At 49.5% G+C, this 144,179-nt stretch overlaps 3 protein-coding genes across 3 annotated transcripts in view; 2 read left to right on the forward strand and 1 right to left on the reverse strand.

Moving 5' to 3' along the window:
- Positions 1 to 11,384: 11,384 nt before the first annotated feature.
- MARCHF4 (membrane associated ring-CH-type finger 4) lies at positions 11,385 to 61,845 on the forward strand. The gene is made up of 4 exons (XM_069984802.1): positions 11,385 to 11,873; positions 31,445 to 31,606; positions 33,052 to 33,244; positions 60,552 to 61,845. Exons 1-4 carry the CDS (start codon positions 11,418 to 11,420, stop codon positions 60,905 to 60,907), a joined length of 1,167 nt encoding a protein of 388 aa, XP_069840903.1. The 5' UTR covers positions 11,385 to 11,417; the 3' UTR covers positions 60,908 to 61,845.
- A 7,610-nt stretch (positions 61,846 to 69,455) lies between these two features.
- Positions 69,456 to 92,055, reverse strand: XRCC5 (X-ray repair cross complementing 5). Its single transcript, XM_069983584.1, has 21 exons — positions 91,991 to 92,055; positions 88,518 to 88,631; positions 87,671 to 87,854; positions 87,296 to 87,344; positions 86,482 to 86,604; positions 85,875 to 86,069; positions 84,200 to 84,314; positions 82,900 to 83,038; positions 82,229 to 82,341; positions 82,072 to 82,134; positions 78,787 to 78,924; positions 78,076 to 78,166; positions 77,866 to 77,993; positions 77,356 to 77,552; positions 73,092 to 73,176; positions 72,825 to 72,894; positions 72,181 to 72,290; positions 71,712 to 71,808; positions 71,069 to 71,136; positions 70,342 to 70,413; positions 69,456 to 69,470 (listed from the first exon to the last, which is right to left on the reverse strand). Exons 1-21 carry the CDS (start codon positions 92,006 to 92,008, stop codon positions 69,456 to 69,458), a joined length of 2,184 nt encoding a protein of 727 aa, XP_069839685.1. The 5' UTR covers positions 92,009 to 92,055.
- Positions 92,056 to 127,048: 34,993 nt separating this feature from the next.
- Positions 127,049 to 144,179, forward strand: part of MAP3K2 (mitogen-activated protein kinase kinase kinase 2) — an 18,809-nt gene continuing 1,678 nt past the window's right edge. The window contains exons 1-16 of the mRNA XM_069984803.1: positions 127,049 to 127,453; positions 130,231 to 130,297; positions 131,456 to 131,568; positions 132,787 to 132,827; positions 134,088 to 134,187; positions 135,227 to 135,340; positions 135,634 to 135,733; positions 135,815 to 135,945; positions 136,431 to 136,510; positions 136,909 to 136,976; positions 138,588 to 138,680; positions 139,648 to 139,854; positions 140,014 to 140,162; positions 140,806 to 140,937; positions 142,969 to 143,098; positions 143,321 to 143,498. Coding sequence (XP_069840904.1) covers positions 130,294 to 130,297; positions 131,456 to 131,568; positions 132,787 to 132,827; positions 134,088 to 134,187; positions 135,227 to 135,340; positions 135,634 to 135,733; positions 135,815 to 135,945; positions 136,431 to 136,510; positions 136,909 to 136,976; positions 138,588 to 138,680; positions 139,648 to 139,854; positions 140,014 to 140,162; positions 140,806 to 140,937; positions 142,969 to 143,098; positions 143,321 to 143,498 — 1,640 coding nt within the window. The 5' untranslated portion in view covers positions 127,049 to 127,453; positions 130,231 to 130,293. The remainder of the gene's footprint in view (positions 127,454 to 130,230; positions 130,298 to 131,455; positions 131,569 to 132,786; positions 132,828 to 134,087; positions 134,188 to 135,226; positions 135,341 to 135,633; positions 135,734 to 135,814; positions 135,946 to 136,430; positions 136,511 to 136,908; positions 136,977 to 138,587; positions 138,681 to 139,647; positions 139,855 to 140,013; positions 140,163 to 140,805; positions 140,938 to 142,968; positions 143,099 to 143,320; positions 143,499 to 144,179) is intronic.

Genomic DNA, 144,179 nt, shown 5'->3' on the forward strand with positions numbered 1-144,179 from the left:
CTCTTTCTGATTTTGTACTGCGTTGTCCGCTTGGTTTTTGACTCTGTTAGCTGACTATACTCCATTGTGTTTTGTTTGTCTGTCTACGTTTGTGTGTTCACCTACTCAGTGTAGGGACCGACTTCGTGGTTGTCCGCGTCCGTTTAGGGTCGTCCGTGGCAAGTAGGTAGGGTCATTGGTTGGGGCAAGTTCAGGGCTCACTGTCTTGTCCGTGTCTCCCCAGCCTAACAGGGAGTTTTGGAATATGAAATTAAATCTTGTGTCTCTCTGTTTACTCCGACTGAAGGGCCTCAACAGAACCGATCTATCAACAGGTTCCGCTTTTAGATGAGCTTAATGAACTAGATTGGAAGGATATCCTCTTGCAAAACCTATTCTCCATTTCAAGAGCTTGTTGTCTGTATAGCTCCTCCTCTGGACCATAGACAATGAAAAATGATGACTTGCCAGTGAAACCCGAGTCCTGGTGGTAATAGGAGAACTCCACCCAGGGAAGCAGACTAGACCAGTTGTCCTGGCGATCAGAAACAAAATGAAGAAGATAGTTTGCCAGAACCTGGTTGATTCTCTCAGCTTGCCCATTAGTCTGAAGGCCCTATTCCACCAATAGATCTGACGACAGATTATCTGCCAAAGATTTGAAGCCAAACCCAGGAGTGGATTTAGAAAGGAGAAATCCAGTCTTTCCTTTATGACCTGTTCTCTGTTTATAGTCTGTTCCTGGGTTTGGCTTCAAATCTTTGGCAGATAATATGTCGTCAGATCTGTTGGTGGAATAGGGCCTTAAGGGTGATAAGCTAAAGAAAAGTCTGACCTGGAGCTGGGAACATAGAGCATGGCAAAATCTGGAAACAAATTGAGGTTTCCTGTCCGAGACAATATGTTGGGGCAGGCCATGTAAGTGAAAAACCTGCTGGAAGAAAAGGCTGGCCAGACAAGGAGCGGAAGGTAAACCGGGAGAAAGCAGAAGAGGCAAGAAATGGGACATTTTGGAAAACTGATCCCTAACCACATAGTCACGTAGTCCTTGACACCCTCGGATAGACTCGGTCTCCAAGATGTCCGGCGATCAAGGAAGAATAGCCCCATTTTAGAATTCTCCTTGCAAGCGCAGGACGGTCTTTCCGGTATTAATCGCTCAGGTGGTATGATGTAGAGAGGAGCTCCTTCTTGTCCAAGAACTGCAAAATCCCTTGAGAGAGCGTTGGTCTTCAAGTTCAAGAAGTCACATGTCTTGGTCCACCCTGAAGAGTCTTTCTAATTGAGAATGGCTCTGGCATCCAGAGCCATCCACCTCCAGAAAAAAGAGCCATCCATCTCCAGAGAGAATGGTCTGGCAGGATCTGGGCAAGACAGAAGCAGAAGCAAAGGCAGCCTTCAGTCTAGTAAAGGCTTGTTCAGCTGCGGCCAGCCATTGCTAGGCGTGACCAGGGTGGAAAAATGTAGAATAAATTGCTGATAATAGTTAGCAAAGCCCAGGAACCATTGTATTTCTCTAATTCCCACGGGGTGTGGCCACTGAAAAATAATCCAAAATTTTGCAGGATCCATCTGCAGACCACGGTCAGAGACAATGTAGCAAAGAAAGGGAAGGCCGGACTGACGGAACATGCACTTTTCCAACTTGGCATACAGGCAATTGGTTCTCAACCGTCACAGCACCTGGCAGACATGTCCGACATGAGTCTGCAGATCTGGAGTGTAGATCAAGATGTCGTCCAGATAAACAATGACACAGACGTAGAGGAAGTCCCGGAAGATATCATTGACTAACTCCTGGAAGACCACTGGGGTGTTGCAGAAGCCAAAGGGCATGATCAGATACTTGAAACGTGGTCTTCCATTTGTTGCCCTTATGAATCCTCCGATATCAGAGGCAAGCAATTCTTCACCGTCACTTTGTTGAGATCCCAGTAGTTAAGTATGAACAGACCCATTCTTTTTCTGGACGAAGAAGAACCTGGTTCTGGCTGGAGAGGAGGACTTAAGAATGAGGCCCTTCTGCAGATTCTCCTTGATGTAAGCAGCAATACCTTCAGTCTGCGGGACTGAGAGTGGGTACGCTCTACCACAAGGAGGCGTAGCGCTTCGAAGAAGGTCTATGGTACAATCGTATGGCCGATGAGGTGGTAGTGTGCCAGCCTCCTTTTCTGAGACTACGTCCACCAGACAATGGCAAAGAAGTCCAAGCCTAAGTGGTCTGCAGACAGTAGTAAAAGCAATCCAGACTCCAACGCAAGATTTCCATGGTCTTCCGGTCTAGGCTAGGGGCATGGAGCTGCAGTCAAGAAATGCCCAGCAGAATTGCAGAAGAGGAGAGAGGCAATACATGGAGGGCTATCTTCTTTGTATGCAGAGCGCCCACCTGTAGGGTTAGTGGTTCAGTGTGGGACTGAACGACATTGTTTAAGGACTTGCCATCACTCAGCAGATGGTCAGCAGTTTGACTAGCCGGACCAGTGGGAGTTGGCCCTTCTAAATCAGGGATGTCGCAATGAAACTGCCTACAGACCCAGAATCCACAGAAACAAAATATAAAACAGCGCTCCATAGCATAACTCAGACAGGGCTGAAGTGGTGAAAGTAAGCACATAGAACTCTCACCTGAGTAGGTTGTGCTGATGTAAGGCACAACTCTTAGGGTACTATTACACAGAACGATAATCGGCCAAATTGGCCCGATTCGGCCGATTATCGCTCCGTGTAATAAATGCAACGATCAGCCGATGACGATCATCGGCTGATCGTTGATATAGGTTAGACCCTATTTTCGTCGGGCGCCGACCGCTCACCACTGCGTGTAATAGCGGTGCGTGGCCGGCGACTAACGATATACATTACCCATCCACGTTCCAGGGCTGCTCCTGCCGTCCGCACAGAGGCCTGTCAGCTGATAGGCCGCTTAGCCAATTACAGGCCGCAGCGGTCCTGGCCTGTGATTGGCTGAGCGGCCTACCAGCTGACAGGCCGCTGTGAAGCTAGAGCGTGCACGGGACCCCAGGAGAAGCGGACGGCAGGAGCAGCCCTGGAACGTGGATGGGTAATGTATGCCAGTTTAGCAAGGACTGCAAGGACATCGGTAACAATGTCCTTGCAGCTCTTGTCAAACGATTATCGGGCCGTGTAATAGGCCCAGTAAACGAGCAACGATCTAGCAGATCGCTGCTCGTTTACAGGTATTATCGGGCCCTGCTCGGCCCGTGTAATACCACCCTTACTGATAGCATGTGAATGAATCGCAGCCACTCCCGACTAATCCCCACAGGAAATAAAGACAGTCAGTATCCTCCTCCACTCCAAGGCAGGTAAAACAGGCGCAGGTCCAAGAGGTAATAGTGATATAAAATATCATAAAATTTATTAAAAGAATTATGCCAGCAACACAATGCGTTTCAAGACCAGTCCGGTCTCTTTATCAAGTGTCTAATACCATAATAATACAAAGGCACATATATATATATAGAGAGAGAGAGAGAGAGAGAGAGAGAGAGAGAGAGAGAAAAATAATTTAACTTAATTTTTTTTTCTCTATATATAAATTTATATATATATAGAGAGAGAGAGAGAGAGAGAGAGAGAGAGAGAATATATAGAGTATTATTATGGTATTAGACACTTGATAAAGAGACTGGCCCGATCTCAAAACGCGTTGTGTCGCTGGCATAATTCTTTTAATAAATTTTATGATATTTTATACCACTATTACCTCTTGGACCTGCACCTGTTTTACCCGCCTTGGAGTGGAGGAGGATACTGACTGTCCAGAATCCACAGAGGCAGTGGACTGAAATCGCTGTCCAGATGGAGCTAAGACTGTGACCGACAGGGAAAGGCGTGGAGATGAAGGCCTAGGGAGGCCTCTCCAACCGGACTTAGGTGCAGGAGTTTCTCGGTCGGGCCTGGCACAATGGAGGCAAAGATTCTGCTCCCAACGACGAGTTCTCTCTTCTAGTGTCAAGTCTCTCCACCTGCATAGAATCCTCGGACACTCACAGGGATGAAAAAGTAGGTGGCCTCTGGAAAGCTGGTGCCAACCATAATGTGCTGCAAGGAAGGACCAACTCGTGTTCTTGACGGACTTCCTCCTCCCTCTCGGAGAAGCAATGGGAGGTCCAGGCTGGAAAGAATTTCCTTCTCTCGCCTTGAAGGTGGCTTCTTGGGCAGCATTATTTCAGTCGAGTTTAGCTACCAGCGTGTGGACCTGTACCACATACTCTCCGATGGAGAAGTTTCCTTGGCGTAGATTAAGGAGGTCGTTATCCGCAGATGAGGCTCGACCTGGCTCCTCGAATACAAACTGGAACTCTGATAGGCAGACCTGGCAGACCGGATCATCTGGATCCCACAGAGGTGTTACCCAGGCCAAGACCTTTCCTTCAAGGAAGCTAAAGACAAATACCACCTTGGAACACTTTGTTGTGAACTGTTTGGCCATAAGCTCGATGTGCATGGTGCATTGAGACACAAAGAACCTGCACATCTTCAAGTCACCACCATACTTGGAGGGCAATGCCAGTCGTAGCTATGGCCCAAGAGGAGACATCACTGGCGCCGGAGGTAATGAGGGCCCTGGTAGAGCTTGCTGAGCCGAACTTAGCTACTGCTACATAGCAGTCAACTGCTGTAGCTTCTGAGACTGTTGAGTTATCTGCTGGGTCCACTGAGCAACCACTTTAAGCACTTTGCCAGGATCCACGCTTGGAGCCTACTGTAACGACTGGGGTTGTGGATCCGCTGTACCAGTGATGGTGTAAACTGCACCAAGGAGAGGAGTCAAAGGGGCCGCTGGTGTTAACCAGTGCCCACGGCAAGGTGGGTTGAATTTGTTGCGGCAGACGACCCCCAGGTCACTACCCCTGGCATGCAAAAGGACGCTGGTTGACCTCAGGGAGATCAACCAAAACACCGCGGAGACACCATCACATGTCTTGACGTCAGTGTATTCTAGAGCATTGCCCCCTGGGAAATCGAATATGTAAAAGAACACTGCAGAGGCACCATCACATGTCTCGACGTCAGTGAACTAGCCAAACCTTTCTCCGGGAAGGAACAACCAAGCCAAGGAATGTCTCCAATCAAGGAAACCACCCAAGCAAGGTATCCATCCACAGACAGCTGTTTTGGGGTATTTGCCCCTCATCAGTGTGTAGTAGGAATCTGGCTAGTGGGAGCAATTTACTAGTAAGTGCATGCAAAAGGACGCTGGTTGACCTCACAAGATCAACCAAAACACCGCAGAGACACCATCACATCTCGACGTCAGTGTATTCTACCCCTGGCATGGCTTGCTAGCGGCGGAGGATGAGATGCAGCTGGAGACACGTAGGCACTAAGGCAGGAACACAACAGGACTCATGGCTGGAACCTAGGACAGCAGTCTTGGCTGGAAGTGCAGGCAGGCGGCAGGAACCACAAAAGAGCTGGGACCACACACTATGGAAGCATGCAGAGGCTCCAACACTGGGGTCAGGGCAGGGCTAGAATATCTAGGGAGCTGTTAGGTGCACATGACCAATTAGGGATGTGCTGTCCCTTTAAATCTGTGACAGCCGGTGCACGCATACCCTACAAGGTAAGAATGACAGTACACGGGACCATGGAGCGGTGAGGCTCAAGAGGAGGAAGCGCTGGGTCCAGGTACGTGGGATATGGCGTCCACAGGCACAAAGAACCAGTGAGGGCAGGTGCGGCAGCAGGCCGCATCATGGTGTTGGTTTTTAAATGTAGACGAGAGGCATTAGTGTCAGTCATAGGTGTGATGTGCAACAGCTCCTTTCTCTCCATGTCAGTATAGTAGCAGTATTATAGTAGTTATATTCCTGTATATAGGGAGCAGTATTATAGTAGTTATATTCCTGTATATAGGAGCAGTATTATAGTAGTTATATTCCTGTATATAGGGAGCAGTATTATAGTAGTTATATCCCTGTATATAGGAGCAGTATTATAGTAGTTATATTCCTGTATATAGGAGCAGTATTATAGTAGTTATATTCCTGTATATAGGGAGCAGTATTATAGTAGTTATATCCCTGTATATAGGAGCAGTATTATAGTAGTTATATTCCTGTATATAGGGAGCAGTATTATAGTAGTATATTCCTGTATATAGGAGCAGTATTATAGTAGTTATATTCCTGTATATAGGAGCAGTATTATAGTAGTATATTCCTGTATATAGGAGCAGTATTATAGTAGTTATATTCCTGTATATAGGGGCAGTATTATAGTAGTTATATTCCTGTATATAGGGGGCAGTATTATAGTAGTTATATTCCTGTATATAGGGGCAGTATTATAGTAGTTATATTCCTGTATATAGGAGCAGTATTATAGTAGTTATATTCCTGCATATAGGGGCAGTATTATAGTAGTTATATCCCTGTATATAGGGGGCAGTATTATAGTAGTTATATTCCTGTATATAGGGGCAGTATTATAGTAGTTATATTCCTGTATATAGGGGGCAGTATTATAGTAGTATATTCCTGTATATAGGAGCAGTATTATAGTAGTTATATTCTTGTATATAGGAGCAGTATTATAGTAGTTATATCCCTGTATATAGTAGCAGCATTATAGTAGTTATATCCCTGTATATAGGAGCAGTATTATAGTAGTTATATTCCTGTATATAGGAGCAGTATTATAGTAGTTATATTCCAGTATATAGGGAGCAGTATTATAGTAGTTATATTCCAGTATATAGGGAGCAGTATTATAGTAGTTATATTCTTGTATATAGGAGCAGTATTATAGTAGTTATATTCCTGTATATAGGGAGCAGTATTATAGTAGTATATTCCTGTATATAGGTGCAGTATTATAGTAGTTATGTTCCTGTATATAGGAGCAGTATTATAGTAGTTATATTCCTGTATATAGGAGCAGTATTATAGTAGTATATTCCTGTATATAGGAGCAGTATTATAGTAGTTATATTCCTGTATATAGGAGCAGTATTATAGTAGTTATATCCCTGTATATAGGAGCAGTATTATAGTAGTTATATTCCTGTATATAGGAGCAGTATTATAGTAGTTATATTCCTGTATATAGGGGCAGTATTATAGTAGTTATATTCCTGTATATAGGAGCAGTATTATAGTAGTATATATCCCTGTATATAGGAGTAGTATTATAGTAGTTATATTCCTGTATATAGGAGCAGTATTATAGTAGTTATATTCTTGTATATAGGGAGCAGTATTCTAGTAGTTATATCCTTGTATATAGGGGGCAGTATTATTCCTGTATATAGGAGCAGTATTAAAGTAGTTATATTCCTGTATATAGGAGCAGTATTATAGTAGTTATATTCCTGTATATAGGAGCAGTATTATAGTAGTTATATTCCTGTATATAGGAGCAGTATTATAGTAGTTATATTACTGTATATAGGAGCAGTATTATAGTAGTTATATCCCTGTATATAGGAGCAGTATTTTAGTAGTTATATTCCTGTATATAGGAGCAGTATTATAGTAGTTATATTCCTGTATATAGGAGCAGTATTATAGTAGTTATATTCCTGTATATAGGAGCAGTATTATAGTAGTTATACACGAACTGGAGAGAATGGAACCGCTGCACATCCCATCTATGGCTGATACTAATGCCACTAGGCCTATATTAAAAATCAACACCAGAGTGTCTGTATATGAATTGATCAAGCCATATTGTAGTTATATTCCTGTATATAGGAGCAGTATTATAGTAGTTATATATATCTATATAGATAGATAGCATTAGTGTGTAGTGCAGACATGTTGTGTGTATATATATATATATATATATATGCGCACTGTATATATATATATATATATATATATATATATATATATATATATATAGCATTAGTGTGTAGTGCAGACATGTTGTGTGTGTGTATATATATATATATATATATATATATATATATATATATATATATATAGTATTAGTGTGTAGTGCAGATATGTTGTGTGTGTATATATATACACTCACCGGCCACTTTATTAGGTACACCATGCTAGTAACGGGTCGGACCCCCTTTTGCCTTCAGAACTGCCCCAATTCTTGGTGACATAGATACAACAAGGTGCTGGAAGCTTCCTCAGGGATTTTGGTCCATATTGACATGATGACATCACACAGTTGCCGCAGATTTGTCGGCTGCACATCCATGATGCCAATCTCCCGTTCCACCACATCCCAAAGATGCTCTATTGGATTGAGATCTGGTGACTGTGGAGGCCATTGGAGTACAGTGACCTCATTGTCATGTTCAAGAAACCAGTCTGAGATGATTCTAGCTTTATGACATGGCGCATTATCCTGCTGAAAGTAGCCATCAGATGTTGGGTCCATTGTGGTCATAAAGGGATGGACATGGTCAGCAACAATACTCAGGTAGGCTGTGGCGTTGCAACGATGCTCAATTGGTACCAAGGGGCCCAAAGAGTGCCAAGAAGATATTCCCCACACCATGACACCACCACCACCAGCCTGAACCGTTGATACAAGGCAGGATGGATCCATGCTTTCATGTTGTTGACGCCAAATTCTGACCCTACCATCCGAATGTCGCAGCAGAAATCGAGACTCATCAGACCAGGCAACGTTTTTCCAATCTTCTACTGTCCAATTTCGATGAGCTTGTGCAAATTGTAGCCTCAGTTTCCTGTTCTTAGCTGAGCGGAGTGGCCCCCGGTGTGGTCTTCTGCTGCTGTAGCCCATCTGCCTCAGAGTTGGCCGTACTGTGCGTTCAGAGATGCTCTTCTGCCTACCTTGGTTGTAACGGTTGGCGATTTGAGTCACTGTTGCCTTTCTATCAGCTGGAACCAGTCTGCCCATTCTCCTCTGACCTCTGGCATCAACAAGGCATTTCCGCCCACAGAACTGCCGCTCACTGGATGGTTTTTCTTTTTCGGACCATTCTCTGTAAACCCTAGAGATGGTTGTGCGTGAAAATCCCAGTAGATCATCAGTTTCTGAAATACTCAGACCAGTCCTTCTGGCACCAACAACCATGCCACGTTCAAAGGCCTCAAATCACCTTTCTTCCCCATACTGATGCTCGGTTTGAACTTCAGGAGATTGTCTTGACCATGTCTACATGCCTAAATGCACTGAGTTGCGGCCATGTGATTGGCTGATTAGAAATTAAGTGGTAACGTGCAGTTGAACAGGTGTACCTAATAAAGTGGCCGGTGAGTGTATATATATATATATATATATATATATATATATATATATATGCGCACTGTGTATATATATATATATATATATATATATATATAGCATTAGTGTGTAGTGCAGACATGTTGTGTGTATATATATATATATATATATATATATATATATATATATGCGCACTGTGTGTATATATATATATATATATATATATATATATATATATATAGCATTAGTGTGTAGTGCAGACATGCTGTTGTAGTAGGGAGGAGGATGATTCCAGAGTTTCCCTGTGTCTGGCTTCTGCCTCCCTCCTCCCCCTCTCCAGCTTCCTGCGTCATTGCCCCCAGCGGGATGACGTAGCAGACGGGGTGGAGCTGTTCACAGAACATAGTGCTGAAACTGCACCAGCCGGAGCCACCGCTATCCTGGTGCAGCCCGGGACCCTGGAGCAGAGCCCACCCCGTGCACTGAGCAGCCCAGGATCCAGCACTTTTGCCTCCTCAATCCCAGGGAGGCAGCAACAGCAAATTCACCACATCCTCATCAGTGTCAGCATCGGTAAGGCTAACATCCCGGGCAGCACCGACATTCCGGCCAGCACTGGCATCCTGGGCAGCACCGACATCCCGGGCAGCACTGGCATCCTGGGCAGCACCGACATCCTGGGCAGCAATAACATCCTGGACAGCACTGGCATCCTGGGAGCACCGATATTCTAGGCAGCACCTGCATCTTGGGCAGCACTGACATTTTGGGCAGCATTTACATCTGCATCCTGGGCAGCACTGATACCCTGGCTAGCACTGGCATCCTGGGCAGCACGTTCATCTTGGGCAGTACTGACATCCTGGGTAGCAGTGGCATCTTGGGCAGTACTGACATCCTGGGCGGCACCGGCATCCTGGGCAGCACTGCACGGAGACATTGCTCCGGACATGGTGGCATGCCATGCCCACAGCAGGCGGCAGCAGCAGGGGTGATCCTGATCTGTGCGGGGGCATCCCGTTCCCGGGCGTTGAGGTGGGGGCGCTCCGCTCGGTGCAGTGTGACTTCTCTTTCTGTCTTTGTTGCTGCTGTAATGAAGAGACGAGACAGACAAGACTAAGACCTTCCATCTCCTTTCTCTTCTTGGAATTCTGGGAAGTTGTCGGCTCTTTTTCTGCCCTCCCTGGGGGGGGGCGATCAGAGGTCGTTCTCTGGGATTTACCCCAGGAAGTCGCCTGCAGGACCGGCAGCAAAATCCTTTATTGCTTCTTTGATGTGAAAGTTGATGAAGTCGCTTTTGATAATTGATCTTTGTTATATTTGCTGTATTTGTTGTATTTCTACGCTTCTTATTAGAAGGCAGCGGCTTTTACATCTTATTTTTTACTGGTGCCCCTCTTAGTCAGACATCACCCCTTTTAGTCAGAAGCCCCCTCTAAATCAGACATCCACTTTTAAACAGGTGTACCCTCTTAGTCAGGCGGCCCCTCGAAGTGAGGTGCCCTCTCTAAATCAGACTTCCACTTTTAGTCAGGTGTCCCCTCTTCGTCAGGCGCCCCTCTTAGTCAGGCCCCCCCTCTTAGGCACCCCCTCTTAGTCAGTTGCCCCCTCCTAATCAGGCACCCACTCTTAGTCAGCTGCTTCCTCTTAGTCAGACACCCTCTCTTAATCAGACGCCCCTCCATAGGTGCCCCCTCTTAGTCAGGCCCCCCCTCTTAGTCAGTCGCCCCCTCCTAATCAGGCACCCACTCTTAGTCAGCTTCTTCCTCTTAGTCAGATACCCTCTCTTAATCAGACGCCCCTCCTTAGGTGCCCCCTCTTAGTCAGGTGCTCCCTCTTAGTCTGGAGCCCCCTTTTAGTCAAGCGCCCCCTCTTAGTTAGGTGCTCCCTCTTAGTCAGTCGTCTCCTCTTATTCAGTTGCCCCCTCTTAGTCAGGCACCCTCTCTTAGTCAGACGCCCCTCTTAGGCACCACTCTTAGTCAGGCGCCCCCTCATAGTTACCCCCTGTTAGTCAGGTGCCCCTCTTAGGCATCACTCTTAGGCACCTCCTCTTAGTCCGGCCCCCTCTCTTATTCAGACGCCCCCCTTAGGCACCCCCTCTTAGTCATACGTCCCCTTCAGTCAGGTGCCCCTCTTGTCTCACCGTTTCACAGTTGGATTGTAGGCGGGGGTCCTCCGCGTACAGTGAGCACCCCTCCGGCCTCACCCCTGGCTCGGACCCTTTTCCCTCTTGTAGTTTGGAGTACAGCCTGCACATGTTCTGGAGAGCCGTCCTGCTTTTATGGTGCTGTGGATTATTGGATCCAAGACAGATGTTGCGCCACCAGGGTCTCCTCAAGTGCCGCTGCCGCATGCTTTTCAATGACTTGAAGGTCTTCTTGCTCCGGCGCCCTCCGCAGACGCCCTGTTTGCCCATGAACATCTCAGAATGTGAGGGGGGCGCAGGAGGCAGCTTGGCGGCCAACAATAACACATTGACATCACTGGGTCGAGTCTGGAGGGTTCCGGCAGGTGGGACGACTACTCCCGAAGAGAACTGGTGCTATCCAGGTGCGGGCCCCGGACTCCGGCACCAGCCCAACTCCATGCTCAGCAGCACCTCCTCTGAGGAGTTCTGCAAAGGAAAAGCTGAGGATGGCTACTCCCTGGGCAGCCTGGAGAGCGGCATGAGGACCCCCCTCTGCAGGATCTGCTTCCAGGGTCCCGAACAGGTAGGTCCCGCTCCTTGTACATGGACCCCACTGCATGTGGTTCCAGCACCCGGTGGTTATAGGTGTCTAAAAGTAATGTGGTGTCCTGCATGGTGGCAGCTACCAGGAGTGGCCACCAGGGGGAGCCTGTCACCCATCCCCCCACCAGGGGGAGCCTGTCACCCATCCCCTTACCAGGGGGAGCCTGTCACCCATGCTTCCACACCTCCTGGACACACAAAGCTCTCCCATTTCAGGGAAGCATGGGCCCCTATGGGCACGGTCCTGGCGGCCATCACGGTTGTCACCTGCTCTGTTACCCATCATCACACCATCCTACCCGGCTCCATGTTAATCACCTGCACTCAGGTCATAGTTTTACTCATAGTTTTTGAGTATTTCTCATAGTTTCTCAGGCGGAGGACATTGTGGTGTTGTGTCCCGGGGGGAGGATGGGGATCGCCCAGCGTCCACAGGTTCCTGCCTATTTATATGGACTGTTATGGCTCCTGTTATAGTGATGTAAAAAGCCTCCAGGTTTCCAATGGAAAATGTCCACCAACTCCACAACCAGGGAGGAGGAACCCAACCCCAGGGACGTCTCCAGGTGAGGGGGGTCCATGTAATAGAGGTGGAGTCAATGTAATGGTGAGGGGGCTCTTTGTAAATGTGGGGGGGGGGGGGGGGTCCATGTAATGGTGAGGGGTGGTCCATGTAATGGTGGGGGGTCCATGTAATAATAATGAGGTGGGGTCTATGTAATAGTAAGGGGGCTCTTTGTAATTGTAAGGGGGGGGGGGGGGTCCATGTAATAGTGAATCATGGGGGGCAGGAGGTGATGGCAACGTCCATCCAGTTCTCCTCTGTTCCAGGGGTCCTGCAGCTTCAGGACGGGGATCCATGTTATATACCGCCTCCATTTACTGACAGCCATGTTATATACCGCCTCCATTTACTGACAGCCATGTTATATACCACCTCTATTCACTGACAGCCGTGTTATATACCGCCTCCATTCACTGACAGCTGTGTTATATACCGCCTCCATTCACTGACAGCCATGTTATAAACCGCCTCCATTTACTGACAGCCGTGTTATATACTGCCTCCATTCACTGACAGCCATGTTATATACCGCCTCCATTTACTGACAGCCGTGTTATATACTGCCTCCATTCACTGACAGCCTTGTTATATACTGCCTCCATTCACTGACAGCTGTGTTATATATCGCCTCCATTTACTGACAGCTGTGTTATATAACGCTTCCATTCACTGACAGCCATGTTATATACCGCCTCCATTTACTGACAGCCGTGTTATATACCGCCTCTACTCACTGACAGCCGTGTTATATACCGCCTCCATTTACTGACAGCCGTGTTATATACTGCCTCCATTTACTGACAGCTGTGTTATATACCGCCTCCATTTACTGACAGCTGTGTTATATACCGCTTCCATTTACTGACAGCCGTGTTATATACCGCCTCCATTTACTGACAGCCATGTTATATACTGCCTCTACTCACTGACAGCTGTGTTATATAACGCCTCCATTCACTGACAGCCGTGTTATATACCGCCTCCATTCACTGACAGCCATGTTATATACGGCCTCCATTTACTGACAGCCGTGTTATATACCGCCTCCATTTACTGACAGCTGTGTTATATACCGCCTCCATTTACTGACAGCTGTGTTATCTACCGCCTCCATTTACTGACAGCCGTGTTATATACCGCCTCTACTCACTGACAGCCGTGTTATATACCGCCTCCATTCACTGACAGCCATGTTATATACCACCTCTACTCACTGACAGCCGTATTATATACCGCCTCCATTTACTGACAGCCATGTTATATACCGCCTCCATTCACTGACAGCCGTGTTATATACCGCCTCCATTCACTGACAGCCATGTTATATACCGCCTCCATTCACTGACAGCCGTGTTATATACCGCCTCTATTTACTGACAGCCGTGTTATATACCGCCTCTACTCACTGACAGCCGTATTATATACCGCCTCCATTTACTGACAGCCATGTTATATACCGCCTCTACTCACTGACAGCCGTGTTATATACCGCCTCCATTCACTGACAGCTGTGTTATATACCGCCTCCATTCACTAACAGCTGTGTTATATATCGCCTGCTAAATCGACGCTATACTAGAAATCTACGACATTCATCATTCCTGTATAATATCCTATATAATGGCTCATACATCCGCCTGTCCCAGTGCTGCTCACATAGGCTGTGGCGCTGTACACAAGACTCCAGTCAGCTGTATAAATTGGAGCTTTGTGCTGCTGTCATCACTGACACACTGTAACGGCCTGCAGCTGTGGAAGCCACAGACATCCCGACCTGCATTCACTTCCGGTCAGTTATGGGACGCCATCATCATTAGCGCCCCTTCCCGTTGGTCCCCGGAGGTCAGTGTTGTCTCGTAACAGAACGATCTGTATTATCACCTCGCAGTCTTTTAAGAGAATAACATCAGACAGTGGACACTTAAAGGGATTCTCCAGGATGGTGTAAATAAAGTTTATTACAGCGCCAGGCAGCTGTCAGTCTGTAATCCCTGACTTGCTGTGTTTTGGTCCTTGGTCTCTGATCTCGGGGAAGACACCGCCTGGTTACATGCCGCTCATCCAAAGCTCAGTATCTGCAGCCTCTACCTCAACAAACTTTATTTATACAGAGCTGGAGGACAACCTTAAGGGTCTGCTCACACGTACAGACTCGCTGTGTATTTATTGCTGTGAGTTTCTGGCACATAAATCCACAGCGATACTGATTGCTATCAAGTCAATGTATGTGTATTCTCGCTGCATGTTTGGTGCGATTTTTACATTTTTTACATTTTTACACAGTTTTGATTTTCACAGGCAAGTTCAACACCACAAAAAATGCAGCTACTTTCATGCGAGTTTGATGCGAGTTTTACGCAGGGCGTCTGTACGTGTGAACAGACCCTAAAGGGGACGCTGAAGGAATTTTAGTAATTAGAAATAATTAAAAGGGAGGAAAATGTTACAGACGCCTCGTGGATCAAAGAGGAAGAGAAGGTTCTGGATGTAGATCAACCTGTGCAGAAAGGATATAGGGGTGATAGCGGGGGAGCGCTGCTCTGGATTACTGTCCACAAGCCAGGGCAAAATCTACAGGACTCCTCTGTTCTCTCCTCCAGACTCCATTCTGTCACCTCTGTATATATGGACACCTGTCGCCCTGTATGTATGGACGCCTGTCTCCTGGTTGCCCCGTATGTATGGACGCCTGTCGCCCGTATGTATGGACGCCTGTCTCCTGGTCGCCCCGTATGTATGGACGCCTGTCGCCCCGTATGTATGGACGCCTGTCTCCTGGTTGCCCTGTATGTATGGACGCCTGTCTCCTGGTCGCCCCGTTTGTTTGGACGCCTGTCGCCCCGTATGTATGGACGCCTGTCTCCTGGTCGCCCCGTATGTATGGACGCCTGTCACCCCGTATGTATGGATGCTTGTCTCCTGGTTGCCCTGTATGTATGGACGCCTGTCTCCTGGTCGCCCCGTTTGTTTGAATGCCTGTCTCCCCGTATGTATGGACGCCTGTCTCCTGGTCGCCCCGTATGTATGGACGCCTGTCTCCTGGTCTCCCCGTATATATGGATGCCTGTCTCCCAGTATATATGGACGCCTGTCGCCCCATATGTATGGACGCCTGTCTCCTGGTCGCCCCGTATGTATGGACGCCTGTCTCCTGGTCGCCCCGTATGTATGGACGCCTGTCTCCTGGTCGCCCCGTATGTATGGACGCATGTCTCCTGGTCACCCCGTATGTATGGACGCCTGTCTCCTGGTCTCCCCGTATATATGGATGCCTGTCTCCCAGTATATATGGACGCCTGTCGCCCCATATGTATGGACGCCTGTCTCCTGGTCGCCCTGTATGTATGGACGCCTGTCTCCTGGTCGCCCCGTGTGTATGGACGCCTGTCTCCTGGTCGCCCCGTATGTATGGACGCCTGTCTCCTGGTCGCCCCGTATGTATGGACGCCTGTCTCCTGGTCGCCCCGTATGTATGGACGCCTGTCTCCTGGTCTCCCCGTATATATGGACGCCTGTCTTCCAGTATATATGGACGCCTCTCTCCCTGTATACATATAACTGTCTCCTGGTCTCCCTGTATATATGGACGCTTTTCTGGTGGGGCTCGATCCTTCTCTCAGCTGACATCCTGCCCATTATAACCCTGTGTATATGGCCGCACTGTGAATGTCCGTTCTTTCCTGTGTGGATCTTGTATGTTTGCAGTGAAGGCGACGACCAAAAGAACAGAGCAGAGTGTGGTGACCCCCGGTGATGTTGTGTCGGAGGATCGGCTGGTCACTTGCTAGATAGTGAAGTGTGACGCCACTCCGGTGGAAGGCCGAGATACAGCCGGACCTTGGAGTGTTACTTCGTGACGCCAGTGCCTGGTGGGCACACAGGTGTGATGGCACGCCTGCCAGGTCGGCTGTACCCTTTTCCTCTGTGGTCAGTGTCCTGATGGGTTGATATCGGGTCCCTTGGGATAGTATAAAGCAGGGGTGGGGAACCTTTTCCATGTCGAGGGCCGGTCGGGCATTAATAAAATCATTCGAGGGCCGCATACCATGCGCGGCAGTTAGTAGCGGGGGTTTGCAGCACCCAGGACAAGGCATAGTATTGTTCCCCTAGTGCCCCTGCTATTGTAGTTAACCCCCAGTGATGCCCCTTGTAGTCTAGTTAACCCCCATCAGGCATGTCCCTGGTAGCCTAGTTATTCCCCCCCCATCAGTCATGTCTCTGGTAGCCTAGTTGTCCCCCCCATCAGTCATGTCCCTGGTGGCCTAGTTGTCCCCCCCCCCCATCAGGCATGTCCCTTGTAGCCTAGTTATTCCCCCCCCCCCATCAGTCATGTCCCTGGCAGCCTAGTTAACCCCCATCAGGCATGTCCCTGGTAGCCTAGTTGTCCCCCCCCCATCAGTTATGTCCCTGGTAGCCTAGTTATTCCCCCCCCCATCAGGCAAGTCTCTGGTAGCCTAGTTATTCCCCCCCCCCATCAAGCATGTCCCTGGTAGCCTAGTTGTCCCCCCCATCAGTCATGTCCCTGGTAGCCTAGTTGTCCCCCCCCCCCCCCCATCAGTCATGTCCCTGGTAGCCTAGTTGTCCCCCCCCATCAGTCATGTCCCTGGTAGCCTAGTTGTCCCCCCCCATCAGTCATGTCCCTGGTAGCCTAGTTGTCCCCCCCCCCCCCATCAGTCATGTCCCCGGTAGCCTAGTTGTCCCCCCCATCAGTCATGTCCCTGGTAGCCTAGTTGTCCCCCCCCATCAGTCATGTCCCTGGTAGCCTAGTTGTCCCCCCCATCAGTCATGTCCCTGGTAGCCTAGTTGTCCCCCCCATCAGTCATGTCCCTGGTAGCCTAGTTGTCCCCCCCCCCCCCCCATCAGTCATGTCCCTGGGATCCTAGTTAACCCCCAAATAAAAAAATAAACATCCCACTCACCTTACCTCCGCTCCCACGCAGTCCAGGTCCTCTTCTCTCCCAGGTCCTCTGTGCCGGTCTTCTCCTGCAGGCGGCGCGCGATGAAATGACGTCATCGCGCGCGGCCCGCAAGAGACTAAAGACACGCGCCGCTCTGCTGGGGAAGAAGCCGGCACAGACAGCATCCTCCGGTGTCCGCCAGCTGTCACAGACACCGGAGGATGCTGTGTATGCCGGCTTCTTCCCCAGCAGAGCGGCGAGCATCACAGGGGAGCTGCGGGCCGCGGGCCGCATCGGGAGGTCTCAGGGGCCGGATGCGGCCCGCGGGCCGGAGGTTCCCCACCCCTGGTATAAAGGATGGCAAGAGTGGTGTAATGACCCTCCTGGACTATCGTAACCGCCACCCACAGAGAGGGGAAGTGTCCCAAGGTTGTGGTGTGTGCTGGGTAGGTGGTTAGTGAGAAATCTCAGAGTCTCTTAAGAGTGAATAAGGCTGGTTTACTTGAAGTTGCAAATGTGCAGCAGGTCATACAGAACAGTATGAGGTTTCTCTGGATAAAGCACTGGATCATACACTTGACAATAGTTCCAAATAAATACTTGAGAATACAGCCACCTGATCTGCAGAAGTGCAGTGTAAGATATAGTCATGCCAACTGGGTTGTGTGCTGAGTAATTCAAGAAGCAGAGTAGCAGAGAGGAGGATGCTGTGAGAGTCTCAACCCATGTAGTACTGTACTCTGCCAGGATGTTGCAGGTTGAGGTAGAATACTTAGAAGAAGAAGAAGAACACGTGTGCCCATGTATTGATCTTTGACTTTAGTCTTCACAAATCTCCTGCCCACTAAACTCGGCTTAACCTTCCTAATGGGTGACACAGGCCCCAGACCTTGTTACCTGGGATGAGCGGAATGCTGAGGGTTTCCTGCTGACACCCACGCTGCGAGATAGAGTTCATAGGCTTTGCCCAACTTTGCTCTGTCCGGATCAGTTCCTAGCTCTTTGGCTTTTGTGGATACTGTCCTGCTCTGTGAATTCTCCTTGTCCTTGGCGTTGGTTGAGGTTGTCTCTAGCTTGTCCTCTTCTAAGAGGGTTTAACACTGCATAGTGTAATGCTGTGTAGCATTACTAGTGAAAACGTTGATAGAGGGGTACTGTCTTGCGTCTGTCCCATACGAGGTTCTAGCTAAGACTGAGCTTTGAAGGTACGGGGACCTGGCAGAGGGCCAGAGCCCGGATAGGACCACTGTGGAGAGCTATTTAGCTTGTGTCCTTCCTCCACAATGCCTAACACGAAAGACCTTCAGCACCTCCTCCACCCATGTGACCTACTTCCCAGCGTAACTAACGTTAACGAGTGAGTGAAGAGTGCAACAGAAATAAAGAGAGAGGTAATAGGAGAGAAGAAAGACAGGTTCCTACTGGTCTGCAGATTCTGGTGACACATAAAGAAACAATAACCCTTCACGTCCTTCAGCTGTGCGGCTTCCAAATACACTCATACAATACAGCGACATCTAGTGGTGAAACTTTAGTACTACTTTCATCAGCACACAAATACAATATATACAGACTTTTGCGAGGGGTGTATTTAACTGTAACACCCGTGGTAGAACACCACACAGAACACTGTAGATCGGTCATATGGGAAGTGCTCGGTGTCAGCAGGGAACATGGCAGAGACCCCTGTATAACACAGTAATACTCTAAATAGTGATTAGGCCCCATAGGCTACAGTACAGATGAGGCTGTCACAAGGTATACGGGGTGGCTATACCTGTCCTATAGTATATAGCAGTGGTTGTCTATAGGCTACAATACACATGAGGAGGTCACAGGGTATACGGGGTGGCTATACCAGTCCTATAGTATATAGCAGTGGTTGCCCATAGGCCGCAATACATGTGGTGTCCCACCACAGGTGTTTCTAGTCTGACACCTGTCGCAAAAGCCTTATACCTTAAAGCAGGGGTGGGGAACCTCTGGCCCACGGGCCGCATCCGGCCCCTGAGACCTCCCGATGCGGCCCGCGGCCCGCAGCTCCCCTGTGATGCTCGCCGCTCTGCTGGGAAAGAAGCCGGCATACACCGCATCCTCCGGTGTCTGTGACAGCTGGCGGACACCGGAGGATGCTGTCTGTGCTGGCTTCTTCCCCAGCAGAGCGGCGCGTGTCTTTAGTCTCTTGCGGGCCGCGCGATATCGTCATTTCATCGCGCGCCGCCTGCAGGAGAAGACCGGCACAGAGGACCTGGGAGAGAAGAGGACCTGGACTGCGTGGGAGCGGAGGTAAGGTGAGTGGGATGTTTATTTTTTTATTTGGGGGTTAACTAGGATCCCAGGGACATGATTGATGGGGGGGGGGGGGACAACTAGGCTACCAGGGACATGACTGATGGGGGGGGGACAACTAGGCTACCAGGGAATTGACTGATGGGGGGGGGACAACAAGGCTACCAGGGACATGACTGATGGGGGGGGACAACTAGGCTACCAGGGACATGACTGATGGGGGGGGAATAACTAGGCTACCAGGGACATGACTGATGGGGGGGGGACAACTAGGCTACCAGGGACATGACTGATGGGGGGGGAATAACTAGGCTACCAGGGACATGACTGATGGGGGGGGGACAACTAGGCTACCAGGGACTTGACTGATGGGGGGGGGACAACTAGGCTACCAGGGACATGACTGATGGGGGGGGACAACTAGGCTACCAGGGACATGACTGATGGGGGGGGGACAACTAGGCTACCAGGGACTTGACTGATGGGGGGGGGACAACTAGGCTACCAGGGACATGACTGATGGGGGGGGACAACTAGGCTACCAGGGACATGACTGATGGGGGGGGAATAACTAGGCTACCAGGGACATGACTGATGGGGGGATAACTAGGCCACCAGGGACATGACTGATGGGGGGATAACTAGGCTACCAGGGACATGACTGATGGGGGGGGAATAACTAGGCTACCAGGTACATGACTGATGGGGGGGGAATAACTAGGCTACCAGGGACATGACTGATGGGGGGGACAACTAGGCTACCAGAGACATGACTGATGGGGGGGGGGGGACAACTAGGCTACCAGGGACATGACTGATGGGGGGGGAATAACTAGGCTACCAGGGACATGACTGATGGGGGGGGAATAACTAGGCTACCAGGGACATGACTGATGGGGGGACAACTAGGCTACCAGGGACATGACTGATGGGGGGGACAACTAGGCTACCAGAGACATGACTGATGGGGGGGGAATAACTAGGCTACCAGGGACATGCCTGATGGGGGTTAACTAGGCTACCAGGGACATGACTTGGGGGTTAACTAGACTACAAGGGGCATCACTGGGGGTTAACTACAATAGCAGGGGCACTAGGGGAACAATACTATGCCTTGTCCTGGGTGCTGCAAACCCCCGCTACTAACTGCCGCGCACGGTATGCGGCCCTCGAATGATTTTATTAATGCCCGACCGGCCCTCGACATGGAAAAGGTTCCCCACCCCTGCCTTAAAGTAAGGTGGTGATGAGGTTGTATGTGAGTTTCGCCACCCGATGTCACTATGTAAAACTTTGTATGTATTGCACAGCTGTAGTCACTATAGGGTTACTGTTTTGTTATGTGATTCTGTAAACCAATGGGAGATGCTCTTTTTCTTCTAACTATCTCTATTCTCCTTTGCACACTCTCTTCTCCACCACTCACAGGGACTCTTACACACCCTGTAGGAAGTAGTCACATGGGGAGAGGAAGTGTAGCATCAGTCATTTAGTTTTGTTCTGATTAACTGAGGAGTAGGACACACACAGACCAGGCATCCCTGCCAGGGCTCTGCCAGGTTCCCTGTCTTGGACAGAGCAGCTGTGGTAGTGGACAGAGACACACGTAACACACACGGACACTTCTTCTCTTCAGTACTCAGGGCTGAGTAAAACTCAGTAAAGCCACTTTATTTATTCCACTGGGACTGATAATTGCACCAGCATCTACACCCACTGGTTACACCTTCCTTGGGTAAATTTCCCCTTTCTGTGGGTGGTGGATAGTCCAGGTGGGTCACCTCTCCACTCTGGACCACAGTGATAAGAGCAGATTTTTAAGAAACCTCTGCTCCAAAGTGTCAGTAAGAAGAAACTGTACGAAATAAATAAGTAAAACCCTCAGCGAGGCGTCAGAATGAATATTTCATCACACGTAGATCCAGAGCAGCAGAAGCAGCGGCTTCTCAAGGTGTAATGGTTAATAACATCAGCAGGAGAAGCTGTGAGGAGCCTGACAGCTGAGGATGCACCACAAGTCCCAGCATAGCCAGCAGACATCTGTGACCCTGAGCGGAGGAGGCCAGCAGACGTCTGTGATCCTGAGCGGAGGAGGCCAGCAGACATCTGTGACCCTGAGCGGAGGAGGCCAGCAGACGTCTGTGACCCTGAGCGGAGGAGGCCAGCAGACGTCTGTGATCCTGAGCGGAGGAGGCCAGCAGACATCTGTGACCCTGAGCGGAGGAGGCCAGCAGACGTCTGTGACCCTGAGCGGAGGAGGCCAGCAGACGTCTGTGACCCTGAGCTGAGGAGGCCAGCAGACATCTGTGACCCTGAGCTGAGGAGGCCAGCAGACATCTGTGATCCTGAGCGGAGGAGGCCAGCAGACGTCTGTGATCCTGAGCGGAGGAGGCCAGCAGACGTCTGTGACCCTGAGCGGAGGAGGCCAGCAGACGTCTGTGACCCTGAGCGGAGGAGGCCAGCAGACGTCTGTGACCCTGAGCGGAGGAGGCCAGCAGACATCTGTGATCCTGGGCGGAGAAGGCCAGCAGACATCTGTGACCCTGAGCTGAGGAGGCCAGCAGACATCTGTGACCCTGAGCGGAGGAGGCCAGCAGACGTCTGTGATCCTGAGCGGAGAAGGCCAGCAGACATCTGTGACCCTGAGCTGAGGAGGCCAGCAGACATCTGTGACCCTGAGCGGAGGAGGCCAGCAGACGTCTGATCCTGAGCAGGGAGGCCACCAGACTTCTGATCCTGAGCTGTGATTATGAGCAGGGGAGGGCAGCTGACGTCTGATCCTGAGCGGAGGAGGCAACTAGATGTCAGATCCTGAGCAGGGGAGGCCACCAAACGTCTATGATCCTGAGCGGGGGAGGCCAGCAGACGTCTGATCCTAAGCAGGGAGGCCACCAGATGTCAGATCCTGAGCAGGGAAGGCCACCACACATCTGTGACCCTGAGCGGAGGAGGCCACCAGATGTCTGTGATCATGAGCAGGGGAGGGCAGCTGACGTCTGATCCTGAGCGGAGGAGGCCAGCAGATGTCTGATCCTGAGAGGAGGAGGCCACCAGATGTCTGATCCTGAGTGGAGGAGGCCAGCAGACATCTGTGACCCTGAGAGGAGGAGGCCACCAGATGTCTGATCCTAAGCGGAGGAGGCCAGCGGACATCTGTGACCCTGAGCGGAGGAGGCCACCAGACGTCTCATCCTGAGCGGAGGAGTCCACCAGACGTCTGTGATCCTGAGTAGGGGAGGCCAGAAGATGTCTGATCCTGAGCGGAGGAGTCCACCAGACGTCTGATCCTGAGCAGGGGAGGCCAGCAGAAATCTGATCCTGAGCAGGGGAGGTCACAGACGTCTATGATCCTGAGCAGGGGAGGTCACCAGATGTCTATGATCATGAGCAGGGGAGGTCACAGACGTCTATGATCCTGAGCAGGGGAGGGCAGCAGACATCTGTGATCCTGAGTGGAGGAAGCTAGCAAACATCTGTGATCCTGAGCAGGGGAGGTCACCAGACGTCTGATCCTGAGCAGGGAAGGTCACCAGATGTCTATGATCATGAGCAGGGGAGGGCAGCAGACCCCAGATCCCTCCTCCATCAGTATACAGACCCCAGATCCCTTCTTCATCAGTATACAGACCCCAGATCCCTCCTCCATCAGTATACAGACTCCTCCTCCATCAGTATATAGACCCCAGATCCCTCCTCCATCAGTATACAGATCCCTTCTCCATCAGTATACAGACCTCAGACTCCTCCTCCATCAGTATACAGATCCCTTCTCCATCAGTATACAGACCTCAGACTCCTCCTCCATCAGTATACAGACCCCTCCTCCATCAGTATACAGACCTCAGATCCCTCCTCCATCAGTATACAGACCCCTCCTCCATCAGTATACAGACCTCTCCTCCATCAGTATACAGACCCCTTCTCCATCAGTATACAGACCTCAGATCCCTCCTCCATCAGTATACAGACCCCTCCTCCATCAGTATACAGACCTCAGATCCCTCCTCCATCAGTATACAGACCCCTCCTCCATCAGTATACAGATCCCTTCTCCATCAGTATACAGACCTCTCCTCCATCAGTATACAGACCTCTCCTCCATCAGTATACAGACCCCTCCTCCATCAGTATACAGACCCCAGATCCCTCCTCCATCAGTATACAGACCCCTCCTCCATCAGTATACAGACCTCAGATCCCTCCTCCATCAGTATACAGACCCCTCCTCCATCAGTATACAGATCCCTTCTCCATCAGTATACAGACCTCTCCTCCATCAGTATACAGACCTCTCCTCCATCAGTATACAGACCCCTCCTCCATCAGTATACAGACCCCAGATCCCTCCTCCATCAGTATACAGACCCCTCCTCCATCAGTATACAGACCTCAGATCCCTCCTCCATCAGTATACAGACCCCTCCTCCATCAGTATACAGACCTCAGATCCCTCCTCCATCAGTATACAGACCCCTCCTCCATCAGTATACAGACCCCTCCTCCATCAGTATACAGACCTCAGATCCCTCCTCCATCAGTATACAGACCTCAGATCCCTCCTCCATCAGTATACAGACCCCAGATCCCTCCTCCATCAGTATACAGACCCCTCCTCCATCAGTATACAGACCTCAGATCCCTCCTCCATCAGTATACAGACCTCAGATCCCTCCTCCATCAGTATACAGATCCCTCCTCCATCAGTATACAGACCCCTCCTCCATCAGTATACAGACCTCAGATCCCTCCTCCATCAGTATACAGACTCCTCCTCCATCAGTATATAGACCCCCAGATCCCTCCTCCATCAGTATACAGACTCCTCCTCCATCAGTATATAGACTCCAGATCCCTCCTCCATCAGTATACAGACTCCTCCTCCATCAGTATACAGACCCCCTCCTCCATCAGTATACAGACCCCAGATCCCTTCTTCATCAGTATACAGACCCCAGATCCCTCCTCCATCAGTATACAGACCCCAGATCCCTCCTCCATCAGTATACAGACCCCAGATCCCTCCTCCATCAGTATACAGACTCCTCCTCCATCAGTATACAGACCCCAGACCCCTCCTCCATCAGTATACAGATCCCTCCTCCATCAGTATACAGACCCCTCCTCCATCAGTATATAGACCCCAGACCCCTCCTCCATCATTATACAGACCCCTTCTCCATCAGTATACAGATCCCTCCTCCATCAGTATACAGACCCCAGATCCCTCCTCCATCAGTATATAGACCCCAGATCCCTCCTCCATCAGTATATAGACCCCAGACCCCTCCTCCATCATTATACAGACCCCTTCTCCATCAGTATACAGATCCCTCCTCCATCAGTATACAGACCCCATTGTATAAGTCTGGGAGCAGAAGGAAGTGTTGGAGCAGGGAGAGGTGAGTACATGGCTGGGCATTATTATCAGTCAGACTCCGCACTTTGTGTCCTGCTGGTCTGGCGGCCCACCTTATAATCCTCTAATCTTGCACTAAGGCTGCGGCGGTGCGGCCGAGCGTCTTCGCCATGTTTTCCGTGTATCTCAGCCTGTTATTAGGATGAGTCACTCGGAACAGCAGCAATTACGTAGAGACGTTCACAGGAATCGGTACGGAAAATATCACAAGCGATTTTTGCTTTAGTGAATAAAAGGCTTTTAATTATTAAAGGAAATGTAGCAACGTAATTCAATTATTTATCCTATAAAAATATGGTGAGACACAGAGCAGCCGTCCTCACCTATCACAGAGATACATCACCCTAAGGGAGACCTAAGAACCAGAGGAACCCTGTAACCTGTATATAGGATTATAGCAGGTCCATCTCCATGTCCATGCGGTAGTGCTCGCCATAATGTCACATACTATCTAGTGTTTATAAAAGTGCCAGCACATTGCTCACTTGTAGATCTGATACACTTGTATTGAGGGTGAAGTACAGGTGTGTGGCCCCTGCCCCCTGCAATCTGTATAATTATGTGTGCAATGAGAAACACTGTGCGTTTATGTTGTGCTGTGTTATATGACGTTTTGTGTGTGGGATTCAAGCATTCAATGTATGTTCGTACTTCCATCGTTACATCTACCACTAGATGGCGCTGTGTATCATAGACTATAATAGAGTGTTAAACAGGAAGTGAGGCAGAGTGTGGCTCCGACCACATGGAGATCCAGGGAAGACTGTAGGACTGCTCTCTATCAGGGACCTGCTCTTGGCTGGTCGGCTTCTGGAAGGGGCTGATTTCTATAGTTGATGGTTACAGAATATGTGGAGCGTGCAGTCCAAGGTGGCAGGGAGAAGATGACATGCACAGATGCCTGGTGCCATCTGCCTGTTCAGCCAGTGTCATTGGGGTATAAGACATTGTAATAAGTTTGCTGTGGATGGAGAGCTGTGTAAGCGGTGTGCTGCTGAGAGCGATTGGTCTTAGAGGCAACGATAAAGACTGAACTGTTCTCATTCCAAGCGAGATGCCCCATAGATATGAGTGTAACTTGGGCGTGCTCGGATCATTCGGCATTTGATTACTGGTGGCTGCAGAAGTTGGATGCATCCCCAGGACTCCCTAGGGCTGCATCCAACTACTTCATCCACTGGGAGTCAAATGTCAAACGATGGAGCATGGCCCTGATGTTCTCATCTCTAATGCCCCTCAATCTAATGTCTACTAGCCAAGCCTGCTGAACCCCGGGCCACAGCCTGTAGGCAGACGTAGATAATGACTTGCTGTGGTCGTGACCCATGCCGCTGTCGCCATCATCCTACAAGTCCGACCTCCTGCTTAGGGTCAGGAGGACAGATTCATCCCCTGGAAATTCTGCTATAGGCAATGCCCAGATGCCCAGCTCCCACCATGACCAACAGAGGGCAAGTGAGGTACCAGACCAGCCGGGAGGGACTCCAGCGTGATCCCTATTCCCAGACACGGGTCAGACCACTCTGATATACATTTGTAAAGAGTAACATCTGTTGCTTCTGGAGCCACTTCATAAAATATTTATTAGTCCACCCCATCTAGTACGGGGGGGTCTCCTTTATCCCTAGACCCCTCCAGGTGATGAAATGTTCTGCAGGAATTTCGGCCCCTGTGGACAGGGACCCTTCTCATAGTTCCATTTGCACATTATATGGTGGTCCTGACCTGCTCTGTACAGCCCATTCTACCTCCTCCCAGAGATGTCGATAGGGTAAGGGTCTGGCGGGGACTGTGAGACCAGGGCAGCAAGTAGAACTCACTGCCATATTTGTGAGCTGAATCGATGACTGTACAAACCTTGAGGATGGTGCATTCTGGGCCGGCGTCAGCACAGAGCTTACCTGGGCCAATGCCGGGGCCCACAGCACCTCGAGGGGCCGGGGTTCTATTGTTCAGCTCACTCACTGTGGTGCAGGGTGAGGAGCTGAACATCAGAAGAAACAGGAGACGGAGCAGGACCTGCAGAGAAAGAGAAAAGGGTGGAGGACCAGATCACATGACCCGCTGGTCCTCAACCTTACAATGTGGAGAGCATCCCGACAGAGAGGAAAAGGGAGAAGACTGAGCTGTAATATATATGAGCATATATATGTATATAGGAGCAGTATTATAATAGTATATTCCTGTATATAGGAGCAGTATTATAGCAGTTATATTCTTGTATATAGGAGCAGTATTATAGTAGTTATATCCCTGTATATAGGAGCAGTATTATAGTAGTTATATCCCTGTATATAGGAGCAGTATTATAGTACTATATTCCTGTATATAGGAGCAGTATTATAGTAGTTATATCCCTGTATATAGGGGCAGTATTATAGTAGTATATTCCTGTATATAGGAGCAGTATTATAGTAGTTATATCCCTGTATATAGGAGCAGTATTATAGTAGTTATATCCCTGTATATAGGAGCAGTATTATAGTAGTTATATTCCTGTATATAGGAGCAGTATTATAGTAGTATATTCCTGTATATAGGAGCAGTATTATAGTAGTTATATCCCTGTATATAGGAGCAGTATTATAGTAGTTATATCCCTGTATATAGGAGCAGTATTATAGTAGTTATATTCCTGTATATAGGAGCAGTATTATAGTAGTATATTCCTGTATATAGGAGGCAGTATTAGTTCCCTGAAGAAGCCCGGTTGTGGTGAAACGTACGTAGGGACAGCTGTGACCTTCATAGGAGTAATGGGTGAGTGTTGATACGGTTTATGATGACCTCTGGTGTGTCTTGAGCCATAAAATTGCTGGGATAGCAGGTTTACTTTAAGGGAGGACATACCATTGGGACATATTTTTTACATTGACCACCCATTTAACCTATGTTGTTGTCTATTTTATATGCATTGTACCTGGTTGTTTTTAAATACTTTTTAGTGATATTTTTATATTGTTTTTTATCATGTCATCATTATAATTGTGATAAATAAACTTTGTAGTTATTCAGAATCTATGCCCATGGCTGTTTTTTGTATTCCCCTGTATATAGGAGCAGTATTATAGTACTATATTGCTGTATATAGGAGCAGTATTATAGTAGTTATATTCCTGTATATAGGAGCAGTATTATAATAGTATATCCCTGTATATAGGGGGCAGTATTATAGTAGTTATATTCCTGTATATAGGAGCAGTATTATAGTAGTTATATTCCTGTATATAGGAGCAGTATTATAGTAGTTATATTCCTGTATATAGGAGCAGTATTATAGTAGTATATTCCTGTATATAGGAGCAGTATTATAGTAGTTATATTCCTGTATATAGGGGCAGTATTATAGTAGTATATCCCTGTATATAGGAGCAGTATTACAGTAGTTATATTCTTGTATATAGGAGCAGTATTATAGTAGTATATCCCTGTATATAGAAGCAGTATTATAGTAGTATATTCCTGTATATAGGAGCAGTATTATAGTAGTTATGTCCCTGTATATAGGGGGCAGTATTATAGTAGTTATATTCCTGTATATAAGAGCAGTATTATAGTAGTTATATTCCTGTATATAGGAGCAGTATTATAGTAGTTATATTCCTCTATATAGGAGCAGTATTATAGTAGTTATATTCTTGTATATAGGAGCAGTATTATAGTAGTTATATTCCTGTATATAGGGAGCAGTATTATAGTAGTTATATCCCTGTATATAGGAGCAGTATTATAGTAGTTATATTCCTGTATATAGGAGGAGTATTATAGTAGTATATTCCTGTATATAGGAGCAGTATTATAGTAGTTATATTCCTGTATATAGGAGCAGTATTATAGTAGTTATATTCCTGTATATAGGAGGAGTATTATAGTAGTATATTCCTGTATATAGGAGCAGTATTATAGTAGTATATTCCTGTACATAGGAGCAGTATTATAGTAGTATATTCCTGTATATAGGGGCAGTATTATAGTAGTATATTCCTGTATATAGGGAGCAGTATTAGAGTAGTTATATCCCTGTATATAGGAGCAGTATTATAGTAGTATATTCCTGTATATAGGAGCAGTATTATAGTAGTTATATTCCTGTGTATAGGAGCAGTATTATAGTAGTTATATTCCTGTATATAGGAGCAGTATTATAGTAGTTATATTCCTGTATATAGGAGCAGTATTATAGTAGTTATATTCCTGTATATAGGAGCAGTATTATAGTAGTTATATCCCTGTATATAGGAGCAGTATTATAGTAGTTATATTCCTGTATATAGGAGCAGTATTATAGTAGTATATTCCTGTATATAGGAGCAGTATTATAGTAGTTATATTCCTGTATATAGGAGCAGTATTATAGTAGTTATATTCCTGTATATAGGAGCAGTATTATAGTAGTGTATCCCTGTATATAGGAGCAGTATTATAGTAGTATATTCCTGTATATAGGGAGCAGTATTAGAGTAGTTATATCCCTGTATATAGGAGCAGTATTATAGTAGTTATATTCCTGTATATAGGAGCAGTATTATAGTAGTTATATCCCTGTATATAGGAGCAGTATTATAGTAGTTATATTCCTGTATATAGGAGCAGTATTATAGTAGTATATTCCTGTATATAGGAGCAGTATTATAGTAGTTATATTCTTGTATATAGGAGCAGTATTATAGTAGTTATATTCTTGTATATAGGAGCAGTATTATAGTAGTTATATTCCTGTATATAGGAGCAGTATTATAGTAGTTATATTCCTGTATATAGGAGCAGTATTATAGTAGTTATATTCCTGTATATAGGAGGAGTATTATAGTAGTATATTCCTGTATATAGGGAGCAGTATTAGAGTAGTTATATCCCTGTATATAGGAGCAGTATTATAGTAGTTATATTCCTGTATATAGGAGCAGTATTATAGTAGTTATATCCCTGTATATAGGAGCAGTATTATAGTAGTTATATTCCTGTATATAGGAGCAGTATTATAGTAGTATATTCCTGTATATATGAGCAGTATTATAATAGTTATATTCTTGTATATAGGAGCAGTATTATAGCTGTAATCTATGTTGATGGTTATTGTGATATTACTGTTAGTATTACTAGTGACTGGTTCCCTCCTAGTCTTGCTGTATCTGATGGTTTCATGCTGTGAAGCTCCTTCTCTGTTCTCTGATCTTCCATCCTTTGTATTACTCCGCCATATTACTTGCTTCACAAAATTCTTAGTGATTTGGATTGAGTTTCCAGGTGAGTCTCCTTTGTTCTCGATCAGTATACAGCGAGGAGCGGCCACCCATTGATCAGTTCTTGGCTCTGAGCGGGTGTCCCGGATTTCCCGTCTCATCATATAAATTAGACACTGAAGTTATTTACTTCCTCAGCGATTTGTCTCATTCTGGAGTTTTAGGCGCAGATATAGAAGGGGCGGCCGCTCCTCCATCTGACACAGCTGGGATTAAATGGCTGAGAAATCTGACACATAAAACATTCATAGAAGTCACTTTGCTGCTTTTACACCTGGTACAATCAGTGAAATGTGCAAAACTCTGGGGAGAAGTGCGAGCAGACGGTACATGGGAAGCAGTGATCTGGGTGACTGCCGCTTCCTGGAAAGTGTAATTAAAGGGGAAATTCACACCACAACTTTTCCCTTCAAATAATTGTATCTGTGAAGTGCAGGTGGTGTGAAGGCACGACAGTAATGAGACTTGATGAGAGATGTTACTATTCAGACAGGGCAGGAATGGTAAAACATTGCTGGTCAGTCATCCCTGCCGCTCTGACAGCCACAACAGCAACCCAGGAACAGCCAAACCAGAGGGCGGCCATCTTTACATTCTTCATAGTCCACAACTATCTGCAGCCTAGTACCCTAGTATCTCTACTCTCCTTTCTTTTCTTACACTCTCTTCTCCACCACTCACAGGAGGTATTACACACCCTGTAGGAAGTTCTCACATGGGGAGAGGAAGTAAACACCCACAGTTAGTGAGTCTTATCCAAGTCTTGGTAGAGAGAGGAAGCAACACAAGACGGCCCCTGCTGTAATCCAGCCAGGCTGGAGAAGTTGCTTATGCTGATGTACCCCGCCGCCTGCTGCTCGGTTCTCTTAGCATAAGTTGAGGGGCTAGCTCCGCCCAGTTGTTCAAACCTGGGGCCTGTACTACTGGATCTGGCCTTCTGTGATCTGTCCAGCATTAGATGGAACTTCATGGCCGCAAGTACAGGTATTCAGGCAAGTCACGAGCCAAGATTGTTCGGAACCCCATGTTTTGCCACTGTTATTTCACAGACATCTTGTCCCATTCTTTCTACATTGTTCCGTCCATTATCGGCATTCATGGTTCTCTGTACATGGTTGTAATCCCGTTTGAATCCTGCAGGGGGAGCTGCTGAGTCCATGTCGCTGTGATGGCTCCGTCCGCTGTACACACCAGCCCTGTCTGATCAAGTGGATCGGTGAGCGAGGCTCCTGGAGCTGTGAGCTCTGCTACTACAAGTACCACGTAATCGCCATCAATACAAAGAACCCTCTTCAGGTAAAGGTGAGTGACAGTGAGGTATGTGACTGTAGGGGCAAGGGGGGGAGGGGGACATGACTGCAGGGGTGAAGAAGGGGGTGACGGTAAGGGGTGACGTGATTATTGGGGCGAGGGGGGGGTTGTGACCGTGGGGGGGGGGAGGTGTGACCGTGGGGGATGGCATGATCATTTGGGTGAGGGGGGGGGGGGAGTTGTGACCATGGGGGGGAGGTGTGACCGTGGGGGGTGGCGTGAATATTGGGACGAGGGGGGGGATGTGACTGCGGGGGCAAGTTACTGAGGGGGGATGAGGGATGTGACTACAAAGGGAAAGTGATCATGGGGTGACGTGACTGCAGCAGGGTGGGGGCGAGAGGGGTGACTGGGGGAGGATAGGGGACATGATCATGGCAGACGTAACTGTAGGGGAGAGGGGAGGGTGACCGCAGGGGGGTTGGACATAATCATGGGGGAACGTGCATGTGAAGGGGCGTGGTCGAGGGGGCATGGGGGCCTAAATTTGGGGGGGGGGTGTAACTCCGCCTCCTCCTTTGTCCTTCATTAATCCCCCCCAAGTTTTCTATGTTTACTAGCACACTATAATATTCTGTATTTTTTTACATTTTTTCGGGTATTTAACGTACAGTGGTACCCCGGTTCCTGAACACTTCTGTGTTCATACAGTTTAGTTTCTTACCCATACTTTTGCTCGCTATCGGAACAAACTTGGGGGAGAAGACTGTTATTGAGATGCTCAGGCTGCACACAGCAGCGGGGAACCCCTTCATATTGAGGAGAACCCCACTCAAGAGCAGAAAGCACAGAGGGCGCTGTGTCCTTACTGCTGCTGAGTGGGACGTATACCTATATACCTCCTGCTCAGTGTGCACGGTGTCATGACACCTCTAAAAGGAGCGGAACACCTCTCAAAATTAAAGGTGTTCTGCTTCTCTTTGTCACTACCACTCCCAGCTCCTGACTGTGTTTTTATCTGTACTGCAGGCTGTAATAACCCCCAAACCTTGTGATGTGTCCCCCTGGGGCCTCCTTTCTCCTTCTCTTCGCCCTCCTCTCTCCAGCCTCCTGTCTCCTCGGCTTCCTCTCTCCTTCTCTTCGCCCTCCTTTCTCCTTCTCTTCAGCCTCCTGTCTCCTCGGCCTCCTCTCTCCTTCTCTTCATCCTCCTCTCCATCCTCCTCTCCTTCTCTTCAGCCTCTTCCCTCCTCCTCCTCTTCAGCCTCCTCTCTCCTTCTCTTCAGCCTCCTGTCTCCTCGGCCTCCTCTCTCCTCCTCTTCGTCCTCCTCCTCTTCTTCTCTTCAGCCTCTTCCCTCCTCCTCTTCAGCCTTCTCTCTCCTTCTCTTCGGCCTCCTCTCTCCTTTTCTTCAGCCTCCTGTCTCCTCGGCCTCCTCTCTCCTCCTCTTTGTCCTCCTCTCCTTCTCTTCAGCCTCTTGTCTCTCTCTCTCTCTTTCCAGTGGCAAACCATCTCCCTGACCGTCATAGAGAAAGTCCAGATAGCGGCTGCCATCCTGGGCTCCCTCTTCCTCATTGCCAGCATCTCCTGGCTCATCTGGTCGACCTTCAGCCCCTCGGCAAAGTGGCAGCGCCAGGACCTGCTCTTCCAGATCTGCTATGGCATGTACGGCTTCATGGACATCGTGTGTATAGGTGAGCGGGGTACACGGGGCCGACACTGCAGCTGTGTGCAGGAATCTCACAGGTCGTTTACTATCAGTGGACGTTCCGCCCCGCTCCATCACATTGTTTCCTGGTGATTATTTCTTGTGTGGCCGCCATTAGTCGTTCCAGTTGTCGGGTTACGGCTATTCCTGCTGTCTGAGCGTAGAGCGGCCGAGGCAGCGTGGGGATCACCGGGGGACTGTAACTACTACGCCGCAAAACCAGCTCAGCTGCATATGAACTTGGCTTCATACATATCCGCAACTGATGGTAACCGGATGTGAAATGTGCCGATGTACAATGTATCGGGAAGTCTTCAACCCCGCCCCCTGTGTCACATGTTATGTTGCCCCCTGTGTCACATGTTGTTATGTTGCCCCTGTGTCACATGTTGCTATGTTGCCCCTGTGTCACATGTTATGTTGCCCTTTGTCCCCATCATTCTACCCCCAATACCCCATGAGTAGACGTGAAGATAGGGCGGTCTCTCACTGAGGTCAGGCCTCAGGCCGGGCCCCTCAAGGACGTTCACAGAGTTGTCCCTAAGCCTCATGTGTGGGCCTGGCCGTGTGCTCAGGGTCATTGTCTTGTTGAGAGTCGAAGCCTCAGCCCAATCTGAGGTCCAGAGTTCTCTGGATCAGGGATTCAGTAAGAATATTTCTGCTTTCCCTCTACCCTGACCAGGCTCCCATGGTATGGGGCAGGTAATGGGCATTGCCTTTGTGGGGCTTCGGTGGTGGTAGACCGGTGATAGTTATGTTGTGACGCCAGTGCTAGTCCAGCACACAGGTGTTTTGTGTTGTGGCTGACTCTGTTCCCCAAATGGTCGGTGACCTGTCGGGCTGTGATGGGTCCCTTGGCCTCTTGTCACGGCAGTCGACCCACCCGGACTATTGGTACCCCCACCCACAGAAAGGAGAAGAATAACCCAAGGTGTGCGGCTAGTGTGTATGGGTGCTGGTGCGGAGGAAGAGATGACTGAGTCCCAGTGATAGAAAAATATGACAGCTTTACTGTACTGTCTCTTTATAGTACAAGACACTTTGGCAGCAAATGGATAAATCTTTACACGGACTTTAGTGTTTGAACTCGTTTGTGCAGAGGAGATGCTGGAAGACGTAGAGGTAGTTGTAGTGGTGCTTGAAGAGTTGAAAGTAGAGTAGAGTAGCGTAGAGGAGTTTGTCAAGGGAGTCCCAACCCAATGTAGCAGTGTACTCTGCCGGAACTTGTAGAGAATACTTTAGAGTGAGAAGTTACTTGTACATGTGTATAGACTAGAGTCTGACCCCCTTCTGATCTTTCTAGGGTGATACAAGACCCAGTCGTGGTTACCTGGGTGAAGTTTCCGAACCTTCCCAGTTACCTGCACTGTGAGATAGGATACGTAGACCCTCTGGTAGCTTTGTCCTATCCAGGCTAGTTCCTCTTGCTTATCAGGATACAGCCCTGCACTTCTTAGGGGGTTCTCAGCGTGGGCAAGGATGTTCCTAGACTCCTCTCCCTTTGTAGTGTTTAGCACTGCATAGTAGATAGAGTAGGAATACTGAAAGAACTGGTTGTCTCCAGCTGCATCTGCACATAGGGGGACATTTATCAAACTAATTGCGCCTGTTTTTAGTCTAATATATCTATTTTGCGCTCAAAATAAATCTAATATGAATTTATTAACCTTTTTTAGACAAGACTATCCAAATTAGATGTAACTTTTTGAATTAGAGTTTTTGTTGTTAATTAGATCGAAAGTGCGCCAGAATTCTTTTTTAGCTAAATTTATTAACTGCGCAATTTTTTAAAAAGTTGCATATATTGGCGCATCGCTACGTCTGCTCCGAACCAGGTGAATTTATTAGACTAATTAAAAGACCATTATTTTTAAGACACATTTACTATGCTATGAGACAATTTACATAAATTTGACTAAACACATTAGATTGGAAATTATGCCAAAACATCTTTGACAAAATCGTGTTTTTAGATTTGTTAGTAAATATCCCTCATAGTGTCTTTGACTCAACCAACTGAACTGAACTGACTCCCTCCCACACAGGACTAACTAACTCCTCCTCATGGGTTGTGTGTGTGGAATGAGAACTTTGTGACAGGTGCCTAAGGCACTTAACAGTGGGACACCACACCTGGTCCCTTCCACACAGTTCTGTCTCTGAGCACTACATAGAGCGCTTTCCTCCTCCACACAGTCCTGTCTCTGAGCTCTACAGGCAGCTCCTTCCTCCTCCACACAGTCCTGTCTCTGAGCTCTACAGGCAGCTCCTTCCTCCTCCACACAGTCATGTCTCTGAGCTCTACAGGCAGCTCTTTCCTCCTCCACACAATCCTGTCTCTGAGCTCTACAGGCAGCTCCTTCCTCCTCCACACAGTCCTGTCTCTGAGCTCTACAGGCAGCTCCTTCCTCCTCCACACAGTCATGTCTCTGAGCTCTACAGGCAGCTCTTTCCTCCTCCACACAATCCTGTCTCTGAGCTCTACAGGCACCTCCTTCCTCTCCCACACAGTCATGTCTCTGAGCTCTACAGGCAGCTCCTTCCTCCTCCACACAGTCCTGTCTCTGAGCTCTACAGGCACCTCCTTCCTCCTCCACACAGTCATGTCTCTGAGCTCTACAGGCAGCTCTTTCCTCCTCCACACAGTCCTGTCTCTGAGCTTTACAGGCAGCTCTTTCCTCCTCCATACAATCCTGTCTCTGAGCTCTACAGGCAGCTCCTTCCTCCTCCACACAGTCCTGTCTCTGAGCTCTACAGACAGCATCCTCCTTCTCCACACAGTCCTGTCTCTGTGCTCTATAGGCAGTACTTTCCTCCTCCACACAGTCCTGTTTCTGAGCTCTATAGGCAGTACTTTCCTCCTCCACACAGTCCTGTCTCTGTGCTCTACAGGCAGCTCTTTCCTCCTCCACACAGTCCTGTCTCTGAGCACTACAGGCAGCTCTTTCCTCCTCCACACAGTCCTGTCTCTGAGCTCTACAGGCAGCTCTTTCCTCCTCCACACAGTCCTGTCTCTGAGCTCTACATGCAGTACTTTCCTCCTCCACACAGTCCTGTCTCTGTGCTCTACAGGCAGCTCTTTCCTCCTCCACACAGTCCTGTCTCTGAGCTCTACAGGCAGCTCTTTCCTCCTCCACACAGTCCTGTCTCTGAGCTCTACATGCAGTACTTTCCTCCTCCACACAGTCCTGTCTCTGTGCTCTACAGGCAGCTCTTTCCTCCTCCACACAGTCCTGTCTCTGAGCTCTACAGGCAGCTCTTTCCTCCTTCTCCACACAGTCCTGTCTCTGAGCTCTACAGGCAGCTCTTTCCTCCTCCACACAGTCCTGTCTCTGAGCTTTACAGGCAGCTCTTTCCTCCTCCTCCACACAGTCATGTCTCTGAGCTCTACAGGCAGCACCTTCCTCCTCCACACAGTCCTGTCTCTGTGCTCTACAGGCAGCTCTTTCCTCCTCCACACAGTCCTGTCTCTGAGCTCTACAGGCAGCTCTTTCCTCCTCCACACAGTCCTGTCTCTGAGCTTTACAGGCAGCTCTTTCCTCCTTCTCCACACAGTCCTGTCTCTGAGCTCTACAGGCCGCTCTTTCCTCCTCCACACAGTCCTGTCTCTGAGCTCTACAGGCCGCTCCTTCCTCCTCCACACGGTCCTGTCTCTGAGCTCTACAGGCCGCTCCTTCCTCCTCCACACAGTCCTGTCTCTGAGCTCTACAGGCAGCTCCTTCCTCCTCCACACAGTCCTGTCTCTGAGCTCTACAGGCCGCTCCTTCCTCCTCCACACAGTCCTGTCTCTGAGCTTTACAGGCAGCTCTTTCCTCCTCCTCCACACAGTCCTGTCTCTGAGCTCTACAGGCAGCACCTTCCTCCACCACACAGTCCTGTCTCTGAGCTCTACAGGCAGCTCTTTCCTCCTCCACACAGTCATGTCTCTGAGCTCTACAGGCAGCTCTTTCCTCCTCCACACAATCCTGTCTCTGAGCTCTACAGACAGCATCCTCCTTCTCCACACAGTCCTGTCTCTGTGCTCTATAGGCAGTATTTTCCTTCTCCACACAGTCCTATCTCTGAGCTCTACAGGCAGCTCTTTCCTCCTCCACACAGTGCTGTCTCTGAGCTCTACAGGCCGCTCCTTCCTTCTCCACACAGTCCTGTCTCTGAGCTGTACAGGCAGTTCTTCCCTCCTCCACACAGTTCTGTCTCTGAGCTCTACAGGCAGCTCCCTTCTCCTCCACACAGTCCTGTCTCTGAGCTCTACAGGCCGCTCCTCCTCCTCCACACAGTCCTGTCTCTGAGCTCTACAGGCCGCTCCTCCTCCTCCACACAGTCCTGTCTCTGAGCTCTACAGGCCGCTCCTCCTCCTCCACACAGTCCTGTCTCTGAGCTCTACAGGCAGCTCCCTCCTCCTCATGGCTTGGTGTTTACTCTGATGCATTGTCAGGTATCACTAGATCAGGAGAAGCTTCAGCACTGGACACATAGTCACAACCAGGATGAGCTGTTGCTGATCGGTGGTCACATTTGGGATCAGCTGATCATATTGGATTCAGACTGCAGGTTCGGGTAATCTCTGAAATGCGTTCTGCTTGTATCCGACAAGTAGAAAAGTCCAGACTGGTCGCCTCCTGCTCGGAGCGTAATAATCTCTCTTACCGGAGAGTAATAATCTCTCTTACCGGAGTGTAATAATCTCTCTTACCGGAGCGTAATAATCTCTCTTATCGGAGTGTAATAATCTCTCTTATCGGAGCGTAATAATCTCTCTTATCGGAGTGTAATAATCTCTCTTACCGGAGCGTAATAATCTCTCTTACCGGAGTGTAATAATCTCTCTTACCGGAGCGTAATAATCTCTCTTACCGGAGTGTAATAATCTCTCTTACCGGAGCGTAATAATCTCTCTTATCGGAGCGTAATAATCTCTCTTATCGGAGTGTAATAATCTCTCTTACCGGAGTGTAATAATCTCTCTTACCGGAGTGTAATAATCTCTCTTCCCGGAGCGTAATAATCTCTCTTACCGGAGTGTAATAATCTCTCTTACCGGAGTGTAATAATCTCTCTTACCGGAGCGTAATAATCTCTCTTACCGGAGGGTAATAATCTCTCTTATCGGAGTGTGTCACGGCCGCGGCGGCGTCCCGTGTTCCGGGCCGCCGCGGCGACCTCCTCCTGCCTCATGCAGCCGCCGGGATCCTTGTGCAGGGCGGCGCTGCTGCTAGTTCGGCCCCTGGGGGCGCCTCACCTCTCCTCCGCTCCTGTCTCCGTCTGTGCCGGCTGGCGCGCGCGTCCCCGCCTCCTAAGGCGCGCATGCGCCGGCTGTCTCAGATTTAAAGGGCCAGTCCGCCCTTAATTGGTTAGTTGCACCAATCACTCCCTATAAGTTCCAGCCCTGCCCCACTACAGGTGTTGGAGCCTCTACATGCTTCCCATAGCGTTTGGCCCAGCCCCCTGTTGTTCCTGATTCCTATCCGCTACCTGGTCCCTAGTCCTTGTTCCTGGTTCCTGCTCCCCTGTTACTCCATTGCTCCTGTGTTCAGCCTGTCACCTGCGGTTTCGCCTACAGACCTCTGCCAGCACCATCTCCTGCCTACTGCTCCTGCCACGCCTCGCCTAGCGTCGCTAGCAACCAAGCCAGGGGTAGCGACCTGGGGGTCGCCTGCCGCAGCAAGTCCATCCCGCCTTGCGGCGGGCTCTGGTGAAAACCAGCGGCCCCTTAGACTCCGCTCCCTGGTGAGGTTAGTGCCATCGCTGGTGACGGTCCAGTGGATCCACTACTCCAGGCGTTACAGTAGGCTCCAACCATGGATCCCGGCGAGGTGCCTGATATCCGTGACATAGCCCGAGTGGTCGCCCAACAGGCGCAGCAGATCCAGCAACTCACTGCCGCCTTACAGCAGCATACTACAGCCCAGCGCACACCACCTCCTGCTGCTTTTTCTACACTCCGACTGGCTCTCCCAAGTAAATACTCTGGTGACTCCAAGTTGTGCAGAGGATTCCTGACCCAATGCACCATGCATATCGAACTTCTAAGCAGTCAGTTTGCCACCGAGCGCTCTAAAGTGGCTTTCATCATCAGCCTATTGGAAGGTAGAGCTCTGGCCTGGGCCACACCACTGTGGGACCGTGATGATCCTGTGGCTGCTAATCTCCGAATTTTCCTGGCCGAGTTTTGCTCTGTCTTTGAGGAACCTGCCCGTGCGTCTTCGGCTGAGACTGCTCTCCTCAACCTATCCCAAGGAACTTCCTCTGTTGGTGACTACGCCATCCAGTTCCGCACCCTGGCGGCAGAATTAGACTGGAATGAGGCCGCTCTAATAGCCACCTTCAAGAAGGGCCTGTCCAGTCGGGTGACGTGCTTTCCGCCCGAGACCTACCTACCTCCCTGAACGAACTCATCCTACTGGCCACCAGGGTCGATACTCGTTTTTCTGAGAGGAAGGAGGAGGTCTGGCATGAACGGCGACTAGGCCTGTCCCGTCGCCATCACCAGCTGGCGGCGGTCTTCCAGAATCCTGACGTTCCGGAGTCCCAGTCGACTCCTGAGATTCCTATGCAGGTGGAACGGGCTCACCTGACGCCTGATGAAAGACTTCGTCGTCTGGAGCTGAATCTCTGCCTCTACTGCGGTGGTTCGGATCACTTTCGGCTGAGATGTCCCCAACGTCCTCAAGCGTCCGGGAAACTCCAGCACCTAGGTCCGGTGGGAGAGGTCTCCCTGAGTGTGAATGCCACCTTTCCAAGTTTGTCTGTGCCAGTTTCCATCCAGACACCCTCAGGACAAACTCTCCAGACTACTGCCCTTCTCGATTCTGGGTCAGCAGGCAATTTTATTGCAGCTACATTGGTCCAGAGATGGCGGCTACCCGTGACCCCACTAGCCAGACCCCTGACTATCTCCTCGGTCACGGGCGAGATTCTTACCGATCATGTGTACTACCAGACCGCACCTCTAGTCCTCCAGGTGGGCACTTCACATCTGGAAAAGCGGTTCAGGGAAGAAACAGAGTGCTGCACCTCACACCTATGGCTGATACTAGTGCCGCTAGGCTAAATAAAAAACACATCAGAATTTTGTGTATGAATTGATCAAGCCATACTGCCCCATGTACCTCGTGCAGGTATCTGATACACATGGGTCCCTACACTAAGTCCACACCGTGCCAGTCAGTGGCCACCAACCCCGCAGGCACGCACAGTCAGGGAACGGGGGCCATGGGACGGCCCTGCGACCCCCATGCCACAGGACCAGACCCAAAAACACTACACCATGTCTGGACCCTATGTCTTCCCCATTCTGTGAGAGCAGCAATGGTAAGTGTAATACCATATCCATACTTGTGTCGTTTGGGGGCAGCCTTCCCCGCCGGTGGTGCTGGCTGGGTTTTGGTGGGGCTTTTTGGGTCTGGTCCTGTGACATTGGGGTTGCAGGGCCGTTCCATGGCCTCCCTTCCCTGCATGTGCACGCTTTCTGGGGTTGGCGGTCGCTGACCGACACGGTGTGGAGTTAGCGTAGGGACCCGTGTGGACCAGAGGACCTGCGCGGTGGTACACGGGGCAATATGGCTTGATCAATTCATATACAGACACTCTGGTGTTGATTTTTAATATAGGCCTAGCGGCATTAGTATCAGCCATAGATGGGATGTGCAGCCGTTCCATTCTCTCCAGTTCGTGTTTCACATCTGGAAAAGATCTCCTTCTACGTCCTGCCCCATTCTTCTTCCACCATCCTCCTGGGACTTCCTTGGCTGCAATTACATGCCCCTAAGCTGGACTGGAGAACTGGGAAGATTCTCAGTTGGGGTCAGGACTGTTCCAACCAGTGTCTGAGGTCACCTCAGCCCAAGTACTCTATGTTGTCACCCGAGCCCGCCAAGTCTTTGTCCGGCCTACCGGCGGAATACCAAGACTTGCCTGATGCCTCCATCTGCAGGCAAGAAAGAGGGGGAGGCTAAAGGAGGGGGTACTGTCACGGCCGCGGCGGCGTCCCGTGTTCCGGGCCGCCGCCGCGACCTCCTCCTGCCCCATGCAGCCGCCGGGATCCTTGTGCAGGGACCCGGCGCTGCTGCTAGTTCGGCCCCTGGGGGCGCCTCACCTCTCCTCCGCTCCTGTCTCCGTCTGTGCTGGCCGGCGCGCGCGTCCCCGCCTCCTAAGGCGCGCGTGCGCCGGCTGTCTCAGATTTAAAGGGCCAGTCCGCCCTTAATTGGTTAGTTGCACCAATCACTCCCTATAAGTTCCAGCCCTGCCCCCTTCCAGGTGTTGGAGCCTCTACATGCTTCCCATAGCGTTTGGCCCAGCTCCCTGTTGTTCCTGATTCCTATCCGCTACCTGGTCCCTAGTCCTTGTTCCTGATTCCTATCCGCTACCTGGTCCCTAGTCCTTGTTCCTGATATCTATCCGCTACCTGGTCCCTAGTGCTTGTTCCCGGTTCCTGCTCCCCTGTTACACTATTGCTCCTGTGTTCAGCCTGTCACCTGCGGTTACGCCTACAGACCTCTGCTAGCACCATCTCCTGCCTACTGCTCCTGCCACGCCACGCCTGCCGTCACTAGCAACCAAGCCAGGGGTAGCGACCTGGGGGTCGCCTGCCGCAGCATGTCCATCCCGCCTTCCGGCGGGCTCTGGTGAGAGCCAGCGGCCCCTTAGACTCCGCTCCCTGGTGAGGTTAGTGCCATCGCTGGTGACGGTCCAGTGGATCCACTACTCCAGGTGTTACAGAGCGTAATAATCTCTCTTACCGAGGTGTAATAATCTCTCTTCCCGGAGTGTAATAATCTCTCTTCCCGGAGCGTAATAATCTCTCTTCCTGGAGCGGTCAGTGTCGGAGTTGCCATCGCAGCTGTGGTAACTGGGACAGAAAGCGTCAAACATTCGCACAGATCGGAGAAATGTGCCGCTTTCCCATCATTCCATCTGCACGAGATTGATCCCCCCTTCTAGGTCGCTGATGGAGCCAGAATGGGGGGGCATGGGGGGTGCACCCATATTCTCTGCTTTGTCACCAGAAGCAGCAAAGGACGTTATCACTGAGCGCCAAAGGCCGTTCACCCGCCACCTCTGCCGCCACCACCCCGCCTCCCCCACCACCGTCACCGTTGCCACGTTATATGATATTTTTTAGGGTTTTAGAGGAATTACTGGGTGTGACGGAGCGCGCGTCATATCAGCAGACGAAGGGCGGCCGGCGGTCCGGGCTCAGGTCACGTGCTGCCATCGTAAAGCCGTCACCGGCTGCCGCTCATTATGTAGATTGCCATCTCTCCCTGGCGCGGCCTCGCAGCCTGACAGATGGTAATGACAAACAATCCGCCGCCGGATGTGCTCGCACCGCGCCATTCTTCATGTCAGGGATTGCTGGATTCAGAGAGAAGAGGAGACTTCTGTCAATTATTACTGTATCTACAAGGAATGGTGAGCAGATGGTATCCAAAGAACAGGCTTAGATACAGACAATGTCACACATGACAGGATCAGATACAGAGGATAAGCAGGTAGTATCACACATGGCAGGATTAGATACAGCAGGTAGTATCACACATGGCAGGATTAGATACAGCAGGTAGTATCACACATGGCAGGATTAGATACAACGGCTAAGCAGGCTGTATCACACATGGCAGGATTAGATACAGCAGGTAGTATCACACATGGCAGGATTAGATACAACGGCTAAGCAGGCTGTATCACACATGGCAGGATTAGATACAGCAGGTAGTATCACACATGGCAGGATTAGATACACAGCTCAGCAGTACACTGCTCCTGAATAACGCTTCACTGTGAGTGGGGGGGGGGGGGGCTGCACAGATGACCCCCGGGGGCCACAGTCGGATATCACAGCAGATCTGCACCACTTCTTTACTACACTGAACATTTCATGTCCCTTGAGTCACTACAAGCCCCCCAGACCCTGCGGACCCCCATCTACCTGACTACCCACGGCAGTCACTACTGACAGCTCTGCGCCTCCTGTCACTGACAGCCAACACTGACAGCTCTTTGCTTCCTGTCACTGACAGCCAACGCTGACAGCTCTCTATAGACACATTAACAGCCAATTACATATCACCGACCTCCAGGAGAGACTACAGGGGGCGCTATACCAGCAATGTGACCTCCCCACCTGATACAGGTCTACAGCATCATCATCATCATCCTACCCAGTGCAACAAACCCAGGTTATACCAGCTGTACATATATAATTATATACAGTATATACCCAGGTTATAGCAGCTGTACATATATAATTATATACAGTATATACCCAGGTTATACCAGCTGTACATATATAATTATATACAGTATATAGCCAGGTTATACCAGCTGTACATATATAATTATATACAATATATAACCAGGTTATACCAGCTGTACATATATCATTATATACAGTATATACCCAGGTTATACCAGCTGTACATATATAGTTATATACAGTATATACCCAGGTTATACCAGCTGCACATATATAATTATATAAAGTATATACCCAGGTTATAGCAGCTGTACATATAAAATTATATACAGTATATACCCAGGTTATACCAGCGGTACATACATAATTATATAAACTATATACCCAGGTTATACCAGCTGTACATATATAATTATATACAGTATATACCCTGGTTATACCAGCTGTACATATATAATTATATACAGTATATACCCAGGTTATACCAGCTGTACATATATAATTATATACAGTATATACCCAGGTTATACCAGCAGGCCCTAGGTTACTTTATACAGTTTGTACTATATTGCCTCCCGTCAGCCGCAGATCCATCACGTCTCTGCCCAGCACATCTGCACGCTCCGCTCGCTCGTATCCTAATCGATGCCATTCACATGCAGAGTAGCGCGCAGCTCTGGGACGTTCTGCAGGATGAGATCCTGACCGGCTGGCTGATAGCAGAGAGCGAGGGCTGGATGCCAGGGATCAGCACCAGCCTGTGCTGTCTTATAATGGAGCCCCCTCCCTCCCACCAACGGCCCGGACGTCAGAGCTGAAGATCATTGTCCAGCTGCTCAGCGGTCAGGATGGTGGAGAGACAGATGCTGATGGCTCCGTAGTGGAGACTTGAATGAGGGGGAGGGGGGAGGTGCAGCTGGATGCCACTGTGTGACTGTCAGGAAACTTCTACCATGTATTCTTATCCGCAGTCATTTCATAGATCTTCACCGGATACTTGTCTGACACAGAGAAGCAGATCCTCAGTATGAACTAAGCCACATCATACAGTTCTGTCCTCTTACAGCGGCCACTAAGCTCCCCCTGGTGGTGACAGCAGCTACACAGAAATGTATCATCAGTAGAGAAGTTCCATCCTGTATTATACTCCAGAGCTGCACTCACTATTCTGCTTGTGGGGTCGCTGTGTACATACATTACATTACTGATCCTGAGTTACATCCTGTATTATACTCCAGAGCTGCACTCACTATTCTGCTGGTGGGGTCACTGTGTACAGTATATATACATTACTGATCCTGTATATACACATGCAACCTAACCTAGTTTCCACGCTGAGGCCATTAACCCCTGAGGAAGTTCCCAGTGAGGGAGGGCAGGTGTGGGGAGCAGTGGACCCCGACATGGACCTCCTGATAATTTGGTGATATTTTAGTTATTTTCGGGTATACCGGCCCCTGCTTGTTTTGCACGTCTCCTGGTAGTTTTTCTCCCTCATCCTCATTGTTACAGTAAAGCAGCAGAGTTATATACATTGGTATATGTTGGTATATGGTACATTGTTGCAGTAAAGCAGCAGAGTTATATACATTGGTATATGTTGTATATGGTACATTGTTACAGTAGTGCGGCAGAGTTATATACATTGGTATATGTTGTACATGGTACATTGTTACAGTAGTGCGGCAGAGTTATATACATTGGTATATGTTGTATATGGTGCATTGTTACAGTAGTGCGGCAGAGTTATATACATTGGTATATGTTGTATATGGTACATTGTTACAGTAGTGCAGCAGAGTTATATACATTGGTATATGTTGTATATGGTACATTGTTACAGTAGTGCGTCAGAGTTATATACATTGGTATATGTTGTATATGGTGCATTGTTACAGTAGTGCGGCAGAGTTATATACATTGGTATATGTTGTACATGGTACATTGTTACAGTAGTGCAGCAGAGTTATATACATTGGTATATGTTGTACATGGTACATTGTTACAGTAGTGCAGCAGAGTTATATACATTGGTATATGTTGTACATGGTACATTGTTACAGTAGTGCAGCAGAGTTATATACATTGGTATATGTTGTATATGGTACATTGTTACAGTAGTGCAGCAGAGTTATATACATTGGTATATGTTGTATATGGTACATTGTTACAGTAGTGCAGCAGAGTTATATACATTGGTATATGTTGTATATGGTACATTGTTACAGTAGTGCAGCAGAGTTATATACATTGGTATATGTTGTATATGGTACATTGTTACAGTAGTGCGGCAGAGTTATATACATTGGTATATGTTGTATATGGTACATTGTTACAGTAGTGCAGCAGAGTTATATACATTGGTATATGTTGTACATGGTACATTGTTACAGTAGTGCAGCAGAGTTATATACATTGGTATATGTTGTATATGGTACATTGTTACAGTAGTGCAGCACAGTTATCACATCACATTCATTGGTGAGATATGGTCCTTGCCATTTTTGCTTGTCGGCGTGTCCTGGGGGCTTTTCCCTATATGTTGTGGACCCACTTGATGTATTTCGTGTGTGGGGGTTTTTTTTAGATGTTTTTATGTTTTTATGTCCCAGTGTGATGTTTGTTATTTTGATTTATGTGAAATAAAGATACAGATTTTCCTCTTCTTTGTTTGGTGTGCAAGTAAGTAGATATGATAGGCCTTCCACAGGGGGGCGCTGTACCCCTAACCACCTCATCCACAGGGGGCGCTGTACCCCTAACCACCTCATCCACAGGGGGCGCTGTGCCCCTAACCACCTCATCCACAGGGGGCGCTGTGCCCCTAACCACCTCATCCACAGGGTGCGCTGTGCCCCTAACCACCTCATCCACAGGGGGCCCTGTGCCCCTAACCACCTCATCCACAGGGGGCGCTGTGCCCCTAACCACCTCATCCACAGGGGGCGCTGTGCCCCTAACCACCTCATCCACAGGGTGCGCTGTGCCCCTAACCACCTCATCCACAGGGGGCCCTGTGCCCCTAACCACCTCATCCACAGGGGGCGCTGTGCCCCTAACCACCTCATCCACAGGGGGCGCTGTGCCCCTAACCACCTCATCCACAGGGTGCGCTGTGCCCCTAACCACCTCATCCACAGGGGGCGCTGTGCTCCTCACCACCTCATCCACAGGGAGGATTTTATGCTGTGGTGAATTGGGATGCGGGCGCATGGATCATTCGGACGATACTGCAGTGCAGCTGGTGTTATATGCCATGTGAACGTGGCCTTCCCTTACGTCCTATTGGCCTCACAATGCATGGGGGTGTCTCCGCCCCTGTGAGACCCGCAGGATGAGAGGAAATTTTAATAAATGAATGAAACAGCTCCACCCCCTCATCGGCTATAAGTATGGTCAAACCCCCCCCCCCTTACCTCCAGTCCTTTTTTCGTCCTTGCAGGACCGCAGTGAGAGGAGGTCAGGGGGACATGTTCCTGACCTAGTTCATATTATCATTAACTTCATTATTTTCATTTTTCATTTCTTCTGTAGATGCTGGTTTAGCGCTTCTTAATGCATTGATTCATTTGTTAGAGTCTGAGGTGGCTTTTGAGTCGCAGCACCTACGTCCCTCATGCTCAGCAAACAGATACTAGTGCGGCACCATTTTGGTGTAGCCCGGCTAGCTGGAGGTCTCTCTCTATGGGTGCCGCCATTTTGTCGTAGCCTACTTTTGGCCAGGTGGCTGCAACCTATCAGTAGCAGGTGCAGGCTGATGATGCGGAGTCCGGGGGGGGGGTGTCTAGGCCTTTAGACATGCTCTGCTCTCTCCCCGCAGTCTCCTGAGGTCTGCTTTAGTGCAAACAAGTAGCTGCTCACAGTGTCTTGTGTACAAGCGGTCCGTTCTGCCAGCAATGTAAGTCAGTGCATTTTTTTTTCTCTTCTTGCTAAAAGGAAATTTTGGGGTATAATATTTATTCTGATAGATGTCTTCCAGAGAGGGATCTGGGACTGGACGTAAGACGAGTGCTAAGAGAAAGCAGCTCACATGTGTTGAATGTGCTAAGTCCCTGACCAAAAGTTAATCATAAAGGGATATATAAGGTATTGAGTATAATATCCTACAGAAAACCTTTTACCAGATGGCTGGGAATATCTCAAGTGTCAGATATGCAGACAGCAGACGCCGGTTCAGGAGAAGATTACCCCTAATATAATGCAGGGTGATAAGGAAGAACCAACAGTGCATGATGTGGTTGTCTGGGTGAAGAACTACATGGACCAGTCGGTTGGTGGTCTAAATAAATCAATTTAGGAGCTTAGAGAGAAACTTCTCCGGAGAGAAGTTTCAGGTCAGTGGACGCTAGAAGAATCACAACTGTCCTCCAACAGTCGAACTCAGAGCAATAGCCTGCGCCCTCCATCACTTTACTCCTTTTCTTCTCCAGAAGGCGGTGAGAGTCCGGACCGACAATACAGCATGTGCATGGTACATAAACAAACAAGGAGGTACCAGGTCCAAATCCCTTCTGAAAGAAGTGGAAAGGATCTTCCACTGGGCGGAGGGGAAGATAACGAGGTTATCTGCAACCCATATCAAGGGAGACTTGAATACCCTGGCGGATCGAGTCGTGGCCTAACAGTACCGGGGGAGTGGTGTCTGAACGATGCTCTTTTCAACATGTTGGTACAGAAGTGGGGTCTTCCCCAAATAGATCTAATGGCAACTCGAGCAAACACAAGACTCAGCAGGTTTTGCTCCCTATACACATCAGACAGCCCAGTGGCAGTGGAGGTTTAAGTTGGCCTACATTTTTCCGCCTGTAGCCATGATACCGTAAGTATTAATGAAGATCAGGCAGGACCAAGCTTCGCTTATAGCCATCATCCCGTTCTGGCCAAAGAGAGCTTGGTTCCCAGTACTCATGGCAATGAGTCAAGGGAATTATTGGAGACTACCGTCATGGCCGGACCTGATAACTCAGGGGACACATCGCTGCCAGAATCTGAAGTCATTTAAGTTGACAGCCTGGAAACTAGTAGGCCCTTACTAAGAACCTCAGAACTCTCGCAGAGAGTTCTACATACACTCTCTCACTCGAGAAGAACAAATAAATCCTATTCGAGAATTCACAAAGTCTTCCAGAACTGGGCGGCATCTAAGAAGATTGATGCATCATCTCCTTCAATAGCCCAAATACTTCAATTTCTTCAAGATGGATTTGATAAAGACTTAAGACCAAGTTCAGATTGCCGCCTTGTCCGTTTTTTGGGGGAGAAAATTACTTCAAGATCAACAGGTAAAGGATTTCTCCAGAGCTATTGGCAGGTTAAGACCTCCTTTGCTCAGAGCGGTCTCTCCCTGGGATTTGTCTTTGGTCCTAAGGTCGTTGTGTACTCATCCCTTCGAACCACTGGAAGAAGCTGACCTTAAGTTCCTTACCTTTTATAAAGTCACATTTTTATTGGCTATCATAACAGCCAAAAGGGTGAGTGAGCTCCAGGCTCTAGGTTCTATGGAACCATATCTCACTTTTCTCCCGGATAAAGTTTTTTCGAGGTTCCTTCCACATTTCAGACCAAAGGTACCATCTTTTGCCAATTTAAATCAACCCATTGTTATTCCTACCTTTCAGCAGACAGCAGAAGACTCAGAAGACAACTCTTCCTTGCATGTCCCTCGCTGTCTGAAGATATACCTTTCCAGAACCAAAGACTTTAGGAAGGATGAAAACCTGCTTGTGCTTTTACACGGACGTTTCAAGGGAAAAAAGGCATCTAAACCATCCATTTCTAGATGGATCTGTGATTGCATTAGGACATGTTATTTGCTTACTGAAAACCAGATGCCAGAATTTCTACAGGCCCATTCTACAAGGGCTATTTCAACTTCGTGGGCGGAGAGATGTGCTGTTCCTATAGAGAACATTTGCTTGTCCGCCACCTGGTCCACTCCGGACACATTTATTAAACATTACCGTCTAAGGGCCCTCCCGATGGGGGTACTTCTCGCTAACTCCCCATCCATTGTGAGGCCAATAGGACGTAAGGGAAGTTAACATTTTGTTATGTTAATGTGTTTTCCCTGAGTCCTATTGGCATCACAAGAGTCCCCCCCCCTATGGGTTATTTTCTACTTGTTATTGAACTGGAGGTAGGGGGGGGGGGGTTGACCATACTTATAGCCGATGAGGGGGGAAGCTGTTTCATTCATTTATTAAAATTTCCTCTCGTCCTGCGGGTCTCACAGGGGCGGAGACACCCGATCCATTGTGATGCCAATAGGACTCAGGGAACACACATTAACATAACAAAATGTTAACTTAGTCAGTATCATTGGCTAATCATTGACAAACATGTTGAACAGAATTCTGAATGCAGCTCTGAAGGTGACTTTTACATAGGCCGATTATCGGCAAGCGAAGCTGCTAGAAAGGCTCCTTTAGCCGGTAATTGTCCTGTGTGAAAGTGTCAGTGATCAGCGGCGGAGCAGGATCAGGCTGATCAGCGTTCATTTGCTTCCATAGACGAGGACCCTCACGCTGCCCGGTGCAGCCCCGCATTGTTGTTGGTGTATATACGAAATCACTGGAGTAAGAAGGGGAACTCCGTGCGGCAGGCGTGGAAATGGATTATTAGAATTAGCAAATTTCAACAGGCAGCGAGGTTCACCAGTGACAGCGGGCATGCGACAACGGGCAACGAGGTTCACCAGTGACAGCAGGCAGTGAGGTTCACCAGTGACAGCGGGCAGCGAGGTTCACCAGTGACAGCAGGTAGCGACAGCATGTAGCGAGTTTCACTAGTGACAGCGGGCAGCGAGGTTCACCAGCGACAGCGGGCATGCGACAACGGGCAGCGAGGTTCACCAATGGCAGCGGGCAGCGAGGTTCACCAGTGACAGCGGGCAGCGAGGTTCACCAGTGACAGCGGGCAGCGACAGCATGTAGCGAGGTTCACCAGTGACAACGGGCAGCGACAACGGGCAGCAAGATTCACCAGTGACAGCGGGCATGCGACAACGGGCAGCGAGGTTCACCAGCGACAGCGGGCAGACGGACAATACCCTAATTACTGCAAGGCGCTACATGTGAACACTGATTGCTGCTCATTATGATGAGTGATGATGTTGTGTTCTCTATTCCCCAGACATTGTCCCCAGCCTCCCCCATTTGTTGTGTTGGACGTTCTCTATTCCCCAGACATTGTCCCCAGCCTCCCCCATTTGTTGTGTTGGACGTTCTCTATTCCCCAGACATTGTCCCCAGCCTCCCCCATTTGTTGTGTTGGACGTTCTCTATTCCCCAGACATTGTCCCCCAGCCTCCCCCATTTGTTGTGTTGGACGTTCTCTATTCCCCAGACATTGTCCCCCGACCTCTCCCATTGGTTGTGTTGGGCGTTCTCTATTCCCCAGACATTGTACCCCGGCCTCCCCCATTGGTTGTGTTGGACGTTCTCTATTCCCCAGACAGTGCCCCGGCTTTCCCCATTGGTTGTGTTAGATGTTCTCTATTCCCCAGACATTGCCCCCAGCCTCCTCCATTGGGTGTGTTGGACGTTCTCTATTCCCCAGACATTGCCCCCTGGCCTCCCCCATTGGGTGTGTTGGATGTTCTCTATTCCCCAGATGTTGCCCCTAGCCTCCTCCATTGGTTGTGTTGGATGTTCTCTATTCCCCATTGTCCCCAACTTCCCCCATTGGTTGTGTTGAACGTTCTCTATTCCCCAGACATTGCCCCCTGGCCTCCCCCATTGGGTGTGTTGGATGTTCTCTATTTCTCAGACATTGCCCCCTGGCCTCCCCTATTGGGTGTGTTGGATGTTCTCTATTTCTCAGACATTGCCCCCTGGCCTCCCCTATTGGGTGTGTTGGATGTTCTCTATTCCCCAGTCGTTGCCCCTGGCCTCCTCCATTGGTTGTGTTGGGCGTTCTCTATTACCCATTGTCCCCAGCTTCCCCATTGGTTGTGTTGGACGTTCTCTATTCCCCAGACATTGCCCTGGCCTCCTCCATTGGTTGTGTTAGACGTTCTCCATTTCCTAGACATTGTCCCCGGCCTCCCCCATTGGTTGTGTTGGACGATCTGTATTCCCCAGACATTGCCCCCCGGCCTCTTCCATTGGTTGTGTTGGACGGTCTGTATTCCCCAGACATTGCCCCCCGGCCTCCTCCATTGGTTGTGTTGGACGTTCTGTATTCCTGACATTGCCCCCCCGCCTCTTCCATTGGTTGTGTTGGATGTTCTCTGTTCCCCAGACATTGCCCCCGGCCTCCTCCATTGGTTGTGTTGGATGTTCTCTATTCCCAGACATTGCCCCCCGGCCTCCACCATTGGTTGTGTTGGACGTTCTCTGTTCCCCAGACATTGCTCCTGGCCTCCACCATTGGTTGTGTTGGACATTCTGTATTTCTCAGACATTGCCCCCCGGCCTCCTCCATTGGTTGTGTTGGACGTTCTCTATTCCCAGACATTGCCCCCCGGCCTCCCCCATTGGTTGTGTTGGACGTTCTCTATTCCCAGACATTGCCCCCCAGCCTCCCCCATTGGTTGTGTTGGACATTCTCTGGTCTCTCTTCTCTGTGTTTGGATACTGTGTGGCAGTGGGTTTGTAAGAATTATCAGCAATAATAATGGAGGATGGTAAGAAGTATAAAACCAGTTCAGTCACTGGTCAGAAGTTACAGAGGCAGCAGCAGAGTCTGTGATGAGACAGTGTAATGGTTTCCTGCCTCGTGGTGTGGAACGTCCTTCTGCACATATGACTGATAGACATTGTCAGCCTCTACTGCCGTGACTCTCTGTCTCCAATCTTATGGGTGACAACTTCCAATTTCACAGGAACCTCCATTTTCACGTCTGTCTGCCTTCAGTCCCATGGCCATCTGCCCCCATTCCTACAGCCGTCCGCCCTCCCCCATTCCCAGCCCTATGGTCATCTGCCCCCAGCCCTATAGCCGTCTCCCCCATTCCTGTGTCCGTCTTCCCCCAGTCCTATAATCCTCTGGGGATATCCTTCCAGTATGTGACCTGTGGTGGGCTGCCTCTGAGCCGTCTCTTCTGAGGATGGTCCTCTATGATTATGGACGTCGTCCTTGCATCGCTCTTGCTCTTCGCGGTGTGCTCGGAGCGGCCTGTTTCTTCCATCGCTTACTCATCCGCTTCCTCAACACAGAAAATCAATATCTAATTCTAAGTACCGAACGCGGCTCATTCTACTGATGGAGGACTCCAAGGATGTGTCCCCCGCCGGTCTGTCACTACCGGGGGGGGGGGGGGGAATATATCCTATATAGGGGCACAAGGACGGGAGGAAGTATTATAGTAGTTATGCGTTTCAGGGAAGAAACTGCACCTCACACCTATGGCTGATACTAGTGCCGCTAGGCTAAATAAAAAACACATCAGAATTTTGTGTATGAATTGATCAAGCCATACTGCCCCATGTACCTCGTGCCGGTATCTGATACACATGGGTCCCTACACTAAGTCCACACCGTGCCAGTCAGTGGCCACCAACCCCGCAGGCGTGCACAGTCAGGGAACGGGGGCCATGGGACGGCCCTGCGACCCCCATGCCACAGGACCAGACCCAAAAACACCACACCAGAACCCGGCCAGCACCGCCGGCGGAGAAGGTCGCCCCCATGCTCACATGTCTGGACCTTATGTCTTCCCCATTCTGTGAGAGCAGCAATGGTAAGTGTAATACCATATCCATACTTGTGTCGTTTGGGGGCAGCCTTCCCCGCCGGTGGTGCTGGCTGGGTTTTGGTGGGGCTTTTTGGGTCTGGTCCTGTGACATTGGGGTTGCAGGGCCGTTCCATGGCCTCCCTTCCCTGCACGTGCACGCATTGTGGGGTTGGCGGTCGCTGACCGACACGGTGTGGAGTTAGCGTAGGGACCCGTGTGGACCAGAGGATCTGCGCGGTGGTACACGGGGCAATATGGCTTGATCAATTCATATACAGACACTCTGGTGTTGATTTTTAATATAGGCCTAGCGGCATTAGTATCAGCCATAGATGGGATGTGCAGCCGTTCCATTCTCTCCAGTTCGTGTATTATAGTAGTTATATTCCTGTATATAGGAGCAGTATTATAGTAGTATATTCCTGTATATAGGGAGCAGTATTATAGTAGTTATATTCCTGTATATAGGAGCAGTATTATAGTAGTATATTCCTGTATATAGGAGCAGTATTATAGTAGTTATATTCCTGTATATAGGGAGCAGTATTATAGTAGTTATATTCCTGTATATAAGAGCAGTATTATAGTAGTTATATCCCTGTATATAGGAGCAGTATTATAGTAGTTATATTCCTGTATATAGGAGCAGTATTATAGTAGTATATTCCTGTATATAGGAGCAGTATTATAGTAGTTATATCCCTGTATTTAGGAGCAGTATTATAGTAGTATATCCCTGTATATAGGAGCAGTATTATAGTAGTTATATTGCTGTATATAGGAGCAGTATTATAGTAGTTATATCCCTGTATATAGGAGCAGTATTATAGTAGTTATATTCCTGTATATAGTAGTTATATTATAGTAGTTATATTCCTGTATATAGGAGCAGTGTTATAGTAGTTATATTCCTGTATATAGGGGCAGTATTATAGTAGTTATATTCCTGTATATAGGAGCAGTATTATAGTAGTTATATTCCTGTATATAGGAGCAGTATTATAGTAGTTATATCCTTGTATATAGGGAGCAGTATTATAGTAGTTATATCCCTGTATATAGGGGCAGTGTTATAGTAGTATATTCCTGTATATAGGAGCAGTATTATAGTAGTTATATTCCTGTATATAGGAGCAGTATTATAGTAGTTATATTCCTGTATATAGGAGCAGTATTATAGTAGTTATATTCCTGTATATAGGAGCAGTATTATAGTAGTTATATTCCTGTATATAGGATGCAGTATTATAGTAGTTATATTCCTGTATATAGTAGTTATTCCTGTATATAGGAGCAGTGTTATAGTAGTTATATTCCTGTATATAGGGGCAGTATTATAGTAGTTATATTCCTGTATATAGGAGCAGTATTATAGTAGTATATCCCTGTATATAGGAGCAGTATTATAGTAGTTATATTCCTGTATATAGGAGCAGTATTATAGTAGTTATATTCTTGTATATAGGAGCAGTATTATAGTAGTTATGCGGTTCACGGAAGAAAAAGAGTGCTGCACCTCACACCTATGGCTGATACTAGTGCCGCTATGCTAAATAAAAAACACATCCGAATTTTGTGTATGAATTGATCAAGCCACACTGCCCCATGTACCTCGTGCCGGTATCTGATACACATGGGTCCCTACACTAAGTCCACACCGTGCCGGTCAGGGGCCACCAACCCCGCAGGCGTGCACAGTCAGGGAACGGGGGCAATGGGATGGCCCTGCGACCCCCATGTCACAGGACCAGACCCAAAAACACCACACCAGAACCCGGCCAGCACCGCCGGCGGAGAAGGTCGCCCCCAAACAGCACAAGTCTGGATTAGGTATAGCGCTCACCATAGCTGCTGCAAACAGAATGGGAAAAGACAGGAGGGATTAAAACCATGTGCACTCAGGTGTCTCCTGCTAATTGCGGTCATGTGGGTCTCACCAGGAGGAGTGCAAAACACGGAGAAAAGAGAGAAACAAAATGCGGTTCACGGAAGAAAAAGAGTGCTGCACCTCACACCTACATACAGAATTCTGATGTTTTTTATGCAGCCGAGAGGTACTAGTATCAGCCATAGGTGTGAGGTGCAGCACTATTTTTCTTCCCTGAACCGTATTTTGTTTCTCTCTTTTCTCCGTGTTTTGCACTCCTCCTGGTGAGACCCACATGACCGCAATTAGCAGGAGACACCTGAGTGCTCATGGTTTTAATCCCTCCTGTCTGTCCCATTCTGTCTTTGATAGCTATGGTGAGTGCAATACCTTATCCAGACTTGTGCTGTTTGAGGGCAGCTTCCTCCGCCGGTGGTGCTGGCTGGGTATTGGTGTGGCATTTTTGGGTCTGGTCCTGTGGCATGGGGGTTGCAGGGCCGTCCCATGGCCTCCCTTCCCTGACTGTGCACGCCTGCGGGGGTGGTGGTCGCTGACTGGCACGGTGTGGACTTAGTGTAGGGACCCATGTGTATCAGATACCTGCACGCGGTACATGGGGCAGTGTGGCTTGATCAATTCACATACAGAATTCTGATGTTTTTATGCAGCCGAGAGGTACTAGTATCAGCCATAGGTGTGAGGTGCAGCACTCTTTTTCTTCCCTGAACCGTATTATAGTAGTTATATCCCTGTATATAGGGAGCAGTATTATAGTTATATTCTTGTATATAGGAGCAGTATTATAGTAACTAGATTTGCATTTCCAGGGAAATACATAGTGCTTGAAAAGAGCGCCTCTTTACCAGTGACTTCCTTTTAACTTTAATCCTGGGTGCCGTCCCTTTAAGAGCGACTTGGGTCCCATCCCTTTAAGAGCAACTTGGCTCCCGTCCCTTTAAGAGCAATATGGGTCCCTTTAGGAACGACCTGGGTGTCTTTAAGAGCGACGTGGGTCCCTTCGCTCTTAAAGGGACCCAGGTCGCTCTTAAAGGGACCCAGGTCGCTCTTAATGGGACCCATTTGGCTCTTCAAGGGACCCAGATCACTCTTATTGAGACCCAGGTCGCTCTTAAAGGGATCCAGATCGCTCTTAAAGGGACTAATTTCAATCTTAAAGGGACCCATTTCGCTCTTAAAGGGCCCCCTGTCGCGCTTAAAGGGACCCAGGTCGCTCTTAAAGGGACATAATTCGCTCTTAAAGGGACCCAGGTCGCTTTTAGAGGACCCCATGTCGCTCTTAAAGGGACCCAGGTCGCTCTTAAAGGGATCCAGATCGCTCTTAAAGGGACTAATTTCAATCTTAAAGGGACCCATTTCGCTCTTAAAGGGCCCCCTGTCGCGCTTAAAGGGACCCAGGTCGCTCTTAAAGGGACATAATTCGCTCTTAAAGGGACCCAGGTCGCTTTTAGAGGACCCCATGTCGCTCTTAAAGGGACCCATTTCGCTCTTAAAGGGACCCAGGTCGCTTTTAAAGGGACCCATTTCGCTCTTAAAGGGACCCATTTCGCTCTTAAAGGGACCAAGGTCGCTCTTAAAGGGACCCAGGTCGCTCTTAAAGAGACCCATTTCGCTATTAAAGGGACCCAGGTCGCACTTAAAGGGACCCATTTCACTCTTACAGGGACCCAGGTCGCTCTTAAAGGGGCCCAGGTCGCTCTTAAAGGGGCCCAGGTCGCTCTTAAAGGGGCCCAGGTCGCTCTTAAAGGGGCCCAGGTCGCTCTTAAAGGGGCCCAGGTCGCTCTTAAAGGGGCCCAGGTCGCTCTTAAAGGGACCCAGGTCGCTCTTAAAGGGACCCAGGTCGCTTTTAAAAGGACCCATTTTGCTCTTAAAGGGACATATTTCGCTCTTAAAGGGACCCGGGTCGCTCTTAAAGGGACCCATTTCGCTCTTAAAGGGACCCACTTCGCTCTTAAAGGGACCCAGGTTGCTCTTAAAGGGACATATTTCGCTCTTAAAGGGACCCATTTGCTCTTAAAGGGACCCAGGATGCTCTTTAAGGGACCCAGGTTGCTCTTTAAGGGACCCAGGATGCTCTTTAAGGGACCCAGGACGCTCTTTAAGGGACCCAGGACGCTCTTTAAGGGACCCAGGATGCTCTTTAAGGGACCCAGGACGCTCTTTAAGGGACCCAGGACGCTCTTTAAGGGACCCAGGACGCTCTTTAAGGGACCCAGGACGCTCTTTAAGGGACCCAGGACGCTCTTAAAGAGACCCAGTTCGCTCTAGCAACATGAGTCTCTTTAAGAGCGACTTGGGTCCCTTTAAGAGCAACATGCGTCCCGTCCGTTTACGAGCAACTTGGGTCCCGTCACTTTAAGAGCGTTTTGGATCCCTTTAAGAGCTACATGGGACCCTTTAAGAGTGACTTGGGTCCCGTCCTTTTAAGAGCGACTTTGGTCCCTTTAAGAGCGACATGGCTCCCGTCCCTTTAAGAGCGACTTGGGTCCCTTTAAGAGCGACTTGCGTTCCTTTAAGAGCGATCTGAGTACTTATAATGGTAAAGATCATTGCTCGGTTACCATGACAATCTTCCTCATGTCAGTGAGACAAAATCATTAAGGACCTTCCATATATTACATCTTCTATTGGCCAATAGTGGACATGTGACTGTGGATGGTGTGATACATTGCCTGACAAAACCTTAGAGTTCCTATTGGCTGCTATTTTTCAGCTATTTGCATATGTGCTGTGATTGGCTGTTAGCGGTTAGTGTGGCCATTATTTGCAATGGGCCATTATTTTCTATGGGAAATTTGGGGTCGTTTAACGTAAATTTCTTAAAAACAACAAATCCGATCGAAACGAAAAATAGATAGCACACCACACACCGCCGAGGGCTTCGAAACGCAGTTTGAATGGAGTCTGTGCGCAAAGTGGTTCGGGCTGTATTACGCGCAGAAAAATGGCTAGAAGAAGAAGAAACGGAAGAAGAAGAAGAAGAAGAATACGGATTACAATATAGGGATTTTCAAGCACTATAATTATATCCATGTATATAGGGGGCAGTATTATAGTAGTTATATTCCTGTATATAGGAGCAGTCTTATAGTAGTTATATTCCTGTATATAGGAGCAGTATTATAGTAGTTATATTCCTGTATATAGGAGCAGTATTATAGTAGTTATATTCCTGTATATAGGGAGCAGTATTATAGTAGTTATATTCCTGTATATAGGAGCAGTATTATAGTAGTTATATTCCTGCATATAGGGAGCAGTATTATAGTAGTTATATCCATGTATATAGGGAGCAGTATTATAGTAGTATATCCCTGTATATAGGAGCAGTATTATAGTAGTTATATTCCTGTATATAGGAGCAGTATTATAGTAGTTATATCCCTGTATATAGGGAGCAGTATTATAGTAGTTATATTCCTGTATATAGGGAGCAGTATTATAGTAGTTATATTCCTGTATAGAGAAGCAGTATTATAGTAGTATATCCCTGTATATAGGAGCAGTATTATAGTAGTTATATTCCTGTATATAGGGAGCAGTATTATAGTAGTTATATTCCTGTATATAGGAGCAGTATTATAGTAGTTATATCCCTGTATATAGGGAGCACTATTATAGTAGTTATATTCCTGTATATAGGAGCAGTATTATAGTAGTTATATCCCTGTATATAGGAGCAGTATTATAGTAGTATATTCCTGTATATAGGAGCAGTATTATAGTAGTATATCCCTGTATATAGGAGCAGTATTATAGTAGTTATATCCCTGTATATAGGAGCAGTATTATACTAGTTATATTCCTGTATATAGGGGCAGTATTATTGTAGTATATTCCTGTATATAGGAGCAGTATTATAGTAGTTATATCCCTGTATATAGGAGCAGTATTATAGTAGTTATATTCCTGTATATAGGAGCAGTATTATAGTAGTATATTCCTGTATATAGGAGCAGTATTATAGTAGTTATATTCCTGTGTATAGGAGCAGTATTATAGTAGTTATATTCCTGTATATAGGAGAAGTATTATAGTAGTTATATTCCTGTATATAGGAGCAGTATTATAGTAGTTATATCCCTGTATATAGGAGCAGTATTATAGTAGTATATTCCTGTATATAGGGGGCAGTATTATAATAGTTATATTCCTGTATATAGGAGCAGTATTATAGTAGTATATTCCTGTATATAGGAGCAGTATTATAGTAGTTATATTCCTGTATATAGGAGCAGTATTATAGTAGTTATATCCCTGTATATAGGAGCAGTATTATAGTAGTATATTCCTGTATATAGGAGCAGTATTATAGTAGTTATATTCCTGTATATAGGAGCAGTATTATAGTAGTTATATTCCTGTATATAGGAGCAGTATTATAGTAGTTATATTCCTGTATATAGGGGGCAGTATTATAGTAGTATATTCCTGTATATAGGAGCAGTATTATAGTAGTTATATCCCTGTATATAGGAGCAGTATTATAGTAGTATATTCCTGTATATAGGAGCAGTATTATAGTAGTTATATCTCTTTATATAGGAGCAGTATTATAGTAGTTATATCCCTGTATATAGGAGCAGTATTATAGTAGTTATATTCCTGTATATAGGAGCAGTATTATAGTAGTTATATTCCTGTATATAGGAGCAGTATTATAGTAGTTATATTCCTGTATATAGGGGGCAGTATTATAGTAGTTATATTCCTGTATATAGGAGCAGTATTATAGTAGTTATATTCCTGTGTATAGTAGCAGTATTATAGTAGTTATATTCCTGTATATAGGAGCAGTATTATAGTAGTTATATTCCTGTATATAGGAGCAGTATTATAGTAGTTATATCCCTGTATATAGGAGCAGTATTATAGTAGTTATATTCTTGTATATAGGAGCAGTATTATAGTAGTTATATTCCTGTATATAGGAGCAGTATTATAGTAGTTATATTCCTGTATATAGGAGCAGTATTATAGTAGTTATATCCCTGTATATAGGAGCAGTATTATAGTAGTATATCCCTGTATATAGGAGAAGTATTATAGTAGTATATCCCTGTATATAGGAGCAGTATTATAGTAGTTATATTCCTGTATATAGGGAGCAGTATTATAGTAGTATATTCCTGTATATAGGAGCAGTATTATAGTAGTTATATTCCTGTATATAGGAGCAGTATAATAGTAGTTATATTCCTGTATATAGGAGCAGTATTATAGTAGTATATTCCTGTATATAGGAGCAGTATTATAGTAGTTATATTCCTGTATATAGCGGGCAGTATTATAGTAGTTATATCCCTGTATATAGGAGCAGTATTATAGTAGTATATTCCTGTATATAGGGGCAGTATTATAGTAGTATATTCCTGTATATAGGAGCAGTATTATAGTAGTTATATTCCTGTATATAGGAGCAGTATTATAGTAGTTATATCCCTGTATATAGGAGCAGTATTATAGTAGTTATATTCCTGTATATAGGGGGCAGTTCCTTTCCACTTATCTATCACTGTACTTCTAATTTATTCCAGGACTGATCATCCATGAGGGACCTTCGGTTTTTCGGATATTTAAGCGATGGCAAGCAGTGAACCAACAATGGAAAGTTCTCAACTATGACAAGTCTAAAGATTTAGAGGATCAGAAATTAGGAACTAGCCAACGTACAACCCAACGCACTTCAACCCAGACTAATAACTCCACCACGACTCCTGCCGGCACAGCAGATGGTCCCACGCCGGCGGACAGTGGTGGGCATGGCGGTACAATGTCTGACCATCACTGTGCTTACACTTTATTTCACATCCTCAGCCATATTAGATCCCACGAACAGAGGAGCCACACTAGTACTAACAGAGAGTTTGTCATGCGGGTGACCACCGTCTGAGGTTCCCTGATGGCTTTCTCGGGGGATGTGTGCCTTGTCCTGAAAACCATTGCCTCAGCTAAACCTTCTCCAGGGCGGAAGGTGTCAGAGGTAGAAGCCGGTGCAGCCTGCTCCATGGTTTATCCTAAAGTGCAATACTGACGGTATCCTGAACACAGACGCAGTAGCATGATTATGGCAACCAAATCCATATGGGGAGAGATGAAGCGACCTCATGCAACGTCCATCAATCAATAGCTTCTGTATATGGGCTAGTAGTCGCCACTGTTACCAGTCTCTATATACAGGATAATAGTCGCCACTGTTACCAGTCTCTATATACAGGATAATAGTCGCCACTGTTACTAGTCTCTATATACAGGATAATAGTCGCCACTGTTACTAGTCTCTATATACAGGCTGATAGTCACCTCTGTTACCAGTCTCTATATACAGGATAATAGTCGCCACTGTTACCAGTGTCTATATACAGGATAATAGTCGCCACTGTTACCAGTCTCTATATACAGGCTGATAGTCGCCACTGTTACCAGTCTCTATATACAGGCTGATAGTCGCCACTGTTAACAGTCTCTATATACAGGATAATAGTCGCCACTGTTACCAGTCTCTATATACAGGATAATAGTCGCCACTGTTACCAGTCTCTATATACAGGATAATAGTCGCCACTGTTACCAGTCTCTATATACAGGATAATAGTCGCCACTGTTACCAGTCTCTTTATACAGGATAATAGTCGCCACTGTTACCAGTCTCTATATACAGGCTGATAGTCGCCACTGTTACTAGTCTCTATATACAGGATAATAGTCGCCACTGTTACCAGTCTCTATATACGGCTGATAGTCGCAGCTGTTACCAGTCTCTACACAGCATAAGCACAAAAGCATTTTCTGTTACTTGTTTTTTGATAAAATAGACCCTGAGTATTTTTATTGTGGAGTTTTGTCTTTTTTAGTTTGGGTTCTTCCCCTTAAAGGAGAACTCCAGCAATCCCATAAAAAAATTAAAAAGCACAAAAACAATATAGGTGGACTAACTGACCCCTACCATATGTTTGTCACCTTTCCCACTTGTCTACTTTGTGTGATGTAAGTGGTGGGTGGGGTTACAGCAGAGATCATGTGGCCTCTGTCTCAGAAGGGAGGGGAGAGGAGTGGAGACAGAGTGGAGCAGGAAGTGAGGAGTCAGGATGTGCTTCAGACAAACGGCCAATTCACGGAATAGAAACCTATTACACACAAGCTCAGATTATGGGCCGGGATTGGAAAGGGTTAAATCGCTCTTAAGTAGAGTTCTTCTTTAAGGTTTTAAGTGACTGCAGCTCAGAGTCAGTATGCAGCAGGTAAAGCCTGTGCCCTTCTCTTAGTATCAGGAGTCTGGCCCGGTTCTCATGTTCTTGGATTACAATGCTGAAATGTATTAATCTTTAATCTTTTTTATAATTATTCGGCTCACACAGGAGGATTGTGGGGGATCGGAAGCCCCTTATAATTCTCCAGTATTAATGCCCAGCGACAGGTTGTTATCCCCAGAGGTAAAAATTATTCACATCACGTTGTAATAATGAAGGATTATTGTCCGTATCCAGCACCGCCGGAACCTCCACGGTTTAGAGGGATTGTTTTCACAACCACAAGAACTGGAGAATGAGTCACATGTCCGAATCCTCGGAATCCATGGAGGACGAGTCTCAAAATCAGCCCAACCCTTCTGTACATTCCCCCGGTTCTCCAGGAAATCCCTCTGCCGGGTCCCATCTATTCGCAGGCAGAGTATCTCTGTACGCCTATTACGCCCTTTGTTTTTTTTTTTTGTTTTTTCATTTCCCCAAAATCAGGAATGGGGGAGGGTAAGGGATGGATAAAGTAACACGTTATATTCCTGAAATTTGGTCCGGGCCTTAACCTCTTAAGGACGGAGCCGATTTAGTTTTTTTCGCTTTTTCCTCCTTGTGCATAAAAGGCCATAGCAGTTGCATTTTTTCACCTAGAAACCCACATGATCCCTTATTTTTTTGCATCACTAATTGTACTTTGCAATGGCAGACTTAATTTTGCATAAAATATGCTGCGAAACCAGAAAAAAATTATATGCGCAGTGATATAGAAAAAAAAAACACAATTCTTTTTCTTAGTTTTTTTTTAACGTTTTTACGCCGTTTGTCCTATGGAAAAACTGACATGTTATATATATATTCCTCAAGTCAGTACGATTAAAACGATATGCAACATAACTTTTATATTATTTGATGGCTTTTAAAAAAACAACCTTCTACAGAAAAAAAAAATTCTTTAAAACTGCTCCATTCCCAGGCTTATAGCGCTTTTATCCTTTGGTCAATGGGGCTGTGTAAGGTGCCATTTTTTGCGCCATGCTGTGTTCTTTCTATCGGTACCTTGATTGCATATATGCAACTTTTTTATCGCTTTTCATTTCAATTTTTCTGGATTTGATGCAACCAAAATGCACAATTTTTGCACTTTGGCGGGTCTTTACACTTACACTGTATACCGTGCAAGATCGGGAATTTGATAAATTAATAGTTTGCATGATTACGCACGCGGCGATACCAAACATATTTGTTTATTTATTTTTTATTTATAAAATTGGAAAAGGGGGGTGATTCTGACTTTTATTAAGGGAGGGTTTTTTTTTTTATTAATGAAGACATTTTTTTTTACTTATACAATAATTAGAAGCCCCCTGGGGTCCTTCTATATACACAGCACTGATCCCCCCTGGGAGACTCCTATATACACAGCACTGATCCCCTATACACGCAGCACTGATCCCCCTGGGGGACTCCTATATACACAGCACTGATCCCCATGGGGGGCCCCTATATACACAGCACTGATCCCCCTGGGGGACTCATATATACACAGCATGAATCCCCCTAGGGGAGCCCTATATACACAGCACTGATCCCCCTGGGGGACTCCTATATACACAGCACTGATCCCCCTGGGGGACTCCTATATACACAGCACTAATCCCCCTGGGGGACTCCTATATACACAGCACTGAGCCCCCTGGGGGACTCCTATATACACAGCACTGATCCCCCTGGGGGACTCCTATATTCACAGCACTGATCCCCCTGGGAGACTCCTATATACACAGCACTGATCCCCCTGGGGGAGCCCTATATACACAGCACTGATCCCCCTGTGGGACTCCTATATACACAGCACTGTTCCCCCTTGGGGACTCCTATATACACAGCACTGATCCCCCTGGGGGACTCCTATATACACAGCACTGATCCCCCTGGGGGACTCCTATATACACAGCACTGATCCCCCTGGAGGACTCCTATATACACAGCACTGATCCCCCTGGAGGACTCCTATATACACAGCACTGATCCCCCTGGGTAACTTCTAATTCAACTATACTAATCTCTCATAGAGATCAATGTAGCTGTATAAACACAGCACTGATCCATGAGATTAGTGCTCTATTGCTGCAGACCATTGCAATAGAATACCGAACCGAGATCAGCGTCATTCCGACGCTGAGGCCCGGCCCGGTAAGACCAAGGGATCCACTCCTCCGCGATCGCATTGGTCAGAGTGACACATTGTACCATGTGAGTGGGTGAATTATCAGACGAGAGACGCCATCGGTCAGACTGACACATTGTACCATGTAAGTGGGTGAATTATCAGACGGGAGACGGTCAGACTGATAACACTGACTTACCCCACAAACCCCAACTGGAAAAACAGAAGTAGTAGCAGAGCAGAGTTTGTTATTGTTTCTCTTTTTTGATATAACGACCGTTTCTACCAAATGGCAAAGTCGGCTCTGCTGCATCTGTGTGTCTGTTACATGGTCGGACAGCCCTGGAGTCTGTGTCCCGGAATATATTATAATATACGGGAGGCTGAAGCTACGCTGGAGATTTTTAGTAAAATGATACAAATGGCTAAATCCTTTATTTGGTTAATGGTGAATGCAATAAAAAGAAAAAGTCGGCCGTTGTTCTTAATAGGAGCCGTCCACGCTTTCTGTACATTATCAGCAGCGCCATAATTTACTGGCAACTGCGCCACATTCACCGGCTGACCAAAAGTTACTGACAGCAGATGGCAGCCTGAGCCGCTGACACCAGATGAAAGTGCTGCCACCATTATATTATCTCAGCCTGAATTACAAGGGACTCACTAAGAGGGAACCCCAGAAAGATGGCCGGAGACTCTGCCCCTCTGATTATGTTCTCTTTGCAACAGGTTAAACGTTTTGTGCTTTTGCTGTCACATTAAAATCTGACACAACAATGCGTTGAGTTGTTAGGTGTCATGGACCCTCACAGGGGAGTCTTCAGGTGTCATGGACCCTCACAGGGGAGTTGTGACGTGTCCTGGGTGTTCGCGGGGTGAATCATCACACATCCTGGGTGCTCGCGGGTCGAGTCGTCACGCGTCCTGGGTGCTTGCGGGTTGAGTCGTCACACGTCCTGGACGCTCGCAGGTTGGGTCGTCACGCGTCCTGGGTGCTGGCGAGGCGAGTCATCAGACGTCCTGGGTGCTCACGTGTCGAGTCGTCACGCGTCCTGGGTTGAGTCGTCACGCGTCCCGGACGCTCGCAGGTTGGGTCGTCCTGTGTGCTCCTTTAAGAGTAACCCTTAGAACAGGGGTGGGGAACCTCCGGCCCGCGGGCCGCATCCAGCCCCTGACACCTCCGGAGGCGGCCCGCGGCATCCCTGTGACATGCGCTGCTCTGGAGGAGAAGGAGCCGGCATTCACAGCTTCCTCCTGTGTCTGTGACAGTTACCAGACACAGGAGGACGCTGTGTATGCCGGCTCCTTCTCCTCCAGAGCGGCACACGTCTTCTGCGGTTTGCGGCTCTCCTGTCACGTGCGCCGCGGTGGTGAGGCAGGAGCCGGCATACACAGCATCTTCCTGTGTCTGTGCCGGCTCCTTCCCCAACAGAACGGCGCACGTCTTGTGACTCCTGCGGACCGCGCGCGATGACGTCATTTCACTGCGCGCCGCCTGCAGGAGAAGACCGGCACAGAAGAGAGGAGGGAGAAGAGGACCTGGATAGCGTGGGAGCGGAGGAAAGGTGAGTGGGATGTTTATTTTTATTTTTATTTGGGGCAGGCACTGGGGATTAACTAGGCCACCAGGGACATGACTGGGGGGGATGGGGGGTTAAGAAGGCCACCAGGGACCTGACTGGGGGGTTAAGAAGGCCACCGGGGACCTGACTGGGGGGTTAAGAAGGCCACCAGGGACCTGACTGGGGGGGTTAAGAAGGCCACCAGGGACATGACTGGGGGTATTAACTAGGCTAGCAGGGACATGACTGGGGGTATTAACTAGGCTAGCAGGGACATGACTGGGGGTATTAACTAGGCTAGCAGGGACATGACTGGGGGGATTAACTAGGCTAGCAGGGACATGACTGGGGGATTAACTAGGCCACCAGGGACATGACTGAGGGGGTTAAGAAGGCCACCAGGGACATGACTGAGGGGCTTAACTAGGCTACCAGGGACATGACTGGGGGGTTAACTAGGCTACCAGGGACATGACAGGGGGTTATCTAGGCTACCAGGGACATGACTGAGGGGCTTAACTAGGCTACCACGGACATCACAGAGGGGCTTAACTAGGCTACCAGGGACATGACTGGGGGTATTAACTAGGCTAGCAGGGACATCACAGAGGGGCTTAACTAGGCTACCAGGGACATGACTGGGGGTATTAACTAGGCTACCACGGACATCACAGAGGGGCTTAACTAGGCTACCAGGGACATGACTGGGGGTATTAACTAGGCTACCAGGGACATGACTGGGGGTATTAACTAGGCTAACAGGGACATGACTGGGGGTATTAACTAGGCTAGCAGGGACATGACTGGGGGGATTAACTAGGCTACCAGGGACATGACGGGGGGTTATCTAGGCTACCAGGGACATGACTGAGGGGCTAAACTAGGCTACCACGGACATCACAGAGGGGCTTAACTAGGCTACCAGGGACATGACTGGGGGTATTAACTAGGCTAGCAGGGACATGACTGGGGGTATTAACTAGGCCACCAGGGACATGACTGAGGGGTTAACTAGGCCACCAGGGACATGACTGAGGGGTTAACTAGGCCACCAGGGACATGACTGGGGGGTTAACTAGGCTACCAGGGACATGACGGGGGGGGGGGGGGGGTTATCTAGGCTACCAGGGACATGACTGGGGGTATTAACTAGGCTAGCAGGGACATGACTGGGGGATTAACTAGGCTACCAGGGACATGACTGAGGGGTTAACTAGGCCACCAGGGACATGACTGAGGGGGTTAAGAAGGCCACCAGGGACATGACTGAGGGGGTTAAGAAGGCCACCAGGGACATGACTGAGGGGGTTAAGAAGGCCACCAGGGACATGACTGGGGGGTTAACTAGGCTACCAGGGACATGACTGAGGGGCTTAACTAGGCTACCAGGGACATGACTGAGGGGCTTAACTAGGCTACCAGGGACATGACTGGGGGGTTAACTAGGCTACCAGGGACATGACGGGGGGCTGACTATGCTACCAGGGACATGACGGGGGGTTATCTAGGCTACCAGGGACATGACTGAGGGGCTTAACTAGGCTACCAGGGACATGACTGGGGGTATTAACTAGGCTAGCAGGGACATGACTGGGGGATTAACTAGGCTACCAGGGACATGACTGAGGGGTTAACTAGGCCACCAGGGACATGACTGAGGGGGTTAAGAAGGCCACCAGGGACATGACTGAGGGGGTTAAGAAGGCCACCAGGGACATGACTGAGGGGCTAAACTAGGCTACCACGGACATCACAGAGGGGCTTAACTAGGCTACCAGGGACATGACTGGGGGATTAACTAGGCCTACCAGAGGCATCATTGGGTGTGGGGGGGGGGGGGTAATTAGGCTACCAGGGACATGACTGGGGGCTTAACTCAGGCTACAGGGTATCACTAAGGATTCACATCAGGTACAAGGGGCATCACAGAGGGTTAACTACAATAGCAGGGGCATTAGGGGAACAATAACTTTGCCTTGCCCCGGGTGCTGCAAACCCACGCTACCCTGCTGCGCACGGTATGCGGCCCTCGAATGATTTTATAAATGCCCGACCGGCCCTCGACATGGAAAAGGTTCCCCACCCCTGCCTTAGAATGTTCATGTCTTCCTGGTTGCTGGGGGAGAATACTTCTGGAGAGGGAAGGATTCCTTCTAGGTTAGAAAATGGACCGGTGACTCTCCAGCAATTGTCAACTACAACTCCCAGCATGTGGCCCTTTCACAACAGTCCGAGACCACAGCTCTAGAACACCTCCTCGATCAGTGGGTGATCATTAAATAGAATGTGCACCTTCTAGAGGGTAGAAGTCTTCAAGATACTAGGCTTCTCGTGGACGGATATGAATGTCTCAGGGCTAAGCATGTGTCTGCACTTTCACCTTCTAGGGCTCCCGAAATCTTCTAGAACAAGGAGTAAAAACCTTCTCGAGTAATAGTGATGTCTACGAGAAGCATTTTTCAGAGTATAGACCTTCACGAACAGTCCTAAACATGTGCACCAGCTGGAGAGCCACAGGCTGAGGAACACTGAGTTTAGACCTACTAAAAGTAAGCAGGATAGGTGAGTGACCACTCGCCTGAAGAAAAACGTGTTATATACCTTCTAGAATTTGTCTTCTGGAGAGAGTACTTCATTATAGATGTGGTCACATTTTACAAGGCCTCTGGCTTCCCGAATGAGAATTGGGTATCTGCCTCAGTCCACCCCCCTGTAGCCCCACAGTGACCCCAATCATACAGTAACATGGCGGAGCATCAGGAATCCCTGATCACAGAGAAGGAGACGCCAATGTAACTTGTGATTTATTCATCCTGCTGCTGTCAGTCACAAAGTATATACATACATACATATATATATATATACATACATACATACATATACATATACACACAGTATATACCATCTGTATAATGTGCACAGAGAAAACAAATAGTCACCTACCCAGCACATACCGTACAGGGAGGAGGAGGAGGATGAGACAAGACCCTCCTGACCCCCCCGCCCCCCCAATACACAGTGCACGTTACATCTCCGACCTGTGACCATCCCTGCACCTCCCCCCAGAACGGAGTGATGAATTATTGCTTCACACTGATCTAGAAATGTCAGCTGCATTATATTCTACTATCCAGAGCTGCACTCACCATTCTGCTAAGGCTTCGGCCCTGAGGATGGGATCCTATAAGGCACATTATATATATATATATATATATATATATATATATATATATATATATATATATATATATATATATATATATATACATACATACATAGAGGTGCTGAGACAAACCAAGGTGCTAAGAATGACAGAGACCATAAACAGGAAAATCTAACTAAGTATATAATATCCAGAGAAGCGTGACTGCTCCGCCGCCCCCAGGATGACCAGCTCCAGAAATCTACAAACTAGAAAGATCCAAAACCATTAAAAAAAAAAGAACAACGTAAACATGGACGACTCCGGTCTCCTCACATCATATCCAGCTGTAGGGAAAGAAGAGACAACAAGGAAGATGTTACATATAGACCTCATCTAGACACACACACCTCACCTATACATTATACACACACACACACACCTCACCTATACATTATACACACACACACACACACACACACACACCTCACCTATACATTATACACACACACACACACCTCACCTATACATTATACACACACACACACACACACACACCTCACCTATACATTATATACACACACACACACCTCACCTATACATTATACACACACACACACCTCACCTATACATTATACACACACACACACACACCTCACCTATACATTATACACACACACACACACCTCACCTATACATTATACACACACACACACACACCTCACCTATACATTGTACACACACACACACACACCTCACCTATACATTATATACACACACACACACACCTCACCTATACATTATACACACACACCTCACCTATACATTATACACTCACACACCTCACCTATACATTGTACACACACACACACACACACACACCTCACCTATACATTATACACACACACCTCAACTATACATTATATATACACCCCCTCATCTATACTATATGGGGGACATTTATCAAACATGGTGTAAAGTGACACTGGCCCAGTCGCCCCCGGCAACCAATCAGATTCCACCTTTTATCCCTCACAGACACTTTTAAAAATGAAAGGTGGAATCTGATTGGTTGCCGGGGGCGACTGGGCCAGTGTCACTTTACACCATGTTTGATAAGGTGTATATATATATAATCAGTGTTGTTTCCATACACTGACAGGCAGCAGACATAGCAAGGATCGCTGTAAATCTTTCCCTTATCATCTATATCGTTACCAGATCATCGACGTCTCCATCCTCCTCCTGCGGGGATCTCTCCTCCTCTTTCTCCTCGGTTGCAGCCAAGAACTGTGGGTAGAGGAGGCTGAGGGTCATACATGGTGAGGGGTATAGGGTGGCAGGTGAAGGGTTAAACGGACCCTCCTGGTGGGGTCACTGATGGGCAGCTGTCAGGTATGTCTCCTCCTGGTGGGGTCACTGATGGGCAGCTGTCAGGTATGTCTCCTCCTGGTGGGGTCACTGATGGGCAGCTGTCAGGTATGTCTCCTCCTGGTGGGGTCACTGATGGGCAGCTGTCAGGTATGTCTCCTCCTGGTGGGGTCACTGATGGGTGGCAGGTGTCAGGTATGTCTCCTCCTGGTGGGGTCACTGATGGGTGGCAGGTGTCAGGTATGTCTCCTCCTGGTGGGGTCACTGATGGGTGGCAGGTGTCAGGTATGTCTCCTCCTGGTGGGGTCACTGATGGGTGGCAGGTGTCAGGTTCGGGGAGGGTCACAGTGGATGTGGGGGGCTGTCAGTTGTGTCACCTGCTGGCAGGGTCACTGATGGGCGGCAGGGGTCAGTTTTGGGGTCACAGTGGACGTGAGGTCTGTCAGTTATGTCACCTGCTGGCGGGGTCACTAATAGATGGCAGGTGTCAGGTTTGGGGTCACAGTGGATGTGGGGGGCTGTCAGGTATGTCACCTCCTAGCGGGGTCACTGGATATCATGGCGCGGCTCATACCTGTGCAGCCTCGCCCGGGGTCACCGCGCTGTCTGACGACTCTTCACGGGTTATCAGGGAAATGGCGTCTGGGGAGAGAAGATGAGACACATGAGGGGAGCGGTGGGAGCTACGACCACCACAGAGGCACAACAGGCAGAATACAGACAGTAGGTAAAGGGCTGGCACCCAAATCTGTCCATTCTGCAGGATCAGCATGAAAAAACATGTTACAGCTGGGGGACTGATGTTCGTTACAATGTATCAGCGCAGGTGAAATGCATCAGTCTAGAGTCCACACTCAGCTCCTGAAGGAATACCGGGAGTGACGCTCGCAACTCGCTGTGATGGTGGAAGACTGCGTCCATGAGAAAGCTACACAACAGATTAAAAAAAGAGGGAAGAGCGACAAAGACTGCAAGAATGCTGATGACGGATCCTATAGGGATGACTGCAGCCATCAGATCTACTGTCCATGTGATCAGAGGTTCCTGCAGAGAATGCTGATGACGGATCCTATAGGTGCAGCAATCGTCATCAGATGTACTGTCCATGTGACCAGAGGTTCCTGCACAGAATGCTGGTGACGGATCCTATGCAGCTGGAACGCAGTGTGGGACCCTGTTGCTATGATACAAGGGACGTATAGCAGATGACAACTCACCCTGAACCAAAATGTCCCAGAATTCCTTGAACACACCGCCAGCCGATCGCTCTTTCAAAGACTGAAGGAAACCATTAAAGACTTGGGCGCGAGACAACTGCAGGAATAAGCGGGAGAATGAGCGGACGTGTACAGGAGAGAGATATACAAATAGGGCTGGCACCACAGACTGTATACAGGAGATATACAAATAGGGCTGGCACCACAGACTGTATACAGGAGATATACAAATAGGGCTGGCACCACAGACTGTATACAGGAGATATACAAATAGGGCTGGCACCACAGACTGTGTACAGGAGATAGATATACAAATAGGGCTGGCACCACAGACTGTGTACAGGAGATAGATATACAAATAGGGCTGGCACCACAGACTGTATACAGGAGATATACAAATAGGGCTGGCACCACAGACTGTGTACAGGACAGAGGGCTGATAACAGAGAACAAGAGAGGAAGCACCTACCCGAACAGCTTCAGCACGAAAACATTTAATGCAGCTCAGGCCCTTCCTGTAATACTGCAGCTGCTTGACGTCCAGACACTCGTGGATCCTCCGGATCAGCTGATCACTTACTGGAAGGGAAAACAGTCAGGATAAGAATGCCGGGAGATTACAGCCTGAGAATAGACTATAGTGTGCAGACACTGAGCCAGCAGGGGATGCCGGGAGATTACAGCCTGAGAATAGACTATAGTGTGCAGACACTGAGCCAGCAGGGGATGCCGGGAGACTACAGCCTGAGAATAGACTATAGTGTGCAGACACTGAGCCAGCAGGTGATGCCGGGAGATTACAGCCTGAGAATAGACTATAGTGTGCAGACACTGAGCCAGCAGGTGATGCCGGGAGATTACAGCCTGAGAATAGACTATAGTGTGCAGACACTGAGCCAGCAGGTGATGCCGGGAGATTACAGCCTGAGAATAGACTATAGTGTGCAGACACTGAGCCAGCAGGGGATGCCGGGAGATTACAGCCTGTGAATAGAGTATAGTGTGCAGACACTGAGCCAGCAGGGGATGCCGGGAGATCATGATTAGGGGAAGACATTTCCTCACACACAGTGGCCTTCCTGTCCTGGACGGTGCACAACATCTATAACTTACAGTCCTGGAAGTTTGCAGATTTCTGTCTGACCAGAACACGGAAGTCATTGTCCGGGGTCACACTGCCCACCTGCGGAGAGAGACGGGTAGATACACGGTGATGCCAAGATACAGGAGGGGACGTATAGATACACGGGGATACAGTATGAGACCCCCTGCCCTGTTCCCCCCCGGTGGGCAGAGACCCCCTGCCCTGTTCCCCCCCGGTGGGCAGAAACCCCCTGCCCCTATATCACCTATGTGTCTAGGTCAGTCAGCGGCACTCACAGAGGTGATGTTGCCGTCGGCCAGTTGGGCGATGCTGAAGTCCTCGTCCTCGCTCTTCACTCTCTTGGCCTCGGGTTCTTGGTTACTGCAAAAAAATACAACAATAAAAAGTGATCAGACTAAAATATCTAGAACCAGTGATCCCCGGCGGGATCCAGAGCAGAGTAACTGGAATCATGTGCTGACAGCAAGCAGAGATATTACCGCCTGACAGACAAAGAACAGACGAGCCCATCACATGGCCAGACGTGGACGCCGTCACCTGATCCCCTATAGTGTGAGGTCACATGGCCAGACGTGGACGCCGTCACCTGATCCCCTATAGTGTGAGGTCACATGGCCAGACGTGGACGCCGTCACCTGATCCACACATCACTGCGGCCAGGCGGACGAGAGCGCACATCAGGCAGGAGAGGGAACCTGTACTGTGCTCCAGAGCAGGAATCAATATTCTGCAATCAGCTAATCACAGCACTTGTCAGGGAGTCAGGCTGGAACCAAACGGCGGCAGTAACCCATCGTCTGCTGGCACAGTACACGGCGGCAGTAACCCATCGTCTGCTGGCACAGTACACGGCGTCAGTAACCCATCGTCTGCTGGCACAGTACACGGCGTCAGTAACCCATCGTCTGCTGGCACAGTACACGGCGTCAGTAACCCATCGTCTGCTGGCACAGTACACGGCGTCAGTAACCCATCGTCTGCTGGCACAGTACACGGCGGCAGTAACCCATCGTCTGCTGGCACAGTACACGGCGGCAGTAACCCATCGTCTGCTGGCACAGTACACGGCGGCAGTAACCCATCGTCTGCTGGCACAGTACACGGCGGCAGTAACCCATCGTCTGCTGGCACAGTACACGGCGGCAGTAACCCATCGTCTGCTGGCACAGTACACGGCGGCAGTAACCCATCGTCTGCTGGCACAGTACACGGAGGCAGTAACCCATCGTCTGCTGGCAGAGTGTACAGCGTCAGTAACCCATCGTCTGCTGGCACAGTACACGGCGGCAGTAACCCATCGTCTGCTGGCACAGTACAAGGCGGCAGTAACCCATCGTCTGCTGGCACAGTACACGGAGGCAGTAACCCATCGTCTGCTGGCACAGTACACGGCGGCAGTAACCCATCGTCTGCTGGCACAGTACACGGCGGCAGTAACCCATCGTCTGCTGGCACAGTACACGGAGGCAGTAACCCATCGTCTGCTGGCACAGCATACGGCAACAGTAACCCATCGTCTGCTGGCACAGTACACGGAGGCAGTAACCCATCGTCTGCTGGCACAGTACACGGCGGCAGTAACCCATCGTCTGCTGGCACAGTACACAGAGGCAGTAACCCATCGTCTGCTGGCACAGTACACAGAGGCAGTAACCCATCGTCTGCTGGCACAGTACACGGAGGCAGTAACCCATCGTCTGCTGGCACAGCATACGGCAACAGTAACCCATCGTCTGCTGGCTGAGTGTACGGCTGGTGTCTGGGACGTCTATTACCAGTCTATTAACTTTGAGATGGACGTCACTGGGATTGACAAGAGAAAAAAATAAGACCTAGAGGGGGCGCTCAGCACTAGAGACCTAGAGGGCGCGCTCAGCACTAGAGAACAAGAGGGCGCGCTCAGAACTAGAGACCTAGAGGGCGCGCTCAGCACTAGAGACCTAGAGGGCGTGCTCAGAACTAAAGACCTAGAGGGCGCGCTCAGCACTAGAGAGGGCGCGCTCAGCACTAGAGAGGGCGCGCTCAGAACTAGAGACCGAGAGGGCGCGCTCAGCACTCATGTGGTCAGACGGTGACATTATACAACGGGACTGTGCGGCTACTGATCATCTGCAGCTTCCATGACACACAGGACACAAAACTAGCAGTAACCAAGGAGTCATTAGCCCCCAGTATAAGAAGAGAGGTCCTTATACAGAGCCCCCCCTCCCCCCCGGTATAAGAGGAGAGGTCCTTATACAGAGCCCCCCAGTATAAGAGGAGAGGTCCTTATACAGAGCCCCCCCTCCCCCCCGATATAAGAGGGGAGTTCCTTATACAGAGCCCCCCAGTATAAGAGGAGAGGTCCTTATACAGAGCCCCCCCTCCCCCCCGGTATAAGAGGAGAGGTCCTTATACAGAGCCCCTCCCTCCCCCCCGGTATAAGAGGAGAGGTCCTTATACAGAGCCCCCCAGTATAAGAGGAGAGGTCCTTATACAGAGCCCCCCCCCCCTTATAAGAGGAGAGGTCCTTATACAGAGCCCCCCCCCTTATAAGAGGAGAGGTCCTTATACAGAGCCCCCGGTATAAGAGGAGAGGTCCTTATACAGAGCCCCCCGTATAAGAGGAGAGGTCCTTATACAGAGCCCCCAGTATAAGAGGAGAGGTCCTTATACAGAGCCCCCCCCACCCAGTATAAGAGGAGAGGTCCTTATACAGAGCCCCCCCCACCCAGTATAAGAGGAGATGTCCTTATACAGAGCCCCCCCCCCAGTATAAGAGGGGAGTTCCTTATACAGAGCCCCCGGTATAAGAGGAGAGGTCCTTATACAGAGCCCCCGGTATAAGAGGAGAGGTCCTTATACAGAGCCCCCTCCCCCCCCGGTATAAGAGGAGAGGTCCTTATACAGAGCCCCCGGTATAAGAGGAGAGGTCCTTATACAGAGCCCCCGGTATAAGAGGGGAGTTCCTTATACAGAGCCCCCCGGTATAAGAGGAGATGTCCTTATACAGAGCCCCCTCCCCCCCCGGTATAAGAGGAGAGGTCCTTATACAGAGCCCCCTCCCCCCCCCCCCGGTATAAGAGGAGAGGTCCTTATACAGAGCCCCCTCCCCCCCCGGTATAAGAGGAGAGGTCCTTATACAGAGCCCCCGGTATAAGAGGAGAGGTCCTTATACAGAGCCCCCCCTCCCCCCCGGTATAAGAGGAGAGGTCCTTATACAGAGCCCCCCCCCTCCCCCCCGGTATAAGAGGAGAGGTCCTTATACAAAGCCCCCTCCCCCCCCGGTATAAGAGGAGAGGTCCTTATACAGAGCCCCCCCTCCCCCCCGGTATAAGAGGAGAGGTCCTTATACAGAGCCCCCCCCTCCCCCCCGGTATAAGAGGAGAGGTCCTTATACAGAGCCCCCTCCCCCCCCGGTATAAGAGGAGAGGTCCTTATACAGAGCCCCCCCCCTATAAGAAAAAACAAAGGGCGACAGCGCTCCATGGCGAGGATCAGAAGGGCAAGGTGAAAAAGGGATAGGGGTGCACGGCAACCCTCCCCTGATGTGGTTGTGCAAAGGGAGGCACAACACTCTGCAGCGTATATATCAAGGACCGCAGCCACTCCCGATATCCAACAGGAAACAATGATGCAAACAACCTCCAACTCCAGACTACACGGATTATGGGGCGCAGGTCCAACTTGAGATCGAGGCACAGTGAGTAATAAAAATATATTTTATTGTAATAAAAATTCCGAAACGCGTTGAGTCTCCACAATAAAATATATTTTTATTACTCACTGTGCCTCGATCTCAAGTTGGACCTGCGCCCCATAATCCGTGTAGTCTGGAGTTGGAGGTTGTTTGCATCATTGCCCCCCCTATAAGAGCAGAGGTCCTTATACAGAGCCCCCAGTATAAGAGCAGAGGTCCTTATACAAAGCCCCCCAGTATAAGAGGGGACGTCCTTATACAGAGACCCCCTAGTATAAGAGGAGAGGTCCTTATACAGAGCCCCCCGGTATAAGAGGAGAGGTCCTTATACAGAGCCCCCCCCCCCAGTATAAGAGGGGACATCCTTATACAGAGACCCCCTAGTATAAGAGCAGAGGTCCTTATACAGAGCCCCCCAGTATAAGAGGAGAGGTCCTTATACAGAGCCCCCCCCCCCCCCAGTATAAGAGGGGACGTCCTTATACAGAGACCCCCTAGTATAAGAGGAGAGGTCCTTATACAGAGCCCCCCAGTATAAGAGGAGAGGTCCTTATACAGAGCCCCCCAGTATAAGAGGAGATGTCCTTATACAAAGCCCCCCAGTATAAGAGGAGAGGTCCTTATACAGAGCCCCCCGGTATAAGAGGAGAGGTCCTTATACAGAGCCCCCCAGTATAAGAGCAGAGGTCCTTATACAAAGCCCCCCAGTATAAGAGGAGATGTCCTTATACAAAGCCCCCCAGTATAAGAGGAGAGGTCCTTATACAGAGCCCCCCCGGTATAAGAGGAGAGGTCCTTATACAGAGCCCCCCAGTATAAGACGGGACGTCATACACAGCCCCCCAGTATAAGAGACTTACCTGTCTGGGAAGACGTTCTGCGCCGTCACCTTCTCCTTCACCTTGCTCGACTCCTGGAGGGGGAAGCAGCTCTTGACCTTGGCCAGTGCAGCTTTACAGCGGGCGGCCACCGGAGCGGGGGTCTGCAGCATGTCCAGGAGATGCTGCTCTATGGCCGGGAGCGGATCCTCAGGGTGGAAGGCCTTGTGCTGCAGGCACTGTCATATACAAGGAGAATCAGCAGCAGATACTACAGTGCAATACCACAGCCCAGCCAGCAGAGGGCACCACAGTAGGCTTATCTGCTGCTGGGAAAGCTGAAATGCGAGGAGCCCCTCCCGTTTTTGTAATAAGCCCCTCCTCTTTAGGAATAGTCCCCTCCAAATTAGGAATAATCCCCCCCCCCCCCAAATTGGGAATAAGCTCTCCCCCACAAATTAGGAATAAGCCCCTCCCAAATTAGGAATAAGCCCCTCCCAAATTAGGAATAAGCCCCTCCCAAATTAGGAATAAGGAATGAGATGGATTTACCTGGAATAATCTCTGGAACTGCGGGTTCGGGATTTTGCTGGGTTTGAATAAATCTTCAAGCCCCTCCTCATCCTCCTGAACCAAAGTCATATCATCAATGAGAGCGTCCACGGCCGAGAGCTGAGCGTCTGCAACAAGAGACCAGTGACCGGAGGAGCGAGAGAGGAACAACCAGCACCAGACACACACAGCACCGCAACGCTACTGCACCTGTTGGCTTCACCTTCTTATTATTACTGAGGGACGAGAAGAGATACTGACGGATATCCTCCATGTACGGCAGCTGCACATACACCAGACACTGAGGAGAGAGCAGAACAGTGAGCGCCGCTCTGGAGTATAATACAGGATGTAACTCAGGATCAGTAATGTAATGTATGTACACAGTGACCTCACCAGCAGAATAGTGAGTGCAGCTCTGGAGTATAATACAGGATCAGTAATGTAATGTATGTACCCAGTGACCTCACCAGCAGAATTCTGAGTGCAGCTCTGGAGTATAATACAGGATGTAACTCAGGATCAGTAGTGTATGTACACAGTGACCCCACCAGCAGAACAGTGAGTGCAGCTCTGGAGTATAATACAGGATCAGTAATGTAATGTGTGTACACAGTGACCTCACCAGCAGAATAGTGAGTGCAGCTCTGTAGTATAATACAGGATCAATAATGTAATGTATGTACACAGTGACCCCACCAGCAGCATAGTGAGTGCAGCTCTGGAGTATAATACCGGATGCAACTCAGGATCAGTAAGGTAATGTATGTACACAGTGACCCCACCAGCAGAATAGTGAGTGCAGCTCTGGGGTATAATACAGGATGTAACTCAGGATCAGTAAGGTAATGTATGTACACAGTGACCCCACCAGCAGAATAGTGAGTGCAGCTTCCTATGTGGGTGACATCAGAGCGTTACCTCGTACTTCTCCTTGATGCATGGGAATGCCACTCCCACCTGGGGATTAGATGCTTTGTTGTAGGCGTAGCGCACGATAGCGACCATTTCCATGTCATGAAGAGCATGGATCAAAGCGGAGAGCGCAACAGCGGCGGCCTACAGGACGGAACCAGAAAAGTAGTGGAGTATAAGCGGCAACATTCTAACTATAGATTACTATTATAACCAGGGCTGTGGAGCCTGTAAGCCGCAGCTCCGACTCAGACTCCTGAATTATATCAGGACCGACTCTGACTCCTGCTCCTTGATAAATGGCCGGTCATATACCAGGGGAGATATCTATCACACTGGTTCAGCAGCTTCTCCCTAATTTCCTACATGATCCTGGGCGACTTCTGAGGGAATAAGGAAAGACATAAAGCAGCTTCTCCTGTGTGTGCAGCCAGTCTCCAGCCTCCATGTCCTGAACTACTCACAACTAGACTAGATGGAGCAGGTGATCTTTTCCTTCTTCCTTCTATGTTTCAAACTAAATATTCATCATACACAAAGAAACACTAACACTGCCAGATACCTGTAATATAAAGGGGTCACACACAGTGATATAGAGGGGTCACTGTGGGTGTGGGGGCACGCCATAGCGCACACACACACAGCTGCAGCCATAGCACGCACACACACACACACACAGCTTGCTGCAGCCATAGCACACACACAGCTTGCTGCGGCCATAGCGCACACACACACACACAGCCTGCTGCAGCCATAGCACGCACACACACACACAGCTGCAGCCATAGCACGCACACACACACACACAGCTTGCTGCAGCCATAGCACGCACACAGCCTCCTGCAGCCATAGCACACACACACACAGCCTGCTGCAGCCATAGCACGCACACACACACAGCTGCAGCCATAGAACACTGAAGAAAAACCCCACACTGAGGACAGAGGTTACTGCTACACTACTTATGTCTTCTCCTTCTCCTCTATATTACACAGGATATCTTCATGTAATAGGGCCAGTGTCCTATTACTGATATATTCCCCGACCACCCTTATGTAATAGGGCCAGTGTCCTATTACTGATATATTCCCCGACCCCCCTTATGTAATAGGGCCAGTGCCCTATTACTGATATATTCCCCGACCACCCTTATGTAATAGGGCCGGTGTCCTATTACTGATATATCCCCCGACCACCCTTATCTAATAGGGCCAGTGTCCTATTACTGATATATTCCCCGACCCCCCTTATGTAATAGGGCCAGTGTCCTATTACTGATATATTCCCCGACCACCCTTATGTAATAGGGCCAGTGTCCTATTACTGATATATTCCCCGACCACCCTTATGTAGTAGGCCCAGTGTCCTATTACTGATATATCCCCCGACCACCTTATGTAATAGGGCCAGTGTCCTATTACTGATATATTCCCCGACCACCCTTATGTAATAGGGCCAGTGTACCATTACTGATATATTCCCCGACCACCCTTATGTAATAGGGCCAGTGTCCTATAACTGATATATTCCCCGACCACCCTTATGTAATAGGGCCAGTGTCCTATTACTGATATATTCCCCGACCACCCTTATGTAATAGGGCCAGTGTCCTATTACTGATATATTCCCCGACCACCCTTATGTAATAGGGCCAGTGTCCTATTACTGATATATTCCCCGACCCCCCCTTATGTAATAGGGCCAGTGTCCTATTACTGATATATTCCCCGACCCCCCTTATGTAATAGGGCCAGTGTCCTATTACTGATATATTCCCCGACCCCCCTTATGTAATAGGGCCAGTGTCCTATTACTGATGTATTCCCCGACCACCCTTATGTAATAGGGCCAGTGTCCTATTACTGATATATTCCCCGACCACCCTTATGTAATAGGGCCAGTGCCCTATTACTGATATATTCCCTGACCCCCCTTATGTAATAGGGCCAGTGTCCTATTACTGATGTATTCCCCGACCACCCTTATGTAATAGGGCCGGTGCCCTATTAGAATGTTGCTCATAATATATATTGATGAGCAAAACTTATAACATTCATATCAAAACTCAATTCTTAATTGTTCTAGGATTTTTTTTAAAGCTGGAGTCAGTCGGTACATTTTTTCCGACTCCAGCAAAAACTAGCTCCGACTCCACAGCCCTGATTATAACGCTCCAGCACTGATATAACCTCCTATTATATATGTGACTGATATCAGCCGCTCCCCTTATAACGCTCCAGCACTGATATAACCTCCTATTATATATGTGACTGATATCAGCCGCTCCTCTTATAACGCTCCAGTACTGATATAACCTTCTATCACATCATATGTGACTGATATCAGCCGCTCCTCTTATAACGCTCCAGTACTGATATATCCTCCTATTACATCATATGTGACTGATATCAGCCGCTCCTCTTATAACGCTCCAGCACTCATATAACCTCCTATTATATATGTGACTGATATCAGCCGCTCCTCTTATAATGCTCCAGTACTGATATAACCTCCTATTATATCCTATGTGACTGATATCAGCCGCTCCTCTTATAACGCTCCAGTACTGATATAACCTCCTATTACATCCTATGTGACTGATATCAGCCGCTCCTCTTATAACGCTCCAGTACTGATATAACCTTCTATCACATCATATGTGACTGATATCAGCCGCTCCTCTTATAACGCTCCAGCACTCATATAACCTCCTATTATATATGTGACTGATATCAGCCGCTCCTCTTATAATGCTCCAGTACTGATATAACCTCCTATTACATCCTATGTGACTGATATCAGCCGCTCCTCTTATAATGCTCCAGTACTGATATAACCTCCTATTACATCCTATGTGACTGATATCAGCTGCTCCTCTTATAACGCTCCAGTACTGATATATCCTCCTATTACATCCTATGTGACTGATATCAGCCGCTCCTCTTATAACGCTCCAGTACTGATATATCCTCCTATTACATCATATGTGACTGATATCAGCCGCTCCTCTTATAATGCTCCAGTACTGATATATCCTCCTATTACATCATATGTGACTGATATCAGCCGCTCCTCTTATAACGCTCCAGTACTGGTATATCCTCCTATTACATCATATGTGACTGATATCAGCCGCTCCTCTTATAACGCTCCAGTACTGATATAACCTCCTATTACATATGTGACTGATATCAGCGGCTCCTCTTATAACGCTCCAGCACTGATATAACCTCCTATTACATCCTATGTGACTGATATCAGCAGCTCCTATTATAACGCTCCAGCACTTACCTCATCGTCCTTAGGGGCAAACACCTTCAGCACTTGGTTGCCCATAAATTGAGTTCGGTCGATCTGAAATTAAGATGACAGCCAGATGATTATTATATATTACAGACCTGTCACTATGATCATGTGACCAGGAAGCGGCGGCAGCGGAGGCCTCTACCTGCGAGGCCTTGGCGAATCCCAGAACGGAGAAACACTTGGAGTCCATTTTATATTTCATCTGGTCCTGATCCACCTTTGAAAATGGAATAATGTCACTTCCATAGCGGAAACCTGGAGAAAGACATCGCCCATGAGGTATAAAGGAAGGCCGTCCCCGCCACAACTACTACCCCCAATATGGCCAGACATCTGTCGAGTCACAGGATGGAGACAACAAGGCTGCAGTCACCTCCCCGGAATCCCACAGCAATTACAGACTAGGGACCCATTCATCTGAATGGCGCTGTTCACACCCCTGAATGTGGCGCCGCAGTAACGGACGTAGGATTGTAACCAAACTGGTCTCCACAACCCCTGAAAGCCACATCAAGTGTAATACTGGCAGCAATGCCCCCCAGCAGAGATGACAGTGGCAGCCGCCTCCTCTACCCTCCTCCATGGCCGCCTCCTCAACTCCCCTCCATGGCTGCCTCCCCTCCCCTCCTCCATGGCAGCCTCCTTCCCTCCATGGCTGCACCCCCCTCCATCTCAGCCTCTCCTCCCCCATGGCCACCACCCCTCCATTTCCCCACGCCTCCTCCATGGACAACACCTCCCCCTCTTCATGGCCGCCTCCTCAACTCCCCTCCGCTATGGCTGCCTCCCCTCCCCCCTCCACGGCCGCCTCACCCTGTACGGTGTCGTCCTTCTGAACTTCCGTCTCCTCATCGTTGTTCAGGCAGAACACCACCTCCTTCTGGACGTCGTCTTTTTTCAGCGTTTTGGCGTCGACGTTCACCCAGGTCTTCTTGACTTTCTCCTCTGTGACCTGAGGCGGCAGATAACACACACACACACATTATATATATATTTTCTAGAAATAGATAAATCGATCAACACTACAATCAAGTAGAGAAACAATCTTTATTGCAAAAATGTAATTAAATAATTTATATATAAAATCCCATAGATGACTGGTTACTACACAGACAACGAAACAACAACCAGGGGGTTACACAGGGTGCTGGTAACCAGCCCGGCCACACTAGCCACCTCCAGTATGTGGTGGGGTAACATAGGGGAGTATTAGGTTAGTCCTCTGGCTCCCTCTGCTGGATACACACAATAATGCATAGAAAGTAATTAAGGTGCTTTCTTCTGTTCTCCTGACGTAGTAACCAGTCATGGATGGGATTTTATATAAATTATATTACATTTGTGCAATAGAGAAGATTTGTTTATGTGATTGTGGTGTGGATCAATTTGTAGGAGATATATATATTTCGGATATTAACATCCTAATTGGTCATACATTTTGAGGGTACAGCTATTTTTGGGTGTATATATAGATGTATATAGATTGTGAAGGATTAGGTAGTGGGACAGGCGTCTCCTGGGGTAGGCACACAGGTAGGAGTCCGTATACTTGACCACAGGATTATTTCAGAAAATAAAACCTCTGCCTGTCCGGCTGTAACATAAATGCTGTCAGCTAACCCAGTGGCGGCCTAATCCCTGGCCCCAACAATAGACAACATAGCAGCACACATACAACCTGATGCACTTTCCCTCCCACAGACACCTGCTGTGCAGCTGTGCCGGGGACATCAGCCGCCATTACCAGGCTTCACACCAGATCTAATGGACATGTTACCTGCTGGCGGCTTTATAAGAAAGAAGCCATAAAATTATAGACGCCATCTACGAAAAGTGTGTATACAAACACACACTCCTATAGACAGGGACAGATATATAATGGTGGATACAGGTCTACAGGGTAATACAGGACACAGCAGGAGTCACCCACGACCAACGAAAAAATCCCTTTAATTTTAGGTCAGCTACAGGACGCCCATACAGGGCCCCCTCCATACAGCTGCTCACAGATCAATGCTGAAGCCCCCTTTCCACCCTTCTGGGTTCTCGGGGGGGGGGGGGGGGGGGGGGTAGGAGCTGCAGCATGTGACTGTGGGGAATAAGTGATACTTACAGCCTTGTATCCCACGATCCGTATGGAGATCTGCGAGCCGATGGTGAGCGTACACTGCCACGCCATGGGTCTCCTCTCCAGCTTCTTAAAAACTGAGAGTTTCTCTAGACTGTCCCTGCACGAAGAACAGGAGGAAGATGAGATCAGGAAGTGCAACGATCCCGATCAGCAGAAGAACAAGAATGCATAGAAGATCATCTGCAGTTTTTTCTTTGGTCAAAAGCCAGGATGGGTATATAGTATATACACCAGACCCTGGGGGGCCCTGTGATTTAGGAAGGGTATACAATATAAACCAGACTTGGGAAGGCCCTGTGATTTAGGAAGGGTATACAGTATATACACCAGACCCGGGGGGCCCTGTGATTTAGGATGGGTATACAGTATATACACCAGATCCAGGGGGCCCTGTGATCTGAGAACACCCATTATAGTGTGATTGTTCCCTAGTTTTCTATGTTGCTGCAGAGCGCTCCGAGTAGAAAGCAGAAGAACTGTGATTGCAGGATATCAAACTGTGATTGTAGCCGGGTGAAAGAAACGCATGAAGCCATTACATCGGTGCAGACATTATCAGTAACCGAAAAGGCCGTGTCATCACAGTCAGCGAGGTCAGGAAGAGTACGCACCTCCTCTGCAGTAATCCATCAGGACTGGACGTGGCAGAGCTGAACAGAACAGCAGAGTGCAGAGCAGAGGAGACAGCACTGCTGCCAGGAGGGGTAAGTATGGCAGCCACAAAAACTCCTTTGAGGGTACAAACCCACACACCGTATACACAGCAGATACGCAACAAATACGCAGCAAATACGCAGCAGATTTGTTGGTACGGATTTGATGCTGTGTTCAGTTATTTAGATATAATCTGCTGCGTTTTTGCTGCGTATTTGCTGCGTATTTGCTGCGTATCGCAGCAGTAAATACGCTCCTTATACGGCGTGTGGGTTTATACCCTGAAAGTAGCTTCACACACAACGGATCTGCAGCAGATTTCATGCTGCGAATTCACTGCGAAATCCGCTGCGGATGCATTACCACTTATTTTCTATGAGAATACAAGTATGTAAGTTAACCCCCGGCAGCCGGAGCATACATCACCTCCTCCCCGCACCGGCGTCTGCTTGTCCCGCTCTGCCAATCAGGGGCTGCGGTGGGGCAGCGCACTGATTGGCTGAGTGGGACGTCCAGCCTAGAACCCCCAAAGCAAGACGGTGCGGGGAGGAGGTGATGTATGCTCCGACTGCTGGGGGTTAACTTACACACTTGCAGCGGGATGTCAATGTATTCTCATAGAAAATAAGTGGTAATGCATCCACAGCGGATTTCACAGTGAATTTGCAGCATGAAATCCGCTGCAGATCCGTTACGTGTGAAGCTGAAAGTGTTACCCTGGTGACTCTGCAACCGCTGCAAAACTACAACTCCCAGCATGGCCTAACAACCTGCAGCATCAGAACAGTGGTTCCCCAACCTGTGGCTCTCCTCCGGCTGCCTGGGCATGCTGGGAGTTGTAGTTCCGCAGCAGCTAGAAAGCCACGGGTTGGGGACATGATTAGAAACTAGAAGTAAGATTATCAGGAAACTGAGGAATGCAGATTAAAGGGAGGGGCCTAACTAGAGGGGAGGGGCCTCTATAAGGGGGAGGGGACAGAACATCTACACAATGTGTCATTACCTAAAGGTGAAAACCTCGTCCAGGCCGTCCTCCCCCTCCAGGGAGACCATGATCTGCTTCACCATCCGGACGCCATTGTTCTGCTGGCCAGAGAGGCCTTTTCCAGGGCTGAGCCTCCGTCCACCGCCATGTCCTCTATCCTGATCTCCGGCTCCATCATCATCATCATCATCATCATCAACAGGGAAGGGTAAACTGCGCACACAAGGGAAAACAATGACATCCATTTTAATGCCGCCCAGCTGCAATACCAAACACAACCTATGGTCAGGTGGGGGGCGCTGCTCTTGTAGGAAACCCTCCCCACTAGACACCTTTGCGGACCTTGTTTTTCTGACACAGGTGCTGGGGGTTACAAGGTATCGGATACATTGGATACAGCTAAGAATCTCATCCAGTGTGAGGACAGGGTCGGAATCCTTTACATGAAGGTATCCCCCTCTGACAGAGTCCGCACATCTCATAACGTCACAGAACCGTTCGCTACCTGAGGAGTCTGCGTTACAGAAAGCTTACAACCCCTTTCCTCTTAATATTGTGTAAGGATTGCTGGGATTTGCAGTTCCCCTGCACAGTAACAGGTTAGCGCCCTCTCTGGCTCACATACAAGAACTGCAGGGTGATGCCGGCTTTCTTCAGATTGGCGATGATGATCTCCAGCTGATCCTGAGTGAAGGGGCTGCTCAGATCCGTCAGCACCGCAATGTGCAGCTTCTCGTACTTCTTCCCGCTGGGAGCAAGAAAAAAAAAAAAAAAAAGAAACTATCAGTGAGGAGGAGGAAGGGAAACCCCGGGAATGAGGGCGCAAACCTCCCCCCCCCCCCTCCAGACACCAAACAGGAAGGGAAACCCCGGGAATAAGGGCACAACCCCCCCCCCCCCCCCCCCACACACACACACACACACACACCCTCCAGACACCAAACAGGAAGGGAAACCCCGGGAATGAGGGCGCAAACCTCCCCCCCCTCCAGACACCAAACAGGAAGGGAAACCCCGGGAATGAGGGCACAACCCCTCCCCCCCCTCCAGACACCAAACAGGAAGGGAAACCCCGGGAATGAGGGCACAACCCCTCCCCCCCCCTCCAGACACCAAACAGGAAGGGAAACCCCGGGAATGAGGGCACAAACCTCCCCCCCTCCCCCCCTCCAGACACCAAACAGGAAGGGAAACCCCGGGAATGACGGTACAACGACCCCCTACCCCCCTCCAGACACCAAACAGCAGGAAGGGAAACCCCCCCCCCCCCACACACACACACCCTCCAGACACCAAACTGGAAGGGAAACCCCGGGAATGAGAGTACAACGACCCCCCCCCCCCCCTCCAGACACCAAACAGGAAGGGAGAGGACGCAGCTTTCCCAGATTCTCTATCTGTGGTCGGGAACACAATCATATACACCAGCGGTCACTTACAGCGTCTCCTTCTGGAGAAGATCCATACAGACAATCAGAGCGTCCAAGACTGCAGCAGATAAGGAAACATGGAGACAGGAAGTGGAGAGCTGGATCAAGAGGAGGGTGGGGGGTGGGGGAGGCCCGAGAGGACCCTGGGGTGGGGGGGCATGTAGATAGGAGCAGAAGGGTAGGGGAATAATTGGGACCACCACCCAATAGGGTGCAGGACCCTGAGGTGGGGGATGGAGCTGAGGCTGGGGTACAAAGGAGACCTGAGGCGGGGGGTGGGGGGCTGACAGGACACTTGGGGGGGGGGGGGGGGGGGGGTGCTATGGGTCCCCAAAGCTGAGGCCGGTATCAGCAGCTATAAGGCCCGGGCAGTAGGGAGGATACAGTCGGCCTGCTGATCGCCGGGCTGGATGACATTCTGGATCTCCTCCAGCAGCTGGAAGTCGGGCAGCATGAGGTGACGCTGCACGGTGATATTCCGGTACTGGTCGCGGGACGCCAGGGCGTTGTCTGTGCCGTTGGTGCCGAACAGAACAACCGCAATCTCATCCTTGGTTTCTGCAAAAACCTGAAACAGCAAAACAATAAAACTGCGACACTGAGGAAAAGTCCGGAAACTTCTAATAGAAGAATCAGCCGTGCAGCCTCCTCCTCCTCCAGCCAGATCCCCTCCTGTGTGACATATCAGCTCCTATCACTGTCACCCAGCCCATCAGGCTCCTCCCCATCCCTCCCTTAGCTCCTCCCCATCCCTCCCTTAGCTCCTCCCCATCCCTCCCTCAGCTCCTCCTGGCAGTCAGTGAGATTCCTCCCCATCCCTCCCTCAGCTCCTCCTGGCAGTCAGTGAGACTCCTCTCCATCCCTCCCTCAGCTCCTCCTGGCAGTCAGTGAGACTCCTCCCCATCCCTCCCTCAGCTCCTCCTGGCAGTCAGTGAGACTCCTCCCCATCCCTCCCTCAGCTCCTCCTGGCAGTCAGTGAGACTCCTCCCCATCCCTCCCTCAGCTCCTCCTGGCAGTCAGTGAGACTCCTCTCCATCGCTCCCTCAGCTCCACCTGGCAGTCAGTGAGACTCCTCCCCATCCCTCCCTCAGGTCCTCCTGGCAGTCAGTGAGACTCCTCCCCATCCCTCCCTCAGCTCCTCCTGGCAGTCAGTGAGACTCCTCTCCATCCCTCCCTCAGCTCCTCCTGGCAGTCAGTGAGACCCCCCCCCCCCCCCCCCCCCCCCAAGTACCTGTCTTTGCACGAACAGCGTCATGACTTTCTTTGCCTGCTCGAATGGCGTCTCCTCCCCCTGATAGGCGTGACTCATGGCGAATCCCACGTCCATACAGAGCACAATCGCCGTCTGCGGAGACAAGATGAGGCGTTACAGCAGCGGGATGACATCACACAAGTCCGGGGAATGACGGACACAGGAATCCTTATTCAATGTGAATTGGAGCCAGCATATATCATGTTTTGCAGCAGTACAACATCTATGAAGCACGAGATAGACTCACTTTTTGCCGTCTTCATATGTTGTTTTATTGTTCATTCTCAGTGTTCAGGCTGAGGAGGCTGAGGAGGCATGCATCCACGGAGTTGGCGTGGGTTCGTCTGCCACGCAACGTTTCGAGGGCGTATCCCTCTTACTCATGCGTGACGCCAATCGGTGGTGGTTGGCAATTGTATGAGCCTGACTTGTCTAATTGGTTCACTTACACAGACTTTAAGGACACAGGAATCCTGCCACAGATACTGGATGATGCACGGACATCACCCTGCGGACCGGACATCCAAGCTCCCGGCATCAGGATTCATTACACGGCCGGAAGCTCGGAAACTGTTCACAAGTTCCAGCTACTGTACTGACAGCAGTGCTGAGACGAGTCAGTGTATCACACCCTCAGCAGCAGCATGGAGGATAGCGTGGAGCAGACCTGTAAAACGATTATGGTTGAGCAACGTTCTCCAAACCCGGCGGCTGGAACTGCAGCCACTAGGACATAAACGCTGAGGACTCGGGTTTGAAGAACACTGCAGAACCAGAACAATTTGACAGGTCCGCTCAACACTAACGGAGGACGTTATAGAGCGGAGCTGAGCAGCGTAAGCCGTCACTCCAGCAGATGCATTACTAGCACATCCAGCAGTTTCTCTGTCTCATTCTGCAGGAAGCGCCATCTACTGGAGAGGAGCAGGGACTGCAGGAGGCGCCATCTACTGGAGAGGAGCAGATACAGCAGGAAGCGCCATCTACATAGAAAAAAGCAGGGACTGCAGGAAGCGCCATCTACATAGAGAGGAGCAGGGACTGCAGGAGGCGTCATCTACAGGAGATGAGCAGGTAATACAGGAAGCACCATCTACTGGAGAGGAGCAGGGACCGCAGGAGGCGCCATCTACTGGAGAGGAGCAGGGACTGCAGGAGGCGCCATCTACAGGAGAGGAGCAGATACAGCAGGAAGCGCCATCTACATAGAGAGGAGCAGGGACGGCAGGAAGCGCCATCTACTGGAGAGGAGCAGGGACCGCAGGAAGCGCCATCTACTGGAGAGGAGCAGGTAATACAGGAAGCGCCATCTACTGGAGAGGAGCAGATAATACAGGAGGCGCCATCTACTGGAGAGGCGCAGGGACTGCAGGAGGCACCATCTACTGGAGAGGAGCAGGGACTGCAGGAGGCGCCATCTACAGGAGAGGAGCAGGGACTGCAGGAGGCGCCATCTACTGGAGAGGAGCAGGGACTGCAGGAGGCGCCATCTACTGGAGAGGAGCAGATAATACAGGAGGCGCCATCTACAGGAGAGGAGCAGGGACTGCAGGAGGCGCCATCTACTGGAGAGGAGCAAGTAATACAGCAGGAAGCGCCATCTACATAGAGAGGAGCAGGGACCGCAGGAGGCGCCATCTACTGGAGAGGAGCAGGTAATACAGGACGCGCCATCTACTGGAGAGGAGCAGGGACTGCAGGAGGCGCCATTTACATAGAGAGGAGTAGGGACTGCAGGAGGCGCCATCTACTGGAGAGGAGCAGGGACTGCAGGAGGCGCCATCTACTGGAGAGGAGCAGGGACTGCAGGAAGCACCATCTACTGGAGAGGAGCAGGGACTGCAGGAAGCGCCATCTACTGGAGAGGAGCAGGGACTGCAGGAGGCGCCATCTACTGGAGAGGAGCAGGGACTGCAGGAGGCGCCATCTACTGGAGAGGAGCAGGGACTGCAGGAGGCGCCATCTACTGGAGAGGAGCAGGGACTGCAGGAGGCGCCATCTACTGGAGAGGAGCAGGGACCGCAGGAGGCGCCATCTACTGGAGAGGAGCAGGGACCGCAGGAGGCGCCATCTACTGGAGAGGAGCAGGGACCGCAGGAGGCGCCATCTACTGGAGAGGAGCAGGGACCGCAGGAGGCGCCATCTACTGGAGAGGAGCAGGGACCGCAGGAGGCGCCATCTACTGGAGAGGAGCAGGGACCGCAGGAGGCGCCATCTACTGGAGAGGAGCAGGGACCGTAGGAGGCGCCATCTACTGGAGAGGAGCAGGGACCGCAGGAGGCGCCATCTACTGGAGAGGAGCAGGGACCGCAGGAGGCGCCATCTACTGGAGAGGAGCAGGGACTGCAGGAGGTGCCATCTACTGGAGAGGAGCAGGGACTGCAGGAGGCGCCATCTACTGGAGAGGAGCAGGTAATACAGGAAGCGCCATCTACTGGAGAGGAGCAGGTAATACAGGAAGTGCCATCTACTGGAGAGGAGCAGGGACCGCAGGAGGCGCCATCTACTGGAGAGGAGCAGGGACCGCAGGAGGCGCCATCTACTGGAGAGGAGCAGGGACCGCAGGAGGCGCCATCTACTGGAGAGGAGCAGGGACCGCAGGAGGCGCCATCTACTGGAGAGGAGCAGGGACCGCAGGAGGCGCCATCTACTGGAGAGGAGCAGGTAATACAGCAGGAGGCGCCATCTACTGGAGAGGAGCAGGGACTGCAGGAGGCGCCATCTACTGGAGAGGAGCAGGGACTGCAGGAGGCGCCATCTACAGGAGAGGAGCAGGGACTGCAGGAGGCGCCATCTACTGGAGAGGAGCAGGGACTGCAGGAGGCGCCATCTACTGGAGAGGAGCAGGGACTGCAGGAGGCGCCATCTACTGGAGAGGAGCAGGGACTGCAGGAGGCGCCATCTACTGGAGAGGAGCAGGGACTGCAGGAGGCGCCATCTACTGGAGAGGAGCAGGGACTGCAGGAGGCGCCATCTACTGGAGAGGAGCAGGGACTGCAGGAGGCGCCATCTACTGGAGAGGAGCAGGGACTGCAGGAGGCGCCATCTACTGGAGAGGAGCAGGGACTGCAGGAAGCGCCATCTACTGGAGAGGAGCAGGGACCGCAGGAGGCGTCATCTACAGGAGAGGAGCAGGGACTGCAGGAAGCGCCATCTACTGGAGAGGAGCAGGTAATACAGGAGGCGCCATCTACTGGAGAGGAGCAGGGACTGCAGGAAGCGCCATCTACATAGAGAGGAGCAGGGACTGCAGGAGGCGCCATCTACTGGAGAGGAGCGGGAGCTGCCGGGATTTGTCCCATCACTCACCGTTCTGTATCTTGCCCGGGGACATCATATATGTGGGTATAATGTAGACATAACCTCATATGTAATAATTATAACGATAGTGTGAGCACAGCTTTATTGTTATCTCCCGCGCACAGACAGGACTAGATTGCCGCCATTCATACCTTCGCAGCCCGCGCCATGTTCCTGCAGGTTTGTTTCCGGGTTGTGTCCCGCGTTATTCTTCCTCCCGTCCTCACAGACAGAGATCTCAGGTTCCGGGTGACCGGGCGAGCAGCGACACCTGGCGGCCACTCCCGGGATCTCCCCGCACTTCCAGCTTTATAGACGTCTGGATGGGGTGATATGTACAGCGCTGCGGTATATGGTGGCCTTCTATATACCTGGTAAATATAGTCTGAGTGTATTATAATGATTAACCCCCTCATTGCTGTACGTTGTTTCTCAGTCAGTGACTATCGCTGGATGATACATTTATAAGGGAGTGTTCACACACCTACAGACCTCTGGCTGCAACTGGTGAAAACAAAGCCAGGAATGGACCTGAGAAGAGGAGAAATCTCAGCTTTTCCTCTAGGACCTGTTCCCTGCTATAGTCTCTTCCTGGCTTTGGCTTCAATAATCTGTCAGATCTTTATGTATCTGTAATCATCCTAAGATCCGTCAACAGCAGCAGCGACACAACCTGTTACAGGGAATCTGCCAGCTGCAGCTCACACCCAGCCTGCTGACCCTGTATATATATATATATATATATATATATATATATATATAGTATAGGTCAGGAGAAACGTGGGGCCGTGAGACCAGACTATATCTGTCTGTGCTTCCAGACTGATTACCCACAGCCTCACAGCTATAGGCTCTGTTCACACTACATAAAAGTAGTGGCAACAACGGCCGTACTTTTGACATGGTGGAACAATGCCTTACTTTCAATGGGATCCTGGCCGGAGCGTATACACATCGTACACGTTCCGGCCGGGATCCCATTCGGGGCTGCAAATAACTGACATGCCCTGTCAGTTCACACAGTGAAGCGAGCGTCTCCGGCCTCTTGCTTCACTGTGGGCTATGGGAAGCCCTGATGCGCCCGCATCAGAGCTCTGCGGCCGGAAAGATCATCCGGAGATGATCCGGCCAGAGACCGGCCGTTCTGTGACCCAGCCGGGTCACGGAACCGCTGGTCTCCATACGCTGTGTGAACATAGCTATATACAGGGTCAGCAGCCTGGAAGCACAGACAGATATATGAGGGGTCCCATGTGTCTCCTGACCTCACAGCTATATACAGGGTCAGCAGTCTGGAAGCACAGACAGATATATGAGGGGTCCCATGTGTCTCCTGACCTCACAGCTATATACAGGGTCAGCAGTCTGGAAGCACAGACAGATATATGACAGGTCCCATGTGTGTCCTGACCTCACAGCTATATACAGGGTCAGCAGCCTGGAAGCACAGACAGATATATGAGGGGTCCCATGTGTCTCCTGACCTCACAGCTATATACAGGGTCAGCAGTCTGGAAGCACAGACAGATATATGAGGGGTCCCATGTGTCTCCTGACCTCACAGCTATATACAGGGTCAGCAGCCTGGAAGCACAGACAGATATATGAGGGGTCCCATGTGTCTCCTGACCTCACAGCTATATACAGGGTCAGCAGTCTGGAAGCACAGACAGATATATGACAGGTCCTATGTGTCTCCTGACCTCACAGCTATATACAGGGTCAGCAGCCTGGAAGCACAGACAGATATATGAGGGGTCCCATGTGTCTCCTGACCTCACAGCTATATACAGGGTCAGCAGTCTGGAAACACAGACAGATATATGACAGGTCCCATGTGTCTCCTGACCTCACAGCTATATACAGGGTCAGCAGTCTGGAAGCACATACAGATATATGACAGGTCCTATGTGTCTCCTGACCTCACAGCTATATACAGGGTCAGCAGTCTGGAAGCACAGACAGATATATGAGGGGTCCCATGTGTCTCCTGACCTCACAGCTATATACAGGGTTAGCAGTCTGGAAGCACAGACAGATATATGACAGGTCCCATGTGTCTCCTGACCTCACAGCTATATACAGGGTCAGCAGTCTGGAAGCACAGACAGATATATGACAGGTCCCATGTGTCTCCTGACCTCACAGCTATATACAGGGTCAGCAGTCTGGAAGCACAGACAGATATATGACAGGTCCCATGTGTCTCCTGACCTCACAGCTATATACAGGGTCAGCAGTCTGGAAGCACATACAGATATATGACAGGTCCCATGTGTCTCCTGACCTCACAGCTATATACAGGGTCAGCAGTCTGGAAGCACAGACAGATATATGAGGGGTCCCATGTGTCTCCTGACCTCACAGCTATATACAGGGTCAGCAGTCTGGAAGCACAGACAGATATATGAGGGGTCCCATGTGCCGGCTGTGTTCACACACTGCAGTATCGCTGCTTATCCCTGTGCAGACGCTGCAGTACCGCGATGAGACACAGCGACATGTCTGCAGAATAGAGAACGTCCAGCGAACAATGGAGGAAACAGGAGACAGAGGAAGGAAATGGGGTCTACACAGCAAAAAGCTGAGGGCGAATCTGTGGGGTCTCCACCTGTACGGGCAGGGGCTGCAGGCAGTGACCGGACCCTCAGGACCTCTTCTCCTCTCTGCGATGAGATTCACGAGCTGACCGTGCAGAACAACGAGACATTCAGCCGAGGCCGGAGATGTGTGAGACCCCCCCCCCCCCCACCCCGCCGCTGTCAGGTCCCCAGTGCTGAGGGGGAGGGTGCCGGCTATTGTTCTCTGTTATCAGTCACTCCTAAGAATACCGCATCCTTAAGGCCCTATTCCACCAACAGATCTGACGAGGAGTGGATTTGAAAAGAGGAGAAATCTCAGTCTTTCCTTTCTGACCTGATCTCTGATTATAGTCTGTTCCTGGGTTTGGCTTCAAATCTTTGGCAGATAATCTGTGGTCAGATCTGTTGGTGGAGTAGGGCCTTTACTTTAGGAGAAGGCATCATAGACCCCGGCAATAAGGACCCCCAGAATATGCTGCTGGGACCCCCATAGATCACCTGCCACCCATCATACTACAGCTTATGTGATGAGATGAATCCTGCAGAGCATTGCGCCCTCCTGCAGAGTGATTGTGGTCAGACAGTCAGGTCCCCCAGATCCAGTGATTACAGTAATCTCTCTGTCTGACCTACTTCCATGGAAGAGACTTAACCCCTGGATGGCAGCAGACATCATCCCAGTGTACTGCAGAGGACAAGCTGTGTGATCATCCGGCTATCCCTCATCCTGCGGGGGTCCCAGGAGACAGACCCTCACCAATCACCTGGTTATCCCTCATCCTGCGGGGGTCCTAGGAGACAGACCCTCACCAATCACCTGGTTATCCCCTATACTGCGGGGGTCCCGGCAGTCAGACCCTCACCAATCACCTGGTTATCCCCTATACTGCGGGGGTCCCGGCAGTCAGACCCTCACCAATCACCTGGTTATCCCCTATACTGCGGGGGTCCCAGGAGACAGACCCTCACCAATCACCTGGTTATCCCCTATACTGCGGGGGTCCCAGGAGACAGACCCTCACCAATCACCTGGTTATCCCCTATACTGCGGGGGTCCGGCAGTCAGACCCTCACCAATCACCTGGTTATCCCCCATCCTGCGGGGGTCCCAGGAGACAGACCCTCACCAACCACCTGGTTATCCCCTATACTGCGGGGGTCCCGGCAGTCAGACCCTCACCAATCACCTGGTTATCCCCTATACTGCGGGGGTCCCGGCAGTCAGACCCTCACCAATCACCTGGTTATCCCCCATCCTGCGGGGGTCCCAGGAGACAGACCCTCACCAATCACTTGGTTACCCTCTATACTGCGGGGGTCCCGGCAGTCAATCCCTCACCAACCACTTGGTTACCCCCTATGCTGCGGGGGTCCCAGCAGTCAGACCCTCACCAATCACCTGGTTATCCCCTATACTGCGGGGGTCCCGGCAGTCAGACCCTCACCAATCACCTGGTTATCCCCTATACTGCGGGGGTCCCGGCAGTCAGACCCTCACCAATCACCTGGTTATCCCCTATACTGCGGGGGTCCCAGCAGTCAGACCCTCACCAATCACCTGGTTATCCCCTATACTGCGGGGGTCCCGGCAGTCAGACCCTCACCAAACACCTGGTTATCCCCTATACTGCGGGGGTCCCAGGAGACAGACCCTCACCAATCACCTGGTTATCCCTCATCCTGCGGGGGTCCCAGCAGTCAGACCCTCACCAATCACCTGGTTATCCCTCATCCTGCGGGGGTCCCAGGAGACAGACCCTCACCAATCACCTGGTTATCCCTCATCCTGCGGGGGTCCCAGCAGTCAGACCCTCACCAATCACCTGGTTATCTCCTATACTGCGGGGGTCCCAGGAGACAGACCCTCACCAATCACCTGGTTATCCCCTATACTGCGGGGGTCCCAGCAGTCAGACCCTCACCAATCACCTGGTTATCCCCTATACTGTGGGGGTCCCGGCAGTCAGACCCTCACCAATCACCTGGTTATCCCCTATACTGCGGGGGTCCCAGCAGTCAGACCCTCACCAATCACCTGGTTATCCCCTATACTGCGGGGGTCCGGCAGTCAGACCCTCACCAATCACCTGGTTATCCCCTATACTGCGGGGGTCCCAGCAGTCAGACCCTCACCAATAACCTGGTTATCCCCCATACTGCGGGGGTCCGGCAGTCAGACCCTCACCAATCACCTGGTTATCCCCCATCCTGCGGGGGTCCCGGCAGTCAATCCCTCACCAATCATTGGTTACCCCCTATACTGCGGGGGTCCCGGCAGTCAGACCCTCACCAATCACCTGGTTATCCCCTATACTGTGGGGGTCCCAGGAGACAGACCCTCACCAACCACCTGGTTATCCCCTATACTGCGGGGGTCCCAGCAGTCAGACCCTCACCAATCACCTGGTTACCCCCTATACTGCGGGGGTCCCGGCAGTCAGACCCTCACCAATCACCTGGTTACCCCCTATACTGCGGGGGTTCCGGCAGTCAGACCCTCACCAATCACCTGGTTATCCCCTATACTGCGGGGGTCCGGCAGTCAGACCCTCACCAATCACCAGGTTATCCCCTATACTGCGGGGGTCCTGGCAGTCAGACCCTCACCAATCACCTGGTTATCCCTTATACTGCGGGGGTCCCGGCAGTCAGACCCTCACCAATCACCTGGTTACCCCCTATACTGTGGGGGTCCCAGGAGACAGACCCTCACCAATCACCTGGTTATCCCCTATACTGCGGGGGTCCCGGCAGTCAGACCCTCACCAATCACCTGGTTATCCCCTATACTGTGGGGGTCCCAGGAGACAGACCCTCACCAATCACCTGGTTATCCCCTATACTGCGGGGGTCCCGGCAGTCAGACCCTCACCAATCACCTGGTTATCCCCTATACTGCGGGGGTCCCAGCAGTCAGACCCTCACCAATCACCTGGTTATCCCCCATCCTGCGGGGGTCCCGGCAGTCAATCCCTCACCAATCACCTGGTTATCCCCTATACTGCGGGGGTCCCGGCAGTCAGACCCTCACCAATCACTTGGTTATCCCTCATCCTGCAGGGGTCCCGGCAGTCAGACCCTCACCAATCACCTGGTTATCCCCTATACTGTGGGGGTCCCAGGAGACAGACCCTCACCAATAACCTGGTTATCCCCCATACTGCGGGGGTCCGGCAGTCAGACCCTCACCAATCAACTGGTTATCCCCCATACTGCGGGGGTCCCAGGAGACAGACCCTCACCAATCACCTGGTTATCCCCTATACTGTGGGGGTCCCAGGAGACAGACCCTCACCAATAACCTGGTTATCCCCCATACTGCGGGGGTCCGGCAGTCAGACCCTCACCAATCAACTGGTTATCCCCCATACTGCGGGGGTCCCAGGAGACAGACCCTCACCAATCACCTGGTTATCCCCCATACTGCGGGGGTCCGGCAGTCAGACCCTCACCAATCACCTGGTTATCCCCCATACTGCGGGGGTCCCAGGAGACAGACCCTCACCAATCACCTGGTTATCCCCTATACTGCGGGGGTCCCGGCAGTCAGACCCTCACCAATCACCTGGTTATCCCCTATACTGCGGGGGTCCCGGCAGTCAGACCCTCACCAATCACCTGGTTATCCCCTATACTGCGGGGGTCCCAGGAGACAGACCCTCACCAACCACCTGGTTATCCCCTATACTGCGGGGGTCCCGGCAGTCAGATCTTCACCAATCACCTGGTTATCCCCTATACTGCGGGGGTCCCGGCAGTCAGACCCTCACCAATCACTTGGTTACCCCCTATACTGCGGGGGTCCCGGCAGTCAGACCCTCACCAATCACCTGGTTATCCCCTATACTGCGGGGGTCCCGGCAGTCAGACCCTCACCAATCACCTGGTTATCCCCTATACTGCGGGGGTCCGGCAGTCAGACCCTCACCAATCACCTGGTTATCCCCTATACTGCGGGGGTCCCAGCAGTCAGACCCTCACCAATCACCTGGTTATCCCCTATACTGCGGGGGTCCCAGCAGTCAGACCCTCACCAATCACCTGGTTATCCCCTATACTGCGGGGGTCCCGGCAGTTAGACCCTCACCAATCACCTGGTTATCCCCTATACTGTATACTGCGGGGGTCCCGGCAGTCAGACCCTCACTAATCACCTGGTTATCCCCTATACTGCGGGGGTCCCAGCAGTCAGACCCTCACCAATCACCTGGTTATCCCCTATACTGCGGGGGTCCCGGCAGTCAGACCCTCACCAATCACCTGGTTATCCCTTATACTGCGGGGGTCCCAGCAGTCAGACCCTCACCAATCACCTGGTTATCCCTTATACTGCGGGGGTCCCAGGAGACAGACCCTCACCAATCACCTGGTTATCCCTCATACTGCGGGGGTCCTGGCAGTCAGACCCTCACCAATCACCTGGTTATCCCTCATCCTGCGGGGGTCTCAGCAGTCAGGCACTCCTCTGTGCATCCATATAGTAGTCAGGCCCTTCTCTGTGCCCCCATATAGTAGTCAGGCCCTTCTCTGTGCCCCCATATAGTAGTCAGGCCCTTCTCTGTACATCCATACAGAAGTCAGGCCACCTCTGTGTCCCTATATAGCAGTCAGGACCTCCTCTGTGCACCCTTATATTAGTCAGGACCTCCTCTGTGCATCCTTATAGTAGTTAGGCCTCTCGGTGCCCCCATATAGTAGGTGGGCCCTCCTCTGTGCCCCCATATAGTAGTTGGGCCCTCCTCTGTGCATTCATATAGTAGTCAGGCCTCCTCTGTGCCCCCATATAGTAGTCAAGCCCTTCTCTGTGCCCCATATAGTAGTCAGGCCTCCTCTGTGCCCCCATATAGTAGTCAAGCCCTTTTCTGTGCCCCCATATAGTAGTCAGGCCTCCTCTGTGCCCCCATATAGTAGTCAGGCCTCCTCTGTGCATCCATATCTGGTCCAGACACATTGAGCAGCTTTCACTTTGGACTGTCCATGTGTCCAGTAGTTTTCCCCTTAGACTCCGGCTAGTCCTATCCAGACCCAAAAAGCCATACAAAAACAAGGTCTGCCCCTCCACAATATGATCAATATATTTTATTTAAATCAAATCAAAGACACGAAAAATTAAAAACCATTTAAAAACCCAAATGTTCCTGCCACTGACCGAAATGAGGCGCAGAGAGGGAGGGAGAGAGAGAGGGAGAGAGAGAGAGAGAGAGAGAGGGGGGGGGGGGGGAGAGAGAGAGAGAGAGGGGGGGGGGAGAGAGAGAGAGAGAGAGAGAGAGAGAGAGGGAGAGAGAAAGAGAGAGACGGCTCCACCCCACATAATGTTTATGGAGAGCGCAGAAATCAAGATATGTACAAATAGTGTAAAGTACAACATATACATTATGTGGGGTGGAGCCGTCTCTCTCTCTCTTTCTCTCTCTCTCTGCTGGATATAGACCCGGGCCGCATATACCCAGCAGTTCTCACCATAGACCTGGGCCGCATATACCCAGCAGTTCTCACCATAGACCCGGGCCGCATATATCCAGCAGTTCTCACCTTAGACCCGGGCCGCATATATCCAGCAGTTCTCACCATAGACCCGGGCCGGATATATCCAGCAGTTCTCACCATAGACCCGGGCCGCATATATCCAGCAGTTCTCACCATAGACCCGGGCCGCATATATCCAGCAGTTCTCACCTTAGACCCGGGCCGGATATATCCAGCAGTTCTCACCTTAGACCTGGGCCGCATATATCCAGTAGTTCTCACCTTAGACCCGGGCCGGATATATCCAGCAGTTCTCACAATAGACCCGGGCCGGATATATCCAGCAGTTCTCACCATAGACCCTGGCCGGATATATCCAGCAGTTCTCACAATAGACCCGGGCCGGATATATCCAGCAGTTCTCACCTTAGACCCGGGCCGGATATATCCAGCTGTTCTCTCCATAGACCCGGGCCGCAAATATCCAGCAGTTCTCACCTGAGACCCGGGCCGGATATATCCAGCAGTTCTCACAATAGACCCGGGCCGGATATATCCAGCAGTTCTCACCTTAGACCTGGGCCGGATATATCCAGCAGTTCTCACCATAGACCCCGGCCACATATATCCAGCAGTTCTCACCTTAGACCCAGGCCAGATATATCCAGCAGTTCTCACCATAGACCCGGGGCGCATATATCCAGCAGTTCTCACTTTAGACCCGGGCCGCATATATCCAGCAGTTCTCACCTTAGACCCGGGCCGGATATATCCAGCAGTTCTCACTTTAGACCCGGGCCGCATATATCCAGCAGTTCTCACTTTAGACCCGGGCCGCATATATCCAGCAGTTCTCACCATAGACCCGGGCCAGATATATCCAGCAGTTCTCACTTTAGACCCGGGCCGCATATATCCAGCAGTTCTCACCTTAGACCTGGGCCGCATATATCCAACAGTTCTCACCTTAGACCTGGGCCGGATATATCTAGCAGTTCTCACCATAGACCCGGGCCGCATATATCCAGCAGTTCTCACCATAGACCCGGGCCACATATATCCAGCAGTTCTCACCTTAGACCCGGGCCAGATATATCCAGCAGTTTTCATCTTAGATCCGGGCCGGATATATCCAGCAGTTCTCACCATAGACCCGGGCCGCATATATCCAGCAGTTCTCACTTTAGACCCGGGCAGCATATATCCAGCAGTTCTCACCATAGACCCGGGCAGCATATATCCAGCAGTTCTCACCTTAGACCGGAGCCGTATATATCCAGCAGTTCTCTCCATAGACCCGGGCCGCATATATCCAGCAGTACTCATCTTAGACCCGGGCCGCATATATCCAGCAGTTCTCACCTTAGACCCGGGCCAGATATATCCAGCAGTTCTCACCTTAGACCTGGGCTGGATATATCCAGCAGTTCTCACCATAGACCCGGGCAGCATATATCCAGCAGTTCTCACCATAGACCCGGGCAGCATATATCCAGCAGTTCTCACCATAGACCCGGACAGCATATATCCAGCAGTTCTCACCATAGACCCGGGCCGCATATATCCAGCAGTTCTCACCTTAGACCCGGGCCGGATACATCCAGCTGTTCTCTCCATAGACCCGGGCCGGATATATCCAGCAGTTCTCACCATAGACCCGGGCCGCATATATCCAGCAGTTCTCACCTTAGACCCGGGCCGGATATATCCAGCAGTTCTCACCTTAGACCCGGGCCGGATATATCCAGCAGTTCTCACCATAGACCCGGGCCGGATATATCCAGCAGTTCTCACCATAGACCCGGGCCAGATATATCCAGCAGTTCTCACCTTAGACTGGAGCCGTATATGTCCAGCAGTTCTCACCATAGACCCGGGCTGGATATATCCAGCAGTTCTCACCATAGACCCGGGCCAGATATATCCAGCAGTTCTCACCATAGACCCGGGCCGCATATATCCAGCAGTTCTCACCATAGACCCGGGCCGGATATATCCAGCAGTTCTCACTTTAGACCCGGGCCGGATATATCCAGCAGTTCTCACCTTAGACCTGGGCTGGATATATCCAGCAGTTCTCACAATAGACCCGGGCCGGATATATCCAGCAGTTTTCACCTTAGACCTGGGCTGGATATATCCAGCAGTTCTCACCATAGACCCGGGCCGCATATATCCAGCAGTTCTCACTTTAGACCCGGGCCGCATATATCCAGCAGTTCTCACCTTAGACCTGGGCTGGATATATCCGGCAGTTCTCACCTTAGACCTGGGCCAGATATATCCAGCAGTTCTCACCTTAGACCTGGGCTGGATATATCCAGCAGTTCTCACAATAGACCCGGGCCGGATATATCCAGCAGTTTTCACCTTAGACCTGGGCCGGATATATCCAGCACTTCTCACCATAGACCCGGGCCGCATATATCCAGCAGTTCTTACTTTAGACCCGGGCAGCATATATCCAGCAGTTCTCACCTTAGACCTGGGCCGGATATATCCAGCAGTTCTCACCTTAGACCAGGGCCGGATATATCCAGCAGTTCCCACCTTAGACCCGGGCCGGATATATCCAGCAGTTCTCTCCATAGACCCGGGCCGCATATATCCAGCAGTACTCACCTTAGACCCGGGCCAGATATATCCAGCAGTTCTCACCTTAGACCCGGGCCGGATATATCCAGCAGTTCTCACCTTAGACCCGGGCCGGATATATCCAGCAGTTCTCACCTTAGACCCGGGCCGGATATATCCAGCAGTTCTCACCTTAGACCCGGGCCGGATATATCCAGCAGTTCTCACCATAGACCCTGGCCGGATATATCCAGCAGTTCTCACCATAGACCCGGGCAGCATATATCCAGCAGTTCTCACCATAGACCCGGGCAGCATATATCCAGCAGTTCTCACCTTAGACCGGAGCCGTATATATCCAGCAGTTCTCTCCATAGACCCGGGCCGCATATATCCAGCAGTACTCATCTTAGACCCGGGCCGCATATATCCAGCAGTTCTCACCTTAGACCCGGGCCAGATATATCCAGCAGTTCTCACCTTAGACCTGGGCTGGATATATCCAGCAGTTCTCACCATAGACCCGGGCAGCATATATCCAGCAGTTCTCACCATAGACCCGGGCAGCATATATCCAGCAGTTCTCACCATAGACCCGGACAGCATATATCCAGCAGTTCTCACCATAGACCCGGGCCGCATATATCCAGCAGTTCTCACCTTAGACCCGGGCCGGATACATCCAGCTGTTCTCTCCATAGACCCGGGCCGGATATATCCAGCAGTTCTCACCATAGACCCGGGCCGCATATATCCAGCAGTTCTCACCTTAGACCCAGGCCAGATATATCCAGCAGTTCTCACCTTAGACTGGAGCCGTATATATCCAGCAGTTCTCACCATAGACCCGGGCCGGATATATCCAGCAGTTCTCACCATAGACCCGGGCCAGATATATCCAGCAGTTCTCACCATAGACCCGGGCCGCATATATCCAGCAGTTCTCACCATAGACCCGGGCCGGATATATCCAGCAGTTCTCACCTTAGACCTGGGCTGGATATATCCAGCAGTTCTCACAATAGACCCGGGCCGGATATATCCAGCAGTTTTCACCTTAGACCTGGGCTGGATATATCCAGCAGTTCTCACTTTAGACCCGGGCCGGATATATCCAGCAGTTCTCACCTTAGACCTGGGCTGGATATATCCAGCAGTTCTCACAATAGACCCGGGCCGGATATATCCAGCAGTTTTCACCTTAGACCTGGGCTGGATATATCCAGCAGTTCTCACCATAGACCCGGGCCGCATATATCCAGCAGTTCTCACTTTAGACCCGGGCCGCATATATCCAGCAGTTCTCACCTTAGACCCGGGCCGGATATATCCGGCAGTTCTCACCTTAGACCTGGGCCAGATATATCCAGCAGTTCTCACCTTAGACCTGGGCTGGATATATCCAGCAGTTCTCACAATAGACCCGGGCCGGATATATCCAGCAGTTTTCACCTTAGACCTGGGCCGGATATATCCAGCACTTCTCACCATAGACCCGGGCCGCATATATCCAGCAGTTCTTACTTTAGACCCGGGCAGCATATATCCAGCAGTTCTCACCTTAGACCTGGGCCGGATATATCCAGCAGTTCTCACCTTAGACCAGGGCCGGATATATCCAGCAGTTCCCACCTTAGACCCGGGCCGGATATATCCAGCAGTTCTCACCTTAGACCCGGGCCGGATATATCCAGCAGTTCTCACCTTAGACCCGGGCCGGATATATCCAGCAGTTCTCACCTTAGACCCGGGCCGGATATATCCAGCAGTTCTCACCTTAGACCCGGGCCGGATATATCCAGCAGTTCTCACCATAGACCCGGGCCGGATATATCCAGCAGTTCTCACCTTAGACCCGGGCCGGATATATCCAGCAGTTCTCACCTTAGACCCGGGCCGGATATATCCAGCAGTTCTCACCTTAGACCCGGGCCAGATATATCCAGCAGTTCTCACTTTAGACCCGGGCAGAATATATCCAGCAGTTCTCACCTTAGACCCAGGCCGGATATATCCAGCAGTTCTCACCTTAGACCCGGGCCGGATATATCCAGCAGTTCTCACCTTAGACCTGTGCCAGACAGGTAACAATCCACCAATTCAATTTTGGTTCCATGGCTACAACCAGTGGGATTCATTGCACAGACATGTACAGTACCCCCAGTGCACAGACCTGTACACTACCCCCAGTGCACAGACCTGTACAGTACCCCCAGTGCACAGACCTGTACAGTACCCCCAGTGCACAGACCTGTACAGTACCCCCAGTGCACAAACCTGTACAGTACCCCCAGTGCACAAACCTGTACAGTACCCCCAGTGCACAGACCTGTACAGTACCCCCAGTGCACAGACCTGTACAGTACCCCCAGTGCACAGACCTGTACAGTACCCCCAGTGCAGACCTGTACAGTACCCCCAGTGCACAGACATGTACAGTACCCCCAGTGCACAGACCTGTACAGTACCCCCAGTGCACAGACCTGTACAGTACCCCCAGTGCACAGACCTGTACAGTACCCCCAGTGCACAGACCTGTACAGTACCCCCAGTGCACAGACCTGTACAGTACCCCCTCTCTGCACATTGCTGGGAGGGTCCGGGCCCTGATCAGCCGGGGTTGTGTTTCATTCTCCCCAGTATTTCTGGACGTGTCTGGAACAGATCCGTATATTAAGCCCAGAACGTCTTCCAGAAATACTCACGAGAACAGCTGGAGGGCGACGCACAGGCGGCCAATGTCACAGGAGTCATGTGACCCCTCACTAATAACAGGTCGCTGTGGTCTCTGTATATGGAGGTCATGGAGGGTTGAGGTGCCAGAGGTTTGGGGTCCCCCTCTGACGCACAGCGGAGAGCTGCTGAGGACGTACCTGGCCCGTCCATACATATAAATGGCTGCCTATAGCAGTCACTATGAAGGTTTAGCTGCAGTCACCCTGTGTATATCTGCTGGTTCAGGGGGTTTCAGAGAGCACATCCAGGGGGCATACAGAGGGGTCAAGTCTAAAATCTCCCCTTATGCCCTTACTGCTCCCACCTCATCTGTAACATTACATACAGACAAAAGCGGAAGCTAAAGGATGATGGTGGAGTAGATGGGATCTCTGCTGGAGGGAACACTTCTGTCCTGCTGTGCCCGGCTACACTGCTGTCCTGCTGTGCCCGGCTACACTTCTGTCCCTGGCTACACTGCTGTCCTGCTGTGCCCGGGTACACTGCTGTGCCGGACTCCACTGCTGTCCTGCTGTGCCCGGCTACACTGCTGTTCCCCGCTGCACTGCTGTCCCGGACTTTACTGCTGCCCCCCTGCGCCCGGCTTCACTGCTACCCCGCTGTGCCTGGCTTCACTGCTGTGCCCGGTTCCGCTGCCTTGCTGTGCCTGGCTTCACTGCTGTGCCCGGTTCCGCTGCTGTGCCTGGCCTCACTGCTGTGCCCGGTTCTGCTGCTGCCCCGCTGTGCCTGGCTTCACTGCTGTGCCCGGTTCTGCTGCTGCCCCGCTGTGCCTGGCTTCACTGCTGTGCCCGGTTCTGCTGCTGCCCCGCTGTGCCTGGCTTCACTGCTGTGCCCGGTTCTGCTGCTGCCCCGCTGTGCCTGGCTTCACTGCTGTGCCCGGTTCTGCTATAGGGTATAGGGTATGTAGGTACAGTATTTTTTTGGGGGTAGGGATTGTATAGGGGATGTATGTACAGTATTTTTTTGGGGGGGTGATTGTATAGGGGATGTAGGTACAGTATTTTTTGGGGGGGAGATTGTATAGGGGATGTAGGTACAGTGTTTTGGGGGGTGATTGTATAGGGGATGTAGGTACAGTATTTTGGGGTGATTGTATAGGGGATGTAGGTACAGTATTTGGGGGTATTGTATAGGGGATGTAGGTACAGTGTTTTGGGGGGTGATTGTATAGGGGATGTAGGTACAGTATTTTGGGGGGGGGGGATTGTATAGGGGATGTAGGCGCAGTATTTGGGGGGTGATTGTATAGGGGATGTAGGTACAGTATTTTGGGGTGATTGTATAGGGGATGTAGGCGCAGTATTTGGGGGGTGATTGTATAGGGGATGTAGGTACAGTATTTTGGGGTGATTGTATAGGGGATGTAGGCACAGTATTTGGGGGGATTGTATAGGGGATGTAGGCACAGTATTTGGGGGTATTGTATAGGGGATGTAGGCACAGTATTTGGGGGGATTGTATAGGGGATGTAGGCACAGTATTTGGGGGGATTGTATAGGGGATGTAGGCACAGTATTTGGGGGGGGATTGTATAGTGGATGTAGGTACAGTATTTGGGGGTATTGTATAGGGGATGTAGGAGCAGTATTTGGGGGGATTGTATAGGGGATGTAGGCACAGTATTTGGGGGGATTGTATAGGGGATGTAGGCACAGTATTTGGGGGGATTGTATAGGGGATGTAGGAACAGTATTTGGGGGGGGATTGTATAGTGGATGTAGGTACAGTATTTGGGGGTATTGTATAGGGGATGTAGGCGCAGTATTTGGGGGGATTGTATAGGGGATGTAGGCACAGTATTTGGGGGGATTGTATAGGGGATGTAGGCACAGTATTTGGGGGGATTGTATAGGGGATGTAGGCACAGTATTTTGGGGGGGGGGGGTTGTATAGGGGATGTAGGTACAGTATTTGGGGGTATTGTATAGGGGATGTAGGCGCAGTATTTGGGGGGATTGTATAGGGGATGTAGGCACAGTATTTGGGGGGATTGTATAGGGGATGTAGGCACAGTATTTGGGGGGATTGTATAGGGGATGTAGGCACAGTATTTGGGGGGATTGTATAGGGGATGTAGGCACAGTATTTGGGGGGATTGTATAGGGGATGTAGGCACAGTATTTGGGGGGTGATTGTATAGGGGATGTAGGAACAGTATTTGGGGGGATTGTATAGGGGATGTAGGAACAGTATTTGGGGGGTGATTGTATAGGGGATGTAGGCACAGTATTTTGGGGGGGGGGGGGATTGTATAGGGGATGTAGGCATTTTTGGGGTGCAGCTCGTCTCGCCATGTGACCAGGCATGTGATATACTACAGCTGGCAGACCCCACACCCTGCGGGCACACGCGGCTCTACATCTGCAGTGTCAGCTTCCCCCCCCCAGATATTATTAACCCCTGCAATGCCAAAGGGAGCACACATACACTGGTCTGATTGATGCTATTCCTTATACTGTATACACATACATATTTATTCCTGTAGCCGGAAGTCCTCACACCAGCAGGATACAGCAATATTACACCTCTCCGACTCTCCGCCATTTACCAGATGAAATACACAAAGAAGAAAAGAAAATGGTCGTCTGTTCTGTCACTGAGAAACTGGGTCATCGGAGGAGACATGTACAAGGATGGCAGCTTCATCGTCTGCTCGGAGGGGTTTATGGACAGAGCGACCGACCACATGACACCGAGACACAAAGGAGATACATTAAAAGGGTATTCCCCCCCAAGAGCTAAAAAAATTTAATGCTCCCAAACCTAGCTGGCCTTACTCACCAAGTCCCCCTGAGTATTTTGAGCCGTCTCACATCTTTCTAGCTGCTGCCGTTCCTGAGTTACAAGTTTTTCTAAAAGCCAATCTGTATCCAAGATAGGAAACTACATTTCCCATCATGCAATGCTTCTGCCTGATGATGGTGAAGTAGCAGAGCTGAGACAATGAAGGAGATGATCACAGTGTAGAAGAGATGGTGGTGTCGGTGTAGCAGAGCTGAGTTGGAAGAGACGTTGTAGCAGAGCTGAGTTGGAAGAGACGTTGTAGCAGAGCTGAGTTGGAAGAGACGTTGTAGCAGAGCTGAGTTGGGGATGACAGTGTAGCAGAGCTGAGTTGGGGATGACAGTGTAGCAGAGCTGAGTTGGGGATGACAGTGTAGCAGAGCTGAGTTGGGGGGGGACGGTGTAGCAGAGCTGAGTTGGGGGCACGGTGTAGCAGAGCTGAGTTGGGGGGGGCACGGTGTAGCAGAGCTGAGTTGGGGGGGGCACGGTGTAGCAGAGCTGAGTTGGGGGGGGCACGGTGTAGCAGAGCTGAGTTGGGGGGGCACGGTGTAGCAGAGCTGAGTTGGGGGGGGCACGGTGTAGCAGAGCTGAGTTGGGGGGGGCACGGTGTAGCAGAGCTGAGTTGGGGGGGGCACGGTGTAGCAGAGCTGAGTTGGGGGGGGCACGGTGTAGCAGAGCTGAGTTGGGGATGACAGTGTAGCAGAGCTGAGTTGGGGATGACAGTGTAGCAGAGCTGAGTTGGGGATGACAGTGTAGCAGAGCTGAGTTGGGGATGACAGTGTAGCAGAGCTGAGTTGGGGGGGGCACGGTGTAGCAGAGCTGAGTTGGGGGGGGCACGGTGTAGCAGAGCTGAGTTGGGGGGGGCACGGTGTAGCAGAGCTGAGTTGGGGGGGGCACGGTGTAGCAGAGCTGAGTTGGGGGGGGCACGGTGTAGCAGAGCTGAGTTGGGGGGGGCACGGTGTAGCAGAGCTGAGTTGGGGGGCACGGTGTAGCAGAGCTGAGTTGGGGGGCACGGTGTAGCAGAGCTGAGTTGGGGGGCACGGTGTAGCAGAGCTGAGTTGGGGGGGACGGTGTAGCAGAGCTGAGTTGGGGGGGACGGTGTAGCAGAGCTTAGTTGGTGGGGACGGTGTAGCAGAGCCGCGGACGATTAGGGGGCGGAGCTTGCTGCGGACGATGGGTGAGCGGAGCTTGCTGTGATCGCGAGGGGGCGGAGCTTGCCGCTGGCGATTTCGAGGGGCGGAGCTTGCTGCGGGGGGGGCGGAGCGTGCCGCCAGGGTGGGGCCGCGAAAGAGTGCAGCGGCTATGCCTCGGGTGAGTGAGGGATGCGCGGTTGGTTGTGGGCCAGGGGGCTGTGTGCTGCGGGTAAGTGCTGCCTGGAGGTTCTGGACACGGGGTGAGCTCTGGGCTGGGGGTGACCGGGCGGCTGCTGTTAGAGAGGGAGACAGGTGGTCGTGTGTTGGTCTAAAGGTGGTTATACTAAGGATGTGTGTGTTTAGGTTTTGTTTATTTACTATAACCCAGGTTTGGTTTTTTGGGGGGGGTTTGTTTGTTTTAGTTTTTTTTTAGCCAGGGCGGCTTCTCTTTAGTTATGATTACAGCCGAGGATGGCTTTGTAGTTTAAGTTTTATGGCTTATTTTGCCTGGATTGAAAACATTTTATTTTATTTATTTTATTTAATTTTTTTTGTTAAGTAGGAATGCTGGGCTGGCTTGGTGGCAAAAGGTTAAAGATTTCATTTTTGCTTTATACTATTATAATGGTTTATCATTATTATTTGTTATTTATGTAATTTACTGTTATGTTTAAGTTATGGCCAGATATGCCTTGTTTGTTAATTTTTATATTTTTCTAATAAAAAGAATTACAGAATGTAACTCAGGATCAGTAATGTATGTACACAGTGACCTCACCAGCAGAATAGTGAGTGCAGCTCTGGAGTATAATACAGGATGTAGTATGTGTGTGAAGCGCCCCTAATCCAGCTGTGTTCTTTGATGACAGGCACACAGGAGCAGCGCGATCTGCTGTGGACAATCTGACGAAAAGCCTTGCTATTGAATGGGCGCATTCTGGTGTCCGGATCAATTCTGTTGCCCCTGTAAGTATGAAGATTTCTGCTGAGGTCTGCGGGAGGGGGGTGGGCGGCGGGGTGTGTGGGAGGGCCGGCGGGTTGTACAGGCGACTTCCCTTTCCCTCACGCATCACATCCATGCTTGGCATACATGTGTGTGTGGGATTGGTGTAGAGGTCAGCTGTTGTATATACTGTATAACCAGCTCATCTTCGCCTCCGTACAGTCCGGCTCATCGTTGCTTTTCTCTGCTCCATATTTTACAGGGAACTATTTTTTCCAGGACGGCTGTGGAGAATTATAAGGAGATGGGACCCGCACTGTTTAAGAACTTTATACCTAATATTCCTGCCAAGAGGCTCGGACTCCCTGAAGAGGTAGAATGTGATCCAGGCTGCCCCCCCATGTAATACACTGGTAGGCTGAGTCCAGAGGGGGCGCTAGAATGTGTATAACTGTAACAAACCTTCATCCATAGGAAGTACTAGGTCTGTGCAGCTTTTCTCTTCTCCAGTTGGACAAGTGAACGGCATCTGTACTCAGATCCTCATGTCTTCTCCTCTCCTGTGCTGATCTCTATGTCTCCTCCTTTCCTGTACAGATCTGATCTCCATGTCTCCTCCTCTCCTGTGCTGATTTCTAATCTCCATGTCTCCTCCTCTCCTGTATAGATTTTTGATCTCCATGTCTCCTCCTCTCCTCTATAGATCTCTGATCTCCATGTCTCCACCTCTCCTGTATAGATCTCTGATCTACATGTCTCCTCCTCTTCTCTATAGATCTCTGATCTCCATGTCTTCTCCTCCTCCCGTACAGATATCTGGTCTCTATGCCTCCTCCTCTTCTCTATAGATCTCTGATCTCCATGTCTCCTCCTCTCCTCTAGAGATCTCTGATCTCCATGTCTCCTCCTCTCCTGTATAGATCTCTGATCTCCATGTCTCCTCCTCTCCTGTATAGATCTCTGATCTCCATGTCTCCTCCTCTATAGATCTCTGGTCTCCATGTCTCCTCCTCTCCTCTATAGATCTCTGATCTCCATGTCTTCTCCTCCTCCCGTACAGATATCTGGTCTCTATGCCTCCTCCTCTTTTCTATAGATCTCTGATCTCCATGTCTCCTCCTCTCCTCTATAGATCTCTGATCTCCATGTCTCCTCCTCTCCTGTATAGATCTCTGATCTCCATGTCTCCTCCTCTCCTGTATAGATCTCTGATCTCCATGTCTCCTCCTCTCCTCTATAGATCTCTGATCTCCATGTCTCCTCCTCTCCTGTATAGATCTCTGATCTCCATGTCTCCTCCTCTATAGATCTCTGATCTCCATGTCTCCTCCTCTCCTCTATAGATCTCTGATCTCCATGTCTCCTCCTCTCCTGTATAGATTTTTGATCTCCATGTCTCCTCCTCTCCTCTATAGATCTCTGATCTCCATGTCTCCTCCTCTTCTCTATAGATCTCTGATCTCCATGTCTCCTCCTCTCCTCTATAGATCTCTGATCTCCATGTCTCCTCCTCTCCTCTATAGATCTCTGATCTCCATGTCTCCTCCTCTCCTCTATAGATTTTTGATCTCCATGTCTCCTCCTCTCCTCTATAGATCTCTGATCTACATGTCTCCTCCTCTTCTCTATAGATCTCTGATCTCCATGTCTCCTCCTCTCCTCTATAGATCTCTGATCTCCATGTCTTCTCCTCCTCCCGTACAGATATCTGGTCTCTATGCCTCCTCCTCTCCTCTATAGATCTCTGATCTCCATGTCTCCTCCTCTCCTGTATAGATTTTTGATCTCCATGTCTCCTCCTCTTCTCTATAGATCTCTGATCTCCATGTCTTCTCCTCCTCTTCTCTATAGATCTCTGATCTCCATGTCTCCTCCTCTCCTGTATAGATTTTTGATCTCCATGTCTCCTCCTCTCCTCTATAGATCTCTGATCTACATGTCTCCTCCTCTTCTCTATAGATCTCTGATCTCCATGTCTCCTCCTCTATAGATCTCTGATCTCCATGTCTCCTCCTCTCCTGTATAGATCTCTGATCTCCATGTCTCCTCCTCTCCTGTATAGATCTCTGATCTCCATGTCTCCTCCTCTCCTCTATAGATCTCTGATCTCCATGTCTCCTCCTCTCCTGTATAGATCTCTGATCTCCATGTCTCCTCCTCTATAGATCTCTGATCTCCATGTCTCCTCCTCTCCTCTATAGATCTCTGATCTCCATGTCTCCTCCTCTCCTCTATAGATCTCTGATCTCCATGTCTCCTCCTCTTCTCTATAGATCTCTGATCTCCATGTCTCCTCCTCTATAGATCTCTGATCTCCATGTCTTCTCCTCCTCCCGTACAGATATCTGGTCTCTATGCCTCCTCCTCTTATCTATAGATCTCTGATCTCCATGTCTCCTCCTCTCCTGTATAGATCTCTGATCTACATGTCTCCTCCTCTTCTCTATAGATCTCTGATCTCCATGTCTTCTCCTCCTCCCGTACAGATATCTGGTCTCTATGCCTCCTCCTCTTTTCTATAGATCTCTGATCTCCATGTCTCCTCCTCTCCTCTATAGATCTCTGATCTCCATGTCTCCTCCTCTCCTCTATAGATCTCTGATCTCCATGTCTCCTCCTCTCCTGTATAGATCTCTGATCTCTGTCTCCTCCTCTCCTGTATAGATCTCTGATCTCCATGTCTCCTCCTCTCCTGTATAGATCTCTGATCTACATGTCTCCTCCTCTCCTCTATAGATCTCTGGTCTCCATGTCTCCTCCTCTCCTCTATAGATCTCTGATCTCCATGTCTCCTCCTCTTCTCTATAGATCTCTGATCTCCATGTCTCCTCCTCTCCTCTATAGATCTCTGATCTCCATGTCTCCTCCTCTCCTCTATAGATCTCTGGTCTCCATGTCTCCTCCTCTCCTCTATAGATCTCTGATCTCCATGTCTCCTCCTCTCCTCTATAGGTCTCTGATCTCCATGTCTCCTCCTCTCCTGTATAGATCTCTGATCTCCATGTCTCCTCCTCTCCTGTATAGATCTCTGATCTCCATGTCTCCTCCTCTATAGATCTCTGATCTCCATGTCTCCTCCTCTCCTCTATAGATCTCTGATCTCCATGTCTCCTCCTCTCCTGTATAGATTTTTGATCTCCATGTCTCCTCCTCTATAGATCTCTGATCTCCATGTCTCCTCCTCTCCTCTATAGATCTCTGATCTCCATGTCTTCTCCTCCTCCCGTACAGATATCTGGTCTTTATGCCTCCTCCTCGTCTCTATAGATCTCTGATCTCCATCTCCTTCTCCTGTTCAGATCTCCCCTATGGTTTGTTTCCTGCTGTCTCCTGCCGCCTCCTTCATCACTGGAGAGACTGTGAAGGTGGACGCCGGGCAGAGCCTGTACCACAGCAGCTGGTCGGTGCCGGGTAGGTGAAGCTTTGGTTTGCCTCCTCACCCTGTAAAGCAGCGTTCTTCATGAATCGGATAGAACATTTCCCATTATATAATCAGTGTTTATTTTCGGCAGATTGTGACGCAGAATTCACATCAAAAAGCTCTGTGTGAACATTGGCTAAAATCAGCATTGCAAATAGTGAACAGTGGTGGATTGCTGCAGAGTTTGCAGCGTATTGTGCGAATGATGAAGACGTGAACTCCACGGCACTGGGTTTATTGCAGACTTAGACTACTTTGATTCAGCTCTGTAACCCACACCGTCACTTTTTGCAGATTTTCTGCGTTTGAAGAGTTTTTCCGCTGTCTTCCACTTTGCTGTTAGCGGACTATTATACAAAGCCATTTTTCGTTTCTACTGATTAACGATAATTGTTGGCATACTCTGGTCTCAGAACGATCATATAATGTGTAGATACACCAAAAGATTAGCAAACGATTAATAAGGATTTTATGGTCGGCTAAAAACATGCGATTGACGACATACAACCTAGTTTTGGTTGGTCGTTTGACTGTTGCTGCACACACACACACACACACACACACACACAAAGATTATTTCTGAAATTCTAACGATTCTACAATATTTTGCAGGATTATCATCCCATGTTGTAGGGCCTTTAGGGCCAGTTCACTCTGAGTAAATTTGGCAGAATTCTTTGCCTGGAGTGAGGGCTTGCGCGCTCTCCCATACAGACACTGCGGGACACTGAGGCCTGCCGAGCTCTCTGCCGAATTTACTCAGTGTGAACTGTCCCTTACTGGGAGTAAGTGAATAAAATAAAAAGGAATTAAGGTACTCAAGGTCAGCGCTGTCCACATAGAGAAGTGGCCGAAAGATTTAGAGGTCAGTATCTACTACAGCCATGTGTAATGCTTCCCTGCTGATGTTGTGAGTGCCAGGACGCTACTTCCATGAGGCACTGACAGGGAGGGGAGGGGAGGGGAAAAAAGCTGCAACCCTCATCAAAAGTGATGCCAGTTCTGTCCTTTGGTGCCCCCTAGAGGAGGGCGGCAGTAATGATGGCTCCTTCTCCACGTTCTCAGATCACACCTTCCCTGGATTCGCACATTTAACCTCTTATATTTTATTGCAGATTGCTGCTATTTTATCTTTTTAGCTGCATGCCAAAAGTAATTTTTTTTCTTTCATTTTTTTCCCTGTATAAACCATGTGGCCAAAACCATACCGCAGAACCGCAGTGATTTGTGGTAAATTGTGTAGGATTTTTATTAAAGGGGAACTATCACCAAGTTAAACTAATCTAACCTGCTGATACGTCCCTATAGCGCAGAAGATGCCGAGGAGGAAGGTATGTCTCTTATAGCATGTCTCTTACTTTCCTCCTCGGTGCTGTTAGATGCGCGATCCAAGATCCAGTGAGACCCACCCCCATAGCGTCAATCTGCCCCCAGCTGGCCCACTCTATTCATTATCATTGCACAGAGACTGGCCGGGGTGGATTGGCGCTATGGGGGTGGATGGTGCTCCTAACAGTCTTACCGCATAGTGGAGCACACACCTAACTGCACCGGAACAGCACCGAGGAACAAGGTAAGAGACATGCTATTAAGAGACATGCTATAAGAGACATTCTATTAAGAGACATGCTATTAGAGACATGCTATTAAGAGACATGCTATTAGAGACATGGCTTCTTCCTCAGCGTCTCCTGTGCCATAGGGAGGTATCGGCAGGTTAGATTGGTCTCACCTGCTGATAGTTTCCCTTTAATTTTTGAGCGTGTGAATCCAGCCCAGGGGTACCCAAACAATTGTGGCTGAGATACAGTATCCACATGCATTCACCCATCTGTACCGCCCACAAATCCTCAGCCGTATACAGTGGAAATCTGTGATACACCAGCCTATGTTGAGTATCTAAGCGTTTGCTGATGAGGCGGTGCACAGGGTTACCGCAGCATGTCCGCACTGTGTACGGCCACCTAATGGTTTTCCGCACTGGCTAAAGACGTCTCGGCTGGGCAGGTGATCTCCACTTTATCGCGGATAGAGATTTCCAGCAACGTTACTCAACCGCTTTGTCTCTTCTATGTAGATCACAAGAGGTGGCCGGAGGCTCCGGAAGGGGAGAACGCCAAAGCGTTAAAGAAGATGATGGCAGGCGTCGTCCCCCCGAAGCTGTGATGTCTGGGACCCTGGAAGCCGCTGGTGTAATTGCCAAGCTGAATAGACGCACTGATGAGCAGTAATGAAGGTGGCGGCTGTGTACGCTGCAGTATTATCACTTGAACGTGTACGGCTCCGAACAGCCGCCTAATACAGATAATCCTGACCATTAAGTGTAAAGATGTGAGCACAGCTGCATAGCACAAGATGTCGCTGAGCTGAGTGTGCTTAATATTAGGACTCAGCTACTTCTTTTTAGTGTACGTCAATAGGTCGGCCTCAGACTAATGTAATACCGACTCTGGATATAATAACCCTCCCTCTGTGTAAGAACGTCTGTCCGGGTTATCAGCTCTGGATGTAAAGACAGAAGCTGCAATTCGCTGACAGAAAGTGGAGATTGTGAATATGGGGAGACCTTGAAACATGACCTCTCCCTCAAACACACAGACATTGTGCCTTATTACTGATCCAGGTGGATATACTCCCCAACAACTGTCAGTCAAACCATCTCTCCCGTCCTGCCCATACTCCGCCCTAGTGGCGGCATATCTCTTTAAGAACAAAGTGAGTGTCCATCACACGCGACCCTATCTCCACCAATATCATCTGTCAGAAGAGCCCTATATACCTTATACTAACGGCTGAACCCCCCGTATCCAGCAACAGCTAACATATACAGTGTATGGGGACCTTTACACTAACTGATCTGTAATGTCCGAATAACTGAATAATAAGTGAATTATGACAATGTGACAATAAAGAGACAGGATTTTATTGCATTGTCTTACTTTTTGCATTATCTTTTTCCTCCTGTAACATATATAAAAAGGTTTCCATCATGTCTCTCCTTTCCCTTCTTCCTCCTGTAACATATATAAAGGTTTCCATCATGTCCTCCCTTTCCCTTCTTCCTCCTGTAACATATATAAAGGTTTCCATCATGTCTCTCCTTTCCCTTCTTCCTCCTGTAACATATATAAAGGTTTCCATCATGTCCTCCCTTTCCCTTCTTCCTCCTGTAACATATATAAAGGTTTCCATCATGTCCTCCCTTTCCCTTCTTCCTCCTGTAACATATATAAAGGTTTCTATCATTGGATACACACGTTACCTCCTGACAGCCATAGGATACACATGTTACCTCCTGACAGCCATAGGATACACATGTTACCTCCTGACAGCCATAGTATACACATGTTACCTCCTGACAGCCATAGGATACACGTTACCTCCAGACAGCCATAGCATACACGTTACCTCCTGACAGCCATAGGTCACACATGTTACCTCCTGACAGCCATAGCATACACATGTTACCTCCTGACAGCCATAGCATACACATGTTACCTCCTGACAGCCATAGCATACACACGTTACCTCCTGACAGCCATGGCATACACATGTTACCTCCTGACAGCCATAGGGTACACGTGTTACCTCCTGACAGCCATAGGTCACACATGTTACCTCCTGACAGCCATAGGGTACACGTGTTACCTCCTGACAGCCATAGGATACACATGTTACCTCCTGACAGCCATAGGATACACATGTTACCTCCTGACAGCCATAGCGTACACATGTTACCTCCTGACAGCCATAGGATACACGTTACCTCCTGACAGCCATAGGATACACGTTACCTCCTGACAACCATAGGATACACATGTTACCTCCTGACAGCCATAGGATACACGTTACCTCCTGACAGCCATAGGTCACACATGTTACCTCCTGACAGCCATAGGTCACACACGTTACCTCGTGACAGCCATAGGTCACACACGTTACCTCGTGACAGCCATAGGTCACACACGTTACCTCCTGACAGCCATAGGTCACACACGTTACCTCCTGACAGCCATAGGTCACACACGTTACCTCCTGACAGCCATAGGGTACACGTTACCTCCTGACAGCCATAGCATAAACATGTTACCTCCTGACAGCCATAGCATACACACGTTACCTCCTGACAGCCATAGGTCACACACGTTACCTCCTGACAGCCATAGGTCACACATGTTACCTCCTGTCAGCCATAGAATACATGTTACCTCCTGACAGCCATAGCATACACAAGTTACCTCCTGACAGCCATAGCATACACACGATACCTCCTGACAGCCATAGCATACACACGATACCTCCTGACAGCCATAGGTCACACACCTTACCTCCTGACAGCCTAGGTCACACATGTTACCTCCTGACAGCCATAGGTCACACATGTTACTTCCTGACAGCCATAGCATACACGTTACCTCCTGACAGCCATAGGTCACACACAAGTTACCTCCTGACAGCCATAGCATACACGTTACCTCCTGACAGCCATAGCATACACATGTTACCTCCTGACAGCCATAGCATACACGTTACCTCCTGACAGCCATAGCATACACATGTTACCTCCTGACAGCCATAGATCACACATGTTACCTCCTGACAGCCATAGATCACACATGTTACCTCCTGACAGCCATAGATCACACATGTTACCTCCTGACAGCCATAGGTCACACATGTTACCTCCTGACAGCCATAGGATACACATGTTACCTCCTGACAGCCATAGCGTACACATGTTACCTCCTGACAGCCATAGCGTACACATGTTACCTCCTGACAGCCATAGCGTACACATGTTACCTCCTGACACCCATAGGAGACACATTTTACCTCCTGACAGCCATAGCATACACATGTTACCTCCTGACAGCCATAGCATACACATGTTACCTCCTGACAGCCATAGCATACACACGTTACCTCCTGACAGCCATAGGTCACACACGTTACCTCCTGACAGCCATAGGTCACACACGTTACCTCCTGACAGCCATAGGTCACACACGTTACCTCCTGACAGCCATAGGTCACACACGTTACCTCCTGACAGCCATAGGTCACACACGTTACCTCCTGACAGCCATAGGTCACACATGTTACTTCCTGACAGCCATAGCATACACATGTTACCTCCTGACAGCCATAGGATACACATGTTACCTCCTGACAGCCATAGGATACACGTTACCACCTGACAGCCATAGGTCACACACACGTTACCTCCTGACAGCCATAGCGTACACATGTTACCTCCTGACAGCCATAGGGTACACATGTTACCTCCTGACAGCCATAGCGTACACATGTTACCTCCTGACAGCCATAGCATACACACGTTACCTCCTGACAGCCATAGGATACACATGTTACCTCCTGACAGCCATAGGTCACACATGTTACCTCCTGACAGCCATAGCATACACATGTTACCTCCTGACAGCCATAGGATACACGTTACCTCCTGACAGCCATAGGGTACACATGTTACCTCCTGACAGCCATAGCATACACATGTTACCTTCTGACAGCCATAGGTCACACATGTTACCCCCTGACAGCCATAGGATACACATGTTACCACCTGACAGCCATAGGTCACACACACGTTACCTCCTGACAGCCATACCATACACATGTTACCTCCTGACAGCCATAGCATACACATGTTACCCCCTGACAGCCATAGCATACACACGTTACCTCCTGACAGCCATAGCATACACATGTTATCTCCTGACAGCCATACCATACACAAGTTACCTCCTGACAGCCATAGGTCACACACGTTACCTCCTGACACCCATAGGTCACACATGTTACCTCCTGACAGCCATAGGATACATGTTACCTCCTGACAGCCATAGCATGCACATGTTACCTCCTGACAGCCATAGGATACACATGTTACCTCCTGACAGCCATAGCATACACATGTTACCTCCTGACAGCCATAGCATACACACGATACCTCCTGACAGCCATAGCATACACACGATACCTCCTGACAGCCATAGCATACATGTTACCTCCTGACAGCCATAGGATACACATGTTACCTCCTGACAGCCATAGCATACACATGTTACCTCCTGACAGCCATAGATCACACATGTTACCTCCTGACAGCCATAGGTCACACATGTTACCTCCTGACAGCCATAGGTCACACATGTTACCTCCTGACAGGCATAGCATACACATGTTACCTCCTGACAGCCATAGGTGACACGTTACCTCCTGACACCCATAGGTCACACATGTTACCTCCTGACAGCCATAGCATACACACGTTACCTCCTGAGAGCCATAGCATACACGTTACCTCCTGACAGCCATAGGATACACGTTACCTCCTGACAGCCATAGCATACACATGTTACCTCCTGACAGCCATAGGTCACACATGTTACCTCCTGACAGCCATAGGTCACACATGTTGCCTCCTGACAGCCATAGGTCACACATGTTATCTCCTGACAGCCATAGGTCACACATGTTATCTCCTGACAGCCATAGGTCACACATGTTACTTCCTGACAGCCATAGGTCACACATGTTACCTCCCGACAGCCATAGCATACACATGTTACCTCCTGACAGCCAAAGCATACACGTTACCTCCTGACAGCCATAGCATACACATGTTACCTCCTGACAGCCATAGGATACACATGTTACCACCTGACAGCCATAGGTCACACACACGTTACCTCCTGACAGCCATAGCATACACATGTTACCTCCTGACAGCCATAGCATACACATGTTACCTCCTGACAGCCATAGCATACACGTTACCTCCTGACAGCCATAGGTCACACATGTTACCTCCTGAAAGCCATAGGATACACATGTTACCTCCTGACAGCCATAGGATACACATATTACCTCCTGACAGCCATAGGTCACACATGTTACCTTCTGACAGCCATAGGTCACACATGTTACCTCCTGACAGCCATAGGATACACATGTTACCTCCTGACAGCCATAGGATACACGTTACTTCCTGACAGCCATAGGATACACATGTTACCTCCTGACAGCCATAGCATACACACGTTACCTCCTGACAGCCATAACATACACACGTTACCTCCTGACAGCCATAGCATACACACGTTACCTCCTGACAGCCATAGGTCACACATGTTACCTCCTGACAGCCATAGCATACACATGTTACCTCCTGACAGCCATAGGTCACACATGTTACCTCCTGACAGCCATAGGATACACATGTTACCTCCTGACAGCCATAGGTCACACATGTTACCTCCTGACAGCCATAGGTCACACATGTTACCTCCTGACAGCCATAGGTCACACATGTTACCTCCTGACAGCCATAGGAGACACATGTTACCTCCTGACAGCCATAGGAGACACATGTTACCTCCTGACAGCCATAGGTCACACATGTTACCTCCTGACAGCCATAGGAGACACATGTTACCTCCTGACAGCCATAGGAGACACGTTACCTCCTGACAGCCATATGAGACACAAGTTACCTCCTGACAGCCATAGGATACACATGTTACCTCCTGACAGCCATACGGTACACGTTACCTCCTGACAGCCATAGCGTACACATGGTACCTCCTGACAGCCATAGGGTACACATGTTACCTCCTGACAGCCATAGCATACACATGTTACCTCCTGACAGCCATAGCATACACATGTTACCTTCTGACAGCCATAGCGTACACATGTTACCTCCTGACAGCCATAGGGTACACAATACCTCCTGACAGCCATAGCATACACATGTTACCTCCTGACAGCCATAGCATACACATGTTACCTCCTGACAGCCATAGCGTACACATGTTACCTCCTGACAGCCATAGGTCACACATATTACCTCCTGACAGCCATAGGTCACACATGTTACCTCCTGACAGCCATAGCATACACATGTTACCTCCTGACAGCCATAGGTCACACTTGTTACCTCCTGACAGCCATAGGATACACATGTTACCTCCTGACAGCCATAGCATACACATGTTACCTCCTGACAGCCATAGCATATACATGTTACCTCCTGACAGCCATAGCATACACATGTTACCTCCTAACAGCCATAGCATACACATGTTACCTCCTGAAAGCCATAGGTCACACATTTTACCTCCTGACAGCCATAGCATACACTTGTTACCTCCTGACAGCCATAGGTCACACATGTTACCTCCTGACAGCCATAGGGTACACATGTTACCTCCTGGCAGCCATAGGTCACACATGTTACCTCCTGACAGCCATAGGGTACACATGTTACCTCCTGGCAGCCATAGGTCACACATGTTACCTCCTGACAGCCATAGGATACACATATTACCTCCTGGCAGCCATAGCATACACATGTTACCTCCTGACAGCCATAGCATACACATGTTACCTCCTGACAGCCATAGGTCACACATTTTACCTCCTGACAGCCATAGCATACACTTGTTACCTCCTGACAGCCATAGGTCACACATGTTACCTTCTGACAGCCATAGCATACACATGTTACCTCCTGACAGCCATAGCATACACATTACCTCATGACAGCCATAGGTCACACACGTTACCTCCCGACAGCCATAGCATACACATGTTACCCCCTGATAGCCATAGCATACACATGTTACCTCCTGACAGCCATAGCATACACATGTTACCTCCTGACAGCCATAGCATACACACGATACCTCCTGACAGCCATAGGGTACACATGTTACCTCCTGACAGCCATAGCATACACATGTTACCTCCTGACAGCCATAGCATACACATGTTACCCCCTGACAGCCATAGGTCACACATGTTACCTCCTGACAGCCATAGGTCACACGTTACCTCCTGACAGCCATAGGGTACACAGGTTACCTCCTGACAGCCATAGCATATACATGTTACCTCCTGACAGCCATAGGTCACACATGTTACCTCCTGACAGCCATAGGGTACACATGTTACCTCCTGGCAGCCATAGGTCACACATGTTACCTCCTGACAGCCATAGGGTACACATGTTACCTCCTGACAGCCATAGCATACACATGTTACCTCCTGGCAGCCATAGCATACACACGTTACCTCCTGGCAGCCATAGGTCACACATGTTACCTCCTGACAGCCATAGGATACACATATTACCTCCTGGCAGCCATAGGTCACACATGTTACCTCCTGACAGCCATAGGTCACACATGTTACCTCCTGACAGCCATAGGATACACATGCTACCTCCTGACAGCCATAGGTCACACATGTTACCTCCTGACAGCCATAGGTCACACATGTTACCTCCTGACAGCCATAGGACACACATGTTACCTCCTGACAGCCATAGGTCACACATGTTACCTCCTGGCAGCCATAGCATACACATGTTACCTCCTGACAGCCATAGCATACACATGTTACCTCCTGACAGCCATAGGATACACATGTTACCTCCTGGCAGCCATAGGTCACACATGTTACCTCCTGACAGCCATAGGATACACATGTTACCTCCTGGCAGCCATAGGTCACACATGTTACCTCCTGACAGCCATAGGTCACACATGTTACCTCCTGACAGCCATAGGATACACATGCTACCTCCTGACAGCCATAGGTCACACATGTTACCTCCTGACAGCCATAGGTCACACATGTTACCTCCTGACAGCCATAGGTCACACATGTTACCTCCTGACAGCCATAGGTCACACATGTTACCTCCTGACAGCCATAGGTCACACATGTTACCTCCTGACAGCCATAGGTCACACATGTTACCTCCTGACAGCCATAGGTCACACATGTTACCTCCTGACAGCCATAGGTCACACATATTACCTCCTGACAGCCATAGGTCACACATGTTACCTCCTGACAGCCATAGGGTACACATGTTACCTCCTGACAGCCATAGCATACACATGTTACCTCCTGACAGCCATAGGTCACACATGTTACCTCCTGACAGCCATAGGTCACACATGTTACCTCCTGACAGCCATAGGTCACACATGTTACCTCCTGACAGCCATAGGTCACACATGTTACCTCCTGACAGCCATAGGTCACACATGTTACCTCCTGACAGCCATAGGAGACACATGTTACCCCCTGACAGCCATAGGATACACATTAGCGCTTGACCAATAATTACTCCACCAGTAATGAAATGGCTAACGATCTGAGTTAAAGGAATTATCCGCCTAAAAAAAAAAAAAAAAAAGGAAATGTTAGCTGGTGTTATTCACCAAGTCCCCCTGAGTATTTTGACCTGTCTCCTCTTTTTCTAGCTGCTGCCATTCCTGAGTTACAAGTTTTTTTAAAAGCTGGTCTATAACCAAGAAGGCGCCGGCCAGGAAACTGCATCTCCCTAATTGGTCGGTTTATGTACTCACTCCCTTAGCTTTCTTTCCTGCCCACTGCTGTCATTACTATTGCACAGTAAACACAGGACTCTTTTTTTTTTTTCACTAATTTTGCATCACATCACCCGTATTTGTATTCCATACTAGCTGATGATGTAGCGGAGCTGACGTGTAGCTATGTGCTGCATAACGGGCATCTGTTTACCCGGGGTGGGGGGTGTAGTCTAGGTTGAGATCTCTGCTTGCTGACTGTGAATGAAAACATTCTAGTTCCATCCAGACTCTAAGAACATCCATAACACTTACAATATACAGAGCTGACACACAGACAGGTACATATGCTGCATTCACTGACAACAATTACAGAAAGAACTCTGTCTGCATTCACTGACAGCAAGCAGAGATAGAGCTATAGTGTTTCCCATTACAGAAACCTAGGCTCAGGGACACATGTAAGTCTATGGAAGCAGCACAGGTGCATGGAGATGATACAGATAATGGGGGACATGTATGAAAAGGCGAAAATGCCTTTTCTGGGCGCAGATGGGGCTGTTTGGCGTAAAAATATTCGCAAAAGGTATTTTTGCTAATATTTTTTTCGCACCAGCCCCATCTGTGCCACCATTGCCAGTGGGGTGGAGAGGGGGCGTTACAAGGGGTGCAGCCTCTGCTTGCGCTGCATTCATAATTTTTTACATGGAAAAATGATACTGAAACCTACGCCAGCTCCGAGCTGGAGTAGATTTTAAAATTTTCGCCTGGAGCGATCAGGATTTATGTAGAGGCAGTGCATAAACCACCAGACTTCATAAATGTCCCTAATGTCTCCCAGGAGTTAGATTACCAAGTCAATAGACAGCTAACCCGGCCCTTGTGTCTACAGGGAGGGAGGAAGAGGGAGCAATACGTTGTCAGAGTGGACCCACAGTAGAGGATTTAGACATCGAGAGTGGATAAGAGTGTGAAAAAAAACAAGGAAACGGTGCAGGATAGGTCATACATGTATATTAGACATAAGTTGGTATTGGGAAGGGGGATCGTTTAGAACAGGGGTACTCAACAACTTTTAGTGAAGGTCCATTGACGGGGGTCTATTGTCAGGTAAAGGTCTAAGCTGAACATCATTAGTAAACGTGTTGTGCTCCCCCAGTAGTATATAGACCCCTGCTTTGTGCTCCCCAGTAGTATATAGCCCTCCGCTGTTGTCTCCCCAGTGGTATATAGTCCCCATGTGCTCCCCCAGTAGTATATAGACCCCCGGTTTGTGCTGCCCAGTAGTATATAGCCTCCTGCTGTGTGCTCCCCCATTAGTATACAGACCGCGCTTTGTGCTCCCCTGTAGTGTAAAGCCCCCCTGTGCGCTCCCCCAGTAGTATATAGACCCCCACTTTGTGTTCCCTAGTAGTATATAGCCCCCCAGTGGTATATAGTGCCCCCGTGCTCCCCTAGTAGTATATAGACCCCTGCTTTGTGCTCCCCAGTAGTAAATAGCCCCTCGCTGTGTGCTCCCCCAGTGGTATATAGTCCCCATGTGCTCCCCCAGTAGTATATAGACCCCTGCTTTGTGCTCCCCAGTAGTATATAGCCCCCCCTGTGCTCTCCCTCCCATATAGCATATAACATAAAAAAACAAACTCTTATACTCACCTGGGTCCGGGCGTCTCCTCTTCTCTTCTCCTCTTATAGCCGCACTGCAGCAGTCACTAGACGCCGCTCTCCCCTTGTCCTGGCATCGGCGCTCCAGTGACGTCACTCAAGTGCCGAAACCAGAGACACAGAGCGGCATCTTGTGACTACTGTGGCCATAAGAGTGACTGACAGGGAGGAGGCAATGGCTCCCGCTCTGTCAGTGCTGCTGCTGCACGGTATCTATAAGTGCTCATAGTTACTGTGCAGAGGGGAGCAGTGCAGCACAGTATACAGGTATACACTGAGCTGCAGCAGGGGTCCGGACAGCTGGCCTCCACGGCCTGCCAGTTGAGGACCCCTGGTTTAAAATATTTTTTTGTTACCTTTTTTTTGATAACCCCTTTAATCATCCTCCTGTCACCGCCAAGCATCTATGTGGTCCTATACGCACTCTTCTATCATCCCAAACTAACAAATAACATTAAATTCCCCTGAAGTCATGCTGCCATTTGTAGCAGGTATATGAATGAGCAGAACCCATTCATATCTGTGGTAATAACTATAGACAGCAGGACCGGGTAGTGACATCATAGCTGTCCGCCACCCCACCTTTCCTCACAGCAGGATCATTGTCGGGGGTTAATGGAGACGTATCCCGTTGCACTCATCTCTACTAGAGAAATATGGGAGCTTCCGGAAATAGCGCCACACTTGTTCAGAGGTTGCATTTGGTATTGCAGCTCAATTCCATTAATAAAGGATTAGAAATGACCTGCAATGCCTCACACAGCCTGAGGACAGGAGTGGCGCTTTATGTGAAAGAAAGCAGCCAGAGTTTTCTTATCCTGTGCAACCCCTTTAGGTGGAGAATTGAAGTGTTTCGCGGCTATAGGATGTGACCTAAACGTGACATGGGAGAAACCACATTGTAATTGAACAATTTTCTGTCTTTGTTGACAAGGCATGATGGGAGTTACAGATTTACAACAGCTGGAGGGCCACAAAGGGTCTCCTAGTAACTGTATCCTGGTTGCCATAGAAACCATTCACAGCTCAGCTTTCAATTTACCAGTGCAGGTTTGAGAAATGAAAGTTGAGCCGTGATTGGTTGCTATAGGGGCTGCGATTGGTTGCTATGGGGGCTGCAATTGGTTGTTATCAGAGCTGTGATTGGTTGCTATGGGGGCTGCAATTGGTTGTTATCAGAGCTGTGATTGGTTGCTATGGGGGCTGCAATTGGTTGTAATTGAAGCAATAATTGGTTGCTATGGGGGCTGAGGCCCAATCAAATAGTTCCTTTTATAGTTCCTTATAAAATGAAAGCTGTGATTTGATTGGTTGCCATGTTAGCAGCTCCTCTGCACTGAGCCCGTTAGATTCCAGTGTTGCCCCGGTTGCCCGTACACAGCTGCATCACCTCGAGTTGCGATTATTTTTACAGTTTCGGATTTTCGGTTCCATTTTTGTTTATCCAGTACATTTTTAACAGCTGTCAATCAAACTCAGGTAGGGACCGCCCCTAACTGGATGACATAACCCCGCCCCTTACTAATAGCATATCCCCGCCCAATGGCTGGGTGCCAGCAGGTTCCCGCCCACAGCTCGTCGTCAACGCCACGAAGGAGGCTCTTCCCGCCCCCTGTGACGTCACTCGCGCTGTCTGGACGCCGTGTTCTGGTTCCGCTCCCGCCGGTGCTCGGTTACCTCACAGCTTCGGGATTCTCCGTGTGTCTGCCCATTGCAGACCCGACCCCGACTCCGGAGCCCCTCACTGGATTGTAGTCGCAGCCGAGTCCAAATGGCCGCCATTTTGTGACAAGGCCGCTGGAAAGCTGCGGAGCCGCGGACTCATGTGACTGGTCCCCGGGCGGGGAGAAGAGCTGCCCCCGGGCCTGTGTCCCCCCGGCCTCCGGGTGGAGCGGGCTGGGGGGCGGAAAGTGGTGACAGGGGGCAACACGGCCTAGTTACCTGCAGGTGAGTGTCACCCCCGGCTTCCCTCAGGATGGTTCCGTCCTCAGCTCCCCTATCCTGTCATGGTTGTGTCCAGTCACCAAGCCCGGAAACGGGGCGCACAGCGGGACCCGAAATGTAAGGGATCCTCCCCCTCCTGTCACCCCCTTCTAGTGTCCCCCTCCTCCTGTCACCCCCCTAGTGTCCCCCTCCCCCTCCTGTCACCCCCTCCCCCTCCTGTCACCCCCTTCTAGTGTCCCCCTCCTCCTGTCACCCCCCTAGTGTCCCCCTCCCCCTCCTGTCACCCCCCTCCCCCTCCTGTCACCCCCTTCTAGTGTCCCCCTCCTGTCACCCCCTTCTAGTGTCCCCCTCCCCCTGTCACCCCCTTCTAGTGTCCCCCTCCTGTCACCCCCCCTAGTGTCCCCCTCCCCCTCCTGTCACCCCCCTAGTGTCCCCCTCCTCCTCCTGTCACCCCCTTCTAGTGTCCCCCTCACCCTCCTGTCACCCCCTTCTAGTGTCCCCCTCCTCCTGTCACCCCCCTAGTGTCCCCCTCCTCCTGTCACCCCCCTAGTGTCCCCCTTCCCCTCCTGTCACCCCCCCTAGTGTCCCCCTTCTCCTCCTGTCACCCCCCTCTAGTGTCCCCCTCCTCCTCCTGTCACCCCCCCAGTGTCCCCCTCCTCCTCCTCCTGTCACCCCTCTAGTGTCCCCCTCCTCCTCCTGTCACCCCCCCTCCTCCTGTCACCCCCTCTAGTGCCCCCCTCCTCGTCCTTCTCCTTCTGTCACCCCCCTCCTTCTCCTCATGTCACCCCCTCTAGTGTCCCCCTCCTCCTCCTGTCACCCCCCCCTAGTGTCCCCCCCTCCTCCTGTCACCCCCTCTAGTGTCCCCCCTCCTCCTGTCACCCCCTCTAGTGTCCCTCCTCTTCATCCTGTCACCCCCTCTAGTGTCCCCTCCCCCTCCTTCTGTCACCCCCTCTTCCTCCTCCTGTCACCCCCTCTAGTGTCCCCCTTCTCCTCCTCCTGTCACCCCCTCTAGTGTCCCTCCTCCTCCTTCTCCTGTCACCCCCTCTAGTGGCTATCAGTCTCTGTATACAGAACAGGCTCTGGTGTATATGGCGGCTATCAGTCTCTGTATACAGAACAGGCTCTGAGATATATATATATATATATAGATAGATTATATATATATGGAACAGGCTCTGGTGTATACGGCGGCTATCAGTCTCTATATACCAGGTGGTGACTCGGGTGCGGTGGACGCTGTGTGATGAAATGTCTCACGTGAACGCCCCACTTCCCTTTTCTGACACTTGGTGATGGCGGAGGATATGATGTGTGTACAGCGCTGCAGCATTGCTTCCTCATCAGCGGGGGTCTCGCTGCCGGGGTCGGTCCCTACACATGCTCAGTGATGGCGGAGGATATGATGTGTGTACAGCGCTGCAGCATTGCTTCCTCATCAGCGGGGGTCTCGCTGCCGGGGTCGGTCCCTACACATGCTCAGTGATGGCGGAGGATATGATGTGTGTACAGCGCTGCAGCATTGCTTCCTCATCAGCGGGGGTCTCGCTGCCGGGGTCGGTCCCTACACATGCTCAGTGATGGCGGAGGATATGATGTGTGTACAGCGCTGCAGCATTGCTTCCTCATCAGCGGGGGTCTCGCTGCCGGGGTCGGTCCCTACACATGCTCAGTGATGGCGGAGGATATGATGTGTGTACAGCGCTGCAGCATTGCTTCCTCATCAGCGGGGGTCTCGCTGCCGGGGTCGGTCCCTACACATGCTCAGTGATGGCGGAGGATATGATGTGTGTACAGCGCTGCAGCATTGCTTCCTCATCAGCGGGGGTCTCGCTGCCGGGGTCGGTCCCTACACATGCTCAGTGATGGCGGAGGATATGATGTGTGTACAGCGCTGCCAGGGTCTCTACACACCCACATTGCTTCAGCTCAGCCGCGAGTGGATCTGGCGCTGTGCGTTTTTGTATATACAGTGCCGACCTATTGTGACGGGCTGCAGACCTATGTTACCTCTCTGTAGTCTCTGTTCACTTGGAGCGAAATCTCTATCATTATTCCTCTCAGAGACCATGTCACGTGTCTGAGATCCGTCTCTCAGTGACCGTTCACATGTTACATAGCACACCTTTGCCTCTTGTGGTGTATTGGGGCAAGGGGGGTGACCCTATGACATCACATCAGGCAGGGTCGGGGAAGGTGACATGTGACATGTAACATCACACCAGGTGTGGGGGGGACCCTGTGACATATCACATCACACCAGGTGGGGGTAACCTGTGACATCATCACACCAGGTGGGGGAAACCTGTGACATCACATTAGACGCCCCCTCCCCAGCAGTAACAGCAGACGCCTGTGTTCCCAGTTCTATAGCTGTGTTCCCCAGAGGATTGTTACTTTTAGTGTTTTTGGTGTTTAGTCTGCGGAGCGTCTGCACGCAATGTTCTGCAGAATCTTATTTTTATAGCTCAGGAACCTCACACGGCCATATTAGAGCTGGAAACAGGATCGGTCTGCCGGGAGCAGCGCTGGAAAGGCAATGCCGATGAGTTTTGGGTAGAATCTCTTGTCTTTCCAGCTGGACAGGTTTTCACCTCTGTTTGTTGCTGTGGCCGTTCACCCCCTGGTGGTCCCGGAATGTATGGGAGGACGCTGATGCTTCTGCCCTATAGATGTCAGTACTGGACGGGGCAGGAGTGCCAGCCGCCATTTCTGTCTTATTTACTATTATGTTTTATTGTTTTAATGCAAAATACATATAAGAGATTTCCTTCTTGTTGCAGGAGAGGCCGGAGCTGCACATGGGACGCTCATCTCCCTGACGCTGCGACTACCCGGCTGCCATCATGGGTAAGGCGCATCCATACCGCTGTCTATACCATGCTACATTATATAAACACAACTGTATCCCGCCTAGACCGTCCCCTGAGCTGCTCAGCTTGGGCTCCAGTGTGTTACAATGTGTCAGCACAGATACTATCCAGACAGCATTGTACAGACTGGATGTCACTGCAACAAATTCTCTCCTGTGAGAACTATTTATGTTCTTAATCTCCTCACTAATGTCACTGTCTCTTACCGATGTCAGTATGTTCTGGATTGTACTCCCCGTCTAGTCCTGCTCACGGCTGAGGATCGGCTGCAGTTGTATCCAGAACCTTCAGCTGACTTTATTACAGAGTCTGGAGTAGGATACATGGTGGATACCCACTGAATAGTGCTATACATGTTATTAACCTGCAGCATGAACAGATTCTAAGGGAGGATTATGTCTAAGCTGGAGACAACTGCAGCAAAGCTTCACCTGCCAGAAGCTGTGGTTTTGTTTCTGGAGTATTTCCATATAATGACAGCAAATAGAATGACTAAACTGATCCAGAGTATGGGCTGTATGAGACTGGCCTGATCCAGAGTATGGGCTGTATGAGACTGGCCTGATCCAGAGTATGGGCTGTATGAGACTGGCCTGATCCAGAGTATGGGCTGTATGAGACTGGCCTGATCCAGAGTATGGGCTGTATGAGACTGGCCTGATCCAGAGTATGGGCTGTATGAGACTGGCCTGATCCAGAGTATGGGCTGTATGAGATTATCCCCTGGTGGTGAAGATTTCTGTTCCCCGTATAATCTGCAGGTGAAATATTTTGTAACAGCTGAGACGTCCTGCGCTCCAGTCAGTGAAACGCAATAATCTGCAGCCCATAGACAATTAGTTTTTTTGCTCCTTGGCGGTGTCAAAAGAATGGCAGCTGACGCTAGTCACAAGCTGCTGTAATAGCCGCCTTCATATGTGGCTGCACTTCCTATAAGAAGAGATGGAGGTCTCTTGGCCCTTTTTTTTTTTTTTAATCCTCCTTAATATTGATTTTGTGTCCATTCACAGGTCCAGGATGTGCAGCGGATTTGATATGGTATTACATTGCTGCAGATCCTGTACACATGAATGGGACCCTAAAGCAGGGAAATGGGTGCCGGGCATCCTGACAGGTTGTACTTGTGTCTCCACAGATGAGCAGCAGGCCCTGGACTCAATCATGCAGGATCTGGCCGTCCTTCATAAGGCTAGCAGACCATCTGTGCAGGAATCCAGCGCAATCAAGACCACCTCTCCCAAGAAGCAGGTTGGTGGCAAGTAGGGCTGGCTGAGAGGCAGATTATCAAATTTAAAAAAAAAATAGTTTTTTACCGTTCTTCTAAATAAGATATATATATTTTTGTAAATAAACAGAACATTTCCCCCTTGCAGGCGCCTCACATACTAGTTTAATGGTGGTTGAGGCAGCAAATTTATTGCTTCGCACAGTAACAGTGCCCCCGCTGTGCCCCCGTATAGGCAGTTATGCTTAATATGGGCCCTGAAATAGTCAGGTCCCTCTGTGCCCCTTATCATATAGGAGGTCTTCTCTTTGCCCCCTTATGGTATTGGAGGTCTTCTCTTTGCCCCCTTATGGTATTGGAGGTCTTCTCTTTGCACCCTTATGGTATTGGAGGTCTTCTCTTTGCCCCCTTATAGTATTGGAGGTCTTCTCTGTGCCCCCTTATGGTATTGGAGGTCTTCTCTGTGCCCCCTTGTGGTATAGGAGGTCTTCTCTGTGCCCCCTTGTGGTATAGGAGGTCTTCTCTGTGCCCCCTTGTGGTTTAGGAGGTCTTCTCTGTGCCCCCTTGTGGTATAGGAGGTCTTCTCTGTGCCCCCTTGTGGTATAGGAGGTCTTCTCTGTGCCCCCTTATAGTATAGGGAGTCTTCTCTGTGCCCCCTTATGGTATAGGAGGTCTTCTCTGTGCCCCCTTATAGTATAGGGGGTCTTTTCTTTGCCCCCTTATGGTATTGGAGGTCTTCTCTTTGCCCCCTTATGCTATAGGAGGTCTTCTGTGTGCCCCCTTATGGTATAGGGGGTCTTCTCTCTGCCCCCAGATGGTTTAGGAGGTCTTTTCTGTGCCCCCAGATGGTATAGGGGCCTTCTCTGTGCCCCCAGATGGTATAGGAGGCCTTCTCTGTGCCCCCAGATGGTATAGGAGGCCTTCTCTGTGCGTTCATGTAGGTAGCCACCCCTTTCCCCCAGTTGTGAGTTGTCTACCCACTACCAGTGTACAGGATTATATCCTATGTCTCCTATGAGGTCCAGTGCTGCTTTCCTATATAGTAGCGCCATGTGACCGTGACCTCACCACTGCGGCCCCCCTGCTTAGCAGCTGGACAGAGTGCAGGGCTTTTGTACTGCTGATGGCACAGAGCCCCCAGATTGTCTATGTGGCTCTAGTCACATCCGGAGCTGCATGCATTCTTCTGTTTTAGATCTTTACATTCATTGTTTGTGACCGTGATCCTTATTGTTTTTCAGAATGACGTGAGGGTGAAGTTTGAACATCGTGGAGAGAAGAGGTGAGATGTTGTTTTCCCCTTAACTAACACTAGTGTCACATGACTTTACTGCCGCTGATCCCTCACATTCCTGATGATTGGTATCAATAAAACCACATGACAGCGAGCAAAGGTTACCTGACACTACCAAGCGTCCGTCTGGGCTATTGATCTGATCATACAACAATAGGGTTATGTAACTGCTGGGGAGGCTTCAGCCCGTGACACTCCAGCTTTTACACATGAGAGCATGATGGGAAGTGCAGCTCCACAGCTGGTGGAGAGTTACAGGTCGCTCATCAGGGCCTAACTGGACCAGTAGTGTTCACAACCTCTGAGAGCATGCTGGGAGTTGTACTTATGCAGCTGATTGAAGATCATTGTCCTGAGGGATTCGTGTCAGATGTAAATGTACCTGTAATATCAGGTGGCGGTGGTAATGGTGAAGCAGAGTACTATAAGTGACGCTGATGATGTGAATATACATTCCTTAGAGGCGTCAGGTTGACAGTGAAGGCTCGGCAGCTCCCTGCATCCCAATGCACATATCTTATATTATGATCGCCTATAGCCCCACTGACAGGCTCACTGCCCACAGATTAGACCGCTCCCATTAAAGCTAGTAATAAATCAGTATGCAGTGGCTCCCCCTAGTGGTGGCTGCAGGCAGACTCTTCTCCTGCTTCTCTGTATGAGCTCAGTCAGGGGCTTTAGAGCTCTCACACTTCGTAGAAAACACGGCCGTATTTCATAACAACTGCCGTATTTGCGCAAACAACGGCCATTGTTATGAAATACAGCTGTGTTTTTCACGTAGTGTGAACCCGGTCTTAAGCAGCAAAAACCTTTTACCAGCTTAGAGAGCAGAATTAAAGGGGTACTCTGGCCTCGATCCCTTTATTTTTTACAATTGCCAAGGAGGGGGTGGATGAAAACCATCTACTTGCCTCCAGCGCTGACACTCTCATCCCAGCTGGATTGGGCAATGATCCAGAATGAAGAAGTGGTACACCGTTACAGCCACTGAATGAGTGACCGGACCTTCCAACGCCCCATATTAAACCAGAGGAGCTGGATGTAGGGGTGCTGGGGAGCTAAGCAGATGGAGTCGTTTTCATCTCTTCTCGCGGCCACAGTACCCCTTTAGTTGGGTGATAAATGCTGCAGCTCTATTGCCGTGGTTGCTGCTGTTCTGCTCCCTCCTTGCTGGTGTTCTGTGATATTATAAATCCGTAGGAGTGTAGGAACAGTCTGGGCTAATGCTGTCATCTCTTATTACAGGATCCTTCAGTTCCCCCGGCCCATCCTGTTGGAAGATTTGTTTGCTAAAGCTAAAGTAGCCTTTGGGCAGTGCATGGATCTTCACTACAGCAACAATGAGGTAAGAGGGCGCTGGTCTATAGGGCTTAACAATGGTTTATTATCACTGGTAGCAATCCAGGGAATAAAGGGGTCAGTGCCGCTGTTCACCATAGCGTCTGTATGAGGCTGGGCACTGCCGGCCGTGGCCTCTGTATGAGGCTGGGCACTGCCGGCCGTGGCCTCTGTATGAGGCTGGGCACTGCCGGCCGTGGCCTCTGTATGAGGCTGGGCACTGCCGGCCGTGGCCTCTGTATGAGGCTGGGCACTGCCGGCCGTGGCCTCTGTATGAGGCTGGGCACTGCCGGCCGTGGCCTCTGTATGAGGCTGGGCACTGTGACATTTGTGTAACAGGAAGCACAGTGACGCCAGTGGCTCTGGACCCTTCCTGCGGTTTCTCTTCAGTCTTAGTCATAAGTTATTAAGCAACTACTGGGTAAATAATTCGCTTTATGTGGAAGCGCAGATTCCTCTGTGCTGCAAGAGGGATGTAATCCTATGATTTAGTACCCTGAAAGGCTAACCGCCTGTCAGCAGAACCTCCTGCTGCTGCTGCTGTTTGATGATGATGATGATTATTATTATACTGGACTATATTGGACTTATATTAATCCCCCTCCGTGAAAAGTTTTTGAAACCATTTGTTCCTGATTTATACTGGTTTCATTTCCTCTGCTGGTCAGCACTGAATGGTGGACCCATCCTGACCTGATGCTTCTCACAGCTGAGGGTTTGTCGCCTTTATACACAGATATTTTTAGTGTCTTTTTGTCACAATTTATTAGTGAAGGGCTGTTTAGCTCATGTAACATAGTTTATATTGGATCTGTGATAGTATGAGAGAGTGTGTTATGAGGTCTCATAATGTAGCTAGGGGTCCCCATATTTTATATGACCCCAGGGGATCTACTATATAGGCAGTTCTGTTAGATATCTCCACAGCAGCTCTCCCCTGTGCTCTATAGCCCCCATATACCCACATTTAGGGGCACTGATATGGATATTACCATGTCTATAAATCCTAGGCATGTCTAACTGGATGATGTTCTCTTTCTCTGCAGCTGGTGATACCATTAAAAACCCAGGATGATCTGGACAAGGCGGTGGAGCTGCTGGACCGGAGCGCTCACATGAAGAGTCTGAAGATCCTGCTTGTCCTGCATGTTCACAGCCAGGTTAGAGGCCGCTCTGAATCTACTGCCTGTATCTGTATGTCTTGGGGGGGGTTCTAATGACTAGCAGCAAATGGCGACCAGGGGGTGGACAGGTGCACTGGGGAGAGTAGCCCCCCTCAGTGCGCCAAAATGACTAATTGACATAAGGATTAAACTTCTAATAGCATAAAAATAATGCAGAGGAGGAAGGTACGAAACTTCCCTTCATCCTCTGCCCTATGAGGAGATTCTTCTAACCTGCTTATAGTTTCCCTTGAAGGACTTTTGTGATTTAGTTATCTTTGGCATCTTAGGCCACAAGCTTGTGTGATATGGAACACACGCCTTCCCTGGAAGATCTGGATAATACAGTATTTGGAGTGGCAGAGACTAAAGACCGGATGCCCATCATTGGTAAGTAGAGTAGGGGTGACTGCTTCTCCTGGAAGCTGCTATATTGGACTTACTGTTCATTGTTCCCTTTATGATCCCAAGGAAACCTTACGCGGGACAGGAGTTCTCCCCCTCCAGGTTACATTCCAGATGAACTGCACCAAGTGGTTAGAAATGGATCCTTCACCAGCATTAACAGTGAAGGGGAGTTCATCCCTGAGAGCATGGACCAGGTACAGTTATTCCCAGTCTTCTTCATTGTTAAAGGGGTACTATGGGGAAAATATTTTTCTTTCAAACCAAGTGGTACAGACTTGGGCTAGTTGGGTCCATGCGGTCTCTGCAAAATGTCCTATTGCCGGAGCCATGAGATGTTTCTTCTGGAAGACTACGCTGCTACAGAGGTATAGGAAAGCTGTGTCATACATGTACAGCACTAGATAGAGCCATGTGTCCTATGTGTGCTGCTGTACAGGCTCTTCTGTGTGCGTATCCTGACTGGCTGAAACTGGGGGTGTTTTTCACAGAAGCCTCCCAGAATTAAAGGCCACCACACAGACTAATGGACATTGTATTGTGGCATGGAAGCTGCTGTGACTGCTGCAGAAATTTGCTTTGTATATTCCTTTTCTTTGGTTGTGATGTGACTAGTTGCATAAAGCTTCCCACAGATGCATCCCCCTAACTCCCTCATGTGTTGTCTCTTCTTGTGCTTTAGATGCTGGACCCTCTGTCTCTCAGCAGCCCTGAAAACTCTGGCTCCGGCAGCTGCCCATCTCTTGACAGTCCGTTAGACGGGTAAGTCTTGTGTACTGTAGGGTACCTTCAGGGTCCTATTCCACGGGCGATGGGAGCTCGATCAATAGTGTAAACGAGCGCCGATCTGCTAGCAGCCTGTCTGAGCTGACAGACCACTCAGCCAATCGCTGGCCGCGGCGGTCCTGACCTGTGATTGGCTGAGCGGTCTGTCAGCTAAGACAGGGCCGATTATCGCTCCGTGGAATAGGCCCCTCAGACACAGCAGACTTTCTAGAGAGAAGATGCAACTTTTGCTGTGACTTTCAGACAAAATAATCTGCAGGACACTCACTTCAATTGTATTATTCATTGAGATCTTCTACAGGCTCTCCGCGTATGACTGCCCCTTCTCTGCATTGTGGATGGTGCTGAATCACTTGTATCTTCTCTTCTCTCAGGGAAATTTATCACAAGTCAAGAATGCCGCGAGCTCAGAGCTATCCTGACAATTACCAGGAGTTCTCAGGTGAGGCGGCCCATTACCCCCACCGCTCTCTTGAAAAGCCACACTTTACTCTGCATGACTGAAATACTTTACACTTGAGATGATCATAAACCAGCTTTGGCTGTCCAGGCATGATGGGAATTGTAGTTTTACAACAGCTGGGAGGGCAAAGGTTCCCCATCCCTGTCATAAACAAAAGGTCAGGTCAATGTTCTGCAGATAGAGGGAAGGAATTAGGAGTGGGGCGTTCTAACATAGAAATGTGTGTGTGTATGTATATATAATTTTTTTTTTTTTTTACAATTGTTCCATAATTGTGTTATTCATTCCATATGTAAATTGTGATTTATATTGTAAGGGCAACCAGCGCAAGGGCCCTGCGCGGACGTTCTATCTCCAGTGAACTACACTATAAAACGTTGAATTTTATTGTTTATTTTATCTATAAACTGAACCATTTATTTAGTTTTGATTTATTCTATATAATTATGTATATTACTATGAATTTATGACATTTTAATTTTTTAAAAGATAAAAATTGTGATATATTTAAATATCTCCTGTAATTAATTCGCCTTCATAAACACCAGATATATAATATATAATTAATTTGCTTCCATAAACATCTGATATACAGGATTTACTCCTAGAGAGCCTACATACTTTTTTATTTTATAAATATTCTTGGGCGTTAGAATAGTAGTGCACTCGGAGTATATATCCCCCAACACCTTCCAAATTCCATAGTAAGGTGCAGCGAACATATACTGTACAATTTTTTGTGTTAACCCATTCCCTCACCTTAAAATAATGAGTTGATATCATGGTCCTTGTGTAGAAGTCCCTTGTTGAATGTAAATATCATGTACCCTCCTCAGCACAGGGTTGTCACATGTTCAGATGCTGCTTCTGTGTTTCCTTGCTGGGGAATCATGGATTTCCTTTGCAGAGAGGGCGATAAAAGATGTCATGTGTGTCCTCCCTGCATATCTGTGTGTACTGGTCGTTGGTAATATGGATCTGTATATGGGGACAGCACATAGAGAATATTTAAAAATATATTAATAAAACCATATATAGTAGGAAAAAAATAAAGTGCCCATTCTGCATAATGTACTGAGGCGTAGTACCCCGAACATGTAGTAATCGCCCCCTGCCACTAGGAGGTGCTCTTATACCTATGATTGTGCAGTGTCTCAAATGAGGGAAGGAGAGACATGTAAACTTAAGCGGTTTGTCATCGGCGCTTTAGTGACATCGTACATTGTAGAATATATACGATTGCTATAGAAGGCAGAATTATGGGATTTGTTATGAGGGGAATTATCACTGAACAAATTGCCACAAAACCAGAAGTGAAGGCATGTCTCTGGACCTTTTATCTACCTCAGATGGCCATCACATACCCTGCGCTTCTCCTGATACTGGATAATGTCATCATTCATCGTTATCAGTCATTGGTGGGGTCGTTGTTATATGAAGAATTTCTATTCGGACACTGACTGGGGGGCAAGGGGCACAGATGTGCTAAGAAATAAATCTCTCCAGTATGATTCACTAGGTCTCTTCTCCTTTATGATACTTCTTCAGCTTTCAGCTTCTATAGCTTATCATCTTTGTTGTCCATTTTAGATTACGACATTCCAGTATTTGAGAAGTTTGGGAAGGGTGGCACGTACCCACGGAGGTATCACATCTCATATCTTCATCAGGATTACAGCGATGGTGAGAAGAAAGACATTGTTCGCTCTGGGACTAAAGGGGTTGTCACAAATACCATCACTTATCCACACAGAGATCAGTAGTAATCTGATTGCGGAGATCCAATGATGATAGCCCAGGGGGGCTCCTGATAGCCTGGGGGACACCTGACACAAGAGGGGGAAAGCCTAGGGATATCCTAATGCTTGTAAATGGCTTCTTTGACCACAAATCTTAACCCACAAAAAAAAAAATTAAGTCCTGTCTGCTAGGTGTCCCCCTTCTATGCACACAGCTGTGTTCTGTCATATAAACCCTTGCAAACCCAGTGCAGCAATAACTCCTTCTCCCTCACTTGAGAAATATGGAGTCTCTGCAGGTGACAACGCTAACACCAATTTGACACCACTCAGAAGGATTAATGTTAAAGGGAACCTGTCACCCCGGGCAGCCAGTCCGAACCCACCCCTCCCCTAGTGAGAGTCCGGCAGACATACCTGCTCTTGTGTGTCCTGTCGTGAAAATCTGGCCTCGGCTTATTTGTGGTGTTAATATGCAAATTAGCAGTGATTTCCTATGGCCTTTGGACTCATCTCCGCTTATGTGCATATTGAGCGCGCAGATGAGCAGCGGTCAGATCTCTGTGGTGGGACACACAGGAGCAGGTATGTGTGCCGTTCCCTGTCCAGGGGTGGGGTGGCTGTCCAGTGGTTTGGGGGGCTGCCCAGGCTGACATGTTCTTTCCAAAGATTTTATAAACCTGCCTATTTTTAAAGAATAGGTCTTTAAGTTATTACTAGTATAGGTGACCCGGCCTGTGTTATTGTGGTGAGGTAACCATAAAACACAAAATGCAATGTTTCTTTAGTGTGTGCGCTGCTGCCCTATCCACGGTCTGTAGGAGTGAGGGGTGGGGGTTACGCCATAAATCCCCAGTAGAGGATTCCCTTTTGTCTTTTAAATTTCCAATCAATAATGTTAATTCTTTTAGGTCGGAAGACATTCCCAAGAGCAAGGAGAACTCAGGGGAACAGCTTCAGGTCTCCGGTCAGCTTCAGCCCCACCGATCATTCCCTGAGCACCAGCAGTGGTAGCAGCGTCTTCACCCCAGAGTATGAGGACAGCCGGCTGCGGAGAAGAGGGAGCGATATAGACAATCCCACCCTGACCGTGATGGATATAAGCCCCCCCAGCCGATGTAAGTCTGCCAGCCGCGGCCCTCCTAGCGTATAGAGATATTACAGCTCTCTGATCAGGGGACAGACCTTCATGACCTCTGTGCTAGGGTCATAAGAAAGAAGCCAAGCATCCACAGTAAATTAATGATGTAAGATTTGAATGTCACGTTTGTTTTCAGCACCACGTGCCCCATCAAACTGGAGACTCGGGAAACTCTTAGGGCAGGGGGCCTTCGGCAGGGTTTACCTGTGCTACGATGCCGATACTGGAAGAGAACTGGCTGTGAAACAAGTCCAGTTTGATCCAGACAGTCCGGAGACCAGTAAGGTAACCATCAATCTCCAGCACACGTTGCAGACTGAATATAAATATATATTATAATTTCTGATACCAGTTGGTTTAAAATAAATAAATTTCGCAGCAGTACCCCTTCAAATTCATATAAGGTAAAGTCCTTTCAGCACATGCCATTATAAAATATATATATTTTATAACGGCATCTGCTGAAAGGATTTTACCTCGTATGTATTTGAAGGGGTACTGCTGTGAATTTTTTTTTTTTTTTTTTCAAATCAACCGGTATCAGAAAGTTATACAGATTAAAGTTAAATCTCCATTCTTCCAGTACTTATCAGCTGCTGTATGTCTTGCATGAAGTGGTGTATTCTCTCCAGTCTGACACTGTGCTCTCTGCCAGAGTAGCAGCAAATCCTCGTAGCAAACCTGTCATGCTATCCAGACTGGAAAGAATACACCACTTCCTGCAGGACATACAGCAGCTGATAAGTACTGGAGGACTGGAGTTTTTTTTCTTTTTAATAGAAAGTTATACAGATTTGTTAATTCTGACACCAGCTGATTTTCTTCAGAGTACCCCTTTAATATTGTGCCACAGTTCTAGATATGTGTTTATAATGTTGATAAAGTGGCTGGTTAAAAATGAACTGTCCCTTATATCTTATCCATCCAGGAGGTGAATGCGCTGGAATGTGAAATACAGCTACTAAAAAACCTACTTCACGAGCGCATTGTTCAGTATTATGGCTGCTTGAGAGATTCCCAGGAGAAAATGCTCTCTATATTCATGGAGTACATGCCAGGGGTGAGTATATGAGAGGCACCTCCATGCCAGGGATGAGTATAGGAGTCTAGAGTATATGAGAGGCACCTCCATGCCAGGGATGAGTATAGGAGTCTGTAGAGTATATGAGAGGCACCTCCATGCCAGGGATGAATATAGGAGTCTGTAGAGTACATGAGAGGCACCTCCATGCCAGGGATGAGTATAGGAGTCTGTAGAGTATATGAGAGGCACCTCCATGCCAGGGATGAGTATAGGAGTCTAGAGTATATGAGAGGCACCTCCATGCCAGGGATGAGTATAGGAGTCTGTAGAGTATATGAGAGGCACCTCCATGCCAGGGATGAATATAGGAGTCTGTAGAGTATATGAGAGGCACCTCCATGCCAGGGATGAGTATAGGAGTCTGTAGAGTATATGAGAGGCACCTCCATGCCAGGGATGAGTATAGGAGTCTGTAGAGTATATGAGAGGCACCTCCATGCCAGGGATGAGTATAGGAGTCTGTAGAGTATATGAGAGGCACCTCCATGCCAGGGATGAGTATAGGAGTCTGTAGAGTACATGAGAGGCACCTCCATGCCAGGGATGAGTATAGGAGTCTGTAGAGTACATGAGAGGCACCTCCATGCCAGGGATGAATATAGGAGTCTGTAGAGTATATGAGAGGCACCTCCATGCCAGGGATGAGTATAGGAGTCTGTAGAGTATATGAGAGGCACCTCCATGCCAGGGATGAGTATAGGAGTCTGTAGAGTATATGAGAGGCACCTCCATGCCAGGGATGTGTATAGGAGTCTGTAGAGTATATGAGAGGCACCTCCATGCCAGGGATGAGTATAGGAGTCTGTAGAGTATATGAGAGGCACCTCCATGCCAGGGATGAGTATAGGAGTCTGTAGAGTATATGAGAGGCACCTCCATGCCAGGGATGAGTATAGGAGTCTGTAGAGTACATGAGAGGCACCTCCATGCCAGGGATGAGTATAGGAGTCTGTAGAGTATATGAGAGGCACCTCCATGCCAGGGATGAGTATAGGAGTCTGTAGAGTATATGAGAGGCACCTCCATGCCAGGGATGAATATAGGAGTCTGTAGAGTATATGAGAGGCACCTCCATGCCAGGGATGAGTATAGGAGTCTGTAGAGTATATGAGAGGCACCTCCATGCCAGGGATGAGTATAGGAGTCTGTAGAGTATATGAGAGACACCTCCATGCCAGGGATGAGTATAGGAGTCTGTAGAGTATATGAGAGACACCTCCATGCCAGGGATGAATATAGGAGTCTGTAGAGTATATGAGAGACACCTCCATGCCAGGGATGAGTATAGGAGTCTGTAGAGTATATGAGAGACACCTCCATGCCAGGGATGAGTATAGGAGTCTGTAGAGTACATGAGAGGCACCTCCATGCCAGGGATGAGTATAGGAGTCTGTAGAGTATATGAGAGGCACCTCCATGCCAGGGATGAGTATAGGAGTCTGTAGAGTATATGAGAGGCACCTCCATGCCAGGGATGAGTATAGGAGTCTGTAGAGTACATGAGAGGCACCTCCATGCCAGGGATGAGTATAGGAGTCTGTAGAGTACATGAGAGGCACCTCCATGCCAGGGATGAGTATAGGAGTCTGTAGAGTATATGAGAGGCACCTCCATGCCAGGGATGAGTATAGGAGTCTGTAGAGTATGTGAGAGGCACCTCCATGCCAGGGATGAATATAGGAGTCTGTAGAGTACATGAGAGGCACCTCCATGCCAGGGATGAGTATAGGAGTCTGTAGAGTACATGAGAGGCACCTCCATGCCAGGGATGAGTATAGGAGTCTGTAGAGTATATGAGAGGCACCTCCATGCCAGGGATGAGTATAGGAGTCTGTAGAGTATATGAGAGGCACCTCCATGCCAGGGATGAATATAGGAGTCTGTAGAGTATATGAGAGGCACCTCCATGCCAGGGATGAGTATAGGAGTCTGTAGAGTACATGAGAGGCACCTCCTGCCACAGGGGACTGAAGGGGCAGATAATGTAACCTGATTTCTTCTCCATAGGGATCAATAAAGGACCAACTTAAGGCATATGGAGCACTTACAGAATTTGTAACCCGGAAATATACCCGCCAGATCCTGGAGGGTGTCCACTATTTGCACAGTAACATGATTGTACATAGAGATATTAAAGGTGAGTTCTGTGCTGTGCACCAAGGTAAGGGTTTCCCCACAACGTGGTATTGATCTGTACGTATAGCCATAGTGACTGAGAGGCGGCAGCATTCATGGCTTGTTTGTCTGATCCTCATTGATGACAGATGGGGAAATTATATAATGTGGGATTTTGTTTTCTGTTTCATGTTATGGATCCTGGGAGCTCTGGTCCTGATACAGGTCTGTGTTCACCCCACAGGAGCCAATATTCTCAGAGACTCTGCAGGCAATGTAAAACTGGGAGACTTCGGAGCCAGCAAAAGGCTCCAGACCATCTGCATGTCTGGTACTGGAATGAAGTCTGTCACCGGCACGCCGTACTGGATGAGTCCAGAGGTCATCAGTGGCGAAGGGTACGGCAGGAAAGCCGATATTTGGTGAGTGAAAAAGTTGCTCATTGTAGGTCACCAATCGTGAAAAGTGCAAAACCCTGAAGTCTATGTTCTCATCTGTAGATACAGGTTGCGTTATCTATACATAACATGACTAGTTCTGATCCTGTATTCTACTCCAGAGCTGCACTCACTATTCTGCTGGTGGGGTCACTGTGTACATACATTACTTTTCTGATCCTGAGTTACATCCTGAATTATACTCCAGAGCAGCACTCACTGTTCTGCTGGTGGGGTCACTGTGTACATACATAACTTTTCTGATCCTGAGTTACATCCTGAATTATACTCCAGAGCAGCACTCACTGTTCTGCTGGTGGGGTCACTGTGCACATACATTACTGATCCTGAGTTACATCCTGTATTTCTTTTATTAAAATTTTAAACATAACAATAACTACAGAAATAACGCACCATATACCATATCTAACCAGAACAAAACAATAAATAGAAAAATCACCAAAACAAAATGAAACCATAACATAAACCTCTGGTCCATCCCCACACTCATTCCTCCACACAGACAACCCATATACCTATATACAATATATACAAACCTATATACACTACTGTATAGAAACCTACTATATACAATACACCACAATATACACTACTATATACACTATACCACTATATAATATACACTTATATACAATACTATATACA

The sequence above is a fragment of the Dendropsophus ebraccatus genome, chromosome 9 (assembly GCF_027789765.1).
Source record: "Dendropsophus ebraccatus isolate aDenEbr1 chromosome 9, aDenEbr1.pat, whole genome shotgun sequence".
In the NCBI taxonomy this organism is placed as follows: Eukaryota; Metazoa; Chordata; class Amphibia; order Anura; family Hylidae; genus Dendropsophus; species Dendropsophus ebraccatus.

Bases quoted from the DNA above. Each gene is read 5' to 3' on its own strand.
- MARCHF4 (XM_069984802.1), top strand. From the start codon at position 11,418: ATGTTCTGGAGAGCCGTCCTGCTTTTATGGTGCTGTGGATTATTGGAT. The intron at 31,607-33,051 runs GTGAGTGACAGT...CTCTCTTTCCAG, and splicing joins AGAACCCTCTTCAGGTAAAG to TGGCAAACCATCTCCCTGAC. The intron at 33,245-60,551 runs GTGAGCGGGGTA...AATTTATTCCAG, and splicing joins CATGGACATCGTGTGTATAG to GACTGATCATCCATGAGGGA.
- XRCC5 (XM_069983584.1), bottom strand. The intron at 87,855-88,517 runs GTACTTGGGGGG...TTGCTGTTTCAG, and splicing joins CGCTGTTCGTGCAAAGACAG to GTTTTTGCAGAAACCAAGGA. The intron at 86,605-87,295 runs GTAAGTGACCGC...TCTTGCTCCCAG, and splicing joins CTTCTCCAGAAGGAGACGCT to CGGGAAGAAGTACGAGAAGC.